At 38.7% G+C, this 144,179-nt stretch overlaps 1 protein-coding gene across 1 annotated transcript; it reads right to left on the minus strand.

Annotated features, from left to right (window-relative positions):
• Positions 1 to 7,215: 7,215 nt before the first annotated feature.
• LOC128855384 (T-cell leukemia homeobox protein 3) lies at positions 7,216 to 88,665 on the minus strand. Its single transcript, XM_054090244.1, has 4 exons — positions 87,836 to 88,665; positions 71,477 to 71,829; positions 47,934 to 48,162; positions 7,216 to 11,354 (listed from the first exon to the last, which is right to left on the minus strand). Exons 1-4 carry the CDS (start codon positions 87,997 to 87,999, stop codon positions 11,156 to 11,158), a joined length of 945 nt encoding a protein of 314 aa, XP_053946219.1. The 5' UTR covers positions 88,000 to 88,665; the 3' UTR covers positions 7,216 to 11,155.
• Between the last annotated feature and the right edge of the window lie 55,514 nt (positions 88,666 to 144,179).

Here is a 144,179-nt window from a genome sequence, read left to right on the forward strand (position 1 = left end):
GGCTACACTCAGTATATCGGCTGCCAGTTGCGGTCTCAGAACCAACTCTGACAAAACGGATTTGATGCTATTCACCAGAAAATACAAGTCTGCACCTTTTAAGCTTTCAAGACTAAACAACCATTGTCTTACTCTCTCATCGGAAGTCAAGTATCTTGGTGTAATACTTGACTCCAAGCTCCAGTGTAAGCTGCACATAGAAAATCGAGTTAGGATGGCCAATTAAGCCTTCTACGCCTGTACTTAAATCTATGTTCGGCGAAAAATTAGGTCTCAAGCCATCTGCCATACTTTGGACGTACAACTTAGTGGCATACGGTTGCCTAGTTTGGTGGGTAGCTCTTCAGAAGGGCTACAACACCGCTAAACTAGAGAGAGTGCAGAGAATTGCATATGTGGGCATAACTGGTGCTTGTAGAACGTGTCCCACTGCTGCGCTCAACGTTATTCTGCACTTACTTCCTGTGGATCTGCAGGTTAAATCCATTGCTGGTCAGAGTGCCATTAGGTTGAAAGAGATTGGCCTTTGGAGACAACTTCCTGTAGGACATAGTAGCACCTTGAAGCAGATCTTCGCTTCCTTCTCTGTTTTTCGTTCTGACCTCTCTATCCGCAAACTATGCTTTGAGGGTTGTGCTAGGGCTATCTTTCCGAGCAGTCAAGATTGGAAAGAGGGGAGAGTCGGTACGGATATAGATACCTCTGTTTTCACTGACGGATCCAAAATGGAATCTGGAGTGGCAGCGGGGGTTTACTCTAAATCAGCCAGCATTTCGATCTCCTTTAAACTGACGGAAACAAGCCGCGTTTTTCAACCAGAGGTCCTCGCGATCCTGCAGGCATGCAAAATGCTTCGGGGTCGCTGTTGGAAGGAAGACATTAATATTTTTTCCGATAGTCGAGCTGCGATCAAGGCCCTGTCGTCGCCGTATTGCAGCTCTCTTCTGGTGAGCTCTTGTAGGAGAAACTCAAACGTCTCGAACGTGCAGGAAACACCTTATCTGGGTTTCTGGGCACAGGAATATAGAGGTAAATGAAATTGTCGATGAGCTTGCCAGGAAGTGGTCGACAGAACCGGTTTCAGCTGCCTTCTTCTCAGACATCGGTGTCCCCTTGACCGTTGTTAGAGGGAAACTACACAATTTCTTTCTAAAAAAAGCGCAAGACAGATGGAGGTCTGTCTCATCGTGTGCTATTTCGAAAACACTATGACTTCAATACGACAGAAACAGAACGCTTAAGGTGTTGGGAATCCCGCGCCATTCAATTTCCAAATTCATTGCGGTTTTCACTGGTCACTGGGTGATCGGTACTCATGCGGAGAAGCTTGGAATTCCGTACAACCCCTATTGCAGAAGCTGTGGGGATCCTGCATAGAAAGAGACTGTGGAACACTTTCTCTGCAAATGTCCGGCTGAAGAAATTCTTCAGCCTAGATCCCTTTTCATTCCTTCACTACATCAACTGCACTGTATGGCTGTAGACGGTTTTTTTTTTCCCTAAATCTTTTCACAAGTAGTTGTCCACATTATGGTATCAAAGCGTCCCGTAAGTGCTACTTGAAGTATACCTGGGGTACTCTTGCCATCTTACCTACCTATCTACCTAAGAGCGAGGACGTAAAACAAATCCTTTTTTTTTGTTTTTCCAATAAACAGATAAAATATCTCGAAAAAAGTTTTTTTTTGTAAATCTACTACCCATCATAGCGACATATCTCCTGATGATTAATCGACCGAATTTTTTTTTTCAGACGTACCTGAGCAGCCCAATGAGTTACGCCAGTGGCTTGTGTAACGCCAGGGTAAGCAATTTTTTTATTATTGCCATTGAAAAAAATATTTTTTTTTTGTAAATAAAGAATTGATCTAATGAATAAAAACGGGTTTCAATTGATACCGATTGTTTTTCTTCTATTTTTAACGCCTTCAATTTTTACGTCTCTTGACCAGAAAGGTGCCTTAATATGTATGTTATGCTAAATATTCAAACGTAAATTTGTTTGCATTTTCCTTAGTAAATTTAACATAAAATTAAAAAAAGGAATCTCCGTTCAATTATAACAATAAATAAATAGTTAAAAGATAGTAAAATTTTCTAATTTTTATAATTAAAAAATTATACTTCAACCTTGAAATGTAAGCGCTACTTTTCACCGATATTTATTCAGTACTCGATACTTTGTTGAGATACCAGAAACAAGTAAAAGTGTCGATGCCAAAGTGGTCTCGAATGATCTCTCTGCACGCTCGCTGCAAATTGATTTACCACATTTTGTTGTTGTAAATATTATTAAATGATTAAAATTTATTGCAAATAACAACCAGTTTCGGTTGGTTTGGACTCGTATTGTTCGTTAAGCATGTTGCCCCAATCCACCCTCTGTGACGCCACACTTGTGCGACTACTTGTGACTGTAAATGCCAGTCGTTAAGTGAAAATCCGTTACCGATGGCAATTACATTAAATAAGAGCAGAAGCAGCAACATTTGGGCAAAGTGCTAAAGTAATAAAAACAACAAGCAAACATATAAAAACGTTTGTCAAAATGATGTGAAACAGGATACGCGTGTAACCGTTGTGAAATACACGAGCACGGGCAACATTCATACAAACGAATTTATCACTGGAAACGGCATAACGAAGTTGAGGTGGGCAGTGGTGGTAGCACAGAAACGCCCTTTCAATTAAGCCTAACGCATCATTTTTTTTCACTGAATCAAGGATATGCCGGAATAATTGCTTGTGTAGTAGGCAAAGCCAAAATTTGAAGGGAGGAAAAATATGATAATTTACAGTTTGCCTATGCAGCAGGTTGTATCATCAAGAGAGTACTAGCAACTGGCTGCTGGCGGATGGTAGTAAATGGTGATAGCGGTCTGACACGTGTTTTGGAGTAGCCGCGGCAGCAAAGCGTAACTTTTGTAACAAGTTCATCAATTTCAAATGTTTTCCAGACGTTTTGTCAATTGCGAAGTCTTTGCTTAATTTTCCTTTTTTGGTCTTTTTTTTTTGGTTTATCTCCGCACTCCCCGGCGTGACAGGCTCTTTGGGATTTGCTTTGTAAGGCAACGCGTCGAAAAGTCAAGAGCTCATTCGAATGGAATGAGAGAATAAGAATATAATAAACTATTTAAATTGTAGAACAAATAATAGAGTGACATGCAATGAACTGTTCAAGTGCACAGTGCACATCAACCCGATTTTAAGGTAAGGTCGAAAGTGTTGTTGTTAATGGTGGTCGAGTTAAGGAGAGTGGTGTGAGGTGTAAAGGTAAGCACTTTAAAAAAAAAAGAAAAAAAAATTTTGCAATCCTCTTTATTGCCATTAACTTTTGCTGGATACAATTTATTTATATAATTTTTGTTTAGTTATCAACAACACTAATTCTGTGACACAGCACACAACTCTTCCATTAAATGCTTGCCTTCAAAGATTTATTCCTATGTGGTTGATTATATTTTAAGCTCTAATTTAGTGCAAATTAAATTAATTTAAAAATAAACTCTATAGCAATCTAGATGTGATCAGTGACAATATCGATTTTAATAATTCGGAATGTCTCAGTCCATTTTCACTTACAGGTAGGCATCATACAAGCATTTCTTTGGTACATAAACTAAATTTTTATGAATTTTCTACTAGTATTTTTGACGAAGAATTAGTTTTTAACTACAATAATTGCAAGTTTTCATGCGTTGATAAATCTGTATTTGAAGTTAACTGTGAAATATTGTTCGCAGATCCTGACTTTGTCCAATGTTTTTCTACTTTTAAGTCTAAAGTGGTTGAGATCTGTCGCATAAATAGCCCTTTGATTAAAAAAAAAGGTAGCACAAGCTTACTTGGTTCACACGCGAGCGTAAAAGGCTCAAAAATAAGCGGAATAAATTCTTAAGCAGTTTAACAAATACGAGGATGTTTACATTCTGTCAAAAACGTACCGAAAATTGTTCAAAAAACGCAAAATAATTGTCTAATCATCAATATTTATTTTGAAAATAGGCTCAATTCGAGGCAATACACATATGCCAACGATCCACATATGTCCGGTCATCAAATCACCTTTTGAACGCGTTTACAGAGATATTCTTCAGCTCCTTCAGCGAATTCTCCTTAATGGCCCCTATCGACTCAAAGCGGCGTCCGCGGAGTGGCAATTTAAGTTTTGGGAAAGGGAAAGAGTGACAGGAGGCTAAATCCGGTAAGTACGGTGGTTGTTCGATGATGTTTGTCGTGTTTTGGTAAAAAAATTGTTCACCATATGAGCCTTGTGAGACGGTGCATTATCTTGGTGCAAGATCCATGAGTTTTGTTTTCACAAATTGGGCCGTTTCCTACACACATTCTCTTTCTAACACCACATAACTTCCAAAGAATATTCTTTGATCACCGTAGAACCATTTGGAATGAATTCCGAGTGCACAACACTGTGATAATCAAAGAAAACGAGTAACATAACTTTCACTTTTGACCGACTTTGATGTGGTTTTTTGGGTTTCGGCTCAAGTGGATAGCGCTATTCAGCCGCCTGTTGACTGGTTGGCACGTCAAAATCATATACCCATGCCTCATCACCTGTTATGATGCGCTGCATAAACGTTAGGTCCGAACCCACTTGCTCAAGCATGCCTTCAGCCACCGTCTTACGATGAATTTTTTGAAAGAAATTCAACTCTCTTGGAACGAGTCAAGCAGCTACGTGTCTCAAGGCCAAGTGATGCTGTAAAATGTTGCGAATTGATTTGGGAGACCCGCTGAGGTCACGAGTTACCTCCCTCAAATTTAAATGATGGTTTTCCAGCATCATTTCCTTGACTTTGTCGACGTTTTCATCCGTTGAAGCGTTAATGGGCGACCAGATCGAGGCAAATCTTCCACGACTTCTCGACCCTCTGCAAAACCCTTGCACCACTCGTAGACCCGTGTTTTTCGTGTTTTTGATAAAGCACGCTCGCGTGCAACATTTTCAACGATTCGGCACACGAAATCCGGTTCAAAACATAAAATTGCAAATCGCATAGTGAAAATTGAAGAGAACTCCTACGGTTGACTGATATAATTAAATGCCAAAAACAAGCTAAGTGACAGATCACGCTCAAATTCTGCGACACTATAGAGGACAGTTGTACCAACATTTCAGCAAAAAAAATGTAGACATATGTGTAACGCGCGCTTTTCAAATGAACAATCCCCGATATTTTTTTGACAGAATGTATGTACGAGTAATGTAGCAACATTACTTTAAATTTAATTGTTTAAATAAATATTTATAAAATAGTTATATTCTAGTGTGGAAAACAATATTAAATCCAGTCCGAAGTTTTTTTGGATAGACATCAAATCTAAGAAGTTTAGTTTTGGTGTTTCATCTGTGGCTTTCTTGAATGATCCATTAGCTACCACACCTTCTGAAGTGGTAAATCTGTTTGCTGATTTTTTAAACCAAATTTTTCAAATGATTCGTCTGGTTCACAGTGGGTCTGTCCGTTAGATGCTACCTCGTGTCTTAACTTTGGGTGTTTGAATCTGTCATTGGATGATGTTGAGAACGGCATTTTTGCCCTAAAACCCACTAAAAAAAACAGACGCGGATGGCCTTTCAGTTGCTCTATTCAAACATTGTTCAGCTCTTGCTTAATCTCTCAAGTTAATTTTCAATAAGTCGTTCGCCTCTGGTGTCTTTATCGACGACTGGAAAATAACAATTGTGACTTCAACTTTTCAAAGTCGTAAAAAAAAGGTGTGTCCGTAATTACAGACCAATCTCGAAGCACACATCAGCATTTAAATCGTTTGAAAATATTTAAAAAAAATTATATATGTATTTTTTCAACTAAAAGTATCTTATCACCATACCAGTATAGTTTTGCTGCAGGTAGGTAGGTCTACAGTTTCCAATTTAGCCATTTTCACTGAATACTTTGCATTGCATCTTCCTTAGCAGGGCATCAAGTCAACTGTATGTATCTACACTGACTTTTCAAAAGCATTCGATAAAGTATAGCATAAAATTTTAATAGATAAACTTCTACAGGTATGTATCTATATCTGGTCTTTTATCTGCATACATTTATATCTAAAGCGTACTCTACTCTGGGTTTTATAAGAAGGAATAATTCGAAATTTGCTGACCCATATACTCTTAAGTTGCTATTTACTGCATTTGTTCGTTCTATGATATATTAGAATATGCAGCGTTTAACTGGACACCTTACCATCTATTGACAGAATTGAACGAGTTCGAAAAGTTTTTCTTAAGTATGCATCGTGACCCAAGTGACGTAGGCCCATCAGCTGATTCTGACAAATTCACTTAGAGTCTATTACGTAGCACACCTCTAAAAATCTTTTCACCGTGGAATTTTGCTGCCGTCTCCTCGAAGAAGTGGCAGCCGAAGTTACTCTCATATTTTCGCTCCGGATGACCAAACCTTTTAATCTATCCATCATCCTTGGGCGGTGGTAATTTTACAACTAACTTACTTTCGCGCCATGGAATGGGTACTTGCTACATACACACCGAGGTACATACACAAAAGGTATCAAATATTGTACTAAATAATAATTTTAGTTTTTAAATCTAAACAATTAAAAATCCCATTCCATTTTTCAGTTATTTACATAAGTTTGTACATTTATTATTGTATTTATTTTAAATAATGCAACTTGATATTTTGTTTAATCTTTTAAGTACACGACATGTTTGCCATTTTAAGCCATTTTAGGTTTTGCAAGTGAATCAGTGATTGGTTTGGATTTTTTTCTACGCACACGCAGGTTTAAAAAAGCCGTAATCTAAAATTAGTGTCTATGCTATCCTATAACATATTTGGAGTCGTGACATACCGACGGGTATTGAAAAGCATATTTTAAAAAAATTATAAATTTTTCTGACTAGAAAATTTGAAAACTTAAAGCAAGTAAGTTAGTATCGGGCCATAAATAAATCAAAGCCATAAATAGGGAAGAAATGTGAAACCAAATTCAAAAAAAATTCTTGGTACTAAATAAATAAATTTTCCATGTGTAAGCATTTATTTTTAAAAACAATGATTTTTTGTGTTAGAACTTTTTGTTTCTATAATTTTTTCCAAAGTACGATTCTTAAATTCGACGAAATTTTATCACGCTGCAGAATATTTGTAAAAGAGGCTTTTTATTTCCTTAATTTGTATTAATTGTTTGAACTTGTAAGACACAAAATATCAGGAGTATTCAAAAATAAATTAAAAAATTTGTTAAAAATTGCATGAAAATATTTGTGTTTATTAGGAAAAATCCATTATTTTCTCGGTAGATCACTGTAGTGGCCGATATCTCGTAAAGTATCGATCAAGCAATTTAACGTTGACGCTCGTAGTCAAGACTTTTTCACACTAAAAAAACTCGTTTGCAGTTTTTGTTTTGTGCCATTGACCTGTAAGGTACAGGGTGTTAACAATGGAAGTCATGAAAGAGGAAATTCGTTTTACATTCTTTCTTTGATAAAGGCGAAAATGCAATGCAGCCTGTTGAAATTGTGAACGGTGTTTAAGGCGCCGATACGAGAACAACTAATTACGTGCAATTACGGTTTCGTCAATTCCATTCAGGTATTCTTGGTGTTAAAGATATAGTACACCTCGCACTGTCAGACCCGTTGTCGAAAATGTGCATAAAATCACAGAAAAAATCGAAGTTGACCGGTATTGACTATTAGTAGTCGTAGCATCGCCCAGCAGCTAAAGATCGACGGTAAAACAATTTTAAACCATTTGCGCAAAATAAAAATTAAAAATAGGGGCCTTATTTTTCCCTAAACTAGTATAGAATTTACTCTTACAGCCTGTTTGAGTGTTTGGCAGAGCTCCTTCTCCTATTTGTGGTGTGCATCTTGATGTTTTCACACAAATGGAGCGGCCTACAGTTTTGTGCCACCTCCGAACGGCAGTTAGTTTTTTATTTTTTATTTAGTCAATTTGAAAAACTGAAACTTTCATTGTTTCTTTCTTGTTAGAAATGAGCCTTGTTTTTGTTCAAATCTTAGAGAATTTACTGATTTTCCTTCAATAGCCGTTGGTATGTCACATCTGTCCTACTTAACCTAGTTTTAATTAATCAAATACGAATGTAAATGGTACACTACTATATAATTACAATATTATTTTCATAGCTTATAAGAATTGCTTTTTACTACATATAAATATTATTTATTTTGAATTGAATTAGAATCCAAGCCATTTTCATTTAACTACAAATATGTCACAGAAGAATAGAAATGGGGTTTAATTTAATTAGCATTTGCCATCAAAATGTCATGCAGAAGCAAATATCTACAACTTAAACTATATTTCAATACCCACAAAATGCCTTATTGTTCTATGCTCAACAAATGGCTGAAATGAAGGTTGCCTTAAATGGGTGAAGAAAAAAATAATTTAATGATCCCAAAATGTTTACTGAAGCTAGTGAAACATATATGTGTAAGAACGTACATACAACGTATATAAAGTGTAAGTATAATTAAAAATGATTGTAAAGGATGTTTCAAAAGAATGTTGTGTTCTCTCAGTTCTCAGTTCTCAGCTCTGAAATTGTTGTTGGTTTATTCACCTAGACTTTATTTGTCAAAAAGTACCCACAAAAAGTATTCTAGTCGAGTTAGATTGCATGATCTACGTAGCCAGTTTATTTCACCATTACGTGAAAGTAATTGATCGGCCGCCGTAGCCGAATGGGTTGGTGCGTGACTACCATTCGAAAGTCAGAGAGAACGTAGGTTAGAATCTCGGTAGAACATCAAAATTAAGAAAAAGTTTTTCTAATATCGGTCGCCCTTCGGCAGGCAATGGCACCCCTCCGTGTGTATTTCTGCCATGGAAAAGCTCCTCATAAAAATATCTGCCGTTCGGAGTCGGCTTGAAACTGTAGGTCCCTCCATTTGTGGAACAACATCAAAACGCACACCACAAATAGGAGGAGAAGCTCGGCCAAACACCCAAAATGGGTGTACGCGCCAATTATACAGTGTGTGTCAGAAGAAAATACCCGGTTTTTTTCGAGATATATTTCGTTCTGCTTTTTGCTGCATAATAGAAACTTTCCCGTAAGCGCAGCCAAACAAAAATGGGTGAGAAGTACGCGAAGCGTTTTGTGGCGGTATTTTTATGCACGCATTCGAAAGGGCCGAAATTATCTTACACCGCGGCTGCAAAAGTAATTAAAAAAACAAAAAAGTTTTTTGTGATGTGGATGTTCAAAAATGTTGATGACTTTTCCAAGCGCGGCTTGAAGCGAGTGACGAAAAAAAGCAGGGTAAAGTGATCGTCCAACTTTTTAAGCGCGACCCTTCTTTGTGACTACGCCAAGCACGCTCAATTCTTGATAAAAAGGGAAGAGATGTGAGTATCGACACAGAGATGTGAGCGAACATTCTACCGTTCCACATCATCAAAACCACTGCTCTTAGAAAAACACATTGGGAAACAACAAAAGAAGAAAATGGTGTCACAGTATTGGACTGGCTTTCCCAGTGTCCAGTCGCCAACCCCATTGAAAATGTGTGGGGAACTATGAAAACGCATCTTACCGGAAGGCCAGTTCATGATTTAAAGCAACTCGTGCGTCAAGTTCGCTAAATCTAGTCATGTTTGTCGACGAGCTACGCAGAAAAGCTGGTTCAAAGCATGAAGAAGATGCCAGGCTATACTCGACAACGATATAGACTAGGGCTTATTGAATAATTGCGATTCGTAGTTTTGTGTATATTTTCATGTAAACAAATTTTAAATATATATCTTTTACACTTCATGAATAATCGCGGTTCCTTTTTTCTGACATAGACTGTATATATATATGTAAATATATATATATTAGGGTGGGTCGATTTAAAGATCGCTCATTGCTCTGTGAAAATCGTATTCTAGGGATCAAAATAAGAAACTTTGCCGAAGGAACCATACCTCTAAAACGAATTCTGATGTCCCCCAATTTGGGTCGAACTTTTGAGTTTCTTTTCTCATGTAAAGACCAGAAATGGTGATATTTTGAAATGATTATATGGGGAGTTCCAGGGGGTGTGCCACTGGCATGAGTGGATCGGCCGTCCAAAGTTAGTGGGGGTCGGTCATACATTTGGACTCGTTTGGAGCACTCTAAATGGGTCAAAGTGGGATTTTTCAAAATTTGCCCCTACCCAAAAGTTCGACCCAAATTGGGGGACATCAGAATTCGTTTTAGAGGTATGGTTCCTTCGGCAAAGTTTCTTATTTTGATCCCTAGAATACGGTTTTCACAGAGCAATGAGCGATTTTTAAATCGACCCGCCCTAATATATAGTCTATTCCTTTAAGCGCAGGCCACAAAAAATTTTCCATCAGTTATCCATAGGGATGTCTATCGACAGTAACAGCTTCCTCTTCCTTTCATCATTTTCGAAGAAAAACGGGCCACCCCAAAAACCACACCAAACATTAAATTTTAGTGGATGTAATGATTTTTCAGAAATTACTCGAGGATTTTCTCCTGTCCGAAATGGAAATTTTGATTATCGACAAATCCGTGCAGTGTGAGATGAGCTTCATTACTAAAGATGATTTTGTGATATGTTGTAAAGACCGACCATTATGAAAAATATAACTTTCACGATTTGTTGTATTGCGTAAAATTTACATCTGCCTACTTGACAAATGTCAAAGATGGCATAAACAAAAGGTGCCATCTAAGAATTATTCAATACTACTGACCTCTAGGCATCACATTTGAAAGGCTCTCTATGACACAAATAAGGCAACTAGCAAAGAGAGGTTATTAGCCTCTTAAAAACTGTTATTCGCAACAAAAGTTACTACATTCCTTTGTAAGTAAATTAATGATCAGCTCGATTGGTTTTGCGCCATTTCATTATTCTTCAGTGACAATTAGTTTTTGGCTGTTTTTTTTTGTTTTTATATTGTGACATTTTTTATTTTATTTCTTTTTTAATTTATCTTTGCTTACAATCTAAATAGTATAGGTACCTAATATTATGTTTTTGAGATTAATTTCTTTGTTTTGTATTTATAGTAAGTAGTAGATTTTCCTATATGTACAAAGCATATCACAAATGAACTTTACTGCACTTTGACATTTGGTGCACCATTAACGCCCCAACTTGCTCGCTCCGTGTAGAGGATTAGCAGCCAGCCGCATGTGTTTCAGCCCAAGGCTGAAGTCCATGAAGAGCCGCCAATGGTGCTCCGTTAACTGATTGTGTGGAAAGCGGCGCTGCCGGTGGTGGAGCAAATCCTTTGCTTATTGCTTCTGCCTGCAGCGACAACATTAGGCGATTTGCCGCTTGCCGCTCGGCTTCACGTTCTTCAGCCGTTTGACGTCTGCAAAAGAGGAAGGGAACACTTTAAATAGAGAGTTTTGTTTATATTACAATACATAAATTATTATTAACACATGGAGAAAATTAATTATTATTAATAATTTCACGCTGAAGCAAATATAAATATTTCAAAAGTTAATAGTCTCAAAATGTAAATTATAAGAATGATAATATTATTTGTTTGACTTAGGGAGAGTGGGAGACCGAGCATATTGGGAATGATAATTGAGCTTCTGAGTGAGCTCCTTTACGTGCTTATTTATATGAGCTTTATAGGTAAAAGTTTTGTTACGCCACTTTTGTGCGATACGGTTAAACACCTTTGGATACATTTTTTTCTTTTTTTTGTCGGGACAACTAGCAACTGCAGCACTCAGACACAATAAATTCCATTGTACTACACTCGGATTCCTTTTTAATTTTCTTTAAATCTACCCGATCTCCAAAGAAATCTGAGTAGATCTTGTGGTGCCAAGGAGCCAAGGTGGTCACTTCTTAACACATCAGTGCCAAAGACCTCAAACCTGATTCGAGCGAGGCCGGGGCAGACGCACAGGAAATGGTCCACCGTCATCCTCCTCTTCACAAGCTGGGCAGAGTGCACTGTCTCAGATGTCTACCTTCTCCATGTGCTTCGCCAATAGAAAGTGGCCCGTCATCAGTCCAACCAGCTGTCTGCATTCCCTTCTGCTTAATGACAGGAAGATTTGCGTTAGTCGATCGGACATGACAGGTAACATCAGTTTTATCCATCTGCAGCCTTTCTCAGCCTGCCAAGCTCGCTTGTGGGTTGTAGTAACCCTTTTGCTAACCATGGCTGTGATGGCTCCAGAAGGGAGTGTCAGAATGGATTTCGGGCCAAAGAAGTTGGCCTCAGAGCCCATCCTAGCTAAGGAGTTCGAGGTCTCGTTACCCACGTGTCCCGGGATCCATGTTAGCATCAGGCTATTATGTCTACCGACATAATTGGCTGTCGCTACAGACACATATATATCTGCCTCTCAATCTGTGTTCCACAACAAAGTTCATCGCTTCTTGAACATCATACACCACCGCTTGAAAAACAGATGCATGCATTCCAAGAGCAAAGTACAGTTTTGTCCCGCCGGATTCCACGTAGGCCCCAGAGCCGGAGCCGTGCTCGGTCCTAGAGCCATCCGTGAAAATGCGAAAAGAGTTTTTGCCGGGTTAATTTTCTGAGTTTGACCACAATTGAGCCTCTGGCAGCACCACACTGTCAAGTACGACTCTTGATGGCATACAGTCAAGAGCATTGAGAGAATCGTTGGATCGAAGTTCATGCCTTTTCTGTTTTCCAATGCCGGACAGGGGCCGTATCATTGTGTTTCAGCCTGCAGATGACCTTCAAGGCCTCTCCTTGGATGAAAGCATCAAAAGGTGGTAGACCAATCAGAGGATCTAATGCCGGACCTAAAGTAGTCGGAAAAGCTCCGGTGTAACAGATGGCCACAGAGCGTTGTAGTCTCGATAAGGTCCTCCTGACTCCCATAGGTGATAATAGGTCTTATCATAGTCGTGAAGACCCAAAGGATCTTGCTAGAAGAAAGACCCCACGTTTTCCCAAAGACAACTTAGCACTGCCAGAAAGCTGTCAGTGCTTTGGATGCCTTTGTTTCAACTCGTGTCTTCCAAAGAAGTTTACTGTTGGGGATTACTCCAAGGTATTTGATTTCTTTGGGATTGTGACTCCTTTTAGATAAGGCAGAACGAGTCCATCAAGCTTCCTCCTTCTGGTAAAGAGGACAATACCAGTTTTGGTGGGTTTTGCCGATAGCCCATTAGCACATCACCAAGTGTCAATCATATCCAGAAATTTCTGCACTTTTCTACAGATGTTCATAAGCAAAAGGCCCGTTCACAAACAGGCAACGTCCTCCGCATATGCTTGTGTGTAGGCGCCAGCAGCATTTAAGGTGGTGAGTAGAGGATCGATCGCTATGCACCAGAGCAATGGAGACAGCATACCGCCTTGGGGCATCCTCTATTAACCCCAGATGACACCAGTAGATCCTCCTCCACCCGCACCGTGACTATTCTTTGGGCTAGCATTGAACGAATCCAATTCACCAGCACCTGGTCTACACCGTGCCTACTAGCAGAGCTACACATACTGTCGAAAGTGGCATTATCAAAAGCCCCCTCTGTATCTAAAAAGATGCCCATAGCGTAATCCCTTCTGTCGATGGCTTGTTCTACCCTGGAAACAAGGTTTTGCAGTATCGACGCGCCGGATTTTCCGCTTTGATAGGCATGCTAAAATGAAGAGAGTGGATGAACCTTCAGCGGCTTCTGGCGCATAAGCAACTTCATAGCTGTTCGAGACTTTTCAGCATGAAAGAGGTCATGTTGATAGGTCTAAAGCTTTTGGGGCTGGTGTAGTTATCTCTCTCAACCTTAGAGATGAAGGCGATCCTTACTATCCTCCACGAGCGTGATATATGAGCCATTGCCAGGCATGCAGTGAAAATTTTCTTCAGGATAAATGCCCAAAGATACGATAGCAAATCGAATGACGGCTTCATTCACCAAATTGGATAAATTTACTGAGCCTTGTGGTTCGAAGACTCATGTAATGAGCCGCCTTTGCTAGCAAAAGCTAGCTTCTTTATGGTATGGTTCAATAAAGATAAACTTAGTCCGTGCCCTACCTCAAAAAGTATATTTGGTGAGTTATTAATAGTACGAGGGTTACCATTAATATTTTGCGTCAAATAATGAAAACACAGTAAAATAATAATGAAAATGGCTTTATTGTTTTTCAAAATATTCTTCTTGAAAGTCAATACATTTCCACATTCGCTTGAACAAATATTCAAAGCGCTTTTGCCACTCAGAAGTGGATACCTCCAAAAGGAGCTGTTTAACGAGCTGTATACAGCTTCTGCGGGCCTTGCATTTTATTTGAAATGTTCGTCAACAAAACGAAATCATTAGATGACGAATTAGAGTTTTAAAGCGGATGACCTATTAATTCCACCGCATTTATCTTTAGATCGACCTTTTAAGAGTCCTGAACCAAATAGTCGACCTTATTTTGCATGCCCGCATGCTTCGATGACATTAGACATATATCGCCAGCATTATCAAGGTCCTCCAAATGCCCAATGAAGCATTTAACAAGAAAGTAGTCTAGGACTATAAGAAACCACGGGATTAGACACCCTCGCCGGACACCTGATATCGAATCGAGTATAGACTATAGGCTGCCTGGAACTTGTTGATCTCTACATTTGAAATCAGCATACTGATTAATTTGTTGATATTCGGCGAAATAGCGCTTGAGAGCATCAGATCGGCCCGAAAACTAAAGGTTGCCTTCTCGACTTTACTACTCGAACATGAAATATCAGATTGGAAAAACCTTAAACACAGCATGTCACTGTATTTCTGCTAATAAAAAGCTTCTCATAAAAACGATCAGTAATTCGGAAATGTCACAATGGGGATTTTAAAGTGACAGAAAGAGTTTAAATAATGTACAGTGTACACAAGCCGCTCAACATGTTGAGAATTGTTTGTGAGAAGTTTATTTATGGTACTATCATTTCGTAAAACTTAATTTTGGGTTATTGAACTAATTTTAGATATTAGTAGTAATTACCTTAACATTCTTACGACGCTCGTGAAATATAGCTAAACTGTAATCAAAGCAATTTGAGCCCGCATAAACCGATTAGATGTACGTATAAATAAATGAAGTAAACGGTGTAAGCGAATATTATGGCATTTAGAAAGCAATTACGATAAATCAGCCTGCATTTGGAAATTTACCACCATTGACCGACCTTGTGTTGTTGTGGTTATTGAAGCAATGACAGTTTGGTAATGAATATTTAAACGGTAAACAATTTCAAAACTCGTTACCAAATGCATCTACCTACATATATACATACATAATATACATACACTCATATATACATATGTAGACACAAATGATCTCACACACTCAACAATCACTCGTATAAGGACATGACAGTTGATTGTTCGAAAGCAATTAAGCATGAGGAGGGACTTTTTGTGGCCAAGAGAAGGTAATGAAAGTTCACAAACTTGCACTTATGCTAAATATATTATGAGCTCATATGGGTACACATATTTGCAGAGCAAATATGTTTTAAAATCTTTAGTTTGCCTTCATCCTTATTTGTTAATTGCGCTATGAGGGAATTTTGATGAGTACGACGATGACAGCTACATTTAATTCATTACATTACATTCAACTATGTGTTACTAACTTAGTGATTTTCTCGCAGCCCTCCCACACCATATACGGAGTCTGCGCATTTAAGCTGAGTGCGTTACGGATGTGAAGTACGGCGTGTGGGCGTGTGCGAGGGATGAAGCGCCATATTGAATAAGTCATAAGTTAATGATATACCTTCAAGAGTTTTTATGTACTCATATGTAGGTATGTACTGCAAGCACTTTATTGTTGTTAGTACGAAAGTAGTGAAATCGATATTTCGTTTGCATGAATGAAATAGAAAAATTCTTATAGGCTGCGATGTATATGGATTTCAGTAAAAATAAGAGAAAACTTAACGTAAACTACTTATAATAGAGGTTTAAAGAATCCACGAAGTGATTTTTGGAAATAGAAAATCAATCTCGACATATTTTTATATTCTATTGGGTATGGGAATAAGTTTCCGACCTCGTGAAAGAGGTGTCGCTGCTGATATTATTTTTGTGTTCGCTCTAGTAATATACTGGTGATTTGAAGGTGTACGAGTATATGTGAGGCCTCGATTGCAGTCGACATTAGTTTGAAGCGTAAAGATTTTTTATCTAGTGTCAAAAAAGTCTACGTTCGTCCCGAAAAAAAAGCATTTGCTGACTTCCCGCATTTCATTATTACCTTTTAAAGAAAAGTGCAGCTGAAACCTGTCGTACATTAATCAATATTTACGGTAATCATGCTCTATCAAATACGTTTTGTATCGAGTGACTTCGACGCTTTCAAAGTGGCAATTTCGACGTGAGTGGTAAAGATCGCGAAGATACACCGAAAAAATTCGAAGATACTCAACTATATTACAACAATTATTGGATGAAGACGCATATCGACCCCTTGGTGATGTGTCTAAAGAGTTGGATGTTGAGAGATCAACCGTCGGTAAATAAGTAACCCTAGCGGATTAGATTGTATCTTTCGTACCTTGCACCTACTTTGCAATACTGAAAACTCAATATTTTAGCTCGTCTTCCTACCGTGGTGCTCTTTTGTGTGAGCCGATACGTGATAGCTCGCATTGCCTTGGTGAAGGATGAATCGCCTTCGGTGGGTGGTTGGCTTTCCTTGATTCTATTCTGGCAAACAGATGGTTGGGCATCAGTCAGTTGTTGTTGTTGTTTAAGTAGTTGAGTATTTCTACTGAAATAATCCTAATTTGCGTGATGATGTCTTGCTTTTTTGTTTTTGTCAGATCCTTCTTCTAAGTCAGATCCATTTTGTGAGATCCAAGTATAGCAGCAAATTCTTTAGCTCAATGTCTAAGATCTCATTGATTTGCTGCAAGAAAGCCTTACCGAAAGAGCGAAGTCGTGCCCTAGCTAGCCCTGGACATTCACATAAGTAGTGGAAAATACTTTCCTTCATCCCTTCCGCTTGACATCTTCTGCAGATGGGATTGAAGGGGGGTTGAGTCTAGCTGCATGATCCCCTACCTTCCTATGACCTGTAAGGGTTGCAGTGATGCGTGAAATGTTTTGTCGAGAATATCCTAACAGGTGATTCGTCATTTGGATTTTCTACGACGGACATGTGCTTTTTGTTGTAATACATGTAGTTAATTGCTTCCAGCTTCTCTCGGCTAAATCATGATAGTGTGAAGCAATGGATGCATTTATTGTGTTAAGTGGGGTGGAGACTGCCACAGCCACTGCTATTTCTAGTGTCGAACCTTTTCTTGCTAGCTCATCCGCTATCTCATTACCCCGTATGTTCCTATGACCGGGAACCCATGTAAGAGTAATTTCAAGTCAATAACTAAGCAATTATACATAGTTCCTCGCTACACTGTAAGACTAGTTTGGATGAAATGGAGTTGAAGTCTAAGGTCTTGATAGTTGCTCGACTGTCTGAAAAGATAGCTACTTTTGTACCAACCTCCTTGAAGAGTTTTAGTGATTTGCATGCTTCTCTGATCGCTAAAAGTTTTGCCTGGATCACCCTGGCATAGTCAGGAAGTCGAATTGACTGAGTTAAACTGAGTGGCTCCAAATGGAAGCCAGCTCCCACACCACAGTCCATCTTAGAACCGTCAGTGTAGATTTCAATATGGTATCTTCCAATCACCTTCCCTTTGCTCTATTCGGCTCTCGGTAGAAAACGTACCGTAAAGTCTTTCTTGAAGTTAAGGTCGGGGACTGTGTACTCTGATCGGTTTTTGAGCAGCGAGGGTCCCTGTAGAAGGATCTTACTGTGGGCGTACGACCTTGTCGTCCAGCTTCCTAAGTCTCTGAGTCTCACCGCTCTGCAAGTAGCGATTGTTTTTATATGTAAGTCTAATGGCAATAGATGAGTTAGTACATTGAGCGCTTCAGTAGGACTGGTGCTAAGCGCTCCTGTAGTTAAGATACACGCTGTTCTTTGTATCTTGTTCAACTTGGTTTGGCTGTATTTCTTTTCTATTGCGGGCCACCAGACTAGTGCCGCATAGGTATGTTACTATTGGCCTTACAATGGCTGTGTAGGACCAATTGGATAGTTTTGGTTGGATACCCCATTTTTTACTCTACATTCTCCTAGATTTGTAAAGTGCTACATTCGCTCTCTTTACCCTGTACTCTACGTTGGACCTCCAGCTGAGTTTGGGATCTAAGATAACACTTAGGTAGTTTGCCTGTTGGGATAGCGTAAAACTAACGCTGCAGTTTTGCTCGAGTTTACACTTAAACCACAGTCTGTGGCCCAATTGCTGAGTAATAGCAGAGCTCCTTCAATAATATCACTGATTAATGTTGGAAAAATTCCTGAAACCATAAGCATTATGTCATCCGCATACCCCACTACTTTAATTCCCTTTCGGTTGAATTTGGTAAGGATTTTGGTAAGGGGATAATAGCCCTCCCTTAGGGGTTCCCCTGTTGGCAGAGCGTTTTACCGTGCTGCTGCCTACCTCACAGTCAGAATGGACTGTTTGAAGTTTATCTAGTGATACAGTTACGATATGACCGATTTCCAAAAAAAAAAATTAGGCGACCATTTGCTTTGAGGTGCTTCTTCCGAAAACAAGCAACAGATTAAGTTCGCCTTGGAACACCCGTCGATTGCTGTTTGTTGCCGGCTCATAGACGTAGATCCAAGATTTTTAACCTTTTGCGATGTCATAGGCGTGCTTTGAACCACTGCACCTGAATTTCTTCAATATTTCTTTACACCAATCGACCGAGTCATTTGGTCAATTGCGAAATTATGCGGTACCTAACAAGAACAAATCTTCTTGAAGATCAAATGTTTATGCTGGTCCTACTAATGCCTCTATCTTGCGATATAACACATGACGATCTTGTGTTATCAACTGACGCACAACATCGATAGTTTCTGGCACAGCAACAATTTTTGAATGACCTTCACCATATTCATCCTGTAGGGGCGGACGGCCGCATTGGAATTCGTTGTACCAACGTTTTGCAATGGCTAAGTGTGGGACTTCAACGCCAAAAGTTGAAGTAAGTTGATCAGTGAACTCCTGCCTCGAAAATCCACTTCGAAAATCGTAATAAATCCTTACACGAACATTTTCACAAGTTATTTCTATTTCTTGGATGAGATGAATTTTTCAACTCACTGAAAAAATATCGAATAAAGCTCGTATGTAAGTGGAAATGTTACTTGTAAGTTGATGCTAGAAAATACCAAACTTTTCGATGAAATGGCGTAAAATAAAAACAGGCACCACTCGTAAAATGCTTAAGTATTGGCCAATACTAAAAATTCCATTCATGGAATGGCAGCAGAAAAATTTCAATTGCAAAATAAAAGTTTATTTCTGTAGAAATTTTCTATCACCTAAATATGTACTTCTCAAAAGAAAAAAATTTAGCCAAATTTCGAATCGCAAATAACGCGATTTTTAGTGCAAATGTTCTTATATGACAGCAAATCGACATAAATCAATCAATGCAATCAAATATCGTTAGACATATGTATTTACATACATGTAGTGCATACATATATAAGTACATAAATTTTGATTTTGTATGTACATATATTCGTGTTTTAATTACTGAGGTTCGCATATTGCGATGGATAAAGGGAAAATACATTTTTTCACGTAAAATCCAGTTATACATAAATATTTTAAATATATTGAATAGACGTATCTACTCTAGTAAGTATGTATGTATATATGTACGTAGGTACATATTGTACATATGTACATATGTATACATATTCGCCCAAATTGTGGCAGCTCCAAATTCTTCTGGTATTCACAACACTTCACACAAAGCGATGCAGAAATAAAATTTCATGAGAAATACAGACGTTCGCACACATATACATAAATACACATACATACACAGAAATAAAAACTAACAATTCAATTTGCAACATTTCCACTCAATGAAGTCAAATCTTTCTCTAGTCCATATCGCATATTGCAGAGTGAATTATTACTGCGGATAAGTTGCCCGTTGCCTGTTGTTGTTTTAGCTGTTGTTGGTGGCATAGTCGTGGGGCGACAGACCAACTGTTCGTTACGATACAATATATTCGGTGGCATTGCTAACTGCTGTTGCCGGCAGTTACATTGTTGGAGTTGCCTGATGCTGGTTGGTTTGGTGTAGAAGCAGTGACGGCTCCACTCCAAAACCACTTCCATGCCACACCACGGCAAAAACAAAGAGAGAAAAACAACTGAAATTGATTACATTTCTAGCACACCCGCATTCGGTAAACAATTTCGTATTAACATTTGTTTATATACAGAAATTTTTGCATTGATCCTGTACACAAATGTACATAATTCTCTTATGCATAGCTTGAAGGTATGGGAGAATGTGTGTATGTACAAACATATGTATATTTCCCCAGCTCCCAGTGTGCTATTAGCTGGGCACACTTTTTAAGTATAAATGAAAATTTATTTGCGTTTACATATGTATGTATGTACGTAAGTATGTTTATCTGGTTTTTTGTATGCCGATTAAATTTTCCTCCTTTCCGGCACAATTTATCTCGGCTTGCCATGGAGTCAATTGTACTATGATACATAATTTCACGTAAATACATACATATGTATATACATATTTACACTACATGTTGTATTTGTGAATATATGTATGTATGCACATACTACAAACATACATACTTCGGGTGCTGATAATTTGTATGGCAAAATATTAAATATGATTTTTCGCATCTTTGGAATGACACATACTACATATGTATGTACATAGGAATGGTATTGCAGAAATTAAATTAATTAATTTCATAACTGCTGGTTGGTTGAGATGGAAGCAGTTTCCCTGAGTTAAATGAACTAGTCTCCAACTAGTACGTTACAAGTTTTAACGAAAATTCAAGAAATCAAATTAATTAATTTCATAACTGCTGGTTGGTAGAGATGGAACCACTTCCCCTGAGTTAAATGAACTAGTCTCCAACTAGTACGTTACTAGTTTCAACGAAAATTTAAGAAATCAAATTAATTAATTTCATAACTGCCGGTTGGTTGAGATGGAACCACTTCCCCTGAGTTAAATGATCTAGTCTCTAACTAGTACGGTACTAGTTTCAACGAAAATTTTAAGCCACCAATTTTAGCTGACCGATTACCTTGAAGAAGTAAACTTACAGCGAAGGAAAAGGCTCACTCCTACCCAAAAGTTAGATATCTGCACAAAATCTTGGTATTGTGAATGATTTTATTTAATCATATGTACACATGTTCCGGCCCGAGCGCAGAGTAAAGATAAGCCATATTAGAAGTAAACTTTTTTTATAATAAAATATTTACCAATATAAGGGGTTACAAATAAAGGGTGAGCAATTTAGAAGCAAGGGATTTTAAATAGAAATACAACAACGAAAATTCCAATCGATTGGGCAATCTTTATTACTTTTATGTAGAAGCGTTCAAGACATTTATTTTTTAAAGATAATCTCTTTCAAATGTTTGCCGTAATTCGGCCATCCGTAAACACTAATTTTGAATGACTTGCTGCAGGACTTCAGTCGGCATCTCGTGAATAACTTTAGTAAAGTTGGCTTCCACTGCCTCAATCGAAGTTGGTTTATTCACAAAGCATTTAGACCTTACATACCCCCACAAATAAAAGTCCAAAGGTGTGATATCACACGATCTTGGTGGCAAGTACACTGGTCCGAGACGAGAAATAAATTGCTCACCGAAACGTCGACGCAGTAAATCTATTGCTTTACAGGCTGTATGGCAAGTAGGCGCAATGGCCGTCTTGTTGGAACCAAATGTGGAGATCACGGGCTTCAATTTTCGGCATCAAAAATGCGTTTATCATGGCGCGATAACGTTCGCCATTCTCGTATTTGAAGAAATATGGGTCGACGATTCCTCCAACTCATAGGCCGCACCAAAAGGTTCTTGAATTGCTTCGGGCTACTCTTTAGCCTAAATACGGCAATTTTGCTTATTGATGTAGCCATTAAGCCAAAAATGGGCTTCATCGTTGTACACCATAAGTTGGTCTGTGCGCGCGACGAACACTTTTTACAGAGCGTTGATTTTCGTAATACAGTTGTAGGATTTGAAAACGTTATTGAGGTGTAAGTCTCTTCAAGATGAAATGTCAATGAATATTGAAAAAAATTATGTATTTAGTTTGACAGTAGTTAAGCGTGATTTGTAAAAAAAACCCTATTGGAAAAAGAACCTCCAATTTGATCACCTTTTATTATATCAGATATCTGTTAAAGCCGACAAGGCTTCTGAAGTGGCATCATAGAACTGCAGAGCCTTGCTTGGGAACACATAATGTTAATGAGCCAGCTAAACTTGTATGAAGTCGTAAGGATGGGTGTTAACTTATACGCCCATCTGCGCTTAGGTGTTCTGTTTCACCAGTCTTGCCAGAGGGCTATCGAGCGATGTCTTTCTTCTGCTGTAATATCTTTACGCCATACTCTACCGTCGGCTTCTGATATTCTAATATAATTTTGCAAAACATATACCAAGTTTAGCCCTGCAATGATGAAGGAAGCTGCAGATAATCCGTAAAGCGCTAACCCAATAGATAGATGGCTATTATTTTACTTGCGTAGCTATTTATGGTCAAGGCTGAGCTAACTACCCGCAGTACTCATTAGAGTTTCCTCTTCAGGGCATCATCCCGAAAAAAAAAGTTTGCAAAAAGTACGTTTTTGAACAAGGTAGGTTATTGAAAAAGTAGAGCCCTGTCCGGCGGGCAAGAAACACACTGATAAGTCCCCTATTAAAAATTTGCGGATTTGTACAGTCCTTACAACATTAAATACTAAGGTATGGTAATAATAATTTAACATCACAAAACAGTCAGTGGTTCTTAGATTCAGTTGAGTTCGATTAGATCAGAATGACTATTGAGAAAAGGGCACTTATGCGCACAAAAACCATTAGAATACTTTAGTTCCATAAAAAAAAATTACTAATTAATTAATATCGGATATTTAGAATACCTCTACTTTCTGGTAAGAAAACTCGCATTATTCCGGTTTTCGCAGCTGCAATGGTGGTCGCCGCACAGTGCTTTCTGAGCGGGTAAAAATTAAAAATTTTGTTCTCCCAAATTTAGGCATATTTTATAACCTATGATCAGAAAGTACCGTAAAGTAAATAAAACAAAACAGAGTTAAATTTGAGAGAAATTTATTTTATCTCCTTCAAAATTTGACCCGTATGAAGAAACACACATGTACCAACGCTTAAATCAGTCCTCCATGCACTCCTGGTAGGCCGACGAAGGGATGACCTTCAGCTCTTTCATCGCACTCTCTTTGATCTCCTCTATCGACTAAAATCTCCTTCCACGAAGTGGTGACTTCAACTTGGAAAACAAAAAGAAGTTGAATGGGGCCATATCAGGTGAATACGGTGCTTACACGATGGTATTTACTTTGTGTTTGGTCAAATATACAGCACAATTTGGGTATGGTGCGATGGCGCGTTATGATCATGCAAAATCCAAGAATTGTTTGCCCACATTTCTGGCTGTTTACGACATACAGCATCTCTCAAACGTTTCAAAACGGATAAATAATATGCTTTATTAACTGTCTGGCCCGATGGAAGATACTCATGGTGCACTACGCCTTGGCAATCGAAGAAAACAGTCAACATCACCTTCCCGGTACTTTTTGATCATAGGGTATTGTTGAAAAGTTAATTTATCCATTATCAAAGCTGTGGTAATAATTTGAGACTTCGAAAAAATAAAAGCTATGAAAAAACTAGTGACTGACTACCATTCGGTAGTGCTCGAACTCGAAACCCCGCTGTGGCCATGAAAAACCAATTGATAGAAGAAGTTTTTTCCAATAGCGATCACCCCTCGACGATGATGGCAAACCTCCGAGTGTATTTTTGCCATGAAAACGCGACTCATCAAGAAAACCCTGCTGTTCGGTCCCTCCAACCTATCTGTAAACTCCTCCATTTGTGGGAAACCATCAAGACGCACAACAAATGGTGTAGCCCCAATTATGTACATATATGTATATATGTATCTACATATATATTAACTAGAGTAATTCAGTGCTACACACACATACATATTTGGAGTTATGTTATACAAATTATGGTGTAATATAATTTAGAAAACGGCATCAATTATCTCACTGTCGTGCAGCCTTTTATGGAAATTTGTCATTAAAAGCAGTCAACCTAGGAGAGAGCGGCGCTACGCACAGCTTAAGCGGTAATTAAAATCATTTCACAGCATTGCAATTTACGCCAAAAACATCAAAGAATTAAATACCTCAGATAGCAGATGGCGCCGATTACCCCAATCAGGGTTGAATGCCTATAAAATGTATCCTCTTAGCAGTGTTTTGATGTAGTCTATGATTTTGCGAAAGTGTCTGCTTATAAACTGACGCCATTTGGGATAACGGTAATTATCTGTACATGCTATAACAATTTAGCCACAAATGACAATGACCAAACAAAATAATCACTTTGCCCCTTCCTACCATCCCAAACCAATTTAAGCTTTGAATTCTTTCGTTTTTCGCCTTTTCGTCTATTCGTCCTTTCGGCTCTTATCGCTTTTGTTGTTATTGTTAAACATAAAGCAATAACTCTTCTCGAAGCTTTCATGGCGCATTTCTTTGTGGTGCCACTTTTGACACTTCGACTCAACACGACTCACCCAAACACTGGTGGGCGGGTGGCGGAATGTTTCGGCTGGGACATTTTAAATCGTGAATTCCCCAAGGTACAACTTAGCCACATTTTCGTTTGCCGTTATTCTCTTGAACGTGCCTTTTCTTTTCTATTTGCTGTTCATAAGAAAATTGGATTCTTGTTGATCTTTCCAGGTTGTTGTTTTCTTTTTTGCCAGAAAAACTGCTGCTGAACCTTGTCAAAAGCAAACCAAATTAATGTTAATGGCCAAGTTGCTTAAGACCGTCGAGAAAACAATGTATTCTATGTACATACATATTTACATACTTACATATGTATGTACATATATCTATAATGTTGAGAGAAGTTGCTTTAAAAGCAATTATTATTAGGAGATTGTAATACGCACACATACACATACACACCGCAGTAAATAGACTGCTGGCCATGCAAAACTTTTGTTTCAGTAAAATTGATTTAAATTTGTTGGTGCGTGGGAGCTTTGGTGTGTGGCTTTCTTGATGGAGCGGAAAACTTCATTTTGTGGTTGCCCTACTGTGCTCTAACTATTTGCCAGTTTTCGTACCTTTTTGGCCTGTGCAAGTGCCCCCACACATAAAGGGAACGGATATACGTACATATGTACATACATATACACATATGTCTCTATGTTTTTACCGAAATCAGGCTCGTTTGCTAGCAATTTATCAAATGACAAGGTTTGCGGCAATAAGTTGCGTAAATTTTTAATTGTGTTGCCACAACTATGAAGGCGGACTTAACTAAGTTTCGAGAGATAAATGTACTTAGGCTCACACATCCATTCTTATGTGTCAACATGCAAACACATGTGCGCAATTAATTGTTGCCTTAAGACAAATGCGAAGACTAATTTGCACCGGGATTTCCTACCTACTTTTCGCATGAAGGTGTTGAAATATGTTTTTTAGCAGCAAATTTCCAAGTGATATATGGCAGGTCAGAGAATGTGGAGGAATATTTTAAGATGTCATACCTCTCAGGGGAGAAGTATTTAATTAATAAACTGGTATTGTGGATATTCTGAGACCCAAAGGCGGTGCGAGTAATGGCAAATTAGATTTTTCAACTCTACCCATTTTTACATCTTGATATGTACCAGCCGGAGAAATTATAAGTAGACAACAAAATAAGAGAAAGAATTATGTGGTTGCGTAATTAAACGTTGCGCGTTGTTTTGTACAATATATTAATAAAGTTGTTGTATTTGTAAATTAATAGGCATACGAATAACTATTCTGAAAAATTCTTACTTTTTTCTAAAATAGCAAAATTATATTTTTTAATGCCGCAAAGGCATGCCATAGGCGGTGAAAATGGAGACGGGTGGAAGAAGTTCTCTGACTCTACTTAGTCCTGCCATAAGGAAGAAAGAAAGTCTTTTTCATTATTTATGCGAATGTCCAGGTTTAGCCCGAACAAGACTTTGCTCTTTCGGTAAGCTTTTCCTACAGCAAATTAGTGAAATCTCAGACATAGAGATAAAAAAATTACTGTTACTTTACTTGGATCGAAATGAAACCACTGTAATAATACGACAAGCAAAACGTTGGTACAGTTACTCAAAGCTTGATCCGTCACTTCCAACAAGAGAACTGTGGCGCAATCTAAAAAAAAATTTAAATTCATGGCAAGGAAAGTCCCGAATATGAGATTGACCTTGATGAACTTAATGACTACTTTATTCGTGTTGGTAAGAAAACAATTTGTGCTCCTATTTTAAAAGAGTCCTTATCTTGTGCTACTCTAAAAGAACAGTTTCAATTTATGACAGTTGGTGAGGAAAGCTTTATCCAAAATAAAGTCTAATGCTGTAGGCGATGATGGCATCTCGCTAAAAATCCTCCGTATAGTCATCCAATATATAATAGGACCCCTTACCCATATAATAAACTATCGCTTGACTAGTTCATGTTTCTCAGGAGTATGGAAAAAAGCTATAGTTTTCCCAGTCGTAAAAAAGACAAATGCTATTTATACTGGTGATTATAGACCTAACAGCATACTGCCCCCATTTTCCATAGTTAACATCTCAGTCTAGATACGTACACACTGCTGTTCCGCAAGGGTCTATCCTTGGTCCACTTTTATTCAGTCTTTTTGTCAATGATGTTTTTACCGTTTGCCAGTATGTGAAAGTCCATGCGTATGCTGATGATATACAATTGTATTTGTCCAGTCGTATTGGTCTCGTTGAAGATCCATGTTTCAAAATAAACAGTGATTTGTCTGCTATTTCTGTTTGGGCTAATGAAAACTCTTTATGTTTGAACGCGTCAAAGTCATATACTCGTACCTTACCTGTTGAATAGTGTGATGTATGTTGACAGTATCTCTAAACTGTAGATAGTTGTACGAGAATATACTAATGTACTCAACATTTAAACTATTAAAAGACCTTAGTCTTACTTTGTACTATTGATATAAATAAATAAATAAAATAAAAAAAGAAAATCTCACGAAATGGATCTGAAAAAAATACATCAGACGATAACAGTGTGTGAGATTAAGATTCAGCCACTCAGCTATCATGCAATTTATCGTAGACTGTTTTTCGTGGAAACTAATGGTGCAAACAGTCACCGACGTAAACGCAGTCCCCTGTCAGTTGTTACGATTAAACTAATGAGAGCTTCATTTAACTGAAAAATTACTTCCTTTCCGAATAGTAGTATCGTAGATTTTATCGCAGCATTTTTAAAAATTCCCGTAGAACCGTGTCAGCTGATTGCTCTCTCACCACACAGTGTTGCCAAACAGTACATTTCAAAATCATTTGCAAATAAACTTAGAAAAATTTTAATTCTTGTTAAAATAACTTAAAAATAATGTTGAATAATGTTAATTATAGATAAATGAACTATTTGCATTTGTTGGCTCTTGGCTTTGGTTTATTAAACAATGAAAAATTATAACTGATAACACGGAATTATGGCATTGTAGTAGCTCTTCCGGTTGTAGTAGAGGAATTTTTCTTTAGTGGGCGAAATAATTTTTATGTGCGCCCCATCCACAATCAAAATAATGCCAGAAAATCTATATTTCTGAGAGAATTCCATTTTGCTTTGCAATTTTTCATTGACACTCAAGACGAGATTTACCCACTGAGGACACAATCGTGTTCGTAGTGACGCCAATATGTCTTTGAGCACATAGCTGTGTATATGTCGACTGCCCCGAAATCTTCGCCAACTTCGTGCTGATAGCCTCCCTTCGCAAGAAATCGTAAAACAGAGGATAGTCGAAGACCTGGAGCTATGGACGACGACCTCGCTGAGCTTGCGCTGTCTTCAATAAAACTTATGTAAATGAAACTTTATTTAACCGGTAATTTTTGATAAACTTGTTTTAAACCTTATTTAAATAAACTTCTTCTTGAACAAAAAGGCAAACACTTAGATTGGTCCGTCCATATTGAGAGGGTTGGTTGCATTTCTCAATATTTTTCGCTTAATTCTGAGACTGCGTTTGCTTCACTCACTTTCCTTTTCAATAACACAACCGCACATGCCAACGAATACATTTTAATTTGAAAATTCAGCTAACTTGACAAAAAAACTTAAAGATTATTTGCTAAATTGTCTTGTTTACATTGAAGTGAGCTTTTGTCGAAATATCATCATTTCACATCTGAGTTTGGCAGCACTTTTTTTGTGTTCACATCCATGACCATGATTCAATTATTAAAGGTTTGCTCACTAGTGACATTCGATTTTTGACACTCCCTTACAAAAGGTTGTATTTAAAAATCTGAATAAAGTGGAACAAATTAAACCCTTTTTGGTAAAAATGGTAGCAAAAAAGTATTTCCTTGCTTAAATGGAAACAAACTGCGACCGGTTTAAAAAATAAATTTTAATTAATATTTGAATGTAAATAATGGTATAGATAGAAGTGATTAGCGGAAATTACCAAGTCTAATATTAAAATAAGAAATTATTTCACATAATCCAAGATTTTATTTTGTGAATTAATTTTTAAATTTAAAGTCAATCGCGCAGTTTCACCAATATAAAACTCTTTTGTTAAAAGTAAATAAAAAATTGGCACGTACAATTCTGTTAGGTGTTTTGCCGAGATCCTCCTCCTATTTGTAGCGCGTGTTCCACAATTGGAAGGCCCTACAGTTTTAAGCCGATTCCGGTACATGGTTTTTTATGAGAAGCCCTTTCATACAACAAGTTCTGGCAACTTTTTTATAATGAGGTCTGCAATGTAATCGATTGCGTCGGGACTATTCAATAATTCTCCCTGCTGTAGCTCTTTGCAAAACATGAGTTCCGTTTAAATCACCACATCATAAGATATAAAGCTTTGTAAATTATCCATCTCGATCTCGGATTGCGTCAAATACTCTATCATGTCCTGACTTAAGCGGTATGTGTTCCATGTCATACTACCATAGTCCTGAACATACCGATGAAAACTCTTGAGCGAGTGGTTGCTCGTAAGTAGTCCATTTTGAAAATGAAATGTTTTTTCTACAAATTTTACTTTTCCTCCACTTATACTCAAAATTTTTAGAGCCAGCAACCCAGTGTCTTGCTAAGGGAGCCGATTTGTCAAGAGGGAATGAGAAAGCTGCTTACTGAGCAAACCCTTTATGATTGAATCATGATCCATGACTACAATTTTTTCGTATTTGTAGTAGACATTCGTATTCGAAGGTTTTCTACGACAGATAGGGCTGATTATGTCAGAAGAAATACTCAATTCAACAACAATTTTTTTTGTGCGACGGTGACATGCACATGCAGCCGGGCCTATTCTTAGAATGTTGCACTAAAGTCCAAAAATTAACCCCATCTTCATGTGATACCCGAATATTGAAGTGCACGAAGTAAAGGTCCTTGAAACGGAAGTTATACCTTAACACGTTATTTGACATGTGTACCGACGGCTGTGCGAACTTTATTTTTACTAAGGTGCCGTCGGTAATTTATACATGTAAAATATACACAAACAATTATTTTCTGCTTCACAGTATTGAAGAAATATACCGTGTATTCTGCTAACTTACAGCTCTCTTAAGCGGGCACCACCCATAAGCGGGCACTTTGTTCAGTTCCGTAGGTGTCCGCTTGACGACCGCCGTAGCCGAATGGGTTGGCGCGTGACTACCATTCGGAATTCAGAGAGAACGTAGGTTCGAATCTCGGTGACGCAAAAATGAAAAAAACAGTTTTTTCCAATAGAAGTCGCCCCTCGGCAGGAAAATTCAATTTGATATTCCTAATAAGAAACTTCGACAGCACGAAACCTTGAAAATTGGCTTCTCGAGAGCCAATTACGGGGTAAATGCTCCGATTTCTAGGGCTTGTGTAGATTTTAATTTGTTTTTCAATTCTTCTGGTGCTGATTTTACATGGCCAGATGATATTTTAGTCAACCATCTTAAATCGATTTGTTTTCTTAGTGATTACCAAACTATTGTCCATTAGATTAACGTAGTACGTAAGAAGGTATCCAAAGGTATTCAAAGGCAAATAAGCAAATAAATAAATAAAAATTTCAAATCGTATAAGCGCTTTAAACGATTACAATTTGCGAAAAAGGCTCAGGCAGACAATGTTGGGGCGATTAAGTATGATAAAAACTGAATATCTTTGGGAGTGATGAATCACATTTTCATTTAAGTGTGAGTGTAAATAAGCAGAAATGCCATTATTAATCCCCTAATTGGACAGATATTACTAGTAGAACATCAACCACCTCTTCATAGTTCCAAATTTGCGGTCTGGTGTGCATTGTCAAGGAGTGGAGTGAGTGGACCATAGTTTTTGGAAAATGTCGAGGGCAAGCAATTTCTGTGGACGGTGTCTCTTACAGAATCATACTGGACGATTATTTTCAGCCAGTAATGAAAGACCATCCTTTCGTCGGTACACACACGTAGTTTCAGTAAGATGGTGCCATGTTGCACACGGCCAGAGAGACTGTGGCGATGTTGCGTGATTTCTTGCCCAACAAACTGATTGTCCGTTTCAGTGACATACTCGGGCCACCACGTCGCACGATCTTAACCCTATGGACTATTTTCTGTGTGGGTACCTTAAAAATAAAGTCAATGAAATAGACTCAGCGACCATTTCAGTACCTAAAAAATTTAATTGTTCGCGAGGTTAATGGCATCTCGACATCACTTCTCGAGCGAGTGGCATGGAGAACAGAGTCCAGATTCCAAGAGTGTATCTGACGTAACGGCTACGTTTTGGTGCCAGTCATTTCTTTCTCGTGCTAACCGGCGCTAGTTTTCTTTTTTGGTTTTGGTGGATGAGGTAGGGTTCAACTTGTCTTAGCACTTATAGCGACCGTCGTCTACTGTGTCGAGCGGCGTGGCTCTCCTCTCCCTCTCACCCTCACCCTTCTCGGGACTATTTCCTGCATTAATTTGAAAGGGCCCAGAACAACATCCCTAAAGGACCAATTCTATTCACCCACGTCTGGGTCCACAGTATTTGTAGCCAGCTTTCATGCTATAGGCTCGCCTTCTTATGTCTCTATCTGTGCGACTTCGCTTTGTTGCACTGTGTCGAGGTCTATCTTATTTTTCCGTAGTACGTCCACGTTGTATCTCTTGACCGTGTTGCAGCTGTCCTCATGTTCGAGCATTTTACTGATTATGTTGCTCGGATGTAACCAATCTGCTTCCTCAGAGCACATCTTTTCTCGAGCCATCTGTCACAACTAAAAAACGTGTGTTCAGCGTCATCGCTCGGCGCTTCGCAGTAAATTCACTTTGGATTGCTTACCTTGCCCGTGCGGTATAGGTATTCCTGGAGAGGAACGTGGCATGAGAGAAACTGAGTTGAGAAGTAATTTACTTCCCCGAAGTTCCTTTGGACCCATTTGATTATTGCTGTGCTGCCCGATTTAGCCTATGGGTCGCTTTGCCACCGCAGCATGGTTTGTCATCTCCGTTCCGCGACGCTGTTGATGACGTCTTTCTTCTAAGAGTCTCCCTCATGCATTTGAATTGAGCATATTTAGACAGTTATAATTTCGAGGTTGTAAAAGACTTCATTTATTTAGGAACCAGCATTAACACCGATAATAATGTCAGCCTTTAAATCCAACGTAGAATCTCTCTTGCCAACAAGTGCTACTTTGGACTAAGTAGGCAACTGAGCAGTAAAGTCCTCTCTCGACGAACAAAATTAACGCTCTACAAGACTCTAATCATGCCCGTCCTAACGTATGGCAGAAGCTTGGACGATGACAACATCCGATGAAGCGACGCTTGAAGTGTTCGAGAGAAAGATTCTGCGTAAGATTTTTGGATCTTTGCACGTTGGCAACGGCGAATATCGCAGACGATGGAACGATGAGCTGAATGAGCTTTACGACGACATAGACATAGCGTAGCGAGTAAAGATCCAGCGGCTACGTTGTCTGGGTCATGTCGTCCGAACGGATACAAATGCTTCGCCTTTGAAAGTATTCGATGCGGTACCAGCTGGTCATAGCAGAGGAAGAGGAAGGCCTCCTCTAATCAGTTATCGCGCCAATTAAGAAGAAGAAGATATTTAGTGTATTAAACCTAAATCAGCGTGAACGTTAGTTTCTTTCTCATCCCTTTATTTGATTAACTTATTGGAGTCCCTTCTGCAAATGAATTATTTATCGAAAACCTTCGTACAAATTTATTCAATTTATCCAAGAGCATATCGATTTAGATCTAATTATTTATTTATTTATTTTAAATAATATATAATTATAAATAATTACATTGCAGTAGTGAGACCACTGGCATCTGGGACTATCAGCTTGACTTAGTTCTAACAGATTCGTTTAAATTAAAACTCTTCCTTTGCTTTCTCGCACTTGAATGGTACTATTTTGAAATGAGGCGATGCTTGCCAAATTTGTAACACTTTTTTTTATAAATGTCCAGTATACATTCTGAAGACATACCATATGTAGATAGCCGCATTTCAATTATGTTTCTATACTTTACAACACTTTGAATTGCTGTAAACTTAGTACTCATCACACCGACTTGTGCCCAAAATGAATATCTTCGATGCACAAACCAATGTACGTATGTAAGCTTGTCCTTAAACGGTTCAATTGACCCTTTTTTATAATTCAATTTCTGCGAAAAAATTGTCAGCATGACAAAGAGCTTCGAGTATTTAACGACTTTGGATACAACTGCCATCCATTCGTTCTCCCCTTCCGTTGCAGTTTTTTTCATTATTCTTCATTTTGCTTGTTACTTGTGTGTAATGTCTTTGACTTCATTTTGTAAATGGCAACAATTCTTTTAGCCACACGACACGGCATTTGTATCCGATTTTTTCAACAATGTTGATGGTGATTCGTCTGCTGTGACTTGAGTTCTTCATTAAACAAGTGGTTGATGGCTATGGAGCGACGCCACATGGCTTGCGGCGGCGAATGCTAAGCAAATTTATCTACCGCACCCACACCGAGACCTTCTTCAATAGTAACTTTTTCTTTTGGGGTTCTTTTATGTTTCATGATTAATTTAGGTGATTTTGCTACCTATTAAGTACTCTCCTCCTTTCTGTGATCCTGACTTGCCGTTATGCTTCGGTTGTATTTCGTTTTAGTGCCATTTTGTCATTGATCACGTTTCAGTGCACCCGTTCCACTACGCCGAAAAACTCACTATGCACGAATGTTTCTGTTTTCGTACAGTGCACGACATTTGATTAATTTGATTCGACAATTGTCAAATTGACAGTTAACATGTCAACTTGTTTACAAGCAATAAAGCGATTGCCTTGTGACGAGAGTTCGAGTTTTTCGTACATGCACACATGTACACATACATATTGTTTTTGCAATTTTACGTTTTTTCTTGCTCAATAAGTTTGTTTATTACAGTCAGCTTAATTATTTATGTTAATTCATGTAGCTAAGTTAAAGTAAATGTGTACAACACGCACCCAAGCAAATCCAATCGATAGATAAATAGCTGATTTTTTTCCTTGTTCACTGTTGGATTGGCTTAATTTTTATTGTTATCTACTTGTGCTTGTGACACAGATTATGCGAGTATAACTTTACATACAGTTATATTTAAGCATGTACTTCCATGGTGTATGTATGTATGTATACAGTTAGAAGCTCGAAATTATTGTAGGTTGATATTTATGGCGTAAGAAATTAATCCTTCTAAGTGAATGTGAGTAGATTAGTATTTTAAATGTGTATTTATTTGCAAACAGCCATATGTATGTATGTATGAACGCCTATAAATACCTATTTAAATACAATTAAAAAGTCATATTAAGCTCAATGCCATATTGATCGGGTAAATTTATTATAAACTCGTTAGGAAAATCGTTAAGCTTTCGATTGGATACGATTACGGCAATTTATGACTGCACACATATGTAACTGCATACACGAATATACAGGGTCCGGAACTCGAAGTGTAATCAATTAAAAAGGCCATACATTATGTTTGAAAAATTACTTTTATACAATTCAAAGTAAAAAATGTCTGAAAATAATACAAAATTAAGAATTAATTTACTTTTGCTCGATACGACCACCTTTTGTCTTGACTGTGGCCTTGAGATGTTCCAGAAATGAATCGTAAATCGAAAATGACTAACGGAAAACAGTTCGATTTTACGTTAATGGAAAAAAGTCGCGATTTAAATATTTATAATTACATATTTATTTTAAAATCAATTTAATTGAAACGGAAGTGTGTTTTAGAATTTTCCAAAGCCTCTCATATCCTTCCCGGCTTCTTGCTTTAATTCGTCCTGTGTACATATATGAATGCATTTTAGAAACATCTCATTTTATTGAAAACTGTGTATTGGCTTGTCTGTAAATTTGTATACGTGTAAATATTGTATGCTTTGAAATCGGAGGAAATGGAATTGAATTTGAATTTGAGGCATTTTACAAATATACTTTTACTAACTATTTTTAAGTTATACACAATTAAAGGTTCTTTTGGGTAATCGTTTTTTATTTTTATATTACTTTAATCTATTCTGTTTGTTGTTTCACAAATTTATTTCCTTGTTACCCACTTTTTATGTTATATTCAAAAATTCGTTTTGTGTTCATTACTTTTGTGTTTCAATTTTGTTTTGTGTTTCAGCTTATTGCCAATACATTCAAAAGTGTTTGAAAAATTATTGTTTGACCGATTAGAACCAATTTTGACAGCAAAAAAAGTGATATCAACCAACACTCAATAGTCCAACAAATTCACAGGGTTGTCAACAAAATACTTAACGATATGAATGACAACAAATATTGTGTAGCTGTATACTTGTACATTGCAAAAGCCTTTGATAAAGTTTGGCATGAAAAACTTTTGCATGAGCTCAGACGAATCTTTCCACAAAACTACTATGAACTTTTGAAGAGCAACATGACTTATCGAAAATTTTATATAAGATATGAAGACGAGTATTCCGATATCCTACCAATGACAGCTGGAGTACTGCAAGGCTGTGTACTAGGACCTCATTTATATCTAATATACACCGCAGATGTGTCAACTCCGACAACATATAATGCAATGATAGCAACGTTCGCATATGATACTGTATTAATGGCATCAAACAGTGACGAAAAACTGGCGATCTTCACATCGAAAATTAATAAACAATACAGCAAACTGGTTTGACGAATGGAGTATAGAAGTTATTAAAGACAAAACTATACAAGTTATATATAATATACATACAAACAAAAAGGCATCAAAATATAATCTTACTCTAAAAAACAGCAAAAATAAAAATCTGCTCAGCAGCAAAATATCTTGGAATAACTATTGACGAACAACTAACATGGAAACAGCATATCATTAACAAAAGTAGGTAAACAGAAAAAACCTAGAGCCGAAGGACTTAGTTACTCGAGCTCCTCTACCACATAGGCGATTTATCTGTATTACAAATAAATAAAATATTTAAATTAAGAATAAGTACCGACACTTTATTAAAAGGTGACTATATACAATCATTACTCCTATCTGGAAATACGGAATATAAATATGGGGAACGGCTAAAAACACAAATCTTCAGTTCATACAGCGAACACAATTCAAAATATTACGAAATATAAAAAATGCTGGTTGGTTTATTTCCAATGAAGCCATATACCGTGACTTAAACGTAGACACAATCCAAGAAACAATCACAAACTGTAGCACTAAGCATATACCATATAGCGCCTGTCAGTCCACCAAAACGAACAAATGCGTAAAATAAAACCGGCAGACAATATCAAACGCAGATATTAAAGCGACTCACACCGACTGATCTAGCTATAGGACTTACAGAGTAATTACAACAAAAAATAAAAAAAACAAAAACAGATTCTTCTTACATTGGTACAATTTTTGAATAATTTCAAATTTCATTTTGATTTCAATAATTTATTTGAATTTTTTGCTGATTTATGTATTTTATACTGATATTTGTAAACTCAGCCCCTGTTACGTCAGCCCATCAGCTTATTCCGTCAATTTCGCTGAGAGCCGGGATACGGTCTGTTATTGGCCACACCTACTCAATTCTTTTCACCATGAGGTGAATCCATTCAAGATGATAGCAGCAGTACAAAAACAAAAAAAAGTGCGTGTAGCGTAGTACACATAATTGTGAAGCTTTCAAGGTAGACAAAGAAAGAGGGAGAGACCCGAGAGAGAAATAATATATATCTAAATAAATTCACAACATTTGCAGAGAATACAAATAGACAAAATTTACAAATAAATTCCCCTTCATCGCTCGACATATTGACAGCTCGTACTTTTACGATAGATAGTTGCATTGTGAGCGGACAAGCTACTGACGATACGACCCGTGTGCGGAGACCCTAACTGCGTTATTTCCTAAACATTCTTCAAATTGAATCTGCCTTGTGAGTACCTAGCAGCGACCTTGAAATAAAATTTTCTTCGGCACTATTCCCATAGGACAAGCGCATCCAACTTTGCACTAAACATCAATCGGCGTTTTTTTACAGACGTACACGGGGACAAATTTGTTTCTTTTTCGTAATATTTGAAGGTAAATTAGTTTAAAAATTCTTAATTTACCAATTATCGAGGAAAAGAAGAAATACGATACGCAACGACTATGGATCTGAGCTTGGACGAAATAATTAAAACCAAAGAGATTGTTCGAAAATTGTAAGCATGTCGAAATATATTTCCCTGTGTTCAAGACTGAGCAATCTGAAATCCTTTGTTCATTGCAGAACAATTCAGAAAACCCACATAAAGGATTAACATTGCGAAAAACCTTAAATAAGCCGATGTTTAAACAGAGCGTTGTGACTGATGCCCGTAATAAAATAATAAAAAACATAAACTGTCAAATATCAAACGGTCAACAGCAAATAATCAACGAAAAATTGATGGATTTATGGTAAATTACTATAAAATATATTTAGGTATAGCTCTCTCTCTCTCTCTCCTTTTCCTCTACGTTATATCTTTTTTCTCTCTCGCGGAACGAAAATGCCAAAAACGTTGCTTGGCCTTGAAATTTTACTCTCCATTCTCGCTCGTCCATCGACGCCTAAGAAGTTTCACTTCAAAAGTTACACGTATTTTGTTTTGCTTTTGGGCTCAATTGGCAAAATGATTACTTTTAAGGCGAAAGAAACGTAAACAAAGTCGCTCGAGTGTCTCGTTCAAATTGTTCGAAGTAAATTAGTATCATTATTAGTAAAGCTTTCACGGATTTATTATTTACTCCAGAGCGATGAGCAAGAAGTAAAGTTGGAGCTTATAACTTGGTTCTTTACTGATTTTTATCTTATTGCGAGTAATTAAATTATTACTTAATAGTATTTTTAATTTACCATAAACAGTTATGCACCTACTTTCAAAAATATTTTGTAAATTCCCATTTGACCATTTTATTAGTTTACGTATCGAAACAAAGAGTATTTGCGCTGTGTTATTAAACCTCAACTAATAAAGCCAACTCACTACCCACAAGCATACATACATATCATATATACATACATATGTAACACAACACGAGCCACACAAGTGATCGATTGAAGTAAAATTCATAAAAAAAATTAATTATAATATTGACGTTTTTAATCGTAATAGATTTTTAAGTACCCTATTTAAATAATTTGTAGTTTTTAAGCAATCAAATGTGTCAATTATAATTTCAATTGGAGATTTTCTATGAAAAATGGAATTTTACAATTTTTTTTTGAGCTCAAATTCAATTTCAATTAATTTTTGTCCATAATCATTACCTAATTATGTCAATCACGCGAAGTTATGCGCATATGTATGTATGTATGATAGTAATTGTGAAGAACTGCGCGTGTAATTGATATAGATCTATGTTTTTATCTCTAATTACTTGTGGTTTTTATTTCTTTAATTGAAAAGTTAATTTGCTTGAAAAAATAAAAAAATAAAATGCAAACTAATCGAAAGTTTTGTAATGTGCAATTTGCACGCAAGCATTTGCATACAAAGCTCCAAATGAGTTGGTACATGCCTATGTATGTAGGTATGTAAGTATGTGTGCACATACATATACGAGGTATTTTTACTATTCAGTGAATCAAGAAATTTGTGCGGCGATTAATTGAAAGCGCAGGCCATTTATTTTCAGCTATCAATCCAATATCTCGTTTTGTTGTGATTTACTCGTGCCAATCCGCAGTTTTGCGGCTGTTTGCATGTTGAATACATTTAATTCATTCGAAAAAAAACAACAACACAAAAGAGTAAATGTAAACGACACAAAGTAAGCGACACATGCAAAGTAAAAGTCCAGTTAAGTTCGCTATCAACGTGGAAAATATAATGGACTCTGTTTGTATAGGCACATATACTCGTGCACACACACACACATGTACACATACACTTATGCCTGATGACAGCTGTCACCGTTAACTGCTTATGGCAAATGTGTAATCTAATGATTTTTGAACACCAAAAACGCTAAGGATATACAAAATGCCCAATCAAATGCAAACAGTCAATTTATCAAGAAATAAGAAATTTAAATCAATAGCTAACAGTACAAAAATAATAATGCAATTCTGCTGGTTTTCAAGCCATAATGGCGCACAAAAGAAATTAATGAGCTACAAATTAAGCTCAAACAGTTCGAGGGGATAATTTAGTAAAATGTGAAATGAGGAAAAAGTGACACAAATAACAGCAAAAAAAAATATCACAAACAACACGCAGCAGCGAAAAAAATGGGAAAATTGTCCACCATTGTAATCAGCGGCCATTTCCTCTGTAAAAGCGACGATTGAGTGAACACTGGCCATTAAAATGTTAATGTGTTTGCTTACCGCATTAGTCCCGGCTACTGTTGTTGTTCTTGTTCTTCTTCGACGCCAAACACACTTACATACATGTACCTAAAGCGGGCCACTAACAGGCAACAATTCATAAGAATCGGTTGAAATTTGTTCCGCCACACACTGAGGATCGAATGAGAGTTTTCATTTCCCGTTGTTCGCCGCGGAGTAAACATGGAACGTAGAAGGAAAATAATTTACAGGCTGTCAATTCTTGTTCTGTCTAAACGTGAAGTGGAAAACAAGTTTTCATTTTCGTTTTCAAAGACACTTTTCACTCTGTCTTTGCACTAACGAATATTTTACGATTCTCTTTTTTACCACGATAAAAGTGTTCTGTTTCCACTGTAGCCGTGAAACTTTTGCAAGTGCGATATTCAAATTTCAAATAACATTTGTTTTGAAGCTGGAGTAAATTTAAAGAGAATATGCCGCAAATAATTTTTATAGAAATTTGCTGAGACACTCACTTCACAGTGGACAAAATCCATTTGAAATGACCACCAAAGATGAGGTCTATTTAGAGGACTTTGAGGAACCTGAAGTTCATGTTAGTTCCCCTACAAATATTTCAAGTCGTGATATTTTTAACATTGCAAAAAGACAACTTTTACAATAGTAAATTATAAAATTAATTCATTTTGATTTATTTTTTCCCCATTCGTTTTTAACAAAAACGTTCGTTCAAAAGCTGAAGGTAGTTCAATGGTACCAAAATATTTAAGCTGAAAATAAAAATACTTCAAATAAGCTTTTTTTCTTTGGCAAGAAATATGAATAATAAATATTAATTATACATCGATGCATACAGTGGCTCCAAAAAAAGTGGTACAGTGTTTTCTTTTATAATATCTACAACATTTTTCGTGAACAATTGTTTTTTCGTTATTTGTTTAAGTTCATATACTAGTTGGCACTCCCTTAACGAACTACCAACAACAGGCGCACACATCCACAAACAACTCTCCTCACGTTACAGCTACAAAACAACCCGAAAAAAAGAAGGCTTTGAAAGTGATTTTGTAATTATAAAAACCTGGAAAACTGTTTATTGTATAACAAAAGCTACTACAGTTTTTCACATAAATACAAACAACTAATTTTAATTTAGTTTACGTAATGAACAAAGAGTTAGAATGGGTAGGTAGGTAGGTGAAATGGTTGAAGTTCCAGTCTAGCACTAAAGCGCCGTTTAGATACCATTATGAGACCTCCAACAGGCAGATATCTACAGCCAACCAGCGCTCTTGATATAATGGAGAAGATTGAAGGGATTTCGGTTGGCTCACTACCCCAGGCTGTCGAAGAAAGGAGCGCCCAGTAACCTTAGTCATCTAGCTACCAAACCCGGACATTTACAGAGAAAGTGCTCTACAGTCTCCTTCTCTAAAAGGTCCCCATAGCTTTTGAAATGAGGCTTAAGTGGTAACCCTAGCTTTTCCGCTTGTGTGCCGATCGTCAAGTGACTGGTAAAAATAGCTACGAGTTTGGAAACTAAATGGCGAGGAGTCCCTAAGACTTTCTGAGTCCTCCGTATATTGTACTGGGGTCCAAGGGCTTTCGAAATAGCAAATGAAGGAATGAAATTCCATCTTTTCTTCGCTTTCCTGAGAAATAAGTTATGCAATTCCCCTTTAACAACAGTCAAAGGGATGCCGATGTCTGGGTAGGAGATCTCTGAGACCAATTCAGTCCCTTCCCTGCGGGATCATCAGCAATTTCATTCTCTCTATGTTCCTATGTCCTGCAACACAGATCAGAGAAATGTTTCCAGCACACCCAAGAGATTTGATCTCTTCCTTACAGGAGTTTACTAGTTTCGTTCTACACCATGGTGTCGTCAGAGCTTTGATCGCGGCTTGACTATCGGAGAAAATGTTAATATCTTCCTTACTTCCGTGTTCCCTAAGCATATTGCATGCCTGCAGGATCGCAAAGATTTCCAGAAAAACACTAGCAGTATTTGATAGTTTACGAAAAAAAAAAAATTTTTTAAGCATTTTATTTCGCGAATTTTTTTTCCATTTGTTTTTAATTCATATAGAAATTAACATTAATAAACAAAAAAATGTTTGGTTTTTTGTAAATAGGTCACTGATGCCGATGCTACAATGCCCGCCGATTGAGTGTACATCTGCCATTTTAAATATTAAAAAAAAAGTTATATTATTTTAATGTATTATAAGTAAACTGTATGCCATTTTTGAACAACTAATATTATTATTTGACTTCTTCATTTCAAACAAATTTAATGAAAATCAGGGAAAATATGGCCGTTTACAGGTATCTGTCCCCTTAAAGGAGATAGATAAATTGGCTGATTTAAAAAAAAAAACCTGCTTCGACACCTAATTACATCTTGGAGCCGTCAGTGAAGACAGATGTGCAAGCTTCGGTTCATATTTTCCCCTCGATCCAATCCTGCCTATTTGGAAAGAGTTAGAATAAAATGCGAATTAAAAAATGAAAAAAGGCAGTTTAATTAACAACTTAAAAATCAAGTTGCAAACCAAAGGAGTTCAAGATTCGCCTTGATATTGACTTTTATAAAAGCAGAGTCATTCTACAACAATAAACATATAAATCCTAGTTTAGAACTTTGTGCTAATTAAAAAAGAACGTCTCAAGTTTTGAACAAATTCTTCAATTTTTTAAACAAAATTTTTAGAAACTTTTCGGCTATATAGAGTTTTGTAGCCACGCAAGAATACTCGCACTTGCATGCTTGCTGCGGATCTCCTTCTCCATTTTTTCACACACAAATTGTCAGTGAAAAGAAGATTTTCATGAGAAGATATTTTGACGTTTCTTTTCATTTTTTCGCGGAACGCGAATTGAAAGCGTAATGAAAACGGAGAAAACCTTTTAATTTCACATTTATACAGAACAAGAATCAACCCCAGGTAGTGGTTATTATGAATGTTGTAATTTTTCTGTTCTTCGAAATCGCAAAAGAATTAACGAAAATCGTCAACTTCGCCACACGCACCCAAGCAATTGCAAAAAATAAAAAAAAAATTGTCAACTTTCTCAATTTGTTGTAAACAACGGTACACGCACGTCGATCTGTGGACACAACAATTTGTTGGCTGTTTGTGGCCCCCATAACGGCCTAGTTTTAGCATATTTACATACTTACACAGATATTTGTTGAATTATTTATGTAACTAATATCCCAAATTTTCTGATTGATGTCTTTCAACAAAGTTTCCTTTTTTTTGTCTTTCCTTCTTTAAAAATGCGAAGTACGAGTGCTTGTGATAAATATTAACCCAAAATTAGTAAGCATCCAAGTTGTTCTAAATACATACGCACATACAGGCATACATCCAGGAAAATTTGCCCGCCCATTGTATTACACACTTTTGCTTCTATTAAATTATTTAGTGCATATTTTGAAACCGGTGATTTTGCTACGTAAGTCTTAAATGTTGACGTGACCGTGCTTATACTTATACAATATCATTAGTACCTCCATATTACTATGGCCGCCATTTGTAAGCCCTTTTTCGTTTGATTTTTTCTTTCCTTCCGCTCGTATTTTTGAGTTTTCGAGGGTTGAAAATGGAAGCGTTGAAAGGCATAACAACCCACCACCTACTACCACACACACCCACCCATGGAAATTGTACACAAATTTGTACTCACTTTCAACAATGCACTCCTTCGTTCCTCCCCATCCGCGGCAGTTAACCTTAAAATGTGAAAGTTTTAGTGCGGTTTGGCAAAGGAGACGTAAAATGGAGTAGAAAGTAACAAAAAGTAGCAAAAGCAGTCTGAAGCAAAGTGAAATGTGGCATTTTTCATTCTTTCACATTTAATGCGTTCATGAATTTTTAAAGTGCTTATTTTCATTTTACACTTTTTTTTATATAATGGGACTATGAATAAGTTCGTGCGGTTTTACAACAGATGGCGTAACTTGATTATTATTCCATCGATCCACATTTCCAAACATTCATTGGAGAGCTACTGTCGTAAGGCACAAACGTCAGTATAAGTTTTTTATTTGAAGCGTAAACAACAATATTTTTACCACACTTGAAAATGTCGAATTTCGTGCCAAATAATGTGTTTTTGCGGGGAATTCTTCTTCATTATTTTAATATGAAGAAAAAAGCAGCCGAAAGTCATCGTATCTTGGTGGAAGTTTATGGTGAGCATGCTCTATCTGAGCGAACGTGCCAGAAGTGGTTTGCACGCTTTAAAAGTGGTGATTTTGGCTTGGAAGACGAAGAACGCGAGGGTGCGCCGCCAAAGTTCATGGATACCGAATTGGAGGAATTGCTCGATCAAGATCCGGCTCAAACGCAAGAAGAGGTTGCAAAAACTTTGGGAGTTGATCAATCAACCATTTCCAAACGTTTAAAAGCCATGGGAATGATCCGAAAGGTAGGCCATTGGGTGCCGTATGAATTGAAGCCAAGAGACGTTGAACGCCGTTTTATGGCATGCGAACAACTGCTTCAACGGCACAAAAGAAAGGGTTTTTTGCATCGAATTGTGACTGGCGATGAAAAGTGGGTCCATTACGACAATCCAAAACGTCGGGCAACGTATGGATACCCTGGCCATGCTTCAACATCGACGTCGGCGCAGAATATTCATGGCCTGAAGGTTATGCTGTGTATCTGGTGGGACCAGCTGGGTGTTGTGTATTATGAGCTACTGAAACCGAATGAAACGATTACGGGGGATGTCTACCGACGACAATTGATGCGTTTGAGCCGAGCACTGCGAGAAAAACGGCCGCAATACGCCGATAGACACGACAAAGTTATTTTGCAACATGACAATGCTCGGCCACATGTTGCACAAGTGGTCAAAACATACTTAGAAACGCTCAAATGGGATGTCCTACCCCACCCGCCGTATAGTCCAGACCTTGCGCCATCCGATTACTATCTCTTCCGATCGATGCAACATGGCCTGGCTGACCAGCACTTCCGTAATTACGATGAAGTCAAAAAATGGATCGATTCGTGGATTGCGGCAAAACCGACCGAATTTTTCACAAAGGGAATCCGTGAATTGCCAGAAAGATGGGAAAAAGTAGTAGTAAGCGATGGACAATATTTTGAATATTAAATTTGTAACCATTTTACGTCAATAAAGTTTGAAATTTCGAAAAAAAACCGCACGAACTTATTCATTGTCCATTATTATAAGTGTACATAATAAATACCGGCACTTTGTATGGCGTACGAGCACACAAACATTTCTTTTTCGTATTTATAGATACTTCTTTTACTGAATATTTTGCTTTTTGTCACGCCTGTTGGCAGCTATGAAAAATTGACTAACAAGAGTTATGAGATATTTGTTAGATACTGGATCGAGTTTTTTTTTTTGTTTTTTGTTTTTTTTTTTTTTTTGTTTTTTGTTTTGAAAGAAGTTTTACTAACTAAGGACCGTTTTCAGCACAAAAAGTCTATAGAAAAGAAATTGTCAAAATCAGTTATTCAGATGATTAAATACTGTGGTTTGAGCGGAAAAGGTTTTAAGTACATTAAAACCAGAAATGGATCGGTCGATCAAAATATCCGTGCAAAGTCAGAGAAACGGCACTACTGGCGCGTATCGAGGTTATGTTTAGGTAGTGGCATCTTTTGAAAGAACACACACCAAGTTTCGGCTAATGCGGTATTTTTCTTTGTGTTTGGTATTCGTTTAAATCGAAGAAATCAAGTGATTTTCATTTCAATTACAAGAACGCAACAACTCACGCCACTAAAAAATGTTTACCCCAAACGATTAAGCAGTTTTAATTTTTGTACGAACTTTTCAAACGACTCTCCAACAATAAAAGAAAAAAAGAGGAAGAAACTTCATTGCGAAAGAAAAGGTGGTCCTTCTATATTTAGCGGCATCATACAAGAAGTGGTTGAGAGTAAGTACAGGGTCCGGCACTCGGGGTATAATCAACTTCAGACCGCTCGCGCAGCTAATGCCCGTGTACGGGCCCTTGTGCAAAACATGGAACGGTTGGTTGCATCTGATACAGTATGTACGCCTCGGCTAACGGATGACTGGATCATGGACATCCCCATTGCTCACCTAGGAGTCGTGGAAAACATCAAGTTGCGAAAAATCACTGTGCAACTAGAGCCTTGTAATGGAAAGGCAGAATTTAGAATACAATTATCTTGAATATTGCAAGATTTACCTATTTTTCAGTCGAAATCGGTGTTATTCTGGAATCCGTCTAAGATGACTGTCAACCTAAGAAATTCGGTCAAATCTGGAGTTAACCAGAATAGTTATTGGAATTTTCCTACAGCCAAGTAGAAATTATTGTCCATATCCCGAAGCAAAAGTCGATCCACTGCTTGAGGGTTCACTACCTCCTCTCCACATGATAAGTCATAGGCCAAATACCCGAAATACATATTCGCGTTGTTTTAATATAATTTCATAGTTTTAATTAAAACTACTAATTCTTGTTAGCTCGTTTAATTTAACCACTCCAAAATTTTTGTCGTTTAGATTGCGATATTCGACAGGTTAACCAAACAGTTGATTTTCGTTTATCGATTATCGTTATGAAATGGGTTACCGAATAGCAATATCTTTAAAAATGTGGTTAAGGGAAGAAAACACCGCGAATATCGTTAAACTGTGTTAATGAATCGCATACCTGTAGTATGGATACTTAAGACAGCAGACACCGCCCAAATACTGAGATTGGAAAGAAAGGAATTACGAAATATATATATATGGTCCCTTGACGACGGAATATATGAATCAGATAAAATGACGAACTCGATAAAATACGATACGTTTCATCAAAAGCCTAAGATGGTTAGGGCAAACGTACAGAATGTAAAAATGTGAAAAATCGAGCTGCCAGTATAGCGTTTCATAGACAACCAATTGGACGGAGAGGTCCTGAGGAGGCAAAATAAACACTGGATTGAAGAGGTCACAGATGACCTGCGGAAAGTGCGTATCACACCCTCTAAAGACATAGTAGAGGATTGATCGAAGTCTGCTCAAGACTGTAATGGTAATGCTGATGATGTAATATTATGAAAAGTAACAAAAAGTCGAGAAAATGACTTTAAGTTCATGCGATCTTTCTATTTGCTTACTACCGATATGAAGGTTATACTATAAGCCAAATCCTCTGTTTATGTATTATATATATATTGTACAATCACTCACCCCTTATTTGTTACAGATACAAATTTTGTTGTAAAGTCACACCTCAGCTTAGATGATACAGTTAAAAGTACTGTTATTCCCGACGCAAGTTTTAACAAACGGCATTGTATTTTTACTATGTGAAAATTTGTAGAGTGATTCTGACATAAAACAATATTAAACAAGCGTCCATCAATTGTGTTTTTTTTTAATCAGACCGCGTACTTCGATAGAAAAGCGTGAGCTAGTTTTGGGGCATTTCAAAAAAGGAATGTTGTATCATAAAATAGCTGCAATTGTTCGTTTTAGTTTGTAGTTCGTCACTTTATTGAACGCCTTATGCACGAAAATCGTGTTGTAAGTTGGAAATTTGTAAGTTGGAAATTTGTAAGTTGGAAATTTGACCTTTATCGAAGAAACAATGAATAAATATTTTTATTTAAAACTTCTGCAAGAAATTTTGCAAATTGCAGACGACTTTCGCTTTTATCATGATTGTGACCCTAAGCAGAAGTCACAAATAATACAAACAGGGTTAATATATTATATAAATGTCCCCACATTGTTGAAACTCCAGCGCCATCACCAGATTTGAACGTCATCGAAAAGTTTTGGTTGGTTTTGAAGACAAATATAAGAAAATATGACATCCATAACAAATCTGATCTTCGAAAGGCGATACTTGGAGAGTGGAGCCAAAGGATTTTAAGTTTAGAGCGTAAATTTTATTCAATACAATCTATGTACTTCAATTCGGCTAGGCAAAAAGTGCGCAGGCGGCCGAAGCTATCGCGATAGTAACTGCATCCATATAAAAGACAAAAATAAATCAATTATGCTCGAAGATATCAAAGTTAATGGACATATGTACGTCCAGAATTAAAAAAAAATTGTTTTTTTAGTTTCTCGATATTTCGAAAGTATAGTATCTTAAGAATATACTGTAAAATTTCCATGCGGAAATTCCCAATATTCTAGCTTCTACAGCCCATTAATTAGGTAGCGAGCGGTCTGCGCGCTCCTGTACATCAAACTTAAACTCATTTATCTCGAAACGATCTCTTTTCCGGCACGGGCTGCATGATAACTCATATAGTTTTTAATATTTTTTGATGCGATTTTTTTTTTTTAATATTCGAAAGTGTTTTCTCTATAAATTTGATTTTTGATATTTTTATTAGAAAATTTTATAAACATATTAACGTGTGACATTTGTGACGTTAAATGCATACCTTTTTTAAATGCCGTAAATTGCAAAATTTTTTGAAATTCAAAAATCCGGCTCGACAGACTATAACTACAATCTTATTTAACAAGATTTTTTTTCTTTTTACAGATCCATCAACATTTCAAGGAGAAATGATGCAGACCGTAAAGCAAATTTTTTTTCATTGTACTTTGGGTCACGTGATTTTTTATATATATACTAATTTTTGTAAAGAAAAATTTAAATAAATTTTTTTGTAAAGTTGAAGTACTATTAAAAAATAAATACAATTTTTTTATATTTATTTCTATTGTTATCCCTTCTAAAAACAGTTGTCTTTTAGCGCATTTTTGGTGCTGCTGCACGTATTCAACCCCTTAAAGCTATTTGATATCCAGAAGCGTGCTCGTTACGATATTTTCTCCAAGTCTAATGATTTGATTTCAGTAGATATATTTTTTCGATATCTCAACCACACGGTTTGTTTATAAAAAAAAACAAATACGGTCAGTTTCCAAAAAACGACCCTTTACAAATTATGTACTTTGAAAACTACCAAACTTACCTCCACTTCGTGCGACGATTCTGGAACCAGGTCTTCACTTGTGCATCGGTCATCTTAAGGCCGCGCGCTAATGCCGCTCGTTCGGCGGACGCCAAATATTTCTGCTTATGAAAACGTTTCTCCAGTTCGGCCACTTGAATGCGTGTGAAGGAGGTTCGCGGCTTTTTCCGCTTTGGTGGTGTGCGATTTTGATATGGATGACCAATGCGACGGGTAATGGGAAAAGCAGCTGCAATAAAAATGCACATAAAAAGGAGTTCTTAATATTGCTTTGAACGCACGTAAGCGATTACTAAAACATAAAGGAGTAGATGCATATGCATTTGTGTGCATATATACAGGTATGTGTATGTATGTATTTACGAATTCAAGTGTATGGAAAGACAATTGTGAAGACTTTGTCATAAATGTTTAAGCGTTCATGATATGCCTACTGGCGGCGGCGACTAAAATAATCGTACAGAGAACGCAACTAATTTAATTGTAGGGTTCAAGTTTTCAAACAATTTGTAAGCAATAAATTTTGAGAGATAACAAGCAATTTCCGATATTTACTTCCGGGATGGTGTGCGTGCACCCATGTAGGTATGTGCGGTGTGTCAGCAAATGCACCTCGATGTACCTGTTCACAGACACTACTCATCTCCTAAAATGTGCCACAATGTAGTGTACCAATTATTCTGTGTATACCTGCTGTGAAATCAATTAGACACTTCAAAACGACCGCGCCTCTGGCTGTGAGCGTGCAACCAGTCTGCCGCTAATATTGCCTTGATCCTAATTGCTGTTGTTATCCTAAATTTGACTTATCAGTCATACTTAAAGTGTTTGGAGTGTGTTGTGTGTACTCAATGGAAGAGGTGAGTGTGTGTCATTGGCGTTCAGCTAAGCCCAACGACCTGTGCGTCCAATGCTTAGGCACGCACTTACTTATTTTCCTTTTTCATTCACAAAATTATTAAATTTTGTATACTCGTAAAATTTTTTTCCCGTAAAGCAGCGCAGACGCAAGCAATTAGGTTTTTTGCTTTTGATAGTAGTGAAATTGGTAAGAGAAAGACTGTCTTAGAGAAAGAAAATATTGAAACACCAAGAATTACGACAAAATTGCCGAATGTAATTTTTTTTAATAATGACATTAATTGTCCTTAGTAACCAGAAGAATGTGTTTCTATTCGAAATATTAGTGGATTGCTTATACGAAAAGAACCAAAGGCTTATACGAGCACTTATAAATAACACTCGTGGTCATATCAAAGGTGGGACTAAGATATAAATGGTGTCCGCTGGCAGATTTGGGTTTTAAATATAAAGTTTCTACTTAACAGCTGAGCGTAGGAGCTGACCGCGTTAGCTTCATTACTCGTGTGGGTTATTTAGTCACGATGTCACAGTGGGCGAGTGAACAACGTGCGTTCGCAATCAAAACGTATTTCATGTACAAGGTGAAGTCCAAAATAAACAAGACTGAGCTAAAATAGAAACGACAGGAGGTTTGTTCCAATAACTTCAAGTTTATTTATTCAAAATAGTCCCGTCTGACCTCTATACATTGTTTTGCGCGATCTTAAAGCTTTTTGAAAGAGTGTTTCAGGTTATTGACCGGAATCCGGAATGTACTTCAGGATGTCGGTACAAGCCTTTTGAATTGCCTCTATGGACGCAAAACGTTTCCCGTTTACCCAAGTCACAGGGAGCCATATCAGACGAATACGTTGAGCAATTGATGGTTTAAATGCGATTTCTAGTCAAAAATCATTTACAAGAGTGGATCGATGAGATGGTGCATTATCATGCAATAAGCGCCAGCTTCCTCCTTCGCGGTATTTAGGGCGAATTCGACGAATGCGATGCAACAAACGCTTCAAAACGCCAAGATAGAAAATTGCATTGACAGTTTGGCCCGTTGGCATGAACTTTTTGTGGTCAATCCCCTTGCAATTGTAAAAACAAATAAGCATCGACTTGATTTTTGACTTCTCCAAGCGCGGTTTTTGGGGTGGTGGCTCGTCTGGGGCCTTCCATTTGGCACTTTGACGTTTAGTTTCAGGTTCTTGTTGGAAGCACCACGTTTCATCACCAGTTACAATGTTGCAAAGGAAGTTCTCGTCTTTTCCTGCCTCTTTAATGAGGTCTTTCGAATGTTGAATTCTGAGCAATTTTTGGTCCTCAGTTAAGTTGTGCGAAATGAAACGCGCACAGACCTTTCATAAGCCCAAATGACCGTTTTACCTATTTCAAAACAAAATTTGAAATTAGCTCTTTTTTCGAAACTCATTTTCGTACCGATGCCACAAACATACTGACACTTTAGACGCAATAACTTCGCTTTCACTGAACCGAATGTCACCAAGCTTTCACTGGAAGCCAGCTAGGGATATAACTTCCACCGCACTAACTCATTAAAAAGATGGCACCATCAAAAACAGTTCTATGACGCCAGACTTGTTTATTTTGGACCTTGTAATTCCGCAAACCCTTGTTGGTTTATTACTTTTTTTTATTTCGGTGGCAATAATTGTGGTGAAAAATTTCGACTCACAGATGTACAGAACAATAGTCCGGCCAATACTAACATATGCCTGTGAAGTATGGTGCATGGCGAATTTAGTAAAGGAGTTACTCAAAGTAACTCCCTTTTGAAAGGAAAATACTGCGCGAAATCTTCGGTCCGAAGCGAAATGAGAGAGGCAAGTACATGCAGCGAAGCAACTCGTATTTGCTCAGCCCAATGAACTGGGAAGATATAGAAAAGTTCATTAAATCGCACAGGATAAGATGGTTGGGCACGTCTTAAAAATGGAAAGTACTCGCGTAAAAAGAAACCATTATGGGCTATACGCCGATAGCGGAGAGAAAAATGGGAAGACTGCGCAAAAAATAACTAGACTGCGTCGAAGGTGATCTGAAAACAATTGGAGTGAAAAACTGGCGGTCACTAGCAAACGATAGAGAAGCCTGGAAAATAATAGTGGAGGAAGCCAAAACCCACCTCAGGTTATAGCGCTGACTGATGATGATGAAAGGAGGATGGGTCCATGTGTAGAAGTCCACGCAAGTGGGGAAAGTTACTGATCGCCATTCACTTGGGAGTGGCCAGGACGATTCTTCTGCACATGGTTCAAGCAGCTCACAACGGCCGGGATTAGCCCACGTATCCTCTGGTTAGCTTCCGAACACCCGTTCGGGAGTGAGCTAACGTGAGAAGGCGAAACATTCCAGGATAGCTGGTTGTGCGTTGGGTTTGGGACTCGCCACTTAAAAATCCCCCCCCCAATGAAAACTTTAAAAAAGCCTCGGATGAGACCTCCCTATACTGATGACGACCCCTGCAAACGAACTAAGGATTATGATTTGAGGGCATGCACCTGGAATGTCCGGTCCCTTAATGGGGAAGGTGCCTCTGCCCGGCTGGTTGATGTCCTCGTGAGAGTAAAGGCTGACATCACTGCCATCCAAGAGATGCGATGGACGGGGTAAGGAAAGAGAACCATAGGACCTTGCGACGTCTACTATAGCTGCCATGTAAAGGAGCGCAAATTCGGTGTCGGATTTGTTGTGGGAGAGAGACTTCGTCGCCAAGTACTGTCGTTCACTCCGGTGGACGAGCGTCTCGCAACAATCCGCATCAAATCCCGCTTTTTTAACATATCGCTAATTTGCGCCCACGCCCCGATGGAAGAGAAGGACGATGCGACCAAAGATTCTTTCTATGAGCGCCTGGAACGTTCCTATGAGCGCTGCCCCCGCCACGACATAAAAATCGTGCTTGGCGACTTCAACGCCAGGGTGGGCAAGGAGGGAATTTTTGGTCCCACAGTCGGAAAATTCAGCCTGCACAACGAAACATCCGGTAACGGACAGAGGCTGATCGACTTCGCCGGGGCCCGAAACATGGTAGTCTGCAGCACCAGATTCCAGCATAAAAAGATACACCAAGCTACCTGGCTGTCCCCTGATCGAAAAACGCGAAACCAGATCGATCATGTTGTGATAGATGGAAGACACGCTTCTAGTGTATTAGATGTACGTACGATCCGAGGACCCAACATCGACTCGGATCACTACCTTGTTGCAGCCAAACTGCGCACGCGCCTCTGTGCAGCAAAAAACGTGCATCTACCTACGCAAAGAATGTTCGACATCGAAAAGCTGCAATCACAACAGACAGCCAGAAGATTCGCCACTCAACTCTCACTCCTGCTCTCAGAGAGTATTGCCCAACAAACCGGCATCCACGAACAATGGAGCAACATTTCTCGTTCTCTACGTACCGCCGCCGAAGAAGAAATCGGATTCCGGCGAGCCCGAAAAAACAATTGGTACGACGAGGAATGTCATGCTGTCGTCGAAAGAAAGGATGCCGCCTATAGAGCCACGCTGCGATCGGGCGCAATGCGAGCCATGTGGGATCGCTACAGAGAGCTGAAAAAGGAAGAGAGACGTATTATCCGAAAGAAGAAACGAGAGGCCGAACTACGTGAGTGCGAAGAGCTTGAGATGCTGGCCAACAGGAACAACGCCCGAAAATTCTACCAGAAAGTTCGGCGGCTTACAGAAGGTTTTAAGACCGGGGCGTTTTCCTGTAAGAACAAAGACGGCGAACTGGTGACTGACGTACAGAGCAATCTTAAATTATGGAGGGAACACTTCTCGAACCTATTAAACAGTGACAGCTGCGCATGTCACCGAGAAAGTGAAGATCCCGATACTCCAATCGTTGACGACGGAATTGTCGTTCCGCTACCCGATCATGACGAGGTGAGAATAGCGATAACGCGACTAAAGAACAACAAAGCCGCGGGCGCCGACGGACTGCCGGCTGAGCTATTCAAACATGGCGCGAGGAGCTGGTAAGGTGCATGCATCAGCTCCTATGCAAAATATGGTCGGATGAAAGCATGCCTGCCGATTGGAATTTAAGTGTGCTCTGCCCAATCCATAAGAAGGGCGATCCTGCAATTTGTGCCAATTACCGCGGGATTAGTCTTCTAAATATCGCCTATAAGGTTCTAGCGAGCGTATTGTGTGAAAGCCTGAAGCCCACCGTCAACCAACTGATTGGACCTTATCAGTGTGGCTTCAGACCTGGAAAGTCTACCATCGACCAAATATTCTCAATACGCCAAATCTTGGAAAAGACCCATGAAAGGAGAATCGACACACACCATCTTTTCGTCGACTTCAAAGCTGCATTCGACAGTACGGAAAGGAGTTACCTGTATGCCGCGATGTTTGAATTTGGTATCCCCGCAAAACTAATACGGCTATGTAAGATGACGTTGTTCAACACCAGCAGCGCCATCAGAATTGGAAAGGACCTCTCCGAGCCGTTTGATACCAAACGAGGTTTCAGACAGGGTGACTCCCTGTCGTGTGACTTCTTTAACCTGATGTTGGAGAGCATCGTACGAGCCGCAGAACTTAATAGCTCAGGCACAATTTTTTATAAGAGCGTACGATTGCTGGCGTATGCCGATGATATTGACATCATCGGCCTTAACAACCGCGCTGTTAGTTTTGCCTTCTCCAAACTGGATAAAGAGGCAAAGCGAATGGGTCTGGTGGTGAACGAGGACAAAACGAAGTACCTCCTGTCTTCAAACAAACAGTCGGCGCACTCGCGTATCGGCACCCACGTCACTGTTGACAGTTATAATTTCGAGGTTGTAAAAGACTTCGTATATTTAGGAACCAGCATTAACACCGATAACAATGTCAGCCTTGAAATCCAACGTAGAATCTCTCTTGCCAACAAGTGCTACTTTGGACTAAGTAGGCAATTGAGTAGTAAAGTCCTCTCTCGACGAACAAAACTAACACTCTACAAGACTCTCATCATGCCCGTCCTAACGTATGGCGCAGAAGCTTGGACGATGACAACATCCGATGAAGCGACGCTTGGAGTGTTCGAGAGAAAGATTTTGCGTAAGATTTTTGGACCTTTGCACGTTGGCAACAGCGAATATCGCAGACGATGGAACGATGAGCTGTATGAGCTTTACGACGACATAGACATAGCGCAGCGAATAAAGATCCAGCGGCTACGTTGTCTGGGTCATGTCGTCCGAATGGATACAAACGCTCCGGCTTTGAAAGTATTCGAGGCGGTACCAGCTGGTGGTAGCAGAGGAAGAGGGCGGCCTCCTCTGCGTTGGAAAGATCAGGTGGAGAAGGACTTGGCTTCACTTGGTGTGTCCAACTGGCGCCGGTTAGCACGAGAAAGAAACGACTGCCGCGCTTTGTTAAACTCGGCCAAAATCGCGTAAGCGGTTATAGCGCCAATTAAGAAGAAGAAGATGATGATGAAAATGAACTTCGACACTGATCCCGGCAGGCTAATACCCAAGGCGCATTCATTGAAGATGGTGGCACTAGACCAACAACAATGTTTTGTGCGTTTGATCAAAGCACAATACTAGCAAAGTTGAAAACAAAGAATGAATTCGCCTTGTTTCATTCTGGGCTGACAGCCACATGGGCACGGCGAAAGAAAAAAAATAAGTCAGATGGTTTACCGATATCACCTTTAATAGATTCACCTTGGCTAACACCCCTATAGTTTTCGGGCTTCTTTTTGTCGCCCTTTTTAAAGACTGAAATTGTTATACTAAGTATCCATTGAGTCGGTGTTTTTAGTATTTGAATTTGTATTTCATTGTAAGCACATATCGACCTTTTTATAACTGTAAAAATACTATCCTCCAATCCTAGCACTGACTTCGCTACATTAAGAGGCCTTTGATACTTTTTCCATTATTTTTATTGCCTAGGCGCCATTATTTATGTTTTGTTCCAAAAATTGAAAAAGAACCAAACAAAAATATTTTTAGATTTTATGGCTTTAGAGTGTGCGTTAATTCATCACCAATTTTTTTTTTTGGCTGTTTATAAAATAAAGCTCGTGATCAAGTGTTAAACTGACAAATCGCATTCCTTATGAATGTTTCTCCATCGCCCATAAAAACAGACAAATGTATATGCGAGTACAAGCCGTATGCCCAACTAATATTTTATACTCAGCCGAAAGAAAATGTTGAATAATTCCACAATTTTTACGTTGTTTATGTTTCAACATTCGATCGTAAATTTGTGAGAAATCAATAGGCAGAGAACTTACCGCCAATCGAAAATTCACACGTACGCATGCATCAATTCATGTATTATATAATACGTACATACATACACACTCGTATTCTCACATTCATATATCTTTACAGTTGGAGCTGATTGCGTTGTAACCGCACGCTGACTCGTTGTTGGCTGCTTTGGCAATATTTTGGTAATATCAATTGCAGTAAAAGCCATTTATCGCACCGCATACGCTACACATCATAAGCACATGATTTGCCATGTATTCGCACACACAAATTTACGTATATTTCGTGCATGTGCGTGAATGTATGCATACGAAGCCAGAACTGGCGCCAACCCCTATTGACGATGTGTAGTTTGTCGACTTTATGGCAGCTACGACCAGCAATGAAAAGGGGTTCAACCTGGGGGTAGGCTTTTAAATCCAACGTAAACCACGAAAGCATAATTTTATAGTTAGGCTCCCATTTAAAATAACGCATTATGTATTCGTATATGTACCAACACACGTTTGTTTGTATGTGTGTATTTATCTACATGCACACGCCATTCGCGCAAGACGAAATGGGGGCGATTGAATTCGAATATTTCTGACTCATACTGAAAATTCGTTTTCCTTCCTAGTACTTAAACGGTTATATGCCTCTTGAGAGGACGCTCAAGAGTATTAGCCCGTTGGTGGGCGGCCTACTAGTCAAAACCATTCACACTCTTGCACCAGCTCTGCGGATTTACATAAGCACATATTTATTTATTATTTTTCACACAAGAGCTCTTGCATAATCCAAAGGGGATATGAATTTTATGATATTAGCCAAGTGCTTGAGTGCTTTTTGTATATCGAGTTAAATTCTTGCTTTTTCTTTGCTGCATGCAATTTTTCTCATTTTTCTTGTGTACCTACCGACACTGGAATATGGCCAAAGCACAAGACGAATAATGCGAAAAGCTTTTAATATGCATTATTTATTCGGGAACCGTCGTCGTGAAAGGACGAATGAGGACGGTGTGGCATTCATCTAAGATGCATTGGGAAGGATACGACGACCTTTCAAAATTTTAATACACTCCGTAGTAAGTAGTTGAACTTGATTTAGATAAATTGAAAAATAGCAACGAAATGATTTTTGTGGTTAAACAGCAGTAACAGCGGCAGAGAAAATGACAAAAATGGCAAAAGCAATCAAATCCTTTCAAGGATAAGAAACTTGCTAAGAAATTGAGTGGTGGAAAAGTTTTCTTCAAATTTAAATAGTGCATACATGCACATACATACATACATACAATATATATGTACAAGTATGCGGTCCTACTTTTATGAAAGTACTTAAGAAAATTGCTTGCTTAAAAATGTATGCCGTGCAGATGAAAGTTATTTATATACCATAAGGCAGGGGTACTTATCGTATTGAGAACGTTTGGTAATAAATTATAATTAAAAACAAAAAAAAAAAACAACAAAGAGGTCAATGAAGGTTTTTGAATATCTTGAATTCATAATATATATCTATATTGATGGAAATAAATACAAAGAAATGGTTAGGCATAGTTTATTAGGGTGACCTTACTACTTAAGTAAGTAGTTGAGCACGCAAGGCTACAATCGTGGTACGCTGCTTGCTTACGTGTATTATAATGAGACTGCTACCACAGAAATGCAAATTATAGCGCTTATGCCATTGCAGGCCTATCGAAGCTTCCCATTTAAATCAATCATCTGGACACTCAAAGCTCCCAGCACCTAAACGCATCCCCTTCTTCAGTGAAAGATTATAGAAATATAGAAACAGAGCTCAAATTGCTTGTATGAGGAACTTCATATAACAAATAGTTTCATTTTCAATTCCAAATTGGAGCTCTCTCCTCGAAGCGTTGATAGAAAAAGCCACTAGAGCCATGTGGGGTTGTCGAAGCCTTTACAAAGTGAAGTCCAAAATAAACAAGATTGGTGTCATAAAAAGTTTTTAATGGCGCCATCTTTCTAATGAGTTTTTTTTTTTTTTTTTGTTTTTTTTTTTGTCGGGACAACTAGCAAGTGCAGCACTCAGACATTAATTGATTCCATTGTAATACACTTGGATTCCCTTTTAATTTTCTTTAAATCTACCCGATCTCCGAAGAAATCTGAGTAGATCTTGTGGTGCCAAGGAGCCAAGATGGTCGCTTCTTAACACATCAGTGCCAAAGACCTCAAACCTGATTCGGGCGAAGGCGGGGCAGACGCACAGGAAGTGGTCCGCCGTCTCATCCTCCTCTTCACAAGCTGGGCAGAGTACACTGTCTGAGATGCCAACCTTTCCATGTGCTTTGCCCACAGAAAGTGGCCCGTCATCAGTCCAACCAGCCGTCTGCACTCCCCTCTGCTTAATGACAGAAGGGTTTGCGACAGTCGATCGGACATGCCAGGTAACATCAGTTTTGTCCATCTGCAGCCTCTCTCAGCCTGCCAAGCTCGCTTGTAGGTAGTAGTTACCCATTTGCTAACCGTGGCCGTGATGGCCGCAGAGGGGAGTGGCAAAGCGGGCTCTGGGCCAAAGAAGTTGGCTTCAGAGCCCATCTTAGCTAAGGAGTCAGAGGTCTCGTTACCCGCGATACCCACGTGTCCCGGGACCCATGTTAGCATCAGGCTATTATGTCTGCCGACATAGTTCAGCCTGGATTTACAGGACTTCACTACCCCTGATGTGGTTTGAGGGCTGTCTAAGGCCATAAGCGCTGCTTGGCTGTCGCTGCAGACACATATAGATCTGCCTCTCCATCGTTTTTCCACAACAAAGCTCATCGTTTCTTGAACTGCATACACCTCCGCTTGAAACACAGATGCATGCATTCCAAGTGCAAGCAAAGTGCAGTTTTGTCCCGCTGGATTCCACGTAGACCCCAGAGCCGGAGCCATGCTCGGTCCTGGAGCCATCCGTAAAAATGCGAAAACAGTGTTTGCCGTGCTCATTTTCTGAGTCTCCCCACAACTGAGCCTCTGGTAGCACTACACTGTATCTCTTTTCAAGTACGACTCTTGATGGCATTGAGTCAAAGGAGCATGGAGAGAATCGTTGGATCGATGTCCATGCCTTCTCTGTGTTCCAATGCCGGACAAGGGCCGTACCAGTTCCCACTGTGTTTCAGTCTGCAGATGGCCTTCAAGGCCTCTCCTCGGATGAAAGCATCAAGTGGTGGTAAACCAATCAGAGCATCTAGTGCCGGGCCTGAAGTAGTCGGAAAAGCTCCGGTGCAACAGATGGCCACAGTGCGTTGTAGTCTCGATAAGGTCCTCCTGACTCCCACTAGGGATAGTCTACTCATCCAGACCACTGATGCCTAGGTGATAATGGGTCTTATCATAGCCGTGTACATCCATAGGACCTTGCTAGGAGAGAGACCACACGTTTTCCCAAAGACACCTTTGCACTGCCAGAAAGCTGTCAGCGCTTTGGATGCCTTTGTCTCAACGTGTGATTTCCATAGGAGCTTACTATCGAGGATTACTCCAAGATATTTAATTTCCTTGGATAGCTGGATTGTGACTCCTTTTAGCTTTGGCAGAACGAGTCCGTCAAGCTTCCTCCTTCTGGTAAAGAGGACAATACCAGTCTTGGCGGGATTTGCCGACAGCCCGTTCGCACAGCACCATGTGTCAATCTGATCCAGAGTTTTCTGCACTTTCCTGCAGATGTTCATAAGCGAAGAGCCTGTTACCAAACAAGCAACATCGTCCGCATATGCTTGTGCGTAGACTCCCGAATCGTTTAAGGTGGTGAGTAGAGGATCGATTACCATGCACCAGAGTAATGGAGACAGTACACCGCCTTGGGGGCAGCCTCTGTTAACCCCAGATGACACCAGCAGATCTTCCTCTGCTCGCACCGAAACGATTCTTTGGGCCAGCATCGAACGAATCCAATTTACTAGCACCCGGTCTACGCCGTGCCTACAAGCAGAGTTACACATAATATCAAAAGTGGCATTATCAAACGCCCCCTCTATGTCTAAAAAGATACCCATAGCGTAGTCCCTTCTGTCGATGGCCAGCTCTACCCTAGCAACAAGGTTTTGCAGTGCCGACTCGCAGGATTTTCCACTCTGATAGGCATGCTGAAATAGAGGCAGAGGGTGAGCCTTCAGCGACTTCTGTCGTATGCGCAGTTCCACCAGTCGTTCGAGACTTTTCAGCATGAAAGAGGTCATGCTGATTGATCTAAAGCTTTTGGGGCTGGTGTAGTCGTCTTTTCCAACCTTTGGGATGAAAGCGACCCTCACCATCCTCCAAGAGCGTGGTATGTAAGCCAGTGCCAGGCATGCCGAGAAGATTTTCTTCAGGGCTGCTGTCACGAACTCTGCACCCTCCTTCAGCATGGCAGGAAATATGCCATCTGGTCCGGGCGACTTGTAGTCGCCAAAAGATTTGATGGCAAATCGAATGGCGGCCTCATTCACCACAGATCTGGCAACAAACCAGTCATGCCGAGAAGGTGTAGCAGCTCTGACAACTGCCTCTATCAATAAGGGCTGTTGCCGGCTGATGCTTATCTGATTACCAGGAAAGTGAGACTCCATCAGCAAGCTGAGTGTCTCACTTTTCCGCTCCGTGAAGGAGCCATCAGATTTCCTGAGTGACCCCAGCTTTGCCGTTGGGTCGCTTTTCAGGATCCTAACCAATTTCGCCGTGTCACTCAGAGATTCAATACCGCTGCAGAATTCCCTAAATGAGGCTATTTTCGATTCCCGAATAAGCCTCTTGTAGTTCTTCTGAACATCAAGGTATCGCTCCCAGTCCTCTGATGAGTTAGTGCGTTGGAAGTTATATCCCTAGCTGACACAGGTCGTTCTGTCCGATTTGAATTGGATTGATACAGTTACCGAAACTATTGCAAGTTCTAAGTAATTGAAAGGTAAAGGCTATCTTTTTTCTTGGCATCGCTTCCCCGGCTCGGAGCTAATTATGAGCTTGCTGGGAAAATCATATTTCCCGATATGACACTTGTCCAGCTTGAAAGCTATTTAGAAAAACATAATTGCTTAACGTAGAGTAGTCAATCTATCCTCAGATATTGCAGTGGATTGTGCAATAGAGGTTTCCTAGACTTACATTTTTCTTTAGAAGTCATACCTTAAGCAGTCAACAGAGAGTGCTTCAGAGCGATTATTGGTATAGTTTACTTAAGCGGCGATTATGTGGTGCATAGTGCCAAAGTTAAGATTTCCACTTATTTCTACTGTTTGCGTTTTGCCTCAATTGAATCCAGGTGAGATCGTTGCGAGCTATTTTGTAACGCAGGCAGCGTGGCCCGGATCCTCTTAGTCTACCCCTGAGCGATGGTAACTGATGGTAACTGATTTTTGTGGGAGTAGAATGGCACCACTTACCAATCGCGTCAATAAGAATTGAAATTTTGCTCGCTAAACTCGAAACTAATAATTTGTGCACTTAATTTTTTTTTAGTGTTTTTAAACAAACCATAACTCCATAACTCCATAACAAACACATAAACTACAAAAAAATAATGTCAATCACTTATTTTCTTAATTTTTGTATTTAAAATATTTTCACAATCTATACGTAAAAATAACTCAAAAAGCCAAGGTGCAGCCATCGCTGTTGTGCCACTGACCACTTCCGAGCTGTTACTCAATTATTGTTGGCGACCATCCCATTGCGGCTCTAAATATGCATACAGTCCTATCGTTAAACGGTTCAGAAACGGCTTAAGGCAGCCATAAATCATCGAAGCGTAAGGACAGATGAGGCCAGGCCACTAAATGTTGCCACCATCGTTGAGCTGTTGAGCTAATGCGGGGCAACGACTGGAAGAAGTCAATTTAGTGAAAAAGCCAAGGCGCCACCTTATCAGTGGAGACAAAGAGCACAACAAGCGACAACGTAAATTTCCGATAAAAGTGTAAGAATTAATAAGCACAACGAGACGGCGAGAAGCACAAAGCGAACGCATGGCATAAGAAAGGAAAAAGAAGCGGTTGAAAAGATATAAAATTGAATATTTTTGTTATAAAAATGTATCGAATGTACATATATCTGTATGAATGTACAACAAGTTTGTATGTATGTATGTGGGCAAATGTGGAATTAGCGCATAAAATTTGAGGAGAAGATGGGAAGCAAGTAATAAAAAGGTGCAGGCGGAAATGGTTGCGAGAAGGTATCAACACTACCGCCATCCAATGACTACCAGTCAGTGTTTTAGTAATTAATAAAATTAAAAGCTTAACAGAGACATGTCAGCAGACATACATACATATATACACAGTCGTATATGCAAACACTTTGCGTACATTCTGTGCGCGCAAAACTCCCCGCTTGCGCGCATGCGTAGTTGTGCATAATTTCCATGGATAAAACGAACGCGCCGACCGACGACAGCTAGACGCGCAGCTTGCGGAAAGCAGTAATGAGAAGTGTGTCTGCCGATCGAAGCGCCACGGGCAGGGTGTAAGGGTGGCCAGAGAACAAGACACTGACAGTGTTATATCCGTTGCACAACGGGCTTCGATTTCAAAGTGGTTTTGGCGGCTGCGACCGCCCAACGCGTAATTAATTCCTTCTACTCGAAATTAAAAAGTCATGTAAACCACCTCATTAAAATAACGAAAAGTCCAATAGTCAGTCAAAAGCCACTGACAGCGGTCAGTGCTAAAATCGAATAGTTTCGGTCGGGCCTTTTAAAGAGAGCCAGGGCAATGAAACGCTGCGGTGGACACAACTTAGCCAAACAGTGTTGTCTGCAAATCGTCCGTCGGTGACACGAACTCAAATTGATCTGCTAAGTGGAGGGCCAAATGAGCAAAATGTGGCGGCATTTTGAGTGTTCTGACATTGCGCTTTGTTTTTATACCCTACGAATGAGTTCTATGTTTTTGTACATCTGAAAGTTTTTTGTAACTCCCAGTAATAGGCGTAACATATTGAGGTCAATTTCTATTCAACTATTTTTTGTCGACTACGTTCTTAGTAGACTCGGATTCTACATAAAATTATATTGTAAAAAGTCTGTTAGAGCCTTTTAATTTTTAATTTTTAATTTAGAGCCTTCCCAATTTTGAGAGAAGCTACACTTGTGCTTCCTCCTCAGAATGTACAACGTAGTGGTTCTGCCAATTCTAACGTACAGATGCCTGGTTTGGTGGGAAGCTCTGCAGAAGGGCTGTACTATCACTAAACCGAGGAGGATACAAATGGCTGCTTGTATTGGCATCACCGGATCGTGTAGAATTTGCCCCAGTGCTGCCCTAAATGTCCTTTTGCACTTACTTCCCATCGACTTTCACGTAGTTTCCATCGCTGCTCAAAGGGCAATCAGGTTAAAGGAGGCAATCTCTCAACGACACGGTAGTATTTTTGGGGCAGTTATCACCGTGTTTCTCTGAAGCTCGTACAGATCTCTCTATTCGCAAACTGGAGTTTGAGGGTCGTGCCAGGGCAATCTTTCAAGTAGGCACGATTAGAACGAGGAGAAAATCTGTTCCGAGGCTGTTACCTCTTTCTTCAATAACGGCTCCAAGATGGAATCGAGAGTCGGAGCAGTGGTTTCTCTAAATCTGCCAATTTATCTATTTTCTTAAAACTTAGAAATACTAGTGTTTATCAGGCAGAAGTCTTTGCAATCCTTCAGGTATGCAAAATGCTCAGGGAGCGCGGGAGCGAGGGAGATATTAACATTTTCTCCGATAGTCAAACCGCGATAAAGGCTCTCATGACGCCATGGTGCAGAACGAAATTAGTAAACTTCTGTAAGCAGAAGATCAAATCTCTTGGGGTGCAGGTAACATTTCTCTGATCTGGGTTTCAGGACATAGGAACATAGAGGGAAACGAAATTGCTGATGAGCTTATCAAGAAGGGGTCGACTGAATTGGTTTCAGAGATCTACTACCTGGTCATCGGCATCACCCTGACAGTTTTTAAAGGGGAATTGCTCAACTCATTTCTCAGAAAAGGGCTGAACAAATGGAGCGCCATTTTTTCGTGGACTATTTCCAAAACCCTTTGACCTCAGTAAAATAGACGCAAGACGCAGAGAGTTCGGCGAATTTCACGGCATTCAATTTCCAAACTCGTAACTGTGTTTACTGGTCATTGGACGCACTCGCACGGGGAGAGGCTAGATTTCTTATTTAACCCCCATTGCAGAAGCTTCGGAGACCTTTCAGAGTATGAGACTGTTGAGCACTTTCTCTGGAAATGTTCGGGTTTAGCAACTAGACAATTAAGGTTACTGGATGTTCCTTTGCTCGACAGCCTGGGGCAATGCGCCAACTTAAATCCCATCAATCTTCTGCATTACCTCAACAGCTTTAGCTGGCTGTAGATATCTGCCTGTTGGAGTTCTCATAATGGTATCAGAATGGTGTTTTTGTGCTGCTTGAGGAGTGCCGGTGTGGCACTTGAACCATTTCACCTACCTACTTACGTGGGATCCGGATCTGCTAGGAACTAATGGACTATGAATAAGTTCGTGCGGTTTTACAACAGATGGCGTAACTTGATTATTATTCCATTGATCCACATTTCCAAACATTCATTGGAGAGCTACTGTCGTAAGGCACAAACGTCAGTATAAGTTTTTTATTTGAAGCGTAAACAACAATATTTTTACCACACTTGAAAATGTCGAATTTCGTGCCAAATAATGTGTTTTTGCGGGGAATTCTTCTTCATTATTTTAATATGAAGAAAAAAGCAGCCGAAAGTCATCGTATCTTGGTGGAAGTTTATGGTGAGCATGCTCTATCTGAGCGAACGTGCCAGAAGTGGTTTGCACGCTTTAAAAGTGGTGATTTTGGCTTGGAAGACGAAGAACGCGAGGGTGCGCCGCCAAAGTTCATGGATACCGAATTGGAGGAATTGCTCGATCAAGATCCGGCTCAAACGCAAGAAGAGGTTGCAAAAACTTTGGGAGTTGATCAATCAACCATTTCCAAACGTTTAAAAGCCATGGGAATGATCCGAAAGGTAGGCCATTGGGTGCCGTATGAATTGAAGCCAAGAGACGTTGAACGCCGTTTTATGGCATGCGAACAACTGCTTCAACGGCACAAAAGAAAGGGTTTTTTGCATCGAATTGTGACTGGCGATGAAAAGTGGGTCCATTACGACAATCCAAAACGTCGGGCAACGTATGGATACCCTGGCCATGCTTCAACATCGACGTCGGCGCAGAATATTCATGGCCTGAAGGTTATGCTGTGTATCTGGTGGGACCAGCTGGGTGTTGTGTATTATGAGCTACTGAAACCGAATGAAACGATTACGGGGGATGTCTACCGACGACAATTGATGCGTTTGAGCCGAGCACTGCGAGAAAAACGGCCGCAATACGCCGATAGACACGACAAAGTTATTTTGCAACATGACAATGCTCGGCCACATGTTGCACAAGTGGTCAAAACATACTTAGAAACGCTCAAATGGGATGTCCTACCCCACCCGCCGTATAGTCCAGACCTTGCGCCATCCGATTACTATCTCTTCCGATCGATGCAACATGGCCTGGCTGACCAGCACTTCCGTAATTACGATGAAGTCAAAAAATGGATCGATTCGTGGATTGCGGCAAAACCGACCGAATTTTTCACAAAGGGAATCCGTGAATTGCCAGAAAGATGGGGAAAAGTAGTAGTAAGCGATGGACAATATTTTGAATATTAAATTTGTAACCATTTTACGTCAATAAAGTTTCAAATTTCGAAAAAAACCGCACGAACTTATTCATAGTCCTATTATATGGAAAAAAATTTACCCGCTCTAATATTAAATCGCACTATCACTAAAAATTATCCATCTACTGTTTGTAAAAAAAATAGGGCCGAGGTGTTTGAAACTTAACCTCTCAAAAGAGGCCAAATGAAGAGTATTTGATAAGATGGTTCCACGCCAATATCCTAGAGACAGCTATCGCAGAATAGAGACGAGGTTATATGCAGTCAAAGTACATGGATTTCGAGTGGACAGTGGCCGACTGAGGCTCCCACTTAGAACATTTTTCATTTCACTTCGATGCACCGGTGGTCAGAAGAATTTTAACACTTTGTATTTTAGCATTCTCACCCCGCACACGCTCTAGCTGACTCCAGGGCCATCCACCCAAGAGCAAACCGCAAATGACCAAGAAAACCTTCACTTAAACACTCTCCAACAGCCAAGCGACTGCTTCTGTGGTAGCTGATTTCTCTATATGGAAAACACTGCAGTGATTTTTAAACCTATAGATCAGTGATCCTGGAAAGGTCCCTGTAGAATACTCCCCCCTCCTTCAACCACCACCCGTAAACAGGTTCATTTTGCCCAGATTCCCAGGCTTTGAAGTAAGTCGAAGATAAAGATCGGTGGAGCGAAATTTATTCATTCTATAGATCTAAAGCTCTAGATAGTGCCGAGCCTTACCTTATTTTGGAATCGTTCGAAAATTATATTATATTATATTTATACTTATAATATTCAGTGGGTGCCATCAAAGTGCTAAATTTTATGAGAAGCAATTCATTGAATCTTCCACCGTATGCTTGCTGTGAAAGCTCGTATTTGTTTAGTAACTACTGAGTGCATGCCTTGGGTATAAATGTTCCATAATACGCAAACTGAGCTACTTATTTCCTTTATGCACTATTATAGATATTCCATGATGCGTAAACGCAAATGAATTATCTCCCCACATAGCCCGGAAATATTACATGTACATCGATCTGTACGTTCATCCACACCAGTATTGGGGAAACATCGTCTAGGAAACCCTGTTTTAGACTTATTTAGCATCAACAATACTGCTGCTGTTTAATCACCTTTTGGTGTCCACATTGCGTGATTATGGCCGACAGTTACGATGCCACCAATGTTTGTATGTTACGCACGCATACATACATATGCATGTACAGACATTTGCATACAGGAAAGCACACAGATGGTTCCGCACGACCCTGCAGGTAAAAATGATCTAGTGAAACAAATTTCTAGTTTAAAACTAATACGATTTAGTCATTGTGGACCATTTCGCTACTCGTTGAGGTTCTCAGAGTTTAGGGGTCGTTTTTTCAGTGCTATTTTAATATCGATCAGCGCTGTTTTGCATGCTAATGATGTCTTCTTTTCTCGAAAAAATGTCATCTCGTTATATGGAAATTGTTATGTATAAAATGTTGCATATTTTACATGAGAAAAAAGCATGAAAATTCCACACTTCTTCTAAAAGTTTTCACGCAGCCACTTTGAAGAACTTGCGCTCACAAGTAAATTAAAATTAGCTGGTTAACCCTTTTATATAGGGTGAGAATTCTGCACATTTGCCTGACATAATGCAACAGTTGGAAAAAAGAATGCGCAACCCGACAAATATGCTGTGAACAGAACAGGAAAATTTGACAGACTTTGGTCCTCGTTCGAGTCGGGCTAAAAGAGAAAGTGTGTTTTTAAATATCGGGTGTTTTTCTTAGCTGGCAAACTGTGCTGATATTTCTGTTCAGTCATCCCGAACCGTTTAAGGCCAAATTGTGAAAATATACTTTGAAAAAAAAAGAAAATCTGTTCGCGAAGTTCATAAGCACTACGATCCACTCTTAAGACTGATTTTTTGACTAGAAACCGCATTTTAATCATCAATTATTCACCGTATTCGTCTGACATGGCTCCCTGTGACTTCTACCTATTCGGAAAATTGCATTTGGCCATGAAAAGAAAACGTTTTGCGTCTGTAGAGGCCATCCAAAAGGCTTGTACCGAAATCCTGAAGGACATTCCGGATTCTGGTCAATGACCCGAAACACTCTTTCGAAAAGCTTTTAGATCGCGCAAAACAGTTTATAGAGGTCAGACGGGACTATTATGAATAAATGAACTTGAAGTTATTGGAACAAACCTCCTGTCGTTTCTATTTTAGCTCAGTCTTGTTTCTTTTGGACTTCCCCTTGTATAACGCGTAGCCACGGCGGCACAACGCCGGATATCAGATTAAAAAATAAATGCCATGAAATTATCTAGCAGATTATAATACAATTATTAAGCGTTTAAAACAAAGCACCCGTGTAAACAAAGTATCAAATTTTAATTTTCATTAAAAGTGAATTACTAAATTTATGAATAATGAATTGCAAAAAAAAAAAGACTGGAAGTGTCGAACCTGGGACCTCCTGATTGATTTGCCAATGCCTTACCCTCTCAACTATTGGGACAGCAGCAGCAGTGTGAGCTAGATATTTATTTCATTAACAGCATTAACACCGATAACAATGTCAGCCTTGAAATCCAACGTAGAATCTCTCTTGCCAACAAGTGCTACTTTGAACTAAGTAGGCAAATGTAAAGTAAGTAGTAAAGTCCTTTCTCGACGAAGAAAACTAACACTCTACAAGACTCTCATCTTGCCCGTTCTAACGTACGGCTCAGAAGCTTGGACGATGACAACATCCGATGAAGGGACGCTTGGAGTGTTTGAGAGAAAGATTCTAAGTAAGAATTTTGGACCTTTGCACGTTGACAACGGCGAATATCGCAAGCGAAGGAACAATGAGCTGTATGAGCTTTACGACGACATAGACAAAGCGCAGCGAATAAAGATCCAGCGGCTTCGTTGGCTAGGTCATGTCGTCCGAATGGATACAAACGTTTCGGCTTTGAAAGTATTCGATGCGGTACCATCTGATGGTAGCAGAGGAAGAGGAAGGCCTAATCTGCGTTTGAAAGATCAGGTGGAGAAGGACTTGGCTTCAGTTTGTGTGTCCAATTGGCGCGGGTTAGCATGAGAAAGAAACGACTGGCGCACTTTGTTAAACTCGGCCAAAATCGCGTAAGCGGTTATCGCGCCAATTAAGAAGATGAAGAAGAAGGTGGATATTATTACTCAATGGTTAGGTTTCATGCCGTTTTAGAGCTATCGAAAAGGTGCAGAGCTGTTTACATGGAAAAGAGAATGAGAGCGAACTAGTCTTGATGCTAAATTCACTACAAGCGAACCAGTTTAGTACCAGTGAGTTTCTCTGCAGGGAAGCTGTTTTACGCTTACAAATGAAGCACAGAATGTAAACAAATTAGCAAAGCCAAGTTCGTAGCGATCCACGCTCAAACATTGCTGTGGACGGAAACGAAATCGGATATTCTTGGAAATGAATACTTAACGCGCCCAATCATCGTTTGCATCATCCGTATTTAAATTCATTGCACAACAGAGGCAACTGCCTGAAGTACCACTGCCAGAAGAGCAACAAGCTCGGGAGTGGGTCGGCAAGTATGGTACTTCTGGGCGGCGAACTCATCGTCGTTGCTGCTCAATGGGTGATGATAGTGCAGTTGAGAACGTTTGAAGGCGAACATGTTTTTATACTTTAGCAATGGAAATTTACAACTGCAAACAACAACAAAAACAAACGGATGAAAGCAGATCGCGCCTGTTTCAAAGGCGCGTAAGTAAAATAACAAGGGCAACCGTAAAAACAGTAGCCACAATGATAATCACGGAGGGCCAAGTGAGCGCTTGCTTTTATATGTAGCAGCTGAGGCGGTGTGACACGCTGCCACCATTTAGTATCGATTGCAATCCAACACACCGCCTCCTATGTGTACGTGCAACTGTAACATACACACATCCTTTTTGGAAACACTTGCCACGTTTATTGTTGTTGCGATCGCTTCACTCTTTTTGTAGCATACAATTTTTCGCTGTCGCTACTTCAAATTTCAACACTCCTCCTCGTATATGGTAAGTAAGATCAATGTGGCACGCATCCTTAAAGTGTGCGTGCCACATAGCAATCATGTTATTGCTGCTGCATTAGCTCACCGGCACACATTCTTATGTGTGTATGTATGTACGTGCGCATTTAGTTGTTGGCTCCATTCTTGGATGTTATTGTTGTTAACGATGAAGGCGGCAATGTGTTGGCGTGGAGGCTGCTGCTGCTCCTGATGTTTTTGTAGTTGCTGCTCAACACAGTAGCCACTTCACATTTTTTTTAGATTTTTTTATTAACTTTATATTATTATTATTATTGCGCTGGCGGTGATTGGCGTTGTTATTTGTTAATGTCTGTTTTGTTGATCTTTTTGTTGCTGTAATGCCACACGTTACCTACGAATTTTTCACTTTCTGCGATGGCACATAGTTATCTGGCAAAACTGATATATGCGTAGAGAATTGATGCATTGCTACTGCATGCTTTGTGCTCAACATTCATAAGTATGTATGCACGTATGTATGTATGTATCCCACATATGTGACTGTGACTGTGCATTGGCAATAAAATGCATTAGTGCAGTCAGTCTTTTGATTGAGCTGGTTTTGTTTGTTTTTAACAGAAACTCTCTGATGGCTTGAATTCAACAATTTCTAGCCTCTCTTCTGCAGCGTACGCCATTGTGGTTTTGTAATGAGATAATTGAATGAAATTCATTTGTCAAATTCCAGTTGGTGGTCCTCGGGGAAAAAGCTCTTACGACAAAGTACTGATAAAACAGAAATTCATTTGAGCCAATGAACATTCCTTCATTCCTTGAGCAAAGCCTGCTAGTGGTTTACGACGACAGGTTTACAGCAATCATATTTTAAATGTGCTACGAGTGGAGGTGGTGGTGAAGGAAGAGTACCCAGATTTCCACCAACACTTTAATGCCAATTTAATGAATGAATATTAGGGTGCATTGAATTATATTACAGACAAAATCTAAGCAGCGGGTGCAGAACACCCTGTAGGTTCTCAAAATATAAAATCTGCATTAATTTGCTTAGCACGACAACTACTGGTGAACATTTGTAACTTCAGCTTAAGTCGATTCATCGGCTGTAAATTCTATATAAGGAAGAAATTGAAGATAAAGATGGGCAATATGCAAATTGTTGATTCTATTGATTTAAAACTCTCAATAGTGGCGAATGGTTTTTGGCAAACAATTGATTACTATAGAGAGTTTTGAGAAGTTCAGACTAATGATAAAATGAGGAATAACTAAAAGGGCAGTTGGATCTGTACGAGCAGATAAGCGGGTTATTAAATATTCTTAGTTTTCTGTTAAGCAAATTTTCACGTTCAATGCAGATTCACGGCATATAAAATAACACAAGTTTTTCTTTGACTATTTTTTAGGCAAAATCTGGCGTGATAGGATTGTGGTGCCTCTATTTGTACAGGATGTCCGGTGGAAGAATTAGGTATTCAATTCCCTACGCTGAGACTTCCAAAAACTTTTGTGCATGAAATGTGGGGGAAAGATCTTTGAATTCACCCCCCTCAAATCGTGTAAGCGTCTAAGCCTTACTTGTAAGATTTTGTTTGGTAAACACAATCTTCTGGAGTGATGAAACTCAATTTCATTTAAGGTGAAGTTAAAATAAGCAAAATTGTCATTATTGGTCACCTAGCGGAAAGAATTCGCTATTAAAATATCAACAGCCATTTCTCAGTCCCAAAGTGACGGTTTGGTCAAGTAGTGTAATAATTGAACCATATTTGTTTTTAAATCGTTGAGGGCAAGCAATTTCTGTGGGCGCTGTCTTTTAGCGGCGCATACTGAACGATTATTTTCTGCCAGCAGTGAGAGAACATCCTTCCTTCAGTGCATAAACATGATTTCAGCAAAATGGCGCCATCTCGCCTGCGGCAGAGAGACCAATGCGATATTGCATGATTTCTTCCTTAACAATGACCTTATTTGTGTGCCTATATTTCGCATCCTGTTGGTCTCGTTTAAATTAATTTTGGACCAACTCGAAAAACTATTTTGTGTGGTCAAGTGAGAGAAAATAATGGGAGAAATGCAGTTTTGCATTTTATTTACAAGCACGCAAAACATATAAATTCGACTACGTTTATAATAACTGAATTACCTTGCAATTCACATTCGGTAAAGGTTTGATAGAAAACAAATTTCCAATGGCTCAAAACTGTCATTGGGAATAATTCAAATTAGGATTAAAGTATGTTAGTGTAATCTCTTCGAAGTTCTGTATAAAATTTTAATTTTTTTTCCAAAAAATTAAAAACCACAATAGCCTGTTTCGGTTCTTCTATGGACTAGAATGGCAAAATATAAAGTTAACAACCTTCAATGAAATCCACATCGGCATACAATCATTTAAGAGGCTAAGGTATTCATATTGGGCAGCCGAAAATGTGTATTTTTTTAATTGTGAAATAAATTAAACCCAATTTTTAAATCACTAATGTGCAGCGTCAAAACCTTTTTATGTTTTTGACTCAATTCAGATTAACGACACCATAACAAAGCCTTAAACAGGCGTCCCACTGGGTATACAACTTTCACAGTTCCCACTCAAGCTATCGCGCTTGGACGTTCAAGCGTTCAATGTTGCCTCCAATTTTGATGGATCATTAAATTGTAAAAATTTAAATACCCACTTCACTTGAATGCGACGCAGTAAAACAGGAGCTCTTTAGCTCAAAAGCTCATGATTATTATTTATTTTTGTTTGTTATTCATATTTGCGTTCAACTCACCTGCCAATCTATCCTTGACTGCTTGGTGAGCCAAAGCGGCATGGTGTAAAGGTGGTAGCGCCCAAGTTAAAGGGGTGCGTTGTGGTGGTACACGCAGAACATGACCGGCAGCGGCTGCCGCAGCCGCGGTCGGATATAAATGCGGATAGGTATAAAGTGCGGTGGCGCCACCATACGTCGATGTTGCTATGCTTGTGGCCAACTTGTAGGCAGCCAAATCGTGTTCGCTGTGTATTTCCCTTTCAGGACTTTGTTTGTTATTGTTCTCGAAGGGTTTCGACAGCAGGCGAGATATGCTAAAGGGTAAATTCTCACTGGATGATGAACGCGTTTGCTCCGATTGCACCGATTCACTGAAATGAAAACATACAAATATTAAATATTGTTAAAATACTATTCGTTCTGTTTTTGTTTTTTTTTCTTTTTGTTTTTTTTTTATGTGTTTAAATGGTGAAACGTTCATTTCGAACTTATCATTTTTTTTTGCTGATTTTACGAGTATATAGAAATAGGTTTTGGGTTGGCAATTTAGCTCAATATACAAGTCAAGGCGAGTCTTCTATAGGAGATATCCAAGAATGTTAGAATACAAGATTGCGAATTCGCTGGGACGCCATTAGTTTGTTTAATTTAAAAGTCACAAAGTCAAATTACAATATTAACTCTTCAGAAGGCGCGCTATGAGCAATTTGCTCACGCAATTTTAAAATTGCCAAATTTTCAATGTTTACCATTAGTCCTAGAATAACGGCGTTCAGTACCTCTAAGTAAATGATTTGTCTTTGCAATAAGAAGCATTCGAAGTGTGTAGTGTGCGAATAGAGATCGAAGATATTGGTTTACTTTACGCGAGGAAGGCGGCAATTTTATTTGGGAAAAGATATGTGTACAAAATGGGTTATGGATGTACCCACTCGCAATATACGTACTAGACGCTGTAACATAGTTACACATCTTCCAGGAGTTAAGGGCACAGCGAAAGACGCTATAACCCCTTCACAATGCCTCGCACTATTTTTGAAAGATACTTTACTTGAAAAATTTGTAACATACAAAAATATGTACATTCAAAAAGTGACTGATTTGTACCAAAGAGACAGGGATTGCAAGGAAACAGATTTGGCGGAGATGAAAGCATTTATTGGAATTTTGTACAATATATGGCTGGATTAAAAAAATTGAACCATTCAAATTTAAAGGAGCTTTGGCTAGATGATGGAACTGCTCCAGATATTTTCAGAGCAACAATGTCGATCAAGCGTTTTTTATTCCTAGGCCGTGTGATTCGTTTAGATGAAACTTCGTCTCGTTTAGCCAGATCCCAATTAGATAATCTTGCAGCGTTCAGAGAAATATTTGAAGAATTTAATGGCTATTGTTCCGAACATTTTATTCCTGGAGAATACTGCACCATTGACGAAATGCTGGAATCTTTTCGAGGAAGGTGTAAGTTCCGAATTTATATGCCTAATAAGCCAGCTAAGTACGGATAAAAAATCAACGCATTGGTTGATTCAAGGATGTTTTACACTTATAAAATGGAAATATACTGCGGAAAACAGCCACCTGGACCTTATCAGTTAGATAATTCACCTGCTAGTATCGTCAAAAGAATTGTTGCTCCAATATTAAATACAAGCAGAAATTTAACAATGGACAATTAATATACTTTATGTCCATACCCCTGGTTAATGATCTTTACAAAAACTACAGGACGACAGCTGTTGGTACACTAAGAAAAAATAAGAAGAAAATTCCTTGTCAATTCATTTCGACAAAAGGAAGACCAGGACCTCATAACCTATTTGGTTTTGGTGAAAACAAAACTATTGTCTCGCATATTCCAAAAAAGAAAGATAAGAAAATTGTACTTTTGTTATCTTCTTTTCATACCGACGACGGAATAGATGATGAAACGGGTGACAAAATCAAACCCGAAATTATAACATTTTATAACCACACAAAGGGTGGAGTAGATACTGTGGACCAGATGAAGGAAACTTATTCTGTATCCAGAACTACTCGCAGGTGGCCCATGCGACTATTTTTTACAATTATTAATATTGCTGGTATAAACGCCCAGATTATTTATAAAAGCAATACCCAAATCATGACACAGAGAAGGTTATTTTTGAAAGAAATTGCTTTGGAGCTTATAAAGCCAAATATTGTCAGACTATCAAAACACTTCCAAGCTCATTAAAAGAAATTATATCTCATATAGTGCCAATCAATGAACATTTAGAAGCCTCTGAAAATAATGGATTTTGCGCATTGTGTCCCAGGCGAGAAAATAGACGCACCAAAAAAGGATGTTTTTTGTGCAACAAATTACTTTGCACCGAGCACGCAAGAACTATATGTCCAACTTGTTTCGATTGCTCCTTTAACAAAGATCTGGCTCAATATTGAATTTTTATTAATATGTATTGCTACTAATTAAAATTGTGAAAAAAAATGTATTGAGTTTTCGTTTTATCTTTTTTATGTTATCAAAAATAGTTTCTTAGAGTTTAAAACTCAAAAATGCATATATCTTAATAAAAATAAACCATTAACCTATAAAAAAACACTTTATCTTACTAATCTACCTAACCTAGGAGCATAATATGTTTATGTGAAAGTGGTGTGAGCAAAATGCTCACGTGCGCCAATTCGTGTAACTTATTAAGGCGCGCCTTCTCGAGGGTTAACAAGCCATCCACTGGATATTTGCACACAAGTAATTTCCATTCCTTTTGTTTATTTATTTTGTATTATTCCAACTTACGCCGTCAGCCGGTTGTCAAAATCGCGAAAAGTAAAGTAGCGGTTTTCCGAAGACGGCACCTTCAGCTTCTGTACACCAGGGGTCATATCAGTAGTCCAGTGATTTTTTGTTTTTCATTCGCCGTGTACATTAGGATGCCAGCAGAAAATGAAATGACGAAAGGCCGTTTCATTCGCACCATCGTCGCATGCTTCGAACTCCAACTGCATGTCGGCTGTTCAACGATGTTCTTTCTTCTCTTTTCTTTCCTTTCCTTTTTCTTTTAAATTTTCTTTCGTTGCGTCTTTCTAATGAATGCACTTTGATATAAGCCAAGCTAGATTTTCAAAACCCCACTAATTATGTTGGCTACCAAAAAAAATTAAGCTAATAACTTAGAAGAGAGATAAAAAAACGCACCTATGGTTTGAAAAGTGATGGAATAAGTGAAGGTTCAGTAACATTCATTAGTTCGTTAGCTACTTTTACTGGGCCACTGTGCCCTGCCACTTCTGATGTGGTCTATTACATTTGACCACGGGCCTGCAATTGAACGCTTCTAATGGATTTGCGTAATTTTTTGGGGCTTTTTGTTCTATATTATCAATGCATCCATAGTCACATTACCTAGTTTAGTGAGTTTTCGTCTTGCGAGAGCTGCACATTTGCAGAAGATGTGCTTGGGTGTTTAATCGCCCAGATCGCAAAAACGACACTCGCTTGCTTCTACGAATCCTCATTTCCTGAAAAGATAACGAAGACTACAGTGTCCCATATAGTATCCAGTAAGAGTTCGTAAAACCTCTTTCCCCAGATTTAAGAGTCCATTTCTTGCTTCTCTAGAAGGGAGGATAAATTCTTTTTCCTGCCACTTTCCTGTACTTTCCATCCAGTGTCTTGTGAATTCCATGTTCTCTCAGTCGTTGGTAATTTTCTTAATGTGGACTTTGGCAAGCCCGCAGAAGCATTCTAGCACAGGGAATTTTAATGTAGCGCCTATTTTCGCTAAGCGTCTTGTTCTGGTATCCAGCTCTGCAGGACAGTGTACTTTGTTCACAGGGTAGTGAAAAATTCCTCCAAGAGTTTACATGTTATTGTGTGAGACTGCAGTGCATATAGGAATGCCTGGATGTCTGATAAAACACGGATACATTACCAGTGAGTCATTTTTGGGGGTTGAACCCCAAGTTTTACCAGAAAGACGTTTTATTTCCTTAGGAAAGCTGATCCTTGTATGGGGTTGGTTTTACCATAGAAAGTTTCCTTCTCCGGATGAATATGACGAGAATTGTCTTTTTGGATTTATAGAAAGTGCTTTATGGTCTAAATTCGATATTATTTCCTCATTTTCCCTGAAATGTAGACAGGCTCTTACCATGAGCCTGTATAACATCCAACGACTTATTTATGCCCTTGCTTAGCGTGGCCTGTTGCATCATTTGATACGAAGTATTGTCGAAGGCACCGAAATGGAAATAAAAGCACACTGGGCTATATTTTTAGACTTCAGAATCATTTCTAATATTTTAGTAAGGCCCTGGATGCAATCTCTGTGGATTTGTCCTGCTGATAGGCAAACTATTTCATGCACGGAGGTCGGTCCTTTAGATTCACCTCTCGATTATGCTGCCCCAGGATTTTCTTCATACCTTTCAGGGAAAAGGAAAAGGTTATACCGCCTTGACACGGCCAACAAAGATTTGTTAGCAAAAAATGTGGGCTCGAAGTCAAAACAATAACTTTCCCCTTAGCCACCAATGATAATTTATTTATTTTTGGGGGAAATTGACTATCTTTAAACAGTTCTTGGAAAAAATCGAATTCATTTAGATATGCTGTAAATTTTCCCTTAATATTATATATGACAAAAGAGACGAATTCGAACTATTACAGTTGTCATAACAAAATACTAAAAAACAAGAAAGTTGGACTTGAAATACTCTGGATATTTAGAAAAACTTCACTTCCATAATTCGGCAAGAAAGCTGCTTAATGTTTGCACAACACTGTGCATAGCAAACACGATTAACTTTTATACACACAAATAAAATTTTATATTTTCAGTTTCGAGAATTTAAAGCATGCCCGTCACTATTCGAATAAAACTGAACAAAAATAAAGTTTTTCTCAATGCTACAACGCCTCTTCGTGTCTTCGTGTAGCGGATTACGCGATTTTTGGTGTTTACATATAAAAAAAACTTCTCAAACAAAAACATGTCGCATTCAACCAGTCACGCACAACTTCATATTTTCAGGTTTTTTATACCCGCGCACTTGTACCCAAGGGTATAACAATTTTTCTCACAAAACGATGGTATGGTAGGCATCATAAAATAATCGAGAGAGATGTGGACCTTTATTTTTCTTCCTTGTTTCACTCCTCTGGAGAACAGAGGGCATATGCAAGGCTTTTTCGGTCTAACCCGGTACGGGGCATTTATGTATTTTTGCAGTATTGTGCAAGTTCGCGGCGTGTTGACATTCTTCAAGTGTTTTTTGAGCGATCGCGATTTTGCTTTATTGCGGACTCCATTCTAGCGTTCTATGTGACGTTTGTTCTATTTGACGTTTTAGGCTCACGTATGTATATCAAAATGCTTAAAATGATGAGAGAAGTCGATTTAGCAATAACTTTCCGTCCGTCAGTCTATTATAACTCGAGCAACAATCATCATATTTCTTTCTCCAAGATAGGTCGGAAATTTGAAAATGAGCGCAATCAGTCAACAAACCCGTCTACCTTCCATATAACGGTAGTTATTAAAGAAGCAAAAAAACTTGATATCTCTGTTTTAAATGATGCCAACTTAATGTTTAAAACTTCTACTTGAAGCACGCAAACCATCTGACTGCAATAATATGCAGTAATTTTAATATTTCCACAAATGGAGGGACTTGCAGTTTTAAGCCGACTACGAACGGCAAATGCTTTTTATGAGGAGCTTTTTCATGCCAGAAATACGCTCAGAGGTTTGCCATTGTATGACGAGGGGCGACCGCTATTAGAAAAAAGTACATGTGGTGTAGTACAAATAACAGAAGTGAAACTTTCACGGCAGACAAAGAAAGAGGGATAGACCCGAGAGAGATTGAGAGAAAAAGAATATACTATATATCTAAATAATTCCACAACATTTGCAGAGAATACAAATAGACAAAATTTACAAAAAACGGAGAAGGGTCGACCGGTGTAGGTAAACGCCGGACACAAACCGTGGCAACAACGCGCACTACTCCGAGCGTTTATCACTCGCACAAACGCAGCGATTCCAGGATTCCAGGCAATACCAATAAATCCGACGCCGGAATGGATTGCACGCACAAGCACTAGCCAGGAAACGGAAATAAGCGCCAAAAAGAAGGCACCAAAAATATATTTCCTACAAGTTTGCACGAATAAACAAACGCCAAAAAGTAGACAGTGTTATTTCTCACTATAAATGAGCAACCACAAGGAAAACCTTAGGAAAAATATGTATTGTATCTAAGATATATATAAGGTATAGCTCTCTCTCTCCTTTTCCTCTACGTTATATCTTTTTTCTCTCTCGCGGAACGAAAATGTCCAAAACGTTGCATGGCCGTGAAATTTTACTCTCCAATCTCGCTCGTCCATCGACGCCTAAGAAGTTTCACTTCAAAAACTTTCTTACAAGAAACACTAGTAACTTCAAAGATCGTCAGACATTGAAGTCGCTTAATATTGCCTTAGAGAGAAAACGGCTCGAATATTCCTTGTTAATATGAAATCCATTGTAAAAAGATAGAAAAACCACAAAATTTGTTTACCAAATTCACTTTGAATAAGCTTGATTGGCCAGATGGTCCTCCTTATTATATCAGCAGACGGGAATTGTTAGGCTTATAGTCATCTAAGAATCTACTTCTCGCCTCATAGTCTTAGAAATAATCACTTGTTTGTTCATTCAACTAACAAAACTAATTATTGAATGAATGAGCCTACCATGCGATGTGCCCGATTGTTTAATAATTACAATAATATTATAGATTTGAATACTAATATTAAGAAGTTTAAACTTCATCTTTTTGTCAAATTAAATTAATTGCATTAGTCTGTAAGACATCTCTCTGTAGACTGAAATAAATAATGAACTAAAAAAAAAACTAGGCAAAACGGACGTGCAAGATGGGTGGTGCCACACTTACCTGGGGTAAATGATTGTATATCTATTCAAGGACTAAACGTACCCGAACTTGGTACGCTTATTGATCCCCACCTCATCTAAATTCGACATGAATATTATTAAAAATATAATAAAAAACGTGCTCTTTGGGGATGGCTTGAACAAATTCTCCAGCCTATATCCGTTTTCTCTCCTCCACTACATCAACAGCACCGGATGGCTGCAGACGGTTTTTTCTTCCCTAAACTTTTTCGCAGATAGTGGTCCACATTATGGTATCAAATCGGCACGTAAGTGCTACACGTAGTGTACCTGGGGTACTCTAGCCATCTAACCTACCTACCTATAATAAAAAACACGTCCACTATTTATATGTTAACACCTAATATCCGTCCGTCCGCATGATGGTGCCATCTACAACTGTCATTATCTATGAGTTTGCTTGATTCCAAAAAGTAACAGCCAGCCGAAAACAAATTTTACTAAAATGTGCGTCGGTATACAAAAATCGTTTCGGACCGAATTTAGCCTCCCTTACTAGTTTTGTTTTTAATTTAATATCATACATACATATGTACATATATACATGCATACGTACACACATACGCATACAATATTATTTTTTTCACTGATCTGCCAGGAGCCGCACAATCACAAAATTCACACGAATATTTGCGTATAAACGCGCGTTTTTCATGTTTCTCTTTGGTATTTTTCGATTGATGCAAAATTGTTGTTGCCATTTTCATTGCTGCTGCAGAGTGATTGCTCATACTTTTGTTGTTATGGCCGTTGTCGTTCACTGCCGTACGCTTTCCTAATCTTGAACGGCGCTATGTCGTGCTTTGCGTGGGCCACCAGTCTGCTTTCAATTCTTAATTAATAAATGCGAGTATATATTTTTTATATGTATGTATGTATGTATGTATAGGCTGTAGTCTATTGCTTTGCACTACCTTTTATGTTCGTGTTCTTATCAGTGACACTTTGTAAAACTCATTAATTTAAAATGGAAATCAAATATGTATACATATTTAGGTATGTGTGGTACACACATGCATACATATACATATGCAAACATATAAATGCAAAATGTGAATAATTCGCTATGCCGGCATAAATGTAAGATATACATATGTATGTATGTCCACTACATTACATATGCATTACAAATTATTCTCTGGTCAATATTTGCACAAAATGCACCAGGGGCAACTGATCGGAGCGGAAAATAAATACGTAAACAAACAAATCTGCACCTACATACATATAGCATTAAGAAAATTCTTTTGGTAGCGTTGAGCTAATTTTTCGGTTGGCCGAGAGTGTTGTGCATTGCACGCTGGCAGTAGGTCCTAGGTTCAATCTCCACTTCGGGCATAAGAAACCAAAATCTTAGCAAAAGTTTTTTTTCGGCTGGTAAAGACACATTTCAGAATACGTTTTGTCAACTTTCTGCCTTTTGGCATTCATTTTTGGGGATCTTCCACGTGTAGGCAAACTTTTAAGCCATAATAAAAATATTTTGTGGCCTCGTTAGTCTTAGCGGCCTCGGTACTCTAGCGTAAGTGCACTAACCTTCCATGCCCACAGGTAGGCATTCTTACTATTTAGAACTGGTAGCGGCAGGAATCAAAATAGTTTTACGAAACCAACGCAAGACTGAGTCTTGTCGAGACCCTCCCGAGAGAAGTGAACAACAAAACAAAACAATATTTCTAAAGCTTTCCGGAGCGCCTGGTCGTAATTTCATGAAAAAGCGACGTTGAGTGGTTCCCTCAGGGTGTCTAAAAGCCTAGATAGACGGCGACTTTAATCGGGATTCCCGAAGCGAATTACGGATACGGATACGTGGATTGGCGGCCGCCGTAGCCGAAGGGGTTGGTGCGTGACTACCATTCGCAATCCACAGACAGAACGTTCGTTCGAATCTTGGTGAAACCAAAATTAATAAAAACATTTTTCTAATAGCGGTCGCCCTCGGCAGGCAAAGGCAAACCCCCAAGTGTATTTCTGCCATGAAAAAGCTTCTCATTAAAATATTTGCCGTTCGGAGTCGGCTTGAAACTGTAGGCCCCTCCATTTGTGGAACAACATCAAGACGCACACCACAAATAGGAGGAGGAGCTCGGCCAAACACCTAACAGAAGTGTACGCGCCAATTATTTATTTTTTATTTAAAAGCATTAACTGTAATTTTTCGGCAATGTTGCCATCGAAAATTGCCCTAATCCCCTTAAATTATGAGAATTAAGTCTTAAGTTGTCAATCCGCATTAGTTACACTTAATTGCTGAGATAATTCCGAATGAAGTCGTTAATCCCGATTAACGTCAACGTCTGTCTAGGCAAATAAGTATGCAGTTATTCGCAATGATCTGTAAGTACCGGGAGCGTTTAAATAAAACAAAATAGAGTTACATTTTAGGCAAATTTATTTTATTTTCATGCCGTCTGAAACAAGACACCTGCCAACGTTTAACCCAGTCCTCCATGCAAACCTGGTAGGCCGGCGAAGGGGTGGCCGTCAGCTCCTTCGTCGCATTCTCTTTGATCTCCTCTATCAACTGAAATCTCCTTTCACGAAGTGGTAACTTAAACTTGGGAAATAAAAAGAAGTCGCACGGGGCATATTAGGTGAATACGGTGCTTGCACGATAGTATTTACTTGGAGCTTGGTCAAATAATTTTGCACAATTTCGGCTCGGTGCGATGGCGCTTTATCATCATGCAAAATCCAAGAATTGTTGGCCCACATTTCCGGCTGGCCAGGCAGACACTAATGATCCGATGGCGCTAAAAAGTGGCAGATGTGTGCCTTACAGTCCTACCAACATAAGCAAAAAATATGGACCCACGTGCGCGGTGCGTTTAAAATACACATTCCCGGTACTTTCAGAACAGAGGGTACGTAGCTACTGGATGATCTTCTAATTCTAAATATGCTTTATGAGGAGGTTTTCGGGTTGTTACTCAAACTATGGTATTTCTTATGAAGTTAGAATAGATTTAATTTTATTATCTTTTTTTTTGTTTTAGTGGACGTCACAATATTTAGATTTAGTTTACTATCAAATTTATATTTGATTTTCGATTTGTGGTATTTATATTTCCAGTTCGGCTGGTTTGATTTGATAGCTGAAAATTAGCGAACTTCATCTGATTTCGCAGAAGGGGAATCTGAATTAGTTTCTGGATTTAATATTGAATATAGAAGTGGTGGATTTGCTTTGATTTTGATAGCTGAGTATGCTATAATTTTATTCATAGGTATATTTTTTGTGTAATTTGTTTTTGTGATTTTTTGGTTGTAATTTATTTACTGTAATGTCTTACTTTGTGTAAGTCCGGCCATGACTAAGCCATTTAAGTCAATTTATGTAGAGAAGGCAAAATATTCAACGCTTAGTTAAAGTGGTCAAGAACGTTTTATGTTTATTTATGCTTTTGACACCAATTTACTGGCTGCTGATGGTGTTATCGGGTAAATATTGAAATGACTTACATCTGCTCAGTATACATTTGAGAGGTTATACAAAATATTTTTTTTGAATTTTTCCAATATTCATGATTTGAAAAAAAATTTACGAAACTATATTTATAATCTGATTCAATATAAAGGAACACAATTTTTTTAAACGGTGAAAGAATTGTGTTTGATTATGTTTTAGTTCTTTGTTTAATTTCTTTAGAAGAATTTGTTTTCTAGACATTTTCAAATCCTTGGAATTTGTGAAAAATGGGAATATACTCGTATAAGCCTATTGCAGAAAAAAGCTCTAACCTGGAAAATAAGAAACAATAAACCTTAATTTTTTAAATCCATGTAATTCATGTTTCATACGTATTAAGGAAAGCGGGTCCTATGATGCCGCCATGCCATAAACCGCTTCAACCAGTCGATCTTCGTAGATGCATTGATACTGGGTTGAACACATGGTTTGTGTTGGCTTTAACAAAAGCAATTTTGTTTATTGACACAGCCACTGGCCAAAAATTGGTCTCATCTGACAAGATAATTTTCTGGCTAAAAATGAGCCGAAATTTCGATACATTTTTCAATAATGTGCATACGTTCGGAGAGCGTGAAATGATAATGGATCATGAAATGGCAAATTTTTCGGAATATTTTGATGATTTCCAGCCGCTAACTTTAAGAGCTGCTGAGACTCAACAGTTGGAAAAACTATTTGTGCTTTCTGGCCCTTTATTTAAAAACAAACAAGATTTTCATCACTCAAAATCAAGTTTGCTTATTTAGTAAATAAGTTATTCAAAAGCGAAATTGGATGATTAATTGTGTGCCACCTTGTACTGTCCCATTACCTTTCCTAAGTGGAAAGTAGGTATACTTCCACTTTGCCTAATCGTTTGCTGCTCTGAATACAAACATATCTGTCATAATCCAGTTAAAATGTAAATTTATTTTAGTAGTAAACTCACTTTGTTTTTTCACAGATACGCCAACAAAGCGACACCTCTTATTTTCCACTGATTGCTTCACTGGCAAGAAGCAGAGTTAAATATGATCTTTATCTGCCGTTAAGATTCATTACCACCATGAATGTGAGCTAAGTAGAAAAGTCAGTCGCTTTGCTTTAAAATTACAATTTGTTGTGTATTCTTCGCTTGTTTTTTTTTAATTTTCTTTTGCCCTTTATTTCGTTCTACTAACATTTGATAAACTAATTTGTTAGTCAATTTACAATTTAAGCAGGCATTTATTAACTTTTTGAATTGCTTGGCAATTTGTAAGAGAATGACTGACACAATTTGGTTATTATATAGGCATATTTGTGTGTACATACATACATATATACGTACGTACATATTTGTCGTAGAGCATTGAGCTTTGAGGGCTGAACAAATTGACAAAGAAAGTTCTAATGTAATGAAATTTTCGTTATTATAAATAAATTTTTATTCAAATGCCTTTACATTTTAAGTTATACAAACTGAAAAAAGCGCTCTGTGTGCGAGTACGAATCCTTAATTGATTTACCAGCTCGCTTCGAGTTGCTAATAATAGTCTTTTAGCATGAAAATGATATGCAAAAAGATATGACTATAAAGCAATTCGTGCACAAGAATTTAAAAAATTTATTAAATTGTTAAAAGTAAATATTCACTTTTTACTTTTCGGCACATTTATGTACATAATGCGTCGCACTTCATTCAGTAGAGTTGGTGTTACACCCTTTATAGTATTTTTGGCTAAGTTATTTATGCGCTTGGGATTTTGAAGCGTTCTTCTTGACGCCTACAAATTTTATCCTGATTATCGAATTGCTAAAAAACAAATACGGCAAATAGAAATAAGTGACTCCGGTAAAGCGAGCATATTTTACTCTAAAATAAAACACCAAAGATGTGAATATATACCTAGACTAACCACATAAAAGGATGCGCAGGGTAACCTTATTTAAGAAGAAGGAAAAGTTCTCACAAGATGGAAAAACTACTTTCAAGATCTTCTAAATAATAAAAACGATGGCATTAATAGCAACTGCACTCCATCTAATCCAATTCAATCGACAGAAATTTTGATCGAACCACCGACAATTGATGAAATTAACCTTGCGATAAGAGAGCTAAGAATGGCAAAACAAGTAGGAAGATGGCATAACTGACGAGCTCATCAAAAATGCATCAACGGAACTGCAACATAATTGCACGAATCCACAAAAAAGGTGACAGACGCGGCTGCAACAATTATCGCGTAATTTCGTTGTTAAGTACAGCGTTTAAAATTTTCACGAATGTTCTACACTACAGATTGAATGATTACGCCGAACAAATATGATATTAGGCAAGCACCAATGTCGTTTTAGGAATGGAAAAGCTTTGTAGTTGGTCAAATATTTGAAAAGTTTCATGCGTATAAAATCAACCTACTTTCCTACTCTTCTGAAAGCGTTCAATAGTATTGAAAGAGGTGAAATTGAATACGTTCCACGCATGCAAGGTACACCGAAAAAAATTAGCTTTGCTAAAAGTCTAACCTTCGCTGAGACCTATTCGAAAGTGCTTGTACAAGACAAAGCATCTGATTTATTCAGAGTTGAATCAGAAGTAAACCAGGTAGGTGCGCTGTCTACGCTTGCTTTCAATCTGAACCTAGACCATGTAATTAAAGAGGTTGATCCATCAAGTACTATATTCAACAAAGCTTCGCAAATATGTGGCTATGCTGATGACTTGAAAACAAAACGAAGTATCGCGCAATGCTTAACACGTTGAGAAAAGCGCCAGATCTTAGAACTGGCGATCACGAAATTGAAAGCGTGGATGAAATTAAATACCTCAGCTCTTGAGTAGGAAAACGAAAATCAAAATACATATATACACATAAAACAATGATTCGACCAGTGGCGCAACATATGGATGCGAAACGTGGACATTGAAAGCGAATACAATTAAATAATCTGGAAAGAAGAATACTGAGGAGAATACTGGGTCCTGTACAAGAAGAACATGGGATATACCGCATCAGATATAACAGCGAGATAGAGGAATTCCTACAAGGCGAAAACGTTGTGCGGTTTGCCAAATCGCAATACACCCAATGGCTAGCGCACATTCGCAGAATGCAAGTTGAAAGAATATCTCGCAAAGTTCTAGATGCACGCAGCTTGGGGAAAAGCGAAGAGGACAGCCGCGGAAACGCTGGTTAGTTGAGAAAAAGATCTTTCCATTCAGTGTTGTTTCGTTTAATTCTAGCATCACAAATAAAGTGTCCCTGTTTGCGTTTCTGCAAAAGTTTGGCAGCTCCAAACGATACTTTTCGCGCTTGAAGTTTATTTACAAAATTATATGGGTGAATTTCCCATATTTTTCTTATTCGAAATTCACAGGGTTAAATGTGTTCTAGACCTTCTTTAATCCTCAAATCTTAACCATATTTATTTGAACTTTTCTTGTATTGGGTGCTCGGCAGCCTGTTATGGAACATTCCATAGTTTGAATAATTCATACAAAGATATTTTAGAAATTGTCTAAGTGTTTATGATTTAAAAAAAAATTGTTCCGCTAGTTTCATTGTTTCAACTTTAAGTAAAATGGTTATGTTTCAAATAATAGTAAAATTTACCGATTTGACCATTGGCATAATCAGTAGCATCACTAGTAATGACCGAATCAGCTGGGATGATAAACTGTTCACTAGAGAGGGCTAGTTTACCAGGACAAAACAAACAGACACCTACTGGACCAGACAGTGTTTAGACAGACATTAAACGACATTCACCGGGTAACTGTTACCACCTTCATAAGCTCCCGTTCAGTGAATGCCGTAATCGGAGTCCAACCACCACCCATTGCAGATGAAGAGCTCCAGCTTCCCTGTGAGACCCGCGTAACACTGGCACAACTACGTTCTGGATAATGTAGCAGGTTAAACTCCTACCTATCCAGAATTGACCCCGATATACCAAACATATGCCCGTCATGTGAAGGCACCCCGACCTACTCATCTAAGACCCCTCTCCCTCTGGACCCAACCTGTTGAAAAAGCATGTTTCCTGGGCCTACCTTTAGATGAGCCTGACGAAGACGACCGATGATATACTCTACCCTGACGGGGCTTCTCTTACTGCTACAACAACCACCGAATTAGCTGTTTGTGGCAATTAGTTATCTAATACCTGTTCGGATCGACAAGGAAACAGTAGTGGAATTCACTAACATATTTTAACGATATTCCCATTGCTAACTTTCCCTAACCACAATTTTAACGATTTGCTATGCGGTAACCCTTCATAACAAAAATCGATAAGACAAAATCAGCTGTTTTGGTTAACAGTTCGATGATCGCAAACTAAACGACAGCAACTTTGGTGTGGTTTGAACAAGCAAAAATATAAAAAATTAAAGTTTTAATTAAAACTATGAAATAATATTATTGAAAAGTTGTGAAAATATGTCGTTTGATTTTTTATTTTAAATTAAATAGTTTAAATAAAACTTCAATTTTTAATTAAAAAGATATTTACTCATTCAACCAAAGGATGCGCCGTCTCTGGCTGATTCCAACAATGTAAAATTTTGAGTAGGCATCGGTAGAGCATCACCAGACAACTTCGCCCTGCTTTTGAGTATTTTTTATTTATAATTCGCTCTGAATTAAAAGGAGCTTTTCTAAGAGGATATCACGGATTTATTAAGCAACTCAAGATGGCCGACACAGGGTGAATATTAGGCACTTAATTATTGGTTCGTGATAAAAAACGTCTATGTAGTTATAGAAAAAAATTAAATAAATAAAACCACATGGGAAAATAGATGTAAAAAAATATTGATCATGAAACGAAGCGGTGTTGAATCAAACTGACACAAATGACCAATGCGGGTCAAATGAAGATTTAATACGACTAATGAATTAACGTTTACAAATATTAGTTCGGGGAAAAAGAAACCCATTAAATCTCGTAAAGTATCGATCAAACAATTTAAAGTTCTTGCTCATTGTTAAGTTGACGTTTCACACTAAAAAAATTCGTTTGCTCTTTTTGGTTTGTTCCATTCAGTTGTGAGTTACAGGGTTTAAGTCAAGAAAGAGAAAATTCGGTACATTTACAGTTTTTCTGTGATAAAAGCGTAAATGCAAGCCGGACTGCTGAAATTTTGAATGGTGTTTATGGTGCCGATACTGTAACAGCTAATTACGTGCAATTTTGGTTTCGTCGATTCTGCTCAGGCATTTTTGATGTTCAAGTGAATGCCGATAAAATCACAGAAGTAATCGAAGTTGACCGGAATGTTAGTACGCGTAGCACCGCGCAGGAGCTAAAGATCGACCATAAAACAGTTTTAAGCCATATGCGCAAAAATTTTACACAAAAATAAGTGACTATTTTCACCCATCTTAATATTATTAGAAGAAAAAATTAATAAAAATACATTGAAAAATGAATGTGAAATAAAAAAAAATACGCCTTACGAAATTATGCGGTATACAGGATGCGTATGCAGATATGTTTTCTTGAAAAGTAATAAAGGTTGGATATAATTAATCGTAAAGTAGTTGGAAGGCAACTGGTTTTACCAAGAAAATCGTAAACAAATTGCGTGAAGTGCACCCGATTATCGGGGGCTAACCAATTCTCAGCACTGGTTAATTGTTTTTGTTTTTTTAAATATTCAAAAAAGGATGCTATGTTAACTCTCTATTGTGTAATTATATCATTATAAGGTAATTGACTTGATAAAAAGGGGTAAGGGTATTCAGAACTCAATTAACGACACTAAGTTAGAGACTTTTCTAAAAAAGTCCTGGTTTTTCCAAAAAAACAAAAACTTTTGTATAGGTTAGTCAATTGTTTCAATAGACTTCGCAGAATGCATGCTGATTGTTTGAGAAAAAAAAAACAATGTTTTGTTGCCTACCATAAGAACTCAGACAGAAAATAACCTCCCAGCATAGAACAGAACAGGATAGTTGAAATAAGATTCTATAAATCCCCTACCTGAGCGGAGTTTCCATTTCGTCATAACAACTGCCACCTTCCATATCTACTTCGGAGCCACTGCCGCAGGATATGCGCGAATCCGAATCCACATCAACATGAATCTCCTGCTCTTCCTCGCCATCGTCACGCTCCTCATCCTCGTGCTCGTGTGTTGATGACATGGTGATCGAATGTGGCGTCGAATCAATGCAAATGCTATCTGGCACAAGAACTACACTTATTGTTTATCGAAAATCCGCGAAGAGGCAGTGAACCGAGATAACTTTTATTAATGTATTTTTTATTTTTCAATGCTTGATCAATTTTCTTCAGCACTTTTGAAAAAAAGTATAACAGATTATTTTATTGCAAATACGAGTATTTTTTCGATTATTCTGCAAACACTTTGTTGCTAGTAATTTTTTGAATTTCCACACAAACGCCACTTAATTCTGATTTAATTCTTAGTAGTTCACAATTTTAACGAAATCTGTTACGGCGAGCGCTTAAATGCTTTTGAACGTCCCGACTTTCCGAATGACCAAAGTGCCGTCGTCGTCCAGCTCGAGCGTGTGTGAGCAAGGAATGTGTTTTGTGTCAATTGCTTGCGCCGACAAAAAGAGCTGTCAACACGACAAATTGCACCAGTATGGGGGGTATGCACATGCACACATTTCGATATTTGAATGGATGTACGTAATAGCACCGTTAATGCGTCGAGTGGGCGAGTAGCGCGCAAATTTACTTGAACGGGTAAAAAGCTGTGGAGTGATTTTGTGCGAGCGCACGCGAGTTTCGATTATTGCAACCGCACCAGAGCAGCAGCAACTTAACAATAAAACGTTCCGCTTTTTGATTCTCCGGCAGCAGACGTAGAGCGCAGCAACACCTATTAACAACTACACCACCACTTTCAGTTCAAGCAGCAGCACCAGCAGCAGCACCACCACCAACACAGTTAAAGGAATAACACTCACACCCCAGTACCGGCGTGGAACACAATCATTGTTATTTTTGTTGCTACAGTTTTTATTGTTGTTAGTGGCATCAGTAGCGGCTCGTTATACCAGTTTTACGGCTTCCTTCCTGCTGTGAATGTGTCTGATCAGGCCGGAGCTCGTTAGCAAGTAAACATTCGTCGTTCCGCCCTAACCTACGGTACTAGCGATTTTCGCTAAACCAAGCAACAACAGCTTGAGTAGGTACTTTTCACATCAACATTATTACCAGCACTAACAACAACAACGTGTAGCATAAGCACCGCCTCTTTTCTGTACTTCGTTTATATGGCAATCATTTCAATTCAATTTTTAGTCGCACATCAGTGAGGGCAGAAGTAAACTGGTTATTTCTGTCTGCTGCACGCGAAACTTGGCAGCACTGGCTGCATGTACTATTTACGCTGGCCAAAGAGTGGTGCGAATGCGCCAATAGAGGCGGAGCTTAGCAGGCATTGTGCGCCTCGTCATTGGCACAGCGCATGCGTCGGCATTTGTGCTTTTCTCTTTGTTATGCTTACAATTTGTTGTCGCCAGGCATTTTCATGGAGTCGCTTATTGACTTGCCCCCGCTTGCTGTAAGCTGGCTTTCAGTGTGAATTCATATACGTGTGCGTGTATGTTTGTGTGTAATAGCAGCAGCAATGCAAGTATCAACGACGTTTTAAATGGAAAACGTTTTGCTTTTGTGTTCTGTTTATATTTATTTTCTTATTTTTTCATTCCTCTGATTTGCTGTTTAGAGGAAATCGTTAAATTGTGGCAAGCGTAAATGTGGCATATTAATAGAACAATTGACAATGAGTGCAATACAAAAACAATAAGAAAAATGGGTAGGTAATTTTACGGAATTGAAATTGCCAAGCGAGAAAATAGGACATAATCATCGGCTAAGTGAATTTGAGTAGTAGTGCAGAAGAGGGAGATGGAGTACAGCTTAATAAAAGGGAGGGCTAATAAAGACTATTCCTCTGAAATTATTCATTATTAGCAGCTTACAGACAGCAACCGCTTTAAAAACATATGATTGCAAAGTTCTGAGATTTTTGTAACACTGATTATTTTTTCGGCGATATGCGCATTTGGTCATTAAAATAGGTACGCTGCCTTAATCTAGCGATTTACTTGTGCCGTTCGGAAGAATTTAAAGCTATTATAGAAATTTTGCTTTTGTACAAATAGCAGCACTGCTTAGTTGTGAATTTAAAAGACCCGTTATATTAACTTGCGTTGCTAGTGGCACAGGTTCGACTATTTTCATTAAGTGTAATTTTGCGAGGCCACTAAAATATGTAATTTGCGTATAACTCTTGCATTTTACCTAATTAAGTGGAAAATATTGAATGTAACGTAAATAGCGAATTGGATAGTCCATTTAAAAACTAATAATTTGTACGAATTTCTTTCAAAGTTGCGTCGTGAGCAACATTGCACAGTTGAGGAGCGGAGGCTGTAATCTATCTTCGAAAGCAAAGAAAAAATCGTACTAATTAACCACAGCATGGCTCTGGCTCTGGGGTCTACGTGGAGTCCAGCGAGACAAAACTGCACTTTGCTCTTGTACGCCGTTCAAGAAGCGATGAACTTTGTTGTGGAAAACCGATGGAGAGGCAGATCTATATGTGTCTGCAGCGACAGCCGAGCTTTGCTTATGGGCTTAGGCAGCCCCCCAACCACATCAGGGGTAGTCAAGTCCTGTAAATCCAGGCTGAACTGTGTCGGTAGACATAATAGCCTCATGCTAACATGGGTCCCGGGACACGTGGAAATCGCGGGTAAGAGACCTCTGACTCCTTAGGTAAGATACCTCTGACTCCCGTTTTGCCACTCCCTTCTGCGGCCATCACAGCCACGGTTAGCAAATGGGTAACTACCGCCCACAAGCGAGCTTGGCAGGGTGAGAGAGACTGCAGATGAACTAAACTGATGTTACCTGTCATGTTCGATCGACTGTCGCAAATCTTCCTGTCATTAAGCACAGGGGAGTGCAGACGGCTGGTTGGACTGATGACGGGCCACTTTCTGTGGGTGAAGCACATGGAAAGGTTGAACATCTCAGACAGTGCACTTTGCCCAGCTTGTGAAGAGGAGGATGAGACGGCGGACCACTTCCTGTACGTCTGCCCCGCCTTCGCTCGAATCAGGTTTGAGATCTTTGGCACTGATGTGTGAAGAAGCGACCATCTTGGCAGCTTGGCACCACAAGATCTACTCAGAGTTCTTCGGGGATCGGGTAGATTTAAAGAAAATGAGAAGAGAATCCAAGTGTAGTACAATGGACTTAATTCATGTCTGAGTGCTGCACTTGCTAGCTGTCCCGACAAAACAACAAAAACAAAAACAAAAAAAAAAATTAACCACTGAGTCACTTGGACGGTCTAATAATTTTGTTATACATGCCATTAAGCCCAAAAAATCCACAGAACGAAGTGGTGTTAAAAAGAAAGCGTCTTGCAGTACTAATACCGTAATTTAATTATAACTCTTGCCAAGGGAATCCTTCAAAAACATCAAAGGCCATTGCAGCCGTTGAAATCAACAGCGTAGTATCAGTGAGAACTGTGAGGCGTCTTTGTGCAACATGAAACTACAGGCAGAATAGCTCATTAAGCTCCCGAATGTGACTTGTAGGTATTTTGCCCACTCACGTATGGTGAATTTGAGAGCCATTGTGTGGACGTTATGAAGTTCGGAACGTTGTTTTTTAGCCATTGTTGGTTCACTCGAGCTCTGTTGAAACGTCCATGGTCTGCCACCGAAATATTTGTCTGCCCACGACTTCGAAGCAACCACCAGAATATGTACTTTCTCGATAATATTTCGCCATTTCCTTGACGCCAGGCTCGATGAAATCGATTGGAGAGCGCCCATCTGCGGTTACAGCGGCGGCCGCTGCCTTCTGGTGACCAATCGATGACTCAAATTCTCGTATGAACGGTCGGTCAAATAACCCCTATCGTTTTGGGAGTTTACGAGTTGCTCAGTTTGAACAAATTTGTGTTCTCTGACGACAATATTCGTCAATTGACCCATTTGATTGGCAATTCGTCGGGGATTTCGCTCAGGTCGTTTCTTCACTTTTTGACCCGTTTGTCCAGTAGAAGCTTAACTCAAATTTGAAAACCATATTATTTTAGTATTTATCTACTCGAGGGAACAGAAAAAAATGATGTCGAAATCTACAATAATATCGAAATGACTATGACAAAAATTGTGTATAAGCTAACTTGGGACCACTCTAGCGGAATGGTTTGTTGGTGACTACCGTTCGTTGTGGTTCGAAACGCACTGATCACCCTTCGGCAGACAATGACAAGCCTCCGAATGTAATTCTCCCTTGAAAAACCTTCTCATAAAAATCCATCTGCTATTCGAAGGTGACATAAAACTGTTGGTATCTCCATTTTGTGGAAAAACATCCAGACGCACACCACAAATGGGAGGCGCAGTTCGGCCAATTACCCAAATAAGGGTGTAAGCGCGCATTATATACAATAGGTTAGGATAAATGGCATGCCAAGGGGCTTTGGTGGCTAATTACATTGCGTTTACCGCTTCAAGCTGCTGATGAAATTGATCAGGTGTGTAATGTTTAATACTCTGTACAACTTGATGCAGGGATATCTGAACGTAGTTGTTAGATGGGCAACAGATGGCGGCCTGTTGGTGAGTCCTCTTAAGACGGAGCACGTCCTATTTACGAGGAAATATAAAATACCCTCAATTTCCCTTATTAGTGGGCGCTCCTCGGACGCTCCTCGGACGCTTTCTGACAAGGTGAGGTACATAGGTATTATCCTTGACACCAAACTTTCATGGTAGCCCAATATTGAGGAAAGATTTAGGAAGGCAACAATCGCCTCGTATGGATGCAAGAGCGCAATTGGCAAAAGATGGGGCCTTTCGCCTCGAATGGTTTTTTGGCTATATAATACTATTGTAAAGACTATCTTGTTATATGGAGTCATAGTCTGGTGGAACTCTCTAGAGAAGACGACATTGGTGAAGAAGCTGGAGAGAGTTCAGAGGTCGGCAGTTATTGGAATCAGTGGGGCGCTTCGAACGGCTCCTGCTCTGGCGCTCAACGGAATGTTAAATGTGGTACCCGTAGACATCGCAGGCAGAATTGCCGCTGTACGTACCGCAATCAGACTAAGCGCTTAACCTCACTTATGAGCACTCAAGCATCCTTAGAAACTTTGACAACCGGAACTTTTACCACTCACATTCCAACAAGAGAAGAGTGGATGGGGGGCTACATTCGGAGACAGGGCTTGATGAACTTGTTCATGAATGGATTGAAGTTGGAAGGAAAGGTTGGCGGAGGAGTTGCTTGCGATGAGCGCCCCATCAGACTCAAATTCAGGTTACCGGACCACTGCAGTGTGTTCCAGGCAGAGGTAGCCGCAATCAAGGAGGCAGCTGACTGGCTGCTCACACGCGTACTAACAGTCAAGAAAGTAAATGTTAACTCCGACAGCCAAGCGGCAATTAGGACCCTCATGTCAGTGACGGTGAATTCGAAACTGGTCAGAGAATGCCTGACCTCACTTTCGACTGCGTCTGAATTCTTTGACATAAACCTCATCTGGGTTCCCGGTCACAGCGACATTGCGGAAACTGTGAGGCGGATGAGCTGGCCAGAAAAGAGACATTTGAAGTGATTTCCCCGCGGAGGGAGAGAATTGGGATCCCCCTGACTACCTGCGGTCTGCTCCTGAAAAGATGAGCTTCGCGCTAGTTCAGCGTGCGCTGGGCAAGCACATAAACTTGTAAGGTCGCAAAATCCTTCTACCCTCGTGTGGACCGGGGGCGCTTGGACGATCTTCTGAGGTTGACAAAATACCAGCTCTCGAATCTCGTGGGTCTTCTCACAGGACACTTTGCGCGAGGAATGCATGTTGTGAGACCACTTGGAATTACCTCGAGTCCTTTTAGCGCTGGATGTATGCAGGATGACGTGGAATCATCTCAGCACCTTCTCCTTAGCTGTCCTACTCTGGCGGGGTTAAGATCCAGGCATCTTGGCTTCATGAGCAGCACAATTCGGTTGACGCAAACGCAGCACAGTCATCGTTCGTAATCCACACACTCCAAACCCACCCTCCCAACCGTCCCACCACCACCACTCCCCGCCCTCTCCTTGCATCCCATCGGTTTTACTCTTTCACCTCACCTCCTTTATAATGGTATCACAAAAAACGAGTCTCTTTATCTTCATCCAAGTGTGCTCATTCCTTGGGCAACCATTCCAACCTAACCTAATGTTTAAAACTGCTATATCCGCGGGTGTAGCAAAAAAGATATCCAAGTCTTAGCCCGGCGAGAGCAGGGCAGCTGAGAAGAAGGTGCTGAGATGATTCCACCCCGTCCTCCAGACAGTTTCTGCAGAAAGGACCTGAGATAATCCCAAGTCTCGCCGTATGGATACCATTGAAGTAAATCGTTATACTTCATAGTAATCAATATATATAAATTTTCTATTATATTCCATATTAAGTAAATAATTAGTGGAAATCTAAATTTTTTCTTGTTTAACTCTCATATGAAATACGTAACATTTGCACAAGGCATTTGACAATATTTTCGTGATGCGAAAACTTTTTTCTATTGCTAAATCTAAACTTGTGTTCTATAGAAATAACTTTTTAATAACTACAGCCAAATTTAACTCTTTCGGACCTATTTGGACACATACGTCCCAACAAAAGTTTTCTTTCAACTATAGTCCAAGTTCTCCATTAAAACTCATTGAAAACTATCCCGTCTGGTATAGTGAGATTCAGGTACCGGTTCTGTGTTGTTTATGCTAAAATAGTAAACAGACGCCTCTCAGTTTGCTTCTAACCGTGACTGTGCTTGAATCAATTTCTATTTTCTTGTGAATATTCGATTTGTTCAGTGAAAATAAGTGTAAAAAATAGTAGTTTCTACTAAAACAAAGTTCGAATTGGATCACCGTAATTGGGTAAGTTAATTAATGTGGCATTATTTCAGTTTCTAAGCCTTATTTCGATTATTTTTATTTATGGGATCTAATGGGCCCGTTAGGTTTATGTATTGGTATAAATATGCCCCGTTTAGAGCTTGACGACATTCTAACCTTTCGAAATTTTTAACATATTTAATCATAAACCTGTTTTGATTTGGAAAAACCTTGAAATATGTCGATAAAATTAAATGAAGCGGATATATTGGCCCAACTAAAGGAGTGTGATGAATCTGGTGACCGTGGCGACGTCGATTTTTCAGACGGCAGTGACGATAATTACGAGCCCTCTGAAGAGGAAAGCTTCTTATCAGAAAAATGTAGCGAAGATAACGAAAATAATTCTTCTTCTGAAAATGATGAGTCGCAATCAACGGAAAGTGGTGAAAATAAAGATGTGTCGACATTTGAAAACGTTACGGTTTAGTCAATACCTGATGAAAACTTCCAATCACGAAAGACTGTTCAAGCTCAACGAACCCCCATCATTTCTTCACATATCGGACGATCTGACTCATTAAACAAATTTTCGGTAAAACATTTCCTAGAAGCTTCCTTATTTACATAACACATTGCACAAAGGAGCGCCTCGAGCTATTGCGTAAATTTCCGAAGTATCGTTCTTTGAATGTCCGCAAGGAGGAGTTCTTTCTCTGCTGCTGGTCCCCACTGCTATGGTCCCTACCAGTTGATGACTTGGTGCAGCACCTAAACAATAAGGGATTTATAACCATTGGTTATGCAGATGACATATCTGTTATAATAAAAGGCAACCATGAAAGGACACTAGCAGACTTAATGCAAAATGCCTTGAACGCAACATGGGAATGGTGTAAAAAGGAGGGGCTGTCGATCAACCCTAACAAAACCACAATAATCCCCTTCATAAGAAAAAGAAAGTTGGAGTTTCCTATATTGAAAATAAATGAAACAGTGATAGAACTAAAGGAAGAGGTCAAGTATCTAGGTTTAGCCTTAGACAAAAAACTCACTTGGGAATCACATATAAATAATATTATATAACAAAAAAAGCCACGAAATCCTTGTGGACAACCAAATAATTACTAGGAAGATCCTGGGGCCTCAACCCTAGTATGGTCCTCTGGATATACACCCAAAGGGTTAGACCAATCATACTGTATGGGGCACTAGTATGGTGGAGCAAATCTATCCAACAAACAGCGATAACCAAACTGGGAAAAGTACAAAGGCTTGCTTGCCTATGCATCACAGGGGCTATGAGAACTACCCCAACAGCTGGCATGGAAGCACTCCGTAATCTCCCACCACTTCATATAGCAATCCAAGAGGAAGCAGCTACGCAAGCACTCGTGCTACACATGAAAGAAAATTTCAAATTAGCCAACCTCACCGGTCACCTAAGTATCCTAAATAAAATCAAAAACACCATAAGCATGGCTCAAGTCTCAGACCACATTTACCCAACCCTCTGTTTCACAAAAGGATACACAGTTACCTTACCTGAGAGGATCGAGTGGAAAACAAACCCGAAATGGATGAATGATGATTCACATAAATGGTACACTGATGGATCAAAAACACCTTATGGTGTAGGAGCAGGAGTAGTGGGGCCCAGAATCCACAAATCATTCATTCTCACCAGGGACACCACCATCTTCCAAGCGGAAATATACGCAATAATGGAAGCAGCAAACGTAGAAACCACAAGAGAGTAAAGATTAGAATACTCTCGGACAGCCAATCAGTTCTAAAAGCTTTAGATAGCTATACCTACAACTCAAAAACTCTCTTAGAATGCCACAAGGCACTCAATAACCTGGCATCCAAAAACAATGTCTCATTAATTTGGGTACCAGGACATGAGGGATATGACGGCAGCGAAAAGGCAGACTTTCAAGCCAAAAAAGGGGCAGATGTAAACTGCATCCGACCTAGTCCCATGTTCGGATTCAACAAAAACAGCCTAAAACAAAAAGTAAAATACTGGGCCAAAACTCTATTAAATCAGCATTGGAACAACGTAGAGGGTCTTAGATACTCCAAAAAGTTCCTAAGTTTCCACGCTAAAAGAGCTAACATGGCCCTCATGTTAAACAAAAAGAGCATTCGCACTCTCACAGGCGCCCTCACGGGTCAATTCACCTGCAACAAACACTTACATAAAGTAGGCATAACTAACACCAGCACCTGCAGATTTTGCTGCGAAGATGAGGAGTCTATAGAACATCTCATCATCGAATGTCCGGGATTGACGCATAGAAGGAAAAGGTTTTTAAACAAGTTCATGCTTACAGATGAATACCTCCAATCACTCCCTCAGAAGGAGCTGGTACAATTCATAAGCATACTTAACAGTCAATAGACAGCATAGGGTGCACAATAGATCAATATGGTCGCAGTGCTAAAGGGCCATACCTTAACCCTTTACTACCATTAACCATCGTTCTTTGAAGCCTACCGATATCGGTGATATCCAAGTTGTTATCGGGTGTACACTTATCATGTCATTATTTAGATGATATGGTAAAATGTTTGAAAAGCCGATTCCAAGCAGCTCGCGCCGACAGCCCTTATCAAAGCATTGACGAATCAATGGCAAAATTCAATGGGCGTTCATCTCTGAAGCAGTATATGCCTCTGAAACCAATAAAGAGAGGTATAAAAATGTGGATGCATTGCGATTCCCAGACATGTTATTGCTATGTCTTTAACATATACTGCGGAAGAGAAGAAGGGCCTGCTGTTGGAACGCTAGGTGAACGAGTAGTTAAAACCTTGGTAACCCCCCATACGAGAACCAGATGTCTCATTATGTTTTGATCGCTTTTTTACAAGCGTTAACCTTTTAGAAAGTTTGGGCTTACCTGCGCTTGGAACTTGTATGGCAAATAGGAAAAATTTGCTAAAGATAACACAAAAATTGAAAAAAAGGGGAAGCGGGGTTCAGGAGCAGCAGCTCTGGATTAACGTACACGAAATGGCTGGATACAAAAGAAGTGATCCTCCTAAGCAACTGCCACGATGATGAAATGACAACCACAGGAAAAAAGCAGAGGGATGGCCAAATAATACCTACACCATGTCCTAAGATGATACAGTTTTATCGCAAAATTATGGGAGGAGTCGATAGAGCAGATCAAATGGCCGACTTATATGATTTGAACCGAAAATCCAATAAGTGGTCGAAGAAAATTTTTTATCGACTTTTGATGAGATTCGTTGTAAATTCATGGATTTTATATTCAGAGCTGCGTCGTCAAAAGATGCCATTGATTGATTTTATAGTCATTTTGGCAGAAGAGCTGATTGCCGAAGGTCAGAAAACGGCCGCCAATATTCGCAGTGGAAGGTCTCGTTACATTTCCAAAAAGAGAAAGACTTATGGAAAGTCCGCTACTCATCTACCAATCGAAGGAAGCACAAGACGACGATGCGCTGGCTCTCGTCTCAAAAATGTTGAAAGGATTTGAAAGGAATTGAAGAATGTGAAGTTCCACTATGCAAGAATTGTTTCGCTCCTTATGATAATCGTTGATTGCTGTAATATTATATCTGAATTAAATATAATTTCACTTAATTTTTTTTTCAAAATAAATGAAATACATTATTTTAGTTGATACGAAACATCCAAATTATTACTTGGTATTTATTTATTAGTATGATAAAGAGACCCAATGGGACTTAAAGGCCCCCCTCAAAACACCTAATGGGGCACATATATCCCACCCCCCATAGAGCCCCTGGAGGGGGTGGTGGACTTCCTTTTCATATTTTCTAATTTCAAGGCCTGTACTGAAGCTGGATATATCACTAAACTCGAAATGTTCCCGCTGGTTGTTTTCCGGTTCGCAAGGGTTAACTGGGGTCAAACTGGGGTCATTCAATAAAATTTAATAGATTAACTAAGCAATCCCTGAACACAAACTTTTAAAATAAACTTAATTATAAGCTTTTAAAAATTCCTTTGCATCTTTCTTAAAGGCCTCCAATGCCTCGCATAAAACCCAATCAAACAACCATAACCACTTCAAAACCTCCCTCTTCTCCTCTGTTGCCACTTTCACACTTTACTTTTGACATCGCCGCCATTGCCAATTGTCAGTCGGAGATCTTTATTAGTTAAGTTCGCCAACCATTTATATACATCCATGTAGGCACGTCATGTATCGGTACACACACACATATGCATATTCCATTGGCACATATTCGATACACATAACAAACCATAGAACTAACGTTGGTAAGTGGCGTATACCAATCGATAATCGCCGATTAGATTGACAACTCTATTGCAGCTGGCAAATGTACTGTGGAATTTATTATTATTCAATTAGTCCGCACGAACTGCATTTTCAGCTGAATGCCAATTGCACTTTTTGAACGTAACGAAGTACATTTGTAATTGTATAATTGGAAGGGGGTTTGATAATGAACTTGAGGCTCCATTGGCAATTCGAATATGATCTGAAATGAAATAGTCTTTAATATTAATTTAGCTTAGTGGATTCATTTATTTACAATCAAAGGTTATGCTTCAGAAGTGTTAAACCTTTCCTTATAAAGAATTACTGATTCCATATTCAATTTGGAGACAGGGGTATGCGTAAAGTATTATTATTTGATTTGAAGTATTGGGCATATCTTCACACTTGTAGGTACCTCTAGAGATATACATTTTTTGTGAATTCAGGGAATAAAAAGAGTTTCATTATAGGTATTAAGAAGCTATTTAAATTTTAAAGCGAACCTACACGTATCAATCACGTTTTGGAGACGGCGCCTTCGCGAACGTAATACTATCTTGATTAAAAAGTTTCCGCCTGGTGGCGCTCTGAATTAACTGATTTGAGTTCTGTTTTCTTTTCTTAGGTTGGCACATCTGTCATTAACATTCCTAACAAAATTTTATCGCAATTGCTTGACATTTGTAAAAGTTACGCCGTCTTGACGCGTGTTTTCGATTTTTTACAGTTTTACAAATGGAATTGAATTTGCACAACGAGTTTGTATTAAATTTTGCGTTGAAAATGGATTCAATGGTGCAAAAATTTAAAAAATGTTGGGAAACTGTTTCGGTTATGATACTCTAAAGAAAGGAGGCATTTACGAGTGACATTAACGCTTCAGAAGAGAGTCCATCGAGGATGACGAGCGCATAAGTTGGGATAGGCCGTCGACATCGAAAACTGATGAAAACATCAAGTGAAAAGTGAAAGTGGAAGAAAAGCTGATCAAAAACCGCAAACTAACCATCAGTGAGCTGACAGAAATATTGAAATTTTCTTACAGCCACGTCCAAGCCATTGTAGTGACAGGTTTGCGCCGTATTGTTGCAATTTTGATTCTAAAAAACCTGAATTTCCTGCAAAAAAGAGAGCGCGTTAAAATCGCCAAAGACATGATTTCTAAGGCTGAATTCGACCCAACATTCATCAAACGCATCAATACTGGAAACGAGACGTGGGTAAGTGGGTTTATGAGTTCGACACGCAATCCACATTTCAGGTGAGTGAGTGGAGAGCTCCGAATGAAGTAAGGCTAAAAAAACCACATCGTTTTCAGTCAAAAAAGAAAGTGAAGCCCACGATTTTAATGGAATACTTCACGAATTTTCGCCAGAAGGTCAGATAGGTAATGAGGATTGTTATTTAGGCCTTACGAGGCATTTACGTGGAGCGATTCGCCAAAAAAGAAAGGATTTGTGGGAAAACAACTCGCTTACCGACACCGCACCGTTACACAGCATCGGATACCATCTAACAGCCATCGAATTCACCTGATATGGCTCCCTGCGATATTCTTAAAAAATCAAACAAATGTTCTTCTGGATTTTTCGAAATTTATGGATTTTTCTTATTTAGCCATTGAAGAAGTTTCACTTAGTTAAGTTTACTAAAAGCAGTGCTAGTTTACAGAAAAGCAACCATAGGCTCATTAAAGATTGGAAACTCTGACTCAATACTAATATAAAAACTAAATACAGGGTCCAGCACTCAAAGGGTAACCAATTAAAAAGGCCAGAAATTAAGTTTGGAATATTCTTCTTCTTCTTAATTGGCGCGATAACCGCTTACGCGATTTTGGCCGAGATTAACAAAGCGCGCCAGTCGTTTCTCTCTCGTGCTAACCGGCGCCAATTGGACACACCAAGTGAAGCCAAGTCCTTCTCCACCTGATCTTTCCAACGCAGAGGAGGCCTTCCTCTTCCTCTGCTACCACCAGCTGGTACCGCATCGAATACTTTCAAAGCCGGAGCGTTTGTATCCATTCGGACGACATGACCCAGCCAACGTAGCCGCTGGATCTTTATTCGCTGCGCTATGTCTATGTCGTCGTAAAGCTCATACAGCTCATCGTTCCATCGTCTACGATATTCGCCATTGCCAACGTGCAAAGGTCCAAAAATCTTACGCAGAATCTTTCTCTCGAACACTCCAAGCGTCGCTTCATCGGATGTTGTCATCGTCCAAGCTTCTGCGCCATACGTTAGGACGGGCATGATGAGAGTCTTGTAGAGTGTTAGTTTTGTTCGTCGAGAGAGGACTTTACTGCTCAATTGCCTACTTAGTCCAAAGTAGCACTTGTTGGCAAGAGAGATTCTACGTTGGATTTCAAGGCTGACATTGTTATCGGTGTTAATGCTGGTTCCTAAATACACGAAGTTTTTTACAACCTCAAAATTATAACTGTCAACAGTGACGTGGGTGCCGATACGCGAGTGCGCCGACTGTTTGTTTGAAGACAGGAGGTACTTCGTTTTGTCCTCGTTCACCACCAAACCCATTCGCTTTGCCTCTTTATCCAGTTTGGAGAAGGCAGAACTAACAGCGCGGTTGTTAAGGCCGATGATGTCAATATCATCGGCATACGCCAGCAATTGTACGCTCTTATAAAAAATTGTGCCTGAGCGATTAAGTTCTGCGGCTCGTACGATGCTCTCCAACATCAGGTTAAAGAAGTCACACGCCAGCGAGTCACCCTGTCTGAAACCTCGTTTGGTATCAAACGGCTCGGAGAGGTCCTTCCCAATTCTGACGGCGCTGCTGGTGTTGAGCAACGTCATCTTACATAGCCGTATTAGTTTTGCGGGGATACCAAATTCAGACATCGCGGCATACAGGTAACTCCTTTCCGTACTGTCGAATGCAGCTTTGAAGTCGACGAAAGGTGGTGTGTGTCGATTCTCCTTTCATGGGTATTTTCCAAGATTTGGCGTATTGAGAATATTTGGTCAATGGTGGACTTTCCAGGCCTGAAGCCACACTGATAAGGTCCAATCAGTTGGTTGACGGTGGGCTTCAGGCTTTCACACAATACGCTCGCTAGAACCTTATAGGCGATATTTAGAAGACTAATCCCGCGGTAATTGGCACAAATTGCAGGATCGCCCTTCTTATGGATTGGGCAGAGCACACTTAAATTCCAATCGGCAGGCATGCTTTCATCCGACCATATTTTGCATAGGAGCTGATGCATGCACCTTACCAGCTCCTCGCCGCCATGTTTGAATAGCTCAGCCGGCAGTCCGTCGGCGCCCGCGGCTTTGTTGTTTTTTAGCCGTGATATTGCTATTCTCACCTCGTCATGGTCGGGTAACGGAACGACAATTCCGTCGTCAACGATTGGGGTATCGGGATCTTCACATTCTCTATGACATGCGCAGCTGTCACCGTTTAACAGGTTCGAGAAGTGTTCCCTCCATAATTTAAGATTGCTCTGTACGTCAGTCACCAGTTCGCCGTCTTTGTTCTTACAGGAAAACGCCCCGGTCTTGAAACCTTCTGTAAGCCGCCGAACTTTCTGGTAAAATTTTCGGGCGTTGCTCCTGTTGGCCAGCATCTCAAGCTCCTCGCACTCACGTATTTCGGCCTCTCGTTTCTTCTGTCGGATAATACGTCTCTCTTCCTTTTTCAGCTCTCTGTAGCGATCCCACATGGCTCGCGTTGCGCCCGATCGCAGCGTGGCTCTATAGGCGGCATCTTTTCTTTCTGCGGCAGCATGACATTCCTCGTCGTACCAATTGTTTTTTCGGGCTCGCCGGAATCCGATTTCTTCGTCGGCGGCGGTACGTAGGGAACGAGAAATGTTGCTCTATTGCTCGCGCATGCCGATTTGTTGGGCAGTGCTTTCGGAGACCAGGAGTGAGAGTCGAGTGGCGAATCTTCTGGCTGTCTGTTGTGATTGCATCTTTTCGAGGTCGAACATTCTTTGCGTAGGTAGATGCACGTTTTTTGCTGCACAGAGGCGGGTGCGCAGCTTGGCTGCAACAAGGTAATGATCCGAGTCGATGTTGGGCCCTCGGATCGTACGTACATCTAATACACTAGAAGCGTGTCTTCCATCTATCACAACATGATCGATCTGGTTTCGCGTTTTTCGATCAGGAGACAGCCAGGTAGCTTGGTGTATCTTTTTATGCTGGAATCTGGAGCTGCAGACTACCATGTTTCGGGCCCCGGCGAAGTCGATCAGCCTCTGTCCGTTACCGGATGTTTCGTTGTGCAGGCTGAATTTTCCGACTGTGGGACCAAAAATTCCCTCCTTGCCCACCCTGGCGTTGAAGTCGCCAAGCACGATTTTTATGTCGTGGCGGGGGCAGCGCTCATAGGAACGTTCCAAGCGCTCATAGAAGGAATCTTTGGTCGCATCGTCCTTCTCTTCCGTCGGGGCGTGGGCGCAAATTAGCGAGATGTTAAAAAATCGCGCTTTGATGCGGATTATTGCGAGACGCTCGTCCACCGGAGTGAACGACAGTACTTGGCGACGAAGTCTCTCTCCCACAACAAATCCGACACCGAATTTGCGCTCCTTTACATGGCAGCTGTAGTAGACGTCGCAAGGTCCTATGGTTTTCTTATCTTGCCCCGTTCATCGCATCTCTTGGATGGCAGTGATGTCAGCCTTTACTCTCACGAGGACATCAACCAGCCGGGCAGAGGCACCTTCCCCATTAAGGGACCGGACATTCCAGGTGCATGCCCTCAAATCATATTCCTTATTTCGTTTGCAGGGGTCGTCATCAGTAAAGGCAGTTCTCATCCGAGGCTTTGTAATTCTTTTCATTGGGGGGGATTTTTAAGTGGCGGGTCCCAAACCCAGCGCACAACCAGCTATCCTGGAATGCTTCGCCTTCTCACGTTAGCTCACTCCCGAACGGGTGTTCGGGAGCTACCCAGAGGATACGTGGGCTAATCCCGGCCGTTGTGAGCTGCTTGAACCATATGTAGAAGAATCGTCCTGGCCACTCCCAAGTGAATGGCGATCAGTAACTTTCCCCACTTGCGTGGACTTCTACACATGGAACCATCCTCCATGTTTGGAATATTACTTTTATTAAATTCAAAGTAAAAAATGTGTAAAAATAATACAAAATTAAGAATCACCTTTTGTCTTGACTATGGCTTTGAGACGGTCCAGAAATGAATCGCAAGCTGCCGAATGAGACTTGCAGGTATTTTGTCCCGCTCGCGGACAATGGGTTTTTTCAGCGCCGAGTCCTGTTGAATCGTCTATGGTCTGCTACTGAAATTTTTGTCTGCGGCTTCAAAACAACCTTCCGATAATATTTCGCATTTACCTTGACGCCAGACTTGATGAAAATGATTGGAGAGTGCCCATTTGCGGTTACAGCGGCCCAAACCATTACCTTTGGCAGATGCTGCCTCCTGGGGGCCAATCGATAACTCAAATTCTCGTATGAACGGTCAATCAAATAAATCCTATCGTTTTGAGAGTTTACGAATTGCTTAATTTAAAAATTTTTCTCGCCATTTCAATGTTCGAAAATTGAAGCAGCTCCTTCGCTCTCTCAAGTCTGACTTGCTGCTGCGTTAGTGTGAGATCATGCGCCTTTTGCATCTTGTAAGGCTTGACTTAGACATCATTTCAGTATGAGGCGGATGTTAAGGTCAGATATTTTCAGTTCTTTCGCCATTTGATTGCCCCGCACTTCGTCGGTGATTTCGCTCAAGTCGCTTCTTCGCTTTTTGAACCATTTCACGTGACGTTGCAGCCTTTTGAGGACCACCTCCAGGATGTTTCGCGATGTTACCAGTATCAATGTAACGAGTAATGATGCGAAAAACAAAAACTGTATTTACTTTAAGGTGCTCGAGCTCACGAACAATCAATGGTTGTGATTTTGCAGCCAAATACATATGTATAATGCAATCACACTTTTACGTTTGAAATCCATTACTGATTTGATGCCCGTGCATCAGTTGAGCGAGCGGTCTATAGTTGGTTACACTTCGAGTGCCGGACCTTGTAGTTAGGCATTACAATCGACTTCCAAATTGGAAGGATCATATAATAAGACACGAAATTAAATTGAAAAGAGCTTTCGGTAACTGTACTGGCTGCTAAGACCTCAGGCAAAGATCTCGCTACAAAATAAAGCCTTAACCTACAAAACGGCGTTCCCGCCAATTTGGTGAAGAAGTTTGGGCACAGGTTCTATATCCAATTTATCTCTGTGTTCTATCAATCTACTGCAACATGTCCAGTCGAAGATACTTAAGACAATAGCCAATGCGCCATGGTATATTATATACCAAATGCTGACATTCACCGCGACTTCAACATCGACTCAGTTGACGAAGCAATACAAACCGCGAGCGGAATGCACATAAACAGACTTCTGATGCACATAAACCCGCCGATGAGGAAGTCTCCTGCTGAAGAAAAATTCAATAAGAAGGGACTTAAACGAAAAACTCCAACTGCCCTTTTGTAATGTAATCAAAAGAAATATATTTGTGTACTTATCTAAATTACCACGGTAAATATTTTAAAAATGAATTACATACATATTCCTAAATTATCCTGAAGAGCAATGGTTTTATATACATATATATATATATAATTGGCGCGTACACCCGTTTTGGGTGTTTGGCCGAGCACCTCCTTCTATTTGTGGTGTGCGTCTCGATGTTGTTCCACAAATGGAGGGAACAAACGGCAGATATTTTTATGAGGAGTTTTTTCATGGCAGAAATACACTTGGAGGTTTGCCATTGTCTGCCGAGGGGCGACCGCTATTAATAGGACTATGAATAAGTTCGTGCGGTTTTTTTCGAAATTTGAAACTTTATTGACGTAAAATGGTTACAAATTTAATATTCAAAATATTGTCCATCGCTTACTACTACTTTTTCCCATCTTTCTGGCAATTCACGGATTCCCTTTGTGAAAAATTCGGTCGGTTTTGCCGCAATCCACGAATCGATCCATTTTTTGACTTCATCGTAATTACGGAAGTGCTGGTCAGCCAGGCCATGTTGCATCGATCGGAAGAGATAGTAATCGGATGGCGCAAGGTCTGGACTATACGGCGGGTGGGGTAGGACATCCCATTTGAGCGTTTCTAAGTATGTTTTGACCACTTGTGCAACATGTGGCCGAGCATTGTCATGTTGCAAAATAACTTTGTCGTGTCTATCGGCGTATTGCGGCCGTTTTTCTCGCAGTGCTCGGCTCAAACGCATCAATTGTCGTCGGTAGACATCCCCCGTAATCGTTTCATTCGGTGTCAGTAGCTCATAATACACAACACCCAGCTGGTCCCACCAGATACACAGCATAACCTTCAGGCCATGAATATTCTGCGCCGACGTCGATGTTGAAGCATGGCCAGGGTATCCATACGTTGCCCGACGTTTTGGATTGTCGTAATGGACCCACTTTTCATCGCCAGTCACAATTCGATGCAAAAAACCCTTTCTTTTGTGCCGTTGAAGCAGTTGTTCGCATGCCATAAAACGGCGTTCAACGTCTCTTGGCTTCAATTCATACGGCACCCAATGGCCTACCTTTCGGATCATTCCCATGGCTTTTAAACGTTTGGAAATGGTTGATTGATCAACTCCCAAAGTTTTTGCAACCTCTTCTTGCGTTTGAGCCGGATCTTGATCGAGCAATTCCTCCAATTCGGTATCCATGAACTTTGGCGGCGCACCCTCGCGTTCTTCGTCTTCCAAGCCAAAATCACCACTTTTAAAGCGTGCAAACCACTTCTGGCACGTTCGCTCAGATAGAGCATGCTCACCATAAACTTCCACCAAGATACGATGACTTTCGGCTGCTTTTTTCTTCATATTAAAATAATGAAGAAGAATTCCCCGCAAAAACACATTATTTGGCACGAAATTCGACATTTTCAAGTGTGGTAAAAATATTGTTGTTTACGCTTCAAATAAAAAACTTATACTGACGTTTGTGCCTTACGACAGTAGCTCTCCAATGAATGTTTGGAAATGTGGATCGATGGAATAATAATCAAGTTACGCCATCTGTTGTAAAACCGCACGAACTTATAAATATACCTATTAGAAATAGGTTTTCCTTAATTTTGTTCTTTCATCGACCCATTCGGCTACGGCGGCCGCCACATACATATCATACATACATATATTCTTAATCACTTGTATGCAGTTCACATAGTACGCAGATATTTTAAAAGAATAAGTTTTGTAAGAACTAAAAATGCTAATCGATTCACTCAATCTATAAAGGAAAACCACGCACTCTAAAGATTCAGAGTAAGGAAAAAAGTATACAATATTTTGCCTTTTCAGTACCAAAAGCTATTCCAACAGCATCAACTAGTCGTATATGCACATATGTATGTATATATGTATGTACATAAGATATGTATTCAAGTATTTATATTTTAAATGAGTTTGAACGCTTTTTACTGCTCCTACGAAAAATAAAAAAATACTCAGGTCATTCTATATTTTAGTAACGGTTTGTGCTTTTCTGTGAACTGAACGCGTACATAAATAAATATGTTCATAAATTAAGTATATGGTGTACCGCATATGTATGTATATGCATGTGAGTGTATGAGTAGGAATTGATTTTTTGTGTATTCAGACAAACTCAAAACGGGTGTTTTTAAGAGATACGCACGAAATTTTTTTGAAATGGTCAATGCTTAAAATTACAAGCTTTTAGTAAATTTATTTATTTATTTAATAATATAAAATTACAGCAGTTCTTACTGACTATTCAAGACAGATCAACTCTAAATAATCAATCAAAAATAAATTAAACTTACTATTTACTTGCTTTATTTTCTTATAAAGGGTGGTTAAGTTTCAACGGCCGGTGTTGATTTTGAATAAAATAGATTTTTTTAAGAAATTATTGTCATTTCTCTTTATTATGATAATATGGGTATGGCTCAATTATCAACGTACACCTTTTCTTTCAAATAATCCCAAAGAAAGAAGTCAAACGGTGTCAAATCACATGATCTTGGGGGCCAATTGACAACGCCGTGACGTGCGATTATTCGGCCATCAAATTTTTCGCGCAAAAGAGCCATTGTTTCGTTAGCTGTGTGACAAGTGGCTCCGTGCTGTTGAAACCACATATCGTTCACATCCATATCTTCTAATTCGGGAAAAAATACGTCTCATAAACCGCACCAAACAGTCACTCTTTGTGGGTGCATTGGTTTTCCGGCAATCACTCTTGGATTATCATTCGCCCAAATGCGGCAATTTTGCTTATTGACGAATCCGTTGAGGTGAAAATGTGCCTCATCACTGAAGATGATTTTCTTCACGAAGTGCGCGATGAGCATTTTGATTTGAACACCCGTTTTCATAATAAGCCTGAATAACTTTAATGCATTGCTCGATTATGTATCTTTCCATGGTTCAAATTGAATTAGTCTGGAATTGAAAAATGTCAAATGAAATGCAGAAAAAACCTTGACGTTTAGGTGTGGTTTACATTCAACATCAGCCCTTGAAATTTAACCACTCTTTAGTTTACCGAGAAAGAATATTAAATAATGCGTAGAATTTAGTTCAGCAATTCATTTAATAACACTTTGAAATGGTGCTATATGTAAGAAAAATCTACGCCAGTAAGGTTTGAAAGCGAATGAAGTTCGCTCAAAGTGCTAGCCATCGGAGCATTGGAGGCATCATTAATTCAGACCATCGCTGACCAGAAAATGTCACGATTTCGTTAGCTTCGCTGAGGCGTATTAAAATTAATTTTTCGAGTAACGATGTGGAGTCAATCGCCTCACTTATCAAATCGAAAACCAAAGTTCGTCTAATATCTAATTCTTTTGGATAAATGACCAAGCACCAACATTTAGAGGATAGAAGTGCATCAGTGAAATGCATCGAAGAATACAAAGCATAACGCACAAAAGCTTTCGGGATACGTTTGAGTCCACTAATATGAGCAGACTAAACCATAATATGATCTCCAAATAAAGACGACGTATTCCAGTTTCGAACGCTCTAGAGAGGTATATAACCACTTTGGAGTATATGGATCAACAAAGTCCGAACTAAAACGTCGAATAAAAGCAAATACAGAATATGACTTTGCAATGCTGAAATTTACATTTATTTGAAAAGCGAATCTAGAGTGAAATACCACACCAAGGTGAATAATTTCATTTGGTTTGGATAAACTATGTAGAACCACCAATGTGGTAGGAAGTAGGTATAAGAGAACAAAGTATATACATTCTGTCGAAAAAGTACCAGGAATTGTTCAATGAAACGCAAAATAATTGTTTAATCATCAAAATTTATTGCGTCGCCTTCAAAATAAGCTTCATTCGAAGCAATACACATATGCCAACGATCCACATATGCCCAGTCATCGAAGTACCTTTTAAGGGGGGAGCCTGCTTTAGAGGTTTAAAAAAATCGATTTTTTCGTGTTTTTTTTTTTGGAAAGGAAAGAAATATTCGATTGAAACGAAACTTTCAGGATTTATTGCTATATATTTCAACAATCTCCTAAATTTTTTTCATTAAAATACATGTCATGTTAGGCCTGGTACAACCATTTTGCCGAGGCGCCTCGAGTGTGCATGTGTGTTTCACCTGAAACCAAAAACCCCAAAAAAATTGTATTTTAGTATAGTATAGCTTCTAGTTAAACCAAGGAAATTAAACAAAAAGTGAGAAATTCAACAATTTATCGCTAATTAAAAAAAAATCATTTTTTTGGAAAAACAAATTCACTTTAGATTGTTTAAAAAGTGAGTTAATCATAACTTTCTTAAGGTGTTTTAGGTTCAACTAGAAGAGAATTTAATTCCGATTACAATCAATGTACTACTATGGGCAAAAAGTAAGGTGAATTTGGTTGTAAAATGAAAAATCTTTTTTTATTCTTGTAAATCAATTTCATCCCCTTCAAAATAATCCCCTCTCGATGAAATACATTTATGCCAACGATTTTTCCAATCCCCGAAACATGCCAAATAGTCCATTTCCGGTATAGCCATCAGCACCTTCTTCGATTCAGCTTTTTTAATATTTTTGTTTGTTTTTTAGCCAGAAGTCACACGGAGCCAAATCAGGCGAATACGGTGGTTGCGGAACGATATGCGTGGAATTTTTGGCGAAATGGTCACGAAGAACGAGTGCAGTGTGAGACGATGCATTGTCGTGATGCAAAAACCAAGAGTTGTTGGCCCATAATTCTGGTCTTTTTAGACGAATTGCTTCACGTAAACGACGCATAACGCTCAAATAATATTCCTTATTAACAGTATGGCCAGGTGGAAGGAGTTCATAGTGCACCACACCACGAAAATCGAAAAAAACTGTCATCATGACCATTATTTTGAAACGACTTGACGTGCTATTTTCGGTCTGGCCTCGCCTTTAGCACGATGATCGCTTGATTGGTTGGTTGTTTCAGGGTCGTAAGCATAAGTCCAAGTTTCATCTCCCGTAATGATGCATTTGAGCTTGTCCTGATAGTCTGAAAGCATTGTTTCACACACATCAACGCGACGACTTTTTTCCAAGAAATTGAGAGTTTTCGGTACCAAACGAGATTTGACTTTTCGTAGGCCCAAATGGTCTTTCAAAATGGTTTTCACAGATCCTTCTGATATTCCGATCATATCAGTAAGGTCTTTAACAGTCAACCGATGATTTTTGAGCACTAACTCCTTCACTTTATTGACGTGTTGGTCATCTGTTGACATCGATGGTCGTCCGGAGCGCTCCAAGTCATCAACACGTTCTCGACCCTCTTTGAAGTCTTTGTACTACTTATAAACATTTTTCTGCGACATGGTCGAATCACCAAATGCCTTCTGCAACATGCTAAACATTTCCGCAGCCGAAATTTCATTCCGCAACCAAAATTTGATGGCACTTCTCTGCTCAATCAAGTCAGACATTGTAAAAATCGAAAAATGCACTCTTGGTCGTTTGGTAAACACAAGCGTAAATATACTACTGATAATGACATTCACATGAAAGTTGGCCCAGATGTTACTTACAGTGCTGCCAACTCATGAAAAAAATAACTAGAGCGAAATTTTAATCCCGCGAAATTTGACAAATAAATTCACCTTACTTTTTGCCCACAGTAGTAATCTCGTTTCGATAGGACGTTTAACTTTTTCCCTATCTTTTCCACCAATTAGGAAAAATCGTAAAAATAAAAAACCGAGAAATCGCGCGTCAAAGTTTTTATATATAAAAAATCCGCTCGCATACCTGCTCGACGTTTGCTCACAATTTCTTCTGTAACTCCAAAAATATTTTGAATTTACTTCTGAAATTTTGAGGACACATTCTTAGATAGTTTGGGAAGACAATTATGCAAAAAAAAAAAGAACGATTTTTTAAGCCTCTAAAGCAGGTTTCCCCCTTAAACGGGAGTTGACATGTGGAACGAAAACGTTGAAAATTATTGTGCTGTGACAGTGATTTGGGCTCCGTCATGAGTTTTGGGTGCTTTCAGCCTGTAAACCACACCAAATATTAACTTTTTCGCGACGTACTAAAGTCTTGAGAGTCTTGTTAGGACTTGTTTTCAAAGCAAATATAGCAATCAATTTTGCTTATTCCCATACCAGCTCAAAAGAACATCCGTTATATACATCATTAAGGTATGAATACACACATATATACATATATACACACATATATACATATACATATGTATGTATATAAGTAAATGCACAATTGCTGCTGTGTGGCTAATTGGATTTCACATCAACGACCATAATAAAAACAATAACAAGTACAACTACGTATAACAACAATAAAACGCAAAGCAATCGCAATGCAATTTTAATGCAAAATAACAATTTCCACACAACAATAAGAACAATAGTGGCAGCAAGAGCAGCAGCGTCAACAATAAGAAAACATTAAAGCAGTACAATAACAACGCTTGGTGAAATTTTTATTTCATTTCTTTACTTTTATTTCGGTTAATAACAGCAACAGCAGCATTAACATCAACAGCAGCAGCTACACGAAATTGATACTTGGTATGAATACAAAATTAGTTTCACCTTTGCGAAGACAAAAGAGCCTGGCAAATGGATAGCAATTGGCATGCGGCATGCGGCATGAGGCATGAGGCATGAGACAAGTGGCAATCAGCAAGCACGAAGTTGTAGGTTGCTCATTGCTTATCGCATAACGCAAACACACCAATACATACAACTACAAAACATACACACTTGGCCATTTTGTGCAACTACAACAACTACTACAAGCAATAAAGAAGCGTAAAAGAATACACACACCGACACACACATACATAGATAGAGGCTTTCTCTAGCACACATCGTTGCTAGTCGGAGGCAGATGAGTCCTCTTGCTGCCCAATCTGCCACATGCCATAGTGCAGACTTTATTGGCAACTCATGGAATATTTAACCAATGACGCTACTCTCACAACTTTGCCACAACAGTGCTTGAGATGAGAATGTACTCATATTTCCCATTTCCAATTTCCCATTTTCTGTATTCTTTATTCTTCTTCCCCAGCAAAGTTCACGTATTTGTTCGAAATATGTACGTATGTACATAGTGTCAATCTTGTTAAAAGTACTTTGTCTTCTGCGGTGAAGCTTGCGGTGCTGATGACTACTATTGGGCAAGCACTCAGACGTACTGCTGACAATTTCTTCTGGGGTCATCGAAGTGTTTTTCGGCGGAGTTGGACTTTCATTTTCTATGCATTTTTATTTGTGTCACATGACCATAAATGCAAATGTTCTCAATAAAATACAGACGACGCCAATCATGTCCATCTCGCACATGCCCTTCAGTGTGCAGCCAGCTTAGACGTTCTGCCATTGCAAGTCCGTTGTGGTCTATTTCGTTTAAGTTATTATTATTTGATTAAATCTTTCCAAAATCCCATTTTATCGAAATCTTCAATTTGATATGTTTCCATCACATTTAAGGCTGTGTGTGCGAGTGTGGACATACTGACGCATCGCCAAATAGACAGGGAGCAGACCCGCCAGTTCGCCTACACCTCGTGTGAATAGTTCGTCTACGCAAAACACAAACCCTTAGACAGTGGGATTAATAAAAATAAAAAATTCTGTAAATAAAATTGTTCTGTAATTATTTGTTTGAAGCAACAGGAGGATTCCTTCTGGATCATTTTGTTATGAATTAATTTGGTAAAGCATTTAAATCCATTTAAATATAATACATAGCTACATATGCATGTACATACATATAAGTGTAATTAGCGTCTACGCTCTTTATTGGGCGTTTTGGCCGAAGTCCTCTTCCGATTTGTGTTGTGCGTTTTGATGTTAACCACAAATGGAGGATATCTGGGCCATTCAGCGATTTTCATGCCCTCAGGGAATGGGGCCTTCGCACTATATTCTTTTAAGTTTCCCTGTTTTCATTCAGAATACGGCTCTTAACATTTTCTCTGACAGTCAAGTCGCGATTAAGGCTCTGACGATGCCATGGTGCAGAACGAAATTAGTAAACTCCTGTTCCAGGACATAGGAACATAGAGGGAAATGAAATTGCTGATGGGCTTGCAAGGAATAGGTCGCCTAAATTGGCCTCAGAGACCTCCTACCCGGTCATCGACATCCCCCTGACAGGGGAACTGCACAAATTATCTCAGGAATGCGCAGAAAAGATGGAGCTCCATTTCTTCATGCGCTATTTAGAAAACTCTTTGGCTCCAATACAATATACGAAGAACTCAGAAAGTCCTTTGGACTCCTCGCCATTCGATTTCCAAACTCGTAGCTGTGTAGTGACCGGTAACACTGGACGCTCGGCAGACACGCGGAAAAGCTAGGGTTACCATTTAATACCCAATCAAGCGGCAGACTGTTGAGCTCTTTCTCTGTAAATGTTCGGGTCTGGCAGCTAGACGACTAAGGTCACTGGGCACTCCTTTCTTCGACAGCCTGTGGCAGAGCACCAACCTAAGTCCAATCAATCTCCTCTATCATACCAACAGCTCTGACTGGCTGTAGATATCTGCCTCTTGGAGGTCTCATAATGGTAACAAAACGGCGCTTTAATCCTATTTGAGAGTGGCACTTCAACCATTTCACTTACCTACCTACCTACGGCTCTTAACAATTATGTAGGTATATGTGACAAATGGTTTCACTTAATTGTTTTTCATAAGCACGTCTACAAACAATCGATTCATGAATGCCTAATTGTTGCACTTTAACGACAATATTCTCCACAGAACGTCCGGTTTTTGGTCAGTCAGTCCTTTTTTTATCCTCGACAGGACCAGTTCCTTGAACATTTTTCACCAACCTTTGAATTGCCGACTCATTCGGACGATTATTTCCAAAAAAAGTCACGAATTTTGCGTTCTTCAAGATCGATCATTTTTATTACAAGTTTCAATAATTTTAACGCGTTGTTCTATAGTGTAAAATTGTGCACCTGGCCACTTCACAAATGTCAAAGATAACATCAAACTGTACCGTATTATCGGAATTATTCACTATTGACATCTAGGCAACACTTTTGAAAAGCCCTTTATAAAAAGTTGATTATAAATTTAATTTTATATAGTTATATTTTCGAAAAAATTTAAATGAACATCAAAGATACAAATGTATATCCGAATTACAAACACCAACAAATAAATTAAAAGTAAATTTAATTTACGAATAATATTTACAACGAAAACCAAATAGAGCGTAAAACGACTTGACAGCCCATTTCGTGTGTGAAGTTCAAACTTATACAAATTTTATGAAAAAATTAAGATTTTGTGAAGCAGCATTTTTACTTTAAAACGTATTTTAGCAGAGACTGTATAGAGCCTACACGTTTTTTCGCATATTCGAGTGTTACTTTCCCGCACTACTCCTGTAACGCTCTTTTCAAGTCAGTATTCCCGTAATGACTCTTTTCGCTCAAGAACACTACATACATTTTCAGTTGCATAGAGACCGGCGAGGTATCTATTGGAACTTCCATGGATAACAGGTGTTATTGGTGAACGGATTGCGCTATCGAGAGATGATTAACGATTTTCTGGACAACGTTTATTTTCAACAAGACGGCGCTACGTGCCACACAAGCAACGAAACCATTGATCCTTTACGGGAAAAGTTTCCCGACCGTGTTATCTCTCGCAAAGCTGATTATAATTGGCCACCGGGGTCTTGTGATTCAACATCTTGTAACTTTTTTCTTTGATGCCACGTGAAAGAGAAGGTCTACGCTTACAGCCCAGGGTCGATTTGAGAAATCAAAGATGGAATTCGTGAGGCTATCGAGGACATAGGGCAGACACTTTGCAATTCGTTTATGGAAAATTTCATGAAGAGGATATTGTCCTGTAAGCGTGGTCGAGGTGGTCATTTGCCTGATGTTTTCCCCTATTAACGGCATACCTTCCTCTTTATAATGAAATAAACATCCGAGCAAACAAAAGAGCATTTTTCTTTGAATATCAAAATAACACCTCTTATTGGAAAACCCTTTATAAATTGCATATTGAGCTTCTTCAAGGGTCAGCAAAACTTCCGCGAGTGAGTACAAAACTTAACTCAATCCGTTTACTTCACAATATTTGGCAAAGTAATCATGCACACTGAAGGCATTTACAAGCAACATCTGATTTTAGCCGCCTTTTAACCACCTTCAAGTTCATGAAAACAAATGTACCTTTGCTTACACATATTTACACCTAAAAGTGTACCAATTACGAGAAAGTGTTTCATAAGCAACACTTCTTCACGGAAATAAGACTCAATCTAAGCAAAACGCAAGTGAATATTTTTTTTGCACAATTCAAGGCTTTTTGTTGCTGTTCTAATATAATTTACCAAAAGCTTCACACTTTCAGCCTCACAACAGTGGCCCATAAAATGATTCCATGACATCCTGCGAACTATGTATGTATGTAACTACCTACTTTATTGCTGTGTTTCAACCCCTTACCGCGTTCGCCGAAGCAACGTCTGCTCTAACTTCATCGTCAGTTAATGTATTTCCAATTTCGTATCAAACCAAATGCCAGCATTAAATATTCATGCATTCGAAGGCAATTGCTGTGGCCGTAATATTTAGTGTTGGTAAGCACGAAATGGGTTGTAAAAATTTTAGTAGGCCAACAAAGACGCAATTTGTTTGTATTTATTGCCACATTCTTGGTAAATCTGTGGAATAGTTGGTTTCCGTGATTTTGTGCGTGTTAGGTCGTTCAGTTTGTTCAGTTAAACAATCATTAAGAGTGTGAAAATTGAAAATGTCAACGTTTGGTTGACGGTTATAAATTTTAACATTCTTCTTCTTATGTAGTTTTACGACCGTTGGAAAGTGTATGAAGAATATATTTCTTATATTGTAAATTTATTACTTCGACATCTGGTTTCCCTTATGTTGTACCTTTTTGAAGATATGCTAAATAGATCGCGCGGTTGATTTGCGATTGAATAATTTTTTAGATTAGATAAGGCCCTTGTACATAATTTACTTGCAACCGGGTTTAAAAAAGAAGCGAAATTAAAAAGAGCCAATATCATTCTGGTTATTTTATTGACTTCAAAGAGATATCCACATTAACCAATTAATATTTTCGAACCTGTTTAGAATCATCTGTGAAATTTCCTCCGGCGTCTCAAAATGATTTCCGCGAAGTGGCAACTTAAAACATTGGCACAGCAAAGCCACACGTAGGCGTACCAGATGAAAAACGAAGCTAGCGAAATTATATTAACATTGCTGAATTTGGTCAAATAGTCTCATACAAGATGAGATGTATGAGCCGTTAAAACCATGAATTGTCTCTTCACAATGGCGGTCTTTTGCATTTGGTCGGACTGTTTGTAAAAATATTAAATGTTCAGAGTCCATAAGAATTTTTTTTTTACTTTCGACTTTTTCGCGTAACGCTATTTCATCTGGTTTAAGAACAGGAAGCACCATATCGTTTGTTTCCTCGAAAAGCATCATAATAAAAAAAGTACTTTTGGGATAAGCATGCAAAAATTATTGTGTAAAAAGTTTATAGAGTATCTATAAAAAAAAAAGAAAAATAAATTCAAAGCATTAAATCTGATTTATTCAATATTTAGGTATTTTGGAATAAGATGTTCTTTCAGCTAATAGGTTAGACTTTACAGGCACTCTGCCGCACGGAAACCCCATTTACTTGCCTTCACGGAACCATTTTCTGGCTCTTATGTGACGTAGAATTGATCCCAGCCCCACGCCAGACAGCTCTGTAAGAGAATTGAAAAAGTATTTACCTAGACAACCTGCTCCGATTTTAGCTAGGGTTGGACAATTGCAAAGGAAGTGTTCAACTGTTTATTCCTTTTCCTTCTCTCTACAATTTTTGCAGTATTCGTGCGAAAATACTCCTAGTCTCGAGGAATTTAATTCCCCCCTTCTCCATGGCCTTGGTGTCTGCCACTCCTTTCTTGCCGGTATACTCATCCTGAAGAGCCTTTTGAAGGTGAGTCTTGGAATAGAATAGTCTATTTCTTGTTTTTGACTATTCAGAGAGTGCAAAATAGAAGCGTGGCCAAACCACCGGTCTTTCCATAGCGCCAAACTTTTAAGTCAGAGCGCCGAGGCGGCGGCCACGTGTTTCCCTGCCAGATTTAGTGCAGGTAAATTGATTAGCACTTCCAGCTCTTAGTTTGGGGTTGTCCGTAAAGCGCCAGAGATGCATAAAAAAACTGTTATTTGGACCTTGAACAGATGGCCACCAACAAGTATTCCATATATTAAGATTGGCCTAACTACAGAAGTATACAGCCAATGTGTAACACGAGGTGTTAGCCCCCATTTACTGCCGACCGCTTTTTTGCAAGTATATAATGCAACGTTGGCCTTCTTAACTCTTTCCTCAATATTAGGTATCTACGTGAGTGGCAATGCACAAACACAGCGATCATAAAAAAGCAGAGGCAGAAAAAATTATTTTTGAACATAGAAAGAGGCATCCCACTTATCTCAGCTGCATGGATCGATTAATAGTTTGCCTCAAAAGATGAGCCGTTTCTTTCCGAGATTGAATTGATAAAGTGTCCGAAAACATATAATGAACACTCATTTAGAAAATATGAAATGAATGACACTAACTGGAGATTCAAATTTGTACGATGGTTAGATTGCCACTAGTAGGTCATGCCAGTCAAAAAATGAGATCAAATGAGACTAAAATGAGAACAAATGAGTTTTAAATTCAAATGAGACTAGCGGACTGAGTAACTTTTAAGGAAATGTGAACATTTTTCATAGGCTTTTATAATTTTTGATAATGTATGTATCACGCGGTCCGGGAAACTTCCTTACATTTTTGCGTTATTGGCCATGTCATTCATATATATAGGGCCCGCCATCTATCGTTACGGATTTGAACTAGGTATTATTTGAAGAATGGTAACACTTAACTGTCATCTGATTTGACAGAAAATTAGTTTTATTCTTCCGCTGAACGAAAATGGTTGTGTATACGCTCAAAGAACGCTGGGAAATATTGCGACATTGCTTTGAAAATCATGGTAATGTTGCAGAATGTGTACGAAAATTACGTACGGCAATGGGAAGAAGAAAAGCACCGAATGAAGCGTATGTGCGTTACTTTGCGAAAAAAGTAAGAGAAACTGGGTTGCTTATTGACAAACCAACGCGTGACCGACCAAAAACCGTGCGTACACCCGAAAATATTGCTGCTGTGGCCGAGAGTGTTCGTGAATCACCAGGAACATCAGTTCACCGTCGTTATCAACAATTGGACATTTCGGAGACATCATTGAGACGAATTTTGCGTAAAGACCTTGGTATGGTAGCCGAGGCAGACATTTGAATGAAGCTGTGTTCCATCATTAACCGGAAGGATTGTACTTCAAAAGTACATATGTGTGACATGCGTACTGAGAAATGTTTTGCTACATTTAAGATTTGTAAAATCGATTTTTAAAAAAGATGAGCAAGCGTGTTAGGAAAGCAGTAGAGCTAGTGCTGAAATATGCTCTAGACAATCCCATGTGATTTTAAGAAGTCGAGGATTATAGTGAAACAGAAGTGGATAACATAATCGATGCATTAAATAATTTTTAAGTTAAAGAATAGGCCAAAATCGTTTGGATTCCCCGGCTTCATTCGATATGGAATTAATATTTCTGCAAATATGTGTCCTGCAATGTGACAATTTGTCACAAAAAGAGCACGACTAAGAAGCAATAAATCATTACAAAATAGTATATTGTTGTTGTTTCATGTTCGCATATTAAGTTCAAATAGCTATAATGACGTAATAATAAATAACAGAACGTACGACATTAACATAAGTTGTCAGTCACGGGTATAATAAATAAGAATATTATTTTGCACATAGTTCAGTTTTTTGTTTTTTTTCTACAACATAACTTATTCAAAAGCTAATCCTAAAATGAAAATATAAATTAATCAGTGCACAACAAATAACAAGCAGATTACAAGAATTCATTAAGAATAAACTCCTTGAATTTGAGGGATCTAGATAAGAATTTGTATAGAGCTTTATGATCAGTACCGTTCAAAAGCATGTTTATATTTAAGAGATCGAATGTCTTTTCACCTAAATGTTCAGAAAAAAAAATGTGTAAATGCCGGATAGGTACAATGACGTACTGCATATTTTCTGACACATCCAAGTTACAAACTGGACAAGCATTAGAAACTACTTTTTTAAAAGGCCTTGCATTCGGATTAAGGAGCCCTCCCCTTGCACGAAAGAGCAGAGACAAGCAGACAATTCGTCACTGAAATTTGTAAGTGATAGATCAGGTTACAAATCGTGAGATGTAGATTTTTAAGCTGAGTTTAAAAATACCGAGCATTCTTTGACATTTAGTTATACTATTAACTTCAGATATTATGCCTTCCAGGAAGCCGAAGAAGCGATATATCTTTCAATTTTTTCAGTCCAGTTTACACCAAGGCTCTTTAAAAAGGATATGCGGAAGTCTGTCATTTGGCAGTACGAAACATAATACATATGTACCTATGAGAGTATGCAAATATTGCAAAATAGTATGCAAGTTCATTCATTCAATTTCTTGCTATAAATATTTGAATTTCGAGCCGAAGGCCTTAGTAGCTAGAGTTCTTGTTAAATTTTAGTGTATTGGTTATTTATAACTATTACTCTTACATATAAATAAATAAATAAATAAATATTTGAATTGAATATTAAGTTTTGTGTTCTTTTGTACTGGTTTAAAACTTCTCAGAAAAATTCTAATTTTGTATCATATTTTCCCATACTTTCTTAAGGGGACAGATACCTGTAAATTTCGAAAAAAAAAATTTTTTTTCATAAAATGTCAATATAATCCTTATAGATCATCAACCGTGACGACTCTATTCTTTGCGTTCGAGCGCTGGTAGAGGTAGAATTTTCATGTTTTCAAGCTTTTGATGCGTTTTTTGCAAAACTATATTTTTCGAATTGGCGTACACGATAACTCGAAAAGTTATTGACCGATCTCCCTAAAATATTGCACACATCCATTACTTATGATATTACATTCTTTGTGAATTTACAAGTTTTCGAAGCAAAAATAGTAGGAAAATTCGCCCCAAAATTCAGTTTTTTTAAGCATTTTATTTCGCGAATTTTTTTTCCATTTTTTTAAATTCATATAGAAATTATGATATAAATAAAAAAAAAATTTGGTTTTTTGTATTCAGGTCACTGACGCTGATGCTACAATGCCCGCCGATTGAGAAGCCCCGCTGCGACCTTCCGCCCTTTTAAATGATTAAAATAAAAAAAAAATTATATTATTTTAATGTATAAAGAAACTGTATGCCAATTTTATAAAAAATATTGTATATTGACTTCTTCGTTTTATATAATTTTAATGAAAATCAGGGAAAATATGGCCGTTTACAGGTATCTGCCCCCTTTAATCAAGTATAATCTTGTAATAACCAGATGTCGGACTCTAAACTGCAATTCCGCTGTTTTCTAACGTCATTAATATTGAATAACATTGATTTATCGTCGAATCTAACTGTCAAACACACATTAATGAAATAACCCACTCGAAAACACTTGAATGCCATTCTTATTTGAACGACGCTGCAAACGACGTTAAGTTGTCTCCCACTGCCAACAAATAGTAATCTCCTGTGTTAAGAATTCCTTTTGCTTTCAATTTGTAAAACATTACCGAATTAAATTGGCACGCAATGGGTTAACGCAAAAAAATTAGTTTTAAGTCCTATTCGACAAAAAATAAATTGTTACAGGCTAATTTTCATTTACATATTCATATGTATCAGTTAAATTTTTTTAACATCAATCCCAAAACATCAATAAATCCATCTTCCTTACGCTATGATTCTAAACTTTACATGAATGCATCGCCTTAGTGGAGATACGCAGTCTTCAGTGTGCATGGAGTACAGCAGCCATTTTACAAAACTTCCCACTGCACAAGCAAAACACAAGTTTACATTTTCAGTGCAATTGCAAAGTAACTGTTGTTGCAAAATTCTTCGTGCTTTACAAAAAGTGAGAGAGTAGAAGTCATGAAAGAGCCCTATTCAATTGGAATAGTTAGAGAAAGACAGAGTAAGAAAAGAGAGACTTAAGTTTGGATGAGTGTAACGGACGTGTAAATTTTACGTTGAGTGTCAACGTAGAAGTTCCCCTCCTCACTTTTTTTATCTATTCATTGAAATGTCGTCGTTGCAGTTGTCGTTCTTCTACGTTAACCGCTGCAAACGCCTACAATAGCAATTGTGTGGGTTGTTCGGTGGCATACCAAAGTCACACGAATAGTCCTTATATTCCGCTGTGAATAGAAAAAACAACAACAAGGAATCTCATAGGAAAAATTGTGGCAGTTGCAAATCTACAATACCCCAAGTTACTTACATTAATGAGCAAATAAAATTTGTATAACCGTTGTAACTGCATATAAAAAATGTTGTTAAAATTAATCATTCAGTCATTGGAGAAGCCTTTAAAGATTTTTTAATCACATAAACTGTCGTAAGTTGGGCGTCTTCATTGGTACTATGCGCAGTGTAGGTAAGGAATGTTCCTTTCCACAAATTTTGATGTAAATGTTAAAAAAAAACAAGTATACCATTAAAAACATATTCATTTATTATATCTCTAAACAGTAGCAAAAATAAAGCGAAAACATTGCAATAAAGCAACGGGCATAAAATGTGAAAAAATCATGAAAAATGATGCAGATTCATGCAGGATGCGTAAAGAGAATTTATGTCAAATTAGAATTTTACTGCTGCCTAACGTGGAAGGAGATAAAACGGAAAAATTAAAAATTACAATTTGTTAAGCGGAAGACAAACATTTTTTCCCCCTTATTTTAACAAATTTGCAATGAAAAATTGTACGGTATGCAAATTATATTAGAAGAAACAATTTTCCAAACATTTATAATCCACTTCGCGATCGGAGTAGTGTCTGGTTTTTTCTCTGTAAGAAATTTGAATTTTGTTAGTAATTATATCTACGAGTTTTGTTTTCATTTACTAATAGGCGCTTGTGTCCCTATCGTTTTCACCTGATGCCTACATATGTATATACAAATTTTTGTGGGAAAGCTCTCTTTTATTCCCATTATGGAAGCACTAAAGAAGTATATGAGTAACCACAACACGTAATGGTACCACATATCACAGTACTCACCTGGTTCGAAGTTTTAATTGACGTACACATATTAAAACGAAAGACATCAACATGGAACTTAGAATGAATACCTCGAATGCGGTGCGATTACGGTATTGAAATGCAAAGTAAAGCTATATCATCAAACCAGGTCACAGCGGATACAATTAAAAAAATGGTGAAGAAGTGGGAAACTCCTATTTTTCTAACGAACAGGCAGCGCGTAGAATACACATATCATTTCACTCATTTATTTCAAAAACGTCATAACTCAAAAAACCAAAATGTCGGGAAAAGCGGCTGCAAAGTTTTCAATTTACTAATTTAAAGTGTCGAAGTAAATAAATACTTATTTTCATGAGATATTGTTAATAGATACAAAACATATAATAGCAAACCGAATGTTACTCTCAGATGCACATTAGGCCAAATGACCTTTTTTGCTATGCAAAAGTGATAAGAATGAAAGTGCCGTTTTACTTTTGTTGTTGCTGTTTTGTAATTGGAAATACTTCAAAAGAAAGGTGCGTTGATTTTATTTTCACTTAATAAAAAGCACCTTTACACAGGGTGGGCCATATAGCGTTTGCTTTTTGAACCACGTATTTTTTTTTTGAGAATGGTAACACAAATGACATGTCAAATGGGTTCATAATTTACTTAAAGGTTTGACATTTACGAAATGGGACGCTATACGCTTGAAAAAAATTGGGAAATATTGAAAACCTATTTCCAAAGTGGTGAGTCTTCTTCTTCTTTTCTTATTTTCACATCAGTGGCTACGTCAATAAGCAAACTTGTCGGATCTGGGGCTCAGAAAATCCACACGTTACTGTAGAGAAGCAAATGCATCCACAACGAGTCATTGTTTGGTGCGGTTTTTGGTCTGGCGGCATCATCGGGCCATTTTTTTTCGAAAATGAGCGAGGAGCCGCGGTTACAGTAAATGGCGAGCGTTACCGTGATGTGCTCAACGAGTTTTTGTTTCCAAAAATTGAAGAGGATGACATGGAAGACATTTGGTTTCAACAGGACGGTGCAACTTGTCACACTGCCAAAGTTACACTCGAACTTTTGGCTACCGTTTTTGAATAATCAGCCAAAATTCTGATATCCATTGGCCACCTCGGAGCTGTGATTTAAGCCCGTTGGACTATTTTTTGTGGGGAGCCGTTAAGGACAAATGCTATGCCGACCGTCCAGAGTTGATTGATGCTTTAAAACACGAAATCGAAGTTGCCATTCATGAAATTGGCGCCCAAACAATCGAAAATGTGCTTAAAAATTGGGTTGATCGTTAGTCGTGGCAGTCATTTGAACGATATTATTTTTTATTCATAAATGACAACATTCAATCATAATCAAAATAAAAAATCGGAATTCAAAAACGGTAGCCAAAAGTTCGAGTGTAACTTTAATTTTTGGAAACAACTCATTGAGCACATCACGGTAACGCTCGCCATTTACTGTAACCGCGGAAGAAGAAGAAGACTAACCACTTTGGAAATAGGTTTTCAATAATTCCCAATTTTGTTCAAGCGTATAGCGTCCCATTTCGTAAATGTCAAACCCTTAAGTAAATTATAAACACATTTGACATGTCATTTGTGTTACCATTTTAAAAAAAATAGGTGGTTCAAAAAGCAAACGCTATATGGCCCGCCCTGTACATCCGCCACTTTAGATGATTAATGAAAAAAAAAAGTTTATAATATTTTAATGTATAAAGAAACTGTATGCCAATTTTGAAAAAAATATATATTCACTTCTTCATTTAAAATAATTTTAATGAAAATCAGGAAAAATATGGCCGTTTACAGGTATCTGTTCCCATAACAAAACTAATGGCATTTTCAAAATTTTCAAAAAAATTAATAACTCCATCGACTCGCCGAACTTTTGTTAGTCTTCCGTATGTGTCTATATCTATCTCGATCTCTTTATGCTGTTTTCACAAAAAATATGTGAATGAAATTATAATACCCTTGTGTCCGAGTGCTCGCGGGTACAAAAATGACAAAAAGTCACAGCGGACAAACTTTTGCGATATGAAGAGATTTTGATTAGATTTTATCTGTTTCTCGTTTTAAAAGTAATGAAAAAGTTAATGTTTCTCAAACCTTAACTAATTAATTCTATAAAAAAACAAGTGATTTTGTCTTTGTTTCAGCTCTTCAAGATGTTAATGAATTGATTTTAAAAATTATCGCGATTTAATTAGCATTTAAAATACAAATTAACACACTCATCATCGACAACAAAGCGAGTAAAAACACTTGTTGTTGTATCTGAAATGCAATAAACCTAAAATGACAACAAAGACAGGCATAATATTAAAAAGCTTTTAAAGATCAATAACGTGCGGAATGTGTATTCGTAAGATCACTTTTGGCTTTATTAGCCGCGAAAGATACGGATGTCTATATATACATAAGCGTATGTGCATATACATATGCATAAGTAAATATGTGTAGATGATTATGTGTTGATTAGGGTGGTTGATTTTTGTGCGGCCCAAAGTTTGTTCAAGGTTAAGTTATGCGGATTCTGACTTTTTGTTAGGGTGAAGCCCGCTTACGCCTGAAGGACCATTGCGATATCCAAAGTGTGCTCTCAAGTTCCCCCTCTAATTCCCAAAACAACTTCGTCTTTCTAATAAAGATTGAAATATTGCGAATGGCTGTGGATTCTAAGTCTGTCAAGCAACCAAAGAAGAAAGAGTTACAACAGCCGTGTGGCAAGAGTGGAACAGTGGAAAAGGAAGTGTATAACACTTTTCGCCCTCTCCTCGTTCCTGCAGCTGCGACAGAAGCCATTAGAGAGAAACCGCACATTCTTCATTTGTTCCGATTAGTCAGTGATCTGTGATGATATGAACTACTGTACTAGCGGAAAGCCGGTCTGGATTGATGAGGAACTTAATTCTGTGCATATTGCTTCTAGACCAAACTCTCTAGTTAACTCACAAGTGGACTCCGTGAAGACCGTCCTCATCTGGAGCTTGTTTGAGGATAAAGAGATGCCCACAAAAATACCAGATTTCACCAATTTAAGATCAGTTTTCCTCCTAGCCAGCTTATTCGCGACGCTATTTCTAAGAATATCTCCGAGTCCAAGAATCTGGAACATGTTCGTGGTGCACCGCTCAGCCAGCTCATTTCTAACAGCATTCCTTCGATTGCTACTGTGATGTGAATTACTCTGGCAATGCAGATATTTTGTGACAGCTTGACTGCCAAGACTAATAGTGATCGGTTGTGCTGCAAGAATGAGTCCCTGACTTACAACACAGGCTATTAACGCAGCTTGAAAGGCAGCTACAGTAGTTAGGCAGATGTAGGTTCCCGTGCAACACCGCTGAGGGGATGGCACTTCCGACTCTTTAATTTAGTCTTTAAAGGGAGCCAGTGACCCTGGGTCAAGGTCCTTAACGCTATCACATTCATATCTCTCTGGAATTCTTATGGAAAATTATTTCAAGACAAAACAAGACAACAGTCGGGTCTAGCTCCCTATGTGTTTCCGGGAGGAGAAACAGGACTTTCGTGTGCCCAAATCTGATATATTTCCAGTTTAGTTATGCAATCAGCCGGATTGTGTTGCAATTAGCCTAGAATTTTCCATGGATTTTTATTCTAGAGAAGATATCCTTGGTAGGGTAGAAGGCAACGCTCCGTTTATAAGCAAAGATGCGGCTCTTTGTACCCTTTCCAGATTGCTTTTGGATACCATCTTTTGCAACATTGGTCACCGGGCAGTGAACCCATAGAAGAGGATGGGCCTCACAACCGTAGTGTAGAGTGTATTATGCGAGGTTTTTAGCCACATCTTAGCGGCAGTGACCGCTTTTCTGAACCTTTCTTCGATGTTTCGGTTCCAGTTCAGTTTAATGTCTAGAATTCGTATCTCAGGTATTTTTCCTCGGTAGCAAGAGTAAGTCCCATTCCATTTAGTGAGGTGGCCTTGGAAGCAGGAATTTTATATTTGATTGTTAGTATCACCATTTCGGTCTTTGTAGGGTTGACATACAGACATTCAGCTATCCACAATGTAGAGAGCATCTTGTAATAGTTTGATCTGATGTTGTTAATGCAATGTCGTCCGCATAAGCTATGACTTTGGAATTTAAGAACTAGAGTATATAGTCGTTCTCACCATCTCCAAGCCAATGGTTTGTTCTCAAGATATATCCCACACTCTACCATACTATACCAGTTCATTTGACTCCGAAGAAAGTGTGAAATCGCCTTCCTTACTCTACTATGTTGGGAGCAACGCTTCGCTCCCGCTGTGCATTCACAAACAGAATGTCTGTCATAAGAGCTTTTGAGCAACAGAGATGCTGACTGAGGTTTTCAGTCTCTGGAACTCTGGTAAAGCTAACCCTGTCATGTCTCGCAGGCTGCCTTTTTTCCCCTAAGGACTCTTGGTCAGCTCCCTTGGTGCACTTGTTTGAAGCGCGCGAGTTGGACCCACGGAGGCGGGCCTTCTGCTTGCCTTCAGCTGGATTTGATTTCCCTTCAAAAAGTTTTATTCGCTCGGTTTTGCTAGGCCACGGTTTTCCCTCAAGCGGTTTTCCTTCTTGGTTCCATTAGAGTGTTTCCTGAGAAAGTGCCTGAAATATTTTTGCCATATTTAGCGAATATCCTTCTGGCAACGTGTGGACCGGAGGCGCTCGGGCGAGCTTCTGAGGCTGACAAAATATCAGCTCTCCAATCTAGTGGGTTCTCTCACAGGACACAATGCGCGAGGAATGCATGTTGTGAGACTTGGAATCACCTCGAGTCCTTTTTGCGCTGGATGTATGGAGGATGAAGTGGAATCATCTCAGCACCTTCTCCTTAGCTGCCCTGCTCTGGCGGGGCTAAAAACCAGGCATCTTGGCTCTTACTTCTTTGCTACGCCTGCTGATATAGCTGGCGCTGACATTAAAAATCTGATGAATTTCATCAGCAGCACAAAGCGGTTGACGCAAACATAGTCATCGTTCGTAATCCGCACGCTCCTAACCATTCCATCACCCCCTCTCCCCGCCCTCTCCCTGCATCTCATCGGCCCTCCCCTTTCACCTCATTGTGAAGGAAAATGGTATCACAAAGGACGAATCCTTCTTCGTCCAAGTGTGCTCACCTAACCTAGCGAAGAAACTTTTTGCCGTGCAGGGTTCTCAGGCTTCTTGTTTTCTGGAATACAATATTTGGGGATTTTAGCCACCTAGGGGAAGGGATACAGTTGACTACGGCAGAGTTCCATACCGCAGCAAGTCCACCGTTACTTCCGGAGGTGGTTAAATATCTGAGAAACCACGTTAGAATACAGTCAGACACATCTGTCTATAAATTGTCCAATGGGCGCGGAGAAGCGTAACATTTTGAATTAGAAGAGAGATATGGAGAAATGTAGATTCGAATACCATTCGAGTCTAGATCCGTGGAGTATTCTAAGATGATATCAAATTGATTTTTTTGGAACTCATATATAGCAAAAGTTTATATCAAGAATCTATGTGTGCATATCTGGAAGGAAAAAAATTTATGAACACCAACAGACACCGACATCTCAGAGCTTCAAGTCTATTTGAGCTGCTTTGTTCTAGTTACATATTTACAGATTTTATATCAAAATCTACACGAGAGGTGACTAAAGAACTCTGGTAACTGTCAACAATAATAAAAAAATTATTTGATTTTTAATCAAGCATGAACAAGAAGAAGGGGCTCCGGTTGTGTTGATACGCATTACTTTTTTTTTTACAATGTTGAATTTAAATACAGTTTTCTGCTGCTACGTCGCTTACCGCTTGTAGTTTTGTTGATATACATTGTGTAAAATAAGTACCCGGAATTTAAAAAAAAAACACATTTTTTCATATTATTCATCATTATTTGTTGGATTGCCTTCAAAATAGGCTCCTTTTGAGCCGATACAAATATTCCAACGAACAACCCAGTCATCCATGGCCCGCTGGTAGGCCGGCGCCGGGATGGCCTTCAGCTCCTTTAGCGAATTTTTTTTAATGTCTTCAATCGACTCAAAACGCCTTCCCCGAAGTGGCAATTTTAGTTTTGGGAAGAGAAAAAAGTCACAGGGTGCGAGATCTGGCGAATACGGTGGCTGTTCGATAGTATTTATTAAGTTTTTGGTCTTGTATTCGCGTACAATCAAGGCTCGGTGCGATGGCGCGTTGTCGTCGTGCAGAATCCACGAATTGTCCTTCCACAATTCGGGCCGTTTACGGCGAATGGCTTCACGTAAACGCCTTAAAACGGATAAATAATATTCCTTATTAACCGTTTGGCCCTCTGGAAGGAACTCAGAGTGCACCACGCCTTGGTAATCAAAGAAAACCGTGAGCATAACCTTCACTTTTGACCGGCTTTGGCGTGGTTTTTTTGGATACGGCTCGTTCTCGAAGCGCCATTCAGACGATTGCTGACTGGTTTGCATATCGTACTCGTAGACCCATGTCTCATCACCAGTTATTATGCGTTTCATGAACGTAGGGTCCGTATTAGCTCGGGAAACCATGTCTTCAGAGACCTCCTTCCGATGCTCTTTTTGCAAAAATCCATAGTAAAATTCGCCAAGTAAACGAAAGATCAACTCACTTTGACTGCAGAATAAAACACACTAAGTAATAGATCCCGTTCTAATAAGGCTTGTGCATTCAAGGACATGTGTACCAACATGAAAAAACCAAATTTGAAGTGTCAGGTATTCCCGGGAGAGTTTAAATTATAAATTCCGGGTACTAATTTTACACAATGTACGTGAGTTTTTATGTGATAGCAGACAGATGTCATCCGCAAAGTTTAAGTCTTCTAGGTTACCACACAACCACCCAGAGATACCTCTTTTACTCGCGCAGGCTTGCCGCATTACTAGGTCCAATACTGGGTTGAACAAAAGCGAATAAAGTACAAAGTCTGACGTCGGTTTGAACTTCGACGCCTTCACTTCAAACATTCTCATGTTTCACGCGGCAGTAAGCGCCCGAGTACAGCTCTTTTAGAAGAGCGGTAATTTTTTCAGATAGTCCTTTGCATGCGAGAGCTTACCAAATTGCTTCGTGCTTAAGGGTGTCGAATGCTTTTTCAAAATCAATGAAACAGAGGTAGAGAGGCGTGTGCCAAACAACCGTCTGCTTCACAACCACTCTCAAGGTGTTTACTTGGGCAACGCATGAGCAACGGGAGCGAAAGCCAGCTTGTTCTTTTCTTAGTTCCTCCATTAGTGAATTGCATAACCTTTCGTAGATTATGTGTGCGATGATTTTATACTCACTATGCTTAGCTTAATTTTTGCATTCGGATAGATTACCCTTCTTCGGGAGAAGAGTGATAACTCCTCCTTGAAATGATTTGTATCAAAAGACATCTGCTGACATCACTACTTCCATCTAGTCGTCACTTTACAAATATAATTTGGATCGATCACCCTAATATATGCACCTACATATGCATAAAAAGGTTAAATAAAAGGAGTAGAATGTTAAAGAAACTCCGAACAATTTTATAAAGGTGTAGTAATTGATTAAATCGCTGCTATAAAAAAGCGTTCAAAAATTAACCATCACAAAAAAAAATCAAGTCAAACAACACAGAGATATGGGAAGACAAAGGCAGGAAAAATGTCGCCAAAACGCTCACAACAAGTCGAAGAGGCTCGCCGCTGATAAGCAAATTGACGGTAATCTGCCATAACAAATATGAGTCATCTATTAGGATGCCCTTTCTTACCAGCAATCTTGCCTCACAAGTGCATTTATGTATGTGTTTGTATGCGTGAGTTTGGACAGGTAAAACAACCTGTACGAGTGCCTGTTGAGTGAGCGATGCTTGCCGCTGCAGGATTTGATAAGCCAACGGATGTGTCTGTAAAACAAAAGAATGCAGCAATTAAACCCTTAAAATAATTCTCAAATACACATAAATAACTGAAATAGTTGGCTGTCACTTTGTCACTTTGTCACTTTGCGTCACAAATTAAGTGATTAAGTCTTTGCATTGGCACAAGCGTTGATGTACGATTCAATCTTACTCACTTTTAACTACTTGCCGAAGGTGTCATTTTATAGCCTCATTTCTATTTTCAAACGCTTAGCGAAAGTGCAGCACTCAAACGAATGGCTCTAATCTGCGCTCATTATATGGATCGATTTGCATTTACGCGCTTGTACACATCCACATGTGTATGTGTGTAGCTATGTATGTATGTATATGATCGTATGTCAAGGGAAAATCGTCATCAACTAACTGGCTGAACATCTCGTTAACTTCACGAGTGCTTCTAAGCACTTTGCCGACAGAGTGTGCGCACATTTAATAGCCTAACCGGTTAATAATATTTTTGATCATTTCGACGGTTTAACGATCTGCACCTTTATGGCTATTAAATGTTTCAATTTCGTCCGACTTTACAATCAAAATATTTCTTGATGCTGGCAGGTTTTGTCTTTTGGATATTTCAAATTTTTAAAATCGTGCTTTTAATTATTTTATTGCGTTTATTTTACGATCATAATTTATTAAAGAGCTTGTTCCAAATTTTTCGAAATTTTTTTTATTACTTTCATAACTCACAATTGTTGAGACATAAAGAGACATTTAACTGCAATAAATTAATTGCTTTAATTATTGTTTTCCATTTACGAGCGTATAAAAGACGAATCAGTGAAATTGAAAGAAAAAAAGTTGTTTGCGAAAGTGTAAAGATAATATGTAGGTGGGTAGGTAGGCAGGGTGGCTGTCGCAACGACATACTTAGACCTTTCGTAGCTCCATTGTGATACCACTGGAGCTTATCCTTACCCTATGAGCTCCTTTTCAAACCAGCCGGTAGCTTTAATAAATGAGCAGAGCTTCGCTAGTTTTAGATGCGCTACATCAATTAAAATTCCATGTCAAGAGTGCGGAGCCTCCTTGTCGCTAAGCATTCACACTCACATAAAAGGTGTCGGACTATTTCCTCTTCTCCTGTATTAAGACAGCTTCTACAGAAATCGAAGTACGGGAGTCCTAACCTTCTAGCTGGGCTGCCTATCAGACAATGACCAGTTAATACTCCTCTCATTTTTCTTAGAGCTTCTCTGTTAAATGTTAACAAGCTTTTTGAACAACCGCTGTTCCATTTCGGCCATGTCTGTCTGCTTAGTTCGCATGTTGAGAGATTTTGCCAACTTTTGTATTTATCTTATTGATGGTTTCCCTATCTATCAGTAGTTTACAAGTGGCTATGGGCATAGGTATCAGCGTCTTATCGAGTAGGAGATGTTAAGATGGTAAATGTTCTTTTATCTTCATTTATAATTCGTTTAGTTGTATGTACACCCAACTCTCTTTTTGCAAAGTTCACTAATACACATGTACATTTTTTACACGAAATTACACGAGCTATGAAAATATGCCGAACTGACGCATGAGCTCCCATGCACACCACCGCTTCCCATTTTAATTGAAAATGGCATCTCCGATCTAAAAAGTGGAGATAAAGATCTTAGTTTAAATTAGAATACTTCCGACACACTCCTCACCTTTATAGGGTGGATACATTATTTCCCAAACCCATTCTCTTCAGGAACTGTCAAGTTCTCATTAATGAACGTACGGTCTAGAAAAATAGTTCTATCACCTTCAAACCGGGATTCCAGATATGATACATTGATGGATTTGAATTATAAGATGATAGAACAATGGGTCTAAGTCGATTTGAATGGGCAAAAATACATGCCATGTGTGTGTCTCCGCAGAAAAATGAGAGGAACCCACATTTACATACTTTCAGATAGTTAGGCGACTTTGAAAGCCCTTCTATCAACTACAATTACCTCAAAAATGGTACATAACTGCATATACCTTTTCAACATGTTAGGGAGCTTCAGCACATTATTACGACGTAGACATAGCGCAGCGAATAAAGATGCAGCGGCTTCGGTGACTCAGTTCGAATGGATACAAACGCTCCGGTTCTGAAGGTTCGATACCAGCTGGTGGTAGCAGAGTAAGAAGACGGTCTTCTCTGCGTGGAAAAGATCAGGTGGAGAAGGACTTAGCTTCCCTTGATGTGTAGAACTGGTGCTTGTTAGATCTAGAAAGAAACGACTGGCGCGCTTTCTAAGAATAAGCCTGCTAGTGGGCTGAATAGAGATTACCACCTCTGCATGATTTCCGCATGATTTCCAGTCATGTAAACTATCAGATAAAGCGCCAAGATGAGCAAAGTTCAGTATTCGTTTCATGGCCCTCATGAGAAATGCCGTTAAGGGGCCGGAGCAATGATGCGTGATGTGGCCAACTAATATTGCGGCCTGGAGACTCTGATAAGTATTGAATAATAACCAACCAATAGAAAAGAAGAGTAATTTACATTATGTACATATTGCGGTTGCCCGGTAGAATTCGGTGAAAGCTCCCCTATCGACTGAAATCTCCTTCCACGAAGTGGTAACTTCAACTTGGGAAACAAATAGAAGTACCACGGGGTCATATCAGGTGAGTTGCTTGCACGATGGTATTTACTTAGTGTTTGGTCAAATAATCCAGCACAATTTGGGCTCAGTGCGATAGCCCGTTATCATCATGCAAAATCCAAGAATTGTTTGCCCACATTTCCGGCCGTTTGCGACGTACGGCTTCACAATGGATTAATAATATTCTTTATTGACTGTCGGCGGCCGCCGTAGCCGAATGGGTTGGTGCATGACAACCATTCGGAATTCACAGAGAGAGCGTCGGTTCGAATCTCGGTGAAACGCCAATCTCTATGAACATCATCTGCTACCTCGGCTGCATCATCACGGCAGATGGTGGAGCAGATGAAAATGTCAACTGCAGGCTAAATTTAGCAAGGGCGGCATTCGGACGAATGCATACAAAATGGGGGAGTTCGTAAATCTCCAGACGCATTAAACTGCGTGACTCAGCCCATGCGTGAAATCATTATTGTTGCACGGAAGCGAAACATGGCTGGTCTCTAACACCATCACACAGAGACTACAATCCTTCATCAACAAATGCCTTCGTACTATCTTCAGAATATTCTGTCCAAACACCATCAGTAACGATGCACGGTGGAGATTAACGAACGTGGTACCCATCCTTAGGCAAATCAAACGCCGAAAGTGGCGAGGGATAGGTCACACATTGCGAAAACCACCAGATAGTATCACAAGAATGGCACTGGACTGGAACCCGCAAGGGAGCAGAGGTCGCGGTCGACCAAAGAACACTTGGAGAAAGTCGATGCTGCGCGAACTAGCAGTTCGTTCCCTTTCTGTGTTAACCTCGTAACTTCATTTTTCGAAATTGAGATTTTTAGTGAAAAACACTCCTTAGCACTCCTGTTACGTAAAACAAAACATACAATGTTCATAATGATTACAGAATTTTTTTTCACAGCGTTTCAATTTTTCTCGTAGCTGCATTTTCGAATCCAAAAACCTCGTATCTACTATAAGTATCGTATCAAATAAGTTATAACTTTTCATAGAAGTTAAGCAACTCTAAATATTTTTAGCGATTTACTGAAAATTATGATTTTGTAGATACGAGGTTAACACAGAAAGGGGACGAGTTGCCGACGCCTGGTGGGATGGCGCAAAAACAACAACACAGAACCCTGTACGATGGAAGAGTCTTGTCGAGGCCCTACGAAAAAAAACAAACATATTTCTTTTTATGGCATAGTCTATATATATAAAAATTAAGCCGAAAAAAAGTGTGCATTTGTCTCCGGTAATCTCAGCAACGCGTGTAAGGAAAACAATGAAAGTTTCACACATTGTTGGTGTTGCTTTGGCAAAGGTTTCTGTGAAGCTTGGTTGAAATCCGATAACGCGTGTGTGTGCGGTGCGCCAGTTAAGTGAGTGTGTTTTTGCTTTTTGCCGCACGTATTTTTTGTACCGCACATAGCATTCATTAGAATTGAATACATTTTGGTCGTGTGTGTCTGGACCGATTATTATGAAATTTGGTATATATATATATTTTTCCACGGTGAAGGTTAGTATAATATGTTTATTGATTCCACTCACCACCAGGTGGCGCTGCCGAAGGCCAAAACGAGGACCCGGGTAACCCTAGGATGTGTTTTTACATTGTGGGTATCAAATCAAAGCTACTGATGAGTGCTTTAATACAGAGTATTTTTTAGATCTCTGAGTTACCAGGGTCTCCAGATATAGCCGAAAAGGTGGACCAAGGTACCCTTGGATGTGTTTGTACAATATGGGTATCAGATGGAAGCTGTTGATGAAAGCTTTTAAGTGAAGTAATTTTTACTGCCCGTTTCCGGGATAAAGAAAGGAGATGGAGCTGGAGATGGAAGAGGAAAAGGAATAGCTACAGGAAGAGGAAGAGGAAAACCACTTATTATTAACAATTAAAAAAAAATGTTTAAACAAATTTTAAAATGTTACATATACGCTTATTATATAAACGTTAATCTGAAGTCAGTTATAGTGAAAAATGCATTGTCTCATTGCCGGCGTGATTGGTGATCGTTTCCTTAATTTTTTGCAGAAAGGTTATGCTAATATGAGATATTACCTATATCATTCATATATTTACGTATTACCTGTGTACTCACAAATATACGGTTGAAGCAAATATATGTCAGTTTTTTTACTTCGCCTGGAAAAGTTTATATAAATTTAAGAAGAGTAAATAGAACTTATTTTATATCAGACTTCACGCAAAACAGTCATTTGCACCTGAACACATAGCTGGGTTAAAGCGGGGGGAATAGAACAGTTCTCTTCTCCTTCTCTGTTTTTTCGCAGAGATAATGTCGATAATTTAACTGGCTTAATGACTTTACAATCAAACTTTTGTCAAATAAGTCAAACGAAAGAACAGTTAATTCAAAGTATTTTCCCAAATTTGCCTCAAAATTACAAAAATCATGATTGGCTTAGTGAACGAGCCATCATGGCTGGCAAAAATAAAGATGTAAATGAAATGAATGCGGCTATTTTGGCTAACATACCAAGTCCAGAACAAACATATAGTGTTACAAATCAAGATGATATTGTAAATTATCCCACTGAATTTTTGAATTCCTTTGATTTACCTGGATTACCGCCACACATGCTAAACTTGAAAATATTAGAACTGATTATTGTGTTGAGAAACATAAATCAACCACGACTATGTAATGGCACTCGATGAACAGTTAAGAGATTGATGAATAACGTCATTGAAGCAACAATTTTGAATGGAAAATACTCTGGTGAAGACGTTTTAATACCGCGAATGCCAATGATACCATCGGATATGCCGTTTGAATTCAATCGTCTTCAATTTCCTGTTCGCCTTGCATTCGCGATTACTATTAATAAGTCACAAGGCCAAACTTTATCAATTTGTGGTATTGATTTAGAATACCCATGTTTTTCTTATGGCCAACTTTATGTTTCATGCTCAAGAGTTGGTAAGCCATCGGTATTGGTCATTTATTCAACAACGCATGGAAAAACGAAGAATATTGTATACCAAAGAGCATTACAATAAAAAAAGTAATAAAGTAAACCTCATCAAACGTTTTTTAATTGCTACTACTATTTAAAACTTCTTTCATTACTATTCATACGCGAGAATTTTTATAAAATACACATAGTATTTTTCGGCTTAATTTAATTAATTAATCTAGATTTTTTTAAAGACGACCAGCGGAACGGGCGGGTTTTCGCTAGTTTTTTATAAAAATTAAGATTTTCCACAGTTATACTTGAAAGCGAGTATGTGAAATTCCAATTTATAATTCGTAATTATAAATACCAAATTACATACAAACATTTTTGAACATTTCCCACCTCAAGCGGGTAGCACTCAAAACCAATTCTGCATCATTTCTCTATTTTATACGAATTTTAGCTCTGGTTAAAAGTCTGATTAATTGCTGCTCGCAATCTTAAGCCAAATTGTCGCAGAGAAGCAATTAAGGCAGGCAGACTGAAAAATGAGGCGAAAAGAAATGTAGTGGCATCACCACATTGCATATACAGTATTCAACATACATACATACATACATACATATGGTAAATATATTTGCAAGGCACTGTGGGTGGGGAGCCAACATTGAACACGCGACAATTTAACACCAGCCGCTGAGCGCTGAACACTTTGTCGACAACATTTTATAACTCACGCGCATACAGCCAAACAAAAAGAGTATATGCAAACATACCTTCGCTTACATATCTATATATATATAAGTATGTATGTAGACACTTCAGAAGTTAATTCGAGTTTGTTTTCGATCAGGGTAACAATTTTGCTTCGTTTGGCCTCATCTTCTTCGGAGAAGTTTCACAATAATAAATAACTTCATACAAATGTGACTGTGTGTGAGTGTATTGCAGGGTATACATATGTGTGTGTGTGTTGGTGTGCTTCGAAAGCAATACAACACCACTAATATAATATTACCCTTCACTATACGAACGAGAACGTGGTCATTTAACGGCGCCCAAATAAAAACCTTTTAAGATAAGCACAATTCGCCGCGAAGAGTTGGTTAGTCAAACCACCAAGCAGTCATTCAGTCAAAGGAACAGCCAAACCAAAAACTGGCCAGTTGGTGATCGGTACAAAGTGCATCCAATCAAAATGTTAATGACATTCACTCCAGATTATCAGAAGGCTGACGCGTCGCTTGTTGTTCTTACGATGGATGCCCGGCATGGTTGCGAGGTATCCATGTACGCATTGCATATGATATTTGGTGCGACTGCGCGACGTATTGGCTCCACTTCATAAATATGAGCTTTGTGAATGTGTAAAGATGTTTGGCGACGTTTTTTAACTCACATATGCACACATTTTTGCCATGTCCCCTTCATGCCGCCTGCCGCTAGTGAACGCATTGGCTTATGCTGTTGTAGCTGTCATCGTCGACTCGGTGGTGTTACCGACGACTTGTCATTTCCATTACGGCTGATGTCGTTTTAGCATTTAACAAATAGTTGAGACATTTACATGGTCTGATAAGAGTGAGTGCGAGCGCCAGCCCAGCGTCAGCAACTCAGCAGGCAGTCTCGCAGTCGGTGCGAGCGCGCGAATTCACTCATGAATGCGCTTCCATTCATCCCGATGAATGGCCGTTTTTCAGCAGCCGACCAGGTAAGAAGCCGAGGTTCGGGTTAATGTGTTTATTTTCAATTTGCAGGGTGTTTGCGCAATTATTTATGCGGCTTTTAAGAGTGAAGTGTTTGCGCATCGTTGCCAAATGGTCGAATGGACAAAGAGCGATATGTTCCATCAACCAGATAGAGTAAACGAGTGTGTGTGTGTGAAAGAGGGGTAGGTTGGGGTGAAATGAAATCTAAGTGTTGCATTATAAATTAAATATTTGCATTATAATTAATTCACTATGGGCTAAGCTTTTCTATTTACTATATTTATACATCCAATAGCTATAAATTCATATTTTACTGCTTGTTGAGGTCAAAAGCCTTGCTACAAATCTGCCCAGGTTTCTTTATCGCTACTATGCCTCTGACCAGGAATAGTAGTACATTTATCACTAACCCCCTATCTATCAATAGAACCCTGATGCCGGTTCGTGCAAGGACGAGAGATTACAAGACTCGACATTCGAAGAAAAATTGTGAGCGTAATTTCGGCCGTCACGTCATGGAAGATTCGGCAGCAGAATTGTGCGTGCTTATTTCACACGTATAAGAGGTTGTCGAATCAGTCGATGTCATAGATAACCAAGAATGATAGAAACAAGATTGCGCCCACCAGAGCGTACGTGACGTCACGTTTGCTGAGTTGTGCAGTATTGCCAACCATTTGCTCTTCACAATAAATTTAGTGCTTTTTTATACCGAAAATGCGACAATTTTTAAGTTTGGTGTTTGTTTCTTTTTGTTTTTAATTTACGGCTAGCGAAACTTTAGGTTAAAAAAAAACTGTATTATTATACAAAAGAAGTTTAAAAAAGGCCACTCTGAGAAGATTTTAGTGCCTATGAAAATTTGTTTACTCCTATAAAATTTGATAATTTGAAAGTGTAAATTTAATTTTTGGCTCCATTTAAGGCTATGCAAAAATATTAAATGCCCCGCTCTCAACTCTTCTTAAGATTGAAAACCTTTTTACACATTTTAAAAAGCCTTTGAATTTATTGAATGCGAATTAAAACCATAGAGGTGTAATCGTTTATTCCGGTCATCAATCCTTAGTGAGACATAGAGCATCAAGAGGTGTATTCATAGTAAAAATAAGCAACAAAATACCAGAAAATACTAAAGAAACCATACTGACATTTTTACAAAAAGAGTACCTTATCTAGTTACATAACTTCAAATATAGCAAAAAAGTCGTTCCCTTAACAAAAGAGTTTCGCTTAACAAAAAAAAGTCATTAATTAAATTGTACATAAGCATAACACATTTATTTAAAAAAAAACGCACATTCTACAGACAATTTGTCACGCTCAATATCATGACACATACAAAGTTCTTACTTAACACAATAAACTTTCGTGTTTTATTTTCTTTAAATGGGCATTTAGTGCGTTTTTATATTCAAAGCTAGGCAACTCTGCAGTAGCGAGAGAGAGATTTGGCTGCCGAAAGCAGAAGAACACCAACAACACCGGCAATCGCGGGCAATGCCACCAGATGTTAAAAAAAGTAAAGCTAAATAAAACTGAGTGAATTATTTAAATAATTATTAAAAAATGTATATTTTACAAAATTATAAACATTACTTTTAATTAGAATAGGCTAGAAAAATGTCATGTGGAATGAACTAAAACTCCGAGACAAAAAATAATAAAAATAACAAAAAAAAAATGCTAAATCAAGTTACGAAAATGGTAATCTGGCCATACTGAAGCTAAAATCACGTAACTAGTTGTCAAATTCGCTGAGCGCAAAGTAACGGGACCACGATGGGCGCCATCTCATTATTCTTTGCATCATGATAGATAACTAGATGTGAAACTTATTCATTTTGAGAGAGAGCGCGCCCATGAGGACGTTTCAATACTTGGTAGCACTCACACATTATGGGATTTTGAACAGCTGTTAAGCGAAATAGCGGGCTGCCAGCGAAAACGCGCCAAAAATAACTAACGAAAGCAGTTCGTTTTTGCTTAATGGAGAAATTACGCGATTGAAACGTTTGCGATTATTTGTCTTAAAATTAATTCAATTGAAACGTAATAATTTAAATTGAAGAGAGTGTTAGAATTTTTCAAAGCATCTTATACCCTTTTCACCTTCTACTTTAATTAGTCTTATGCACATATTCATATGAATACATTTTACTCGTACATACATGTACTTTTATTGAAATCTGTATGTTGGTTTATGTCTGTAAATTTATATATACGTAAATAATCTATGAGTGAAAAGCGTAGGTAAAGGAATTTAATTTGAGTTTGAGATATTTTACAAAGATTTAAAGTAATCTGCTTTAACTTATTCTGTTCGTTACTTGAGATTTTTTTTTTTGTTATCCACTTTCTGTGTTATATTAAAAAATCGCAGTAAGTCATGTTTTTAATTATAACTTATGTTTTTCGGGTTCATAACTTTATTATTACATTACTTATGTATATCAGTTTTAAATAATTTCATTTACATAAACATTTTTAAATTGTTGGCTTATTTATGTACATATTTCATACGGATTGAGCTTATTTTTAGTATATGTAAACACGAGTGATATAAGGCTATTGGGCAGCCGCACACTAAATACTAACCTCAATGGTGGTGTGGAAACTAAAATTCCAGACCTTTGGTTCAAAAATACCCAATTCATGTTTCTACCGGTGTGGCAATATTGGAAAATGTTATAAAAAATGCACATTTTTCAGCGCTCTCACGAGAGAAAGAGTTTCACATCTAGTCACCTATGCTGACAACATAGATGAGCATAGGTCATCTATGGTCGATGTTCAGACCACGGATGACTACAAGGTGGATTTAATAAGGTGACAGCATTCACCCAGCTGAATTTTTCGCCGTAGGTATGGCTTACGTCAAAATGATATGCTTTGTTTGTATGTATTGGTATGTTTACATTCGTATGTTTACATTTGCTTGCTGATTTTGACATGATGCTTGCACCAAACGCAACAACAAATACATGTAGGGTTTTACTTATATGTGTTTGCTGTCACCTGTAATAAATTCGCCTTGGATGATTAGAAGCAAAACACTCTCATTGTAAGTGAAAACGCACCCAAGAACTAGTTACAGTACTTGGCAGCACTGCAAAACCCTGTGGTGATGAACGGGTGATAGACGAAGTTAGGAACTGTCAGTAATAATGTTAAAGTTAGGAACTGTCAGTTAATGCTGTGTTGTACATATTTGCAGGAATTTATATTTGAATAAAAGAGAACAACAAAAATGAAGAAGTTGGGTATTGAGGTTAATGCAGGGTTGATATTTTAAGTAAATAAATTATATGGTACTGTCAAACTCGTAACTGTGTTTACCGGCCATTGGACAATCGGCACATACGCAGAAAGGCTGGGTTTACCATTTAACTCCCATTGCAGAAACTGTGGGAACATTTCAGAAAAGCAGACTGTAGAGCACTTTCTCTGTAAATGCCCGGGTTTGTCAGCTAGACAATTAAGGTCACTGAATGCTCCTTTTTCGGCATCATAGAGCAGTGCTTCAACCTAAATCCCATCAATCTTCTGCATTACATCAATCGCTCTGGTTGGCTGTAGATATTTGCTCGTTGAAGGTCACATAATAGTATCAAAACGGCGCTTAGTGCTAGTATCAGACTGCTACTTCAACCATTTTACCTACCCAACTATCTACCTACTGTTCTTTCAGCAAGAAAATTTCAAAAGTAAAGAATAAGTGTGTTCAAGGATGCCTCGCGAGGAATGAGTTTTCAAGTTTTTTCAGTTTCCAAGGCAGGAGAAGGAGGTAATTGAAATATGATCTTTTTAATTTGTGATATTATACCAAATTTTTTCCAAGCTATAAAATATTAGAAGTTCTCTGTTATATTTGTTTTTTTTTTTTTTAATTTGTTTTTGTTACCCATTTTTTGCTTATGGCCCAAAATCACCAAGGTTGCGAATTTCAAAATCGGTGTTATGACAAAAAAAATTGCAAGCTATAATGATGACTATTAGTTTATACTGTTACTTAATTTGTATATTTTGAAACCTTGACAGGGCAGCGCACAGAATTCTTTATTTTTTTTAGAAATATTGCTTAGGAGTAAATATCTTGCAGAAAACCATCAATTCGGGAACGTTTTCCTAAGTTTCATAAAATCCGCAAAAACCAAACAAAGCGCATAATTTGAGCTTTGTTTAAAAACACGGGCATATTATGTATCTATATTGAATAAGCAATAATGAAATCAATACATTCAAAGTTTTCTACAAGAAAAATACGTGAAAAAATTAAAGAAGTTGCTATTATTGCGCATACAATTTAAGAAATTTCAAAATATTTAAAACTCTTATAATCGAATTAACGTAATATGTACAGAACAAAAGTTCTGTAATGTAATAAATATATATATAATATTGAATACCTCCATTTATGCGTATTTTATTGAAATATTGTAATGTTCCCGAAAATGATCAACCGTTCCCGGAATGACAAAAATGTACTCGAAATGATGATATTGATATAATTAGGTAGAAATAAGGAAAGATTTAAATTATAAACAACGGTTTAAATAAATAAGTTATTTATGTATTTTTTTTTTTTTAACAAAACTTATTATTTTTCGAAAACATCAATATCATTATCAAAATAATAATATTCTTGACTTTTATCTTTTTTTAGCGTTGGTGTTGGAATAATACTGATTATTTGCTCAAAATTAATATATGATTTATCCTTAGGTTCCAGCTTAAATTTTCTAATATTGTTACGCACAGATTTTAAAAAAGGTTACTAAGATTTCTCCATCATCGTCATCGACACATGTCTGGCAGGTAGCAACATATCTGAAGCAAATATTTGGCTTCTCAGTAGGAACTTTTACAAGCAAGAATGTCGCAGGGGATACGAGATTTGGATGTATATTTTCTTTGCCATAAGACGTATTTGCTTCAACATCAATCTGTTTAACTTTAATCTGCTGACGACGAGATATTGTCTCTAAATCTTCATTGTCCGAGGAAGATGACCAGTATACAGATTTATAAATGCTTACTCTATTCTTAAATCTCAAATCGTTATCTGTGATCATGGGCTCTTCGTCGACAGAAGATTCAATTGCAGACATAAAAACTTCCTCAGGTTCAACTGCACTCATATTACAAAGGCTATAAAGCTTCGGTAGTTTTAGCTCTCTATGAAAATGTTCGTATCGATATATTTGTATTAAAACGTTTAGTCCTTTTTGCCAGTACTCTTTTGTGATATCCATTATACCTGGAATAGCATCCAGAGACTTTGGAACGCGGTTTTTCTCCTCAATCACATTGTCTTCTGGGACTACTTTTACTTCGAAAGCAACATTTTTGAACAAATCGGCGAATTCTGAGGCTGTTCTAACATCATTACCCATCAATACATGTCCGTCAGCTGGCCTTTACCATGACCAGCCTCGCTAAAAGTCCAAGTTGATTTTGTCACTTATTGAAAATCATCAATCAATGTTTGTATCCAAAGAGTTACATTTGTTCGGTTCCGGTATTGCGATGTTGGTCCGTCAGAATAAATATGAACTGTGTCAATTTGTTTGTTTTCCAAAATTGTTGTTAATATTGGCTTCATATCAGCCCATATGGCATGTGCTTGGTAATCAAAATTATCACTTACTGTAGCAAAAGATTTTGATTTTAAATCACCGTTACCACTTCGCAAATAATATACGCCTGTAATATATGACCCAAAATCGTTTTGCTCTCAGCAGCGTTGCGTATGATAACACAATTCTAGTTCTTTTACAAATCTTGACACCAGGTTTTTAACTGAGTGTAAAAGCACGCGTCTTTGCTTTTTGATACCAATATGTTTCACAGAGTCTCTCTTAGATAGGCACATTCGACTTACATCATCTTGTTCGAAGAAATCAATGACTTTTTGTTGAACTTCTTGCTTTAAAACAATTTTGCGAACTTTGGTATCAGGCTTTAAAATTGATGTATAGTTTATTTTCTTCGGTCTAATTGGTAAACTCTTTTTGGCCATATGTAGCATTTTGTATTTCGCAAAGTGCTTCCACTGATACATTTATGAAGGGCTTCTCTCACTTTTGAATTCTTTGGTAAAACATCAGCCTTTTCTTGCAACTGTTTTGTCAATACTTTGCTAAATATAAGTTGTTTGCGTACTTCAGGAGGTACAGTAATATCTTTAATTAAAGCATCAACTTTCTTGATGGGACTTTGGAACAATTTTTATTTTTGCATCTCTTCTTACTAGTTTTTTCTTTAAAGATGCTATTTTTCCCTTCATTTCAATTATAATTTTGTCCTGTTTTTTTATTTTTCGGTATGCTTTGCCCCTATCTTTTCGAACGATTTTTCTACATAC

The sequence above is a fragment of the Anastrepha ludens genome, chromosome 2, assembly GCF_028408465.1.
Source record: "Anastrepha ludens isolate Willacy chromosome 2, idAnaLude1.1, whole genome shotgun sequence".
Taxonomy (NCBI): domain Eukaryota; kingdom Metazoa; phylum Arthropoda; class Insecta; order Diptera; family Tephritidae; genus Anastrepha; species Anastrepha ludens.

Bases quoted from the DNA above. Each gene is read 5' to 3' on its own strand.
- LOC128855384 (XM_054090244.1), bottom strand. From the start codon at position 87,999: ATGTCATCAACACACGAGCACGAGGATGAGGAGCGTGACGATGGCGAG. The intron at 71,830-87,835 runs GTAGGGGATTTA...TTTTCATTTCAG, and splicing joins GAAATGGAAACTCCGCTCAG to TGAATCGGTGCAATCGGAGC. The intron at 11,355-47,933 runs GTAAGTTTGGTA...CCTCTTTTGCAG, and splicing joins AATCGTCGCACGAAGTGGAG to ACGTCAAACGGCTGAAGAAC.